This window comes from Balaenoptera borealis (genome assembly GCF_965194805.1).
Source record: "Balaenoptera borealis genome assembly, chromosome: 12".
Classification (NCBI taxonomy): Eukaryota; Metazoa; Chordata; class Mammalia; order Artiodactyla; family Balaenopteridae; genus Balaenoptera; species Balaenoptera borealis.
In genome coordinates, this window is record NC_138869.1 from 39,579,168 (window position 1) to 39,709,910 (window position 130,743).

At 44.9% G+C, this 130,743-nt stretch overlaps 2 protein-coding genes, 1 long non-coding RNA gene and 2 pseudogenes across 13 annotated transcripts; 3 read left to right on the forward strand and 2 right to left on the reverse strand.

The window, feature by feature from the left end:
- The first annotated feature begins 7,231 nt into the window (after positions 1-7,231).
- Positions 7,232-81,834, forward strand: DCP1A (decapping mRNA 1A). 8 transcript variants are annotated; one of them, XM_082347980.1, is made up of 11 exons: positions 7,234-7,426; positions 10,275-10,315; positions 12,579-12,706; positions 37,305-37,371; positions 42,129-42,267; positions 49,455-49,568; positions 60,513-61,262; positions 63,221-63,286; positions 65,309-65,527; positions 66,826-66,946; positions 81,636-81,834. In XM_082347980.1, the coding sequence occupies exons 1-11, from the start codon at positions 7,292-7,294 to the stop codon at positions 81,716-81,718; spliced, it is 1,863 nt and encodes a 620-aa protein (XP_082204106.1). In that variant the 5' UTR covers positions 7,234-7,291; the 3' UTR covers positions 81,719-81,834. The 8 variants fall into 8 exon arrangements, with proteins under 8 accessions (XP_082204107.1, XP_082204106.1, XP_082204110.1 ...); XM_082347979.1 differs by lacking the exon at positions 81,636-81,834 and having other exon boundaries at positions 7,236-7,426; positions 66,826-70,121; XM_082347982.1 differs by lacking the exons at positions 66,826-66,946; positions 81,636-81,834 and adding an exon at positions 66,136-66,480 and having other exon boundaries at positions 7,237-7,426.
- On the forward strand, positions 57,526-58,300 carry LOC309608303 (ferritin light chain pseudogene; annotated as a pseudogene). The gene has a single exon. The product of its transcript is annotated as a ferritin light chain pseudogene (transcript).
- On the reverse strand, positions 70,255-71,833 carry LOC309608306. Its single transcript, XR_014232796.1, has 3 exons — positions 71,443-71,833; positions 71,044-71,125; positions 70,255-70,380 (listed from the first exon to the last, which is right to left on the reverse strand). It is a non-coding gene; the product is annotated as an uncharacterized lncRNA (long non-coding RNA).
- Positions 81,835-82,029: 195 nt separating the features above from the next.
- TKT (transketolase) lies at positions 82,030-109,605 on the forward strand. 2 transcript variants are annotated; one of them, XM_082344886.1, is made up of 14 exons: positions 82,030-82,242; positions 91,794-91,911; positions 92,741-92,854; positions 93,656-93,753; positions 98,304-98,495; positions 100,381-100,499; positions 101,972-102,165; positions 102,896-103,060; positions 104,215-104,371; positions 106,173-106,303; positions 106,911-106,994; positions 107,102-107,195; positions 108,494-108,616; positions 109,316-109,605. In XM_082344886.1, the coding sequence occupies exons 1-14, from the start codon at positions 82,136-82,138 to the stop codon at positions 109,489-109,491; spliced, it is 1,872 nt and encodes a 623-aa protein (XP_082201012.1). In that variant the 5' UTR covers positions 82,030-82,135; the 3' UTR covers positions 109,492-109,605. The 2 variants fall into 2 exon arrangements, with proteins under 2 accessions (XP_082201012.1, XP_082201011.1); XM_082344885.1 differs by having other exon boundaries at positions 82,044-82,242; positions 90,504-91,911.
- LOC309606982 (dihydrofolate reductase pseudogene) lies at positions 104,385-106,166 on the reverse strand (annotated as a pseudogene). The gene has a single exon. The product of its transcript is annotated as a dihydrofolate reductase pseudogene (transcript).
- Positions 109,606-130,743: the final 21,138 nt, after the last annotated feature.

A 130,743-nucleotide genomic window follows, 5' to 3' on the forward strand; every position in this document is an offset into this window, starting at 1 on the left:
AGATGCCACCAGAAAACTACTAGAGCTCATCAATGAATTTGGTAAAGTTGCAGGATACAAAACTAATGGACAGAAATCTCTTGCATTCCTATACACTAACAACGAAAAATCAGAAAGAGAAATTAAGGAACCAATCCCATTCACCATTGCAAAAAAAAGAATGAAATACCTAGGAATAAACCTACCTAAGGAGGTAAAAGACCTGTACTCAGAAAACTATAAGACACTGATGAAAGAAATCAAAGATGACACAAACAGATGGAGAGATATACCATGTTCTTGGATTGGAAGAATCAATACTGGGAAAATGACTATACTACCCAAAGCAATCTACAGATTCAATGCAATCACTATCAAATTACCAATGACATTTTTTACAGAACTAGAACAAAAAATCTTAAAATTTGTATGGAGACACAAAAGACCCCAAATAGCCAAAGCAATTTTGAGGGGGAAAAAATGCAGCTGGAGGAATCAGACTCCCTGACTTCAGACTATACTACAAAGCTACAGTAATCAAGACAATATGGTACTGGCACAAAAACAGAAATATAGATCAATGGAACAGGATAGAAAGCCCTGAGATAAACCCACACACCTGTGGTCAATTAATCTATGACAAAGGAGGCAAAGATATACAATGGTGAAAAGACAGTCTCTTCAATAAGTGGTGCTGGGAAAACTGGACAGCTACATGTAAAAGAATGAAATTAGAACACTCCCTAACACCATACACAAAAATAAACTCAAAATGGATTAAAGACCTAAATGTAAGACCGGACACTATAAAACTCTTAGAGGAAAACATAGGAAGAACACTCTTTAACATAAATCACAGCAAGATCTTTTTTGACCCACCTCCTAGAGTGACGGAAATAAAAACAAAAATAAACAAATGGGACCTAATGAAATTTAAAAGCCTTTGCACAGCAAAGGAAACTATAAACAAGACGAAAAGACAACCCTCAGAATGGGAGAAAATATTTGCAAACGAATCAACGGACAAAGGATTAATCTCCAAAATATATAAACAGCTCATGCAGCTCAACATTAAAAAAACAACGACCCAATCAAAAAATAGGCAGAAGACCTAAATAGACATTTCTCCAAAGAAGACATACAGATGGCCAAGAGGCACATGAAAAGCTGCTCAACATCACTAATCATTAGAGAAATGCAAATCAAAACTACAATGAGGTATCACCTCACACCAGTTAGAATGGGCATCATCAGAAAATCTACAAACAAGTCTTCCCTGGTAGCGCAGTGGTTAAGAATCCGCCTGCCGGGCTTCCCTGGTGGCGCAGTGGTTGAGAATCTGCCTACCAATGCAGGGGACCCGGGTTAGAGCCCTGGTCTGGGAAGATCCCACATGCCATGGAGCAACTGGGCCCGTGAGCCACGATTACTGAGCCTGCGTGTCTGGAGCCTGTGCTCCGCAACAAGAGAGGCCACAATAGTGAGAGGCCCGCGCACCGCGATGAAGAGTGGCCCCCGCTTGCCACAACTAGAGAAAGCCCTCGCACAGAAACGAAGACCCAACACAGCCATAAATAAATAAATAAACAAATACTTTAAAAAAAAAAGAATCCGCCTGCCAATGCAGGAGACACGGGTTCAATCCCTGGTCCAGGAAGATCCCACATGCTGCAGAGCAACTAAGCCCGTGTGCCACAACTCCTGAGCCTGCACTCTGGAGCCCGCATGCCACACCTACTGAAGCCCGCGCGCCTAGGGCCCGTGCTCCACAACAAGAGAAGCCACGACAATGAGAAGCCCAAGCACCGCAACAAAGAGTAGCCCCCGCTCACCACAGCTAGAGAAAGCCCACACACTGCAACGAAGACCCAATGCAGCCGAAAATTTAAAAAATTAATTAATTAATTTAAAAAAAAAAGAAAATCTACAAACAACAAATACCTAGAGACCTAGAGACTGTCATACAGAGTGAAGTAAATCAGAAAGAGAAAAACAAATATTGTATATTAATGCATATATGCGGAATCTAGAATAATGGTACAGATGAACAGGTCTTCAAGGCAGAAATAGAGACACAGATGTAGAGAACAAATGTATGGACACCAAGGGGGGAAAGCAGGGGGGAGGTGGTGGTGGGATGAATTGGGAGATTGGGATTGACATGTATACACTAATATGTATAAAATTGGTAACTAATAAGAACCTGCTGTATAAAAAATAATAAATAAAATAAAGTACAAATCAAAAATAAATAAATAAATAAAATACAGAGGCCTGAGGCCTTTCTGGAGAAACTGAAGGAAAGAACTACCATCCTAATCATCTGGCAAGGACGAGGTAAGGAGTTTTATAGTAACTCCACAACCTTTTGGATATCAATCATGTAAAATAAATATCAACAGTGAAACAGCAGCATAAGGAAAACAAGTTTCACTCAAGTGTATCTAGTGTAATTTAAGAGTGTGCCTGGCAGAATAGTAGCAAGATACATGATCTACCTGGAAACCAAGGCTAGAAGATGCTAATTCCAACTCAGCAAATGAATCATTATATGACCTTGGGAAAATTAGTTAGCTTGCTTTCTCTGCCTACAAAGGTAAACAGTAATAAGCAGATACTTTCATTTATTTTTTAAATTATTTACTTATTTATTTATTTGGCTGCACCAGGTCTTAGTTGTGGCATGCGGGATCTAGTTCCCTGACCAGGAATCGAACCTGGGCCCCCTGCATTGGGAATGTGGAGTCTTAACCACTGGACCACCAGAGAAGTCCCTAAGCAGATACTTTTAGAATAAATCTTTAAAATCTGAGAAAGAGGACTTCCCTGGTGGCTCAGTGGTTAAGAATCCGCCTGCCAATGCAGGGGACAAGGGTTCGATTCCTGGTCTGGGAAGATCCCACATGCTGCGGAGCAACTAAGCCCGTGCGCCACAACTACTGAGCCTGTGTGTCACAACTACTGAAGCCCACATGCCTAGAAGCCCATGCTCTGCAACAAGAGAAGCCACCGCAATGAGAAGCCCACGCACTGCAACGAAGAGTAGCTCCCGCTTGCCTCAACTAGAGAAAGCCCATACACAGCAATGAAGACCCAACGCAACCAAAAAATAAATAAATAAATTTTAAAAATTAAAAATTAAAAAAAATCTGAGAAAGAAGGGGAGAGGGAGGAGAGAAAGAGAGAGGAGCCAGAGATGGAGAGAAAATGGACAGAGAGAAAGTTGCAAGAGCGAAAAGATGCTGAATTCTGGGCTATACTAAAAGCGATAAGCATAGAGCCTAAGAAACAAAATATATTAATAATACAAGTAAATCAATCATGATTATTTGTTTATACTTATGACAAACAAATGTTTTGTTGGCTGTAGAGCTGAAACAACCATCTATTCTCTCAGGTTTATGTGGTAAATAGAAATCATCTTAACATTCCATTTAATCCAACAAATACTTATTAAGCCTGGCCTCTGTGTCAAAATGTGATAGTAAACAAGACAGACATGGTTCCTGCTTCACTAAGCTGATGAGACAGACAAAACATAAGTGAATATAATAACTACAACTCACAGATAAGTGCTATGAAGAAAGTGAGGAAATGAGCTGTTATTATATCACAGGGATATCAGAGACAAGAATGTTCCAGAAAGAGAGAACAACAAGTGCAAAGGCCCTGAGACTAGATTCATTTAGCACTTGTCAGTCAGTGGGCTGGGATGGAAAATTTGAAAGAGCAATTCACAGAAAATGGAGATGGAAAGAAAGCAAGAGACCAGGCCCAGCAATGTCTCCTCCTAGGCCATGGCAAGGACTTGGGATTTGACATTGGAGAAATGGGAAGTCTGGGACTGACAAAGCTACACAGCTGGTAGATGTATTTTAGTGCCCTTTATCTTAGAGCCCATGATTTTATTTTATTTTTTTTTAATGAAAGGTTTATTCAGGGAGATACACACTCCATAGACAGAATGTGGGCCATCTCAGAAGGTGAGAGGCCCCAAAACATGGGGTGGTTACTTTTTATAGGCTGGGTAATTTCATATGCTAATGAGTGGGAGGATTATTCCAACAATTTTGGGAAAGGGGCAGAGATTTCTAGAAACTGGGCCACAGCCCACTTATTGGCCTTTTATGGTCAGCCTCGGAACTGCCATGGCTCCTGTGGGTGTGTCATTTAGCTTGCTGATGTATTACAGTGAGGGTATACTGAGGCCCAAGGTCTAGTGGAAATCAACTTGTCCATCATCGTGGGCCTAGAGCCCATGGTTTTAAATGGCAAGTTTTATTTTTTACCACAAAACCACTCAGAGTGGGAGAGACATGGGTTGGACTGATTGGGTTTTAGGTTTTCATATTTTAAATTATTTTTATTAAAAAACTGTCATTCATGGAACACAACGCAAATGTTACCAAAGGTTTTCCAGTGCAGAGTAAGACTCCTTCCCACCTCTGATCACATGATCCCAGCCACCCACCTCCCCACCCCTCCCACAAGTCTCTTCCATGGCCTTAAGGGAGTTGGGTCTTAAGACAACATTCATTCACCAGTATTTATTGAGAGTCTACTCTTTGCTGGGGTTGTGTTAGGTACTGGAGACCTAATAGACTGAGATGGAATCTCTGACCTCTCAAAGTCTATTGTCTAAAACAGTGGTCCCCAACCTTTTTGGCACCAGGGACCAGTTTCATGGAAGACAATTTTTCCACGGATGGGGTGGGGGGTGGGGAATGGTTCAGAGCAATGGAGAGCGATGGGGAGTGGCAGACAAAGCTTCGCTTGCTAGCCTGCCGCTCACCTCCTGCTGTGCGGCCTGGTTCCTATCAGGCCTCGGACCACTACAGGTCCGAGGCCTGGCGGTTGGGGACCCCTGGTGTAAAAGACACGGGAAAGGTCTTAAGGTTTGATTCACAAATATAAGGTAAAGTCAGGCCTCAAAGTAAATGAGAAAGATTTTCAGTTCCAAAATACTCACATTCTCTTTAATGTATCTTAAGAGCTGTATAGGGCATCAAAGTCAACATTAACATGTTTGGGGCCATGCAAACATGCATTTTGAAGCAATTTTCTATTCTGAATATGAAAACTCCCTAAAATAACTTGGTGTTCTTCACTAGTCTAGCCCTGTTCAATCAAAAATAAATATTTAATAAATAAAAAAATAAATGTCCTAGATTATTTCAGGAAATCTACATAAGAAAAAAACGAATGAATAAGGCACAAGAATGTAATGTACAGCATGGTAACTACAGGTAATGATACTGTATTGCGTATTTGAAAGTAGCTAAGAGAGTGGATCTTGAACATTGTCATCATGAGAAAAAAAAATGTGTAACTATGTGTGGTGATGGATGTTAACTGGACTATTGTGGTGATCATTTTACAATATATACAAATATCAAATCATTATGTTGCACACCTGAAACTAATATAATGTTATATGTCACTATACCTCAATTAAAAAATAAAAATTAAAAAAACCTAAATTCTGTTTCAGGTGTGCCTTTGAATTCTGTACCAAGGGAATGTATTACTTATTCAAAAAATACAATTAAAAAAATTAGGGTACAGATTGTTTAAATGTTCCCTTGAAAGTAGGTGGGGGGGGAGGGATAGTCAGGGAGTTTGGGATTGACATGTACACACTGCCATATTTAAAATGGATAACCAACAAGGACCTACTGTAGAGCACAGGGAACTCCGTTCAATATTCTGTAACAACCTAAATGGGAAAAGAATTTGAAAAAGAATAGATACATATGTATGTATACCTGAATCACTTTGTTGTTGTACACCTGAAACTAACACAAAATGGTTAATCAACTATACTCCAATATAAAATAAAAAGTTTAAAGAAAAAAAGTAGGTATAGGGGATGTAGGGCTCTGCCTCCACTATGAAGAAAGGCAGCCATAGTGTGGATAAAAGGACCCTGGGGTAGCAGGCAGTAGTCCCTGGATTCTAATACCAGATCCCCCGACTAGTGTGCAACAACTAGCCAGTGATTTCTCCACCCAGCTTCAATTAAATCAACCATCAAATGAGGATGAACACATTTCTACCATTAGACTGTGAGATGAAAGGAAGCCCTTGCCTTTCTTCTCTGATGAATTCCTACTCATCCCTGAAACATTAATTCAAACATCATCTCCTCCATGAAGCCTTCCTATACTTTCCTGATGAAGTTAGTGGCTCCATCCTCTGGGTTTCAAGTGAAAGGTTTCTAGCATTGCCCCTACTTCTTTCAGTTTCTCCCAGAGCTAGAAAGTTGTCTTTGAAGTTTCCAGGGGGCTACCCTTTCACAATTAGGAGTTCAATAAATACTTGCTTAATGAACGGTAAATGAATTATACATGTTTCCTTGTCTGCATTTGTATACGTAACGTGATTCTGCAAAGAATGTAAGACATGAAGTATCTTTCCATTAACAAATGGCCTTGGGATGTAAAATCATCAACAATACAACTACTATCCTTTTTTTTTTTTTTTCTGTCAAAAATTTTCAATTCCATTGGGGTATCTTTTCTGTAAGAAAATGTTTTTTAACAAGTCGGCGGTGAGGCAGAGCTCCCTATACCTTCCAAGCCTTGTTTTCCTCTTTAGCTAGTACCTGGCTCTTTAAAATGCTCAACAGATGTTTGCTAAAAGAATGAGTTATCGTTTTAAAGCTTTAAACGATCCAAGACAAACTCAAGCCTTCACGGGCTCTTTCCAAGACAGGATAGAAATATTTTCGTGGGATTCAGACGAGGAAAATAAGTAAACGTGGATAATCAGACACTCCTGTATAGTTACAGGCGGGTTAGTTTGGCTTTTTTCAAAATTTTCCTTCATAAAAACACCAAGAGATCCGAGATCTGGGGTAATTTTCGGGGATCCCTCCCTCCTTCCTCTCCGCTTTTCTGTGCTTTCTAAACTGCCCGTGGAGCACTGCCTTGCCACAGCGAGGTTTCCATTCTGCTGCCCCGGGAGCCTAGTCCGGCAGGAACGCTGAGAAAGCTCCCGAGCAGCCTTGATCCGGGCGCCGGGACCTTTCAGCCAGCGGAAAAGAAGCACCTGAGTCCCGGCCTACCAGCTCGGCCACGCGGCAGCACACGCCACCCCGGACGGTCGGTCCACTGGGACCTGACGACACTGGAACCCGACGCCCCGGGCGTGGGCGCAGCGGAGCATAATAGCTGACGTACCGCCTCGCCGCGAGGCCCGGCGGAGAGGAGGAAGTTGAGGGCGCTGACGCAGCTGGGGGAACTTTGGCTCGATGGTACCTTCCTGTCCGCGACTCCGCCCCCGCCAGAGGGGCTAGGCTCCGGAATTCAAGATGGAGTCGCTGAGTCGAGCTGGGCAAGAGATGAGCCTAGCGGCCTTGAAGCAACACGACCCCTACATCACCAGCATCGCAGACCTCACGGGCCAGGTCGCACTGTACACCTTCTGCCCCAAGGCCAACCAGTGGGTGAGTGCAGCCAGGCCGCTGAAGTCGCCCGCCCGGCCGCCGCCTCTTAAAGGGGCCGCGCGGACCGTCCTGGGTGGGGGCCGATGAGGGAGGCCAGGGCGGCAGGGGCGAGGCCAGGAACTGGAGAAGAGTCCGGCTGGCGCCTGAGGGGTGTCGGCGGAGCCGAGGATTGGGCGAGAGGAGCGAGAGAAGTAGGTCCAAACATCCGGGGGAAAAGCTGATAGAGGGGAGGGTTGGAAGAGGATCAGTCCCATGGGGTCCGGTTCGAGGATGTGGGCGACTTGCCTTTTTTGCAGGTGTGTTAGAGGATATGAGACCGGTGGAGTCATAAAGATGCCTGAAAGATTGTGTTTGAAGCTTTGAGGGTTATTAGATCAAGTATATATACATAATCTATAAAATAAACACTCCTTCTCTCCCCCCAATAGACACATAAATAAGAGCTCCCTTCTCAGAGGTCATTTGGATTTAGAGCTTGAAATCCAGTTAGTTTCAATTCTTGGAAGAGAGGGGTTGGGGATAAGTCCCGCATTTATCGAACTACACTGTATTTCCAGAGTTTGGAAAAGATTTCAAGGCACTTAGGAAAATGACTTCCATGTTAATTGGATTACCTTGAAACCTGTGGAAAAGAGACACTGTGTCTGTTTCAGCTATGCTGCTGGTGATGTCACCTCTGAATGCTCCCATCAGACTAAGTACTTTTTGTCTTTTTTGCACGGGAGAGGATCCGAAAAGTTGCATTCAGTTTGTTCACTGACTTGTTAGCCCGTTTGAAGCTTCGTCCGTTGTTTAAATAACATAATTAGGGAATTTCCTGGCGGTCCAGTGGTTAGGACTCTGCACTTCCACTGCAGGGTCCCCAGGTTCGATCCCTGGTCGGGGAACTAAGATCTCACAAGCCGCGCAAGCGGCCAAATAAATAAAGATAACAATTTCCCTTTAAAAAAAAATTGAACCTTCTTGATTAACTCATTCAGCTATATAGGCTTTACTTAGAAAGTAATCCGTAAATGTTTGTTGGATCGAATTAATGATTGACGTTCACGTTTCAGTAAGAATTGAAATCTTTATACTAACAAAACTGAAAGATTCTTATCGTAGTATGTCCTTTACAACATAGTGCAGATACATAGGTTATATTTAATTAGTAATTTTGTGAAAAATCATTTGGCATTTATAAACAGTTAATTCAGATAAAGAGAGTTTTCAAAGTCATCTTGCTTTACTTTATCTTCTTTCCTTCACCTCCTGGAAGAGAAGGAGGTATGGGAACCTAAAGAGAACAAAACTATAGATTTTTTTTTAAGTGTGGCTGTTTTAGACATTGCTTTAGTTTGAATCGTTCTGAATCATTTTTCATTTCTTGCTCTACGTATAAATTTTTGTAATGTGGATTGCAGACAAATGGTGAAGATCTGGGGCATGGACTTATTATTAACAGGCTTTTATTTCTAGTTTGTCACAGACTTCCAATATTTTGGAATTTTAATTGTGGTGTTCTCCTTTAAATATGAAATACAAGCTATAATAACCTGAACTGAAAAATAAGCTGCCATTATTCATTTGGGTCATGGCACATGGAGCATAACCAAAGTCTCTTCTCTCATTGTTATTTTACAGTGAGTTGTAACTTTGCACAGTGGTTTATTTGGGCAAGTTTTCTTTCATTGTGAAACAGTTGATTACCAATTTCTTGTACTAATAAAGTTTGAAAGGCAAGAAAAAGCCTCTGAATTTTTAGTAAGGAAAAGTTTCATTATGATGTTTAAGCTAGGGCAATACTCCTGGAAGAAATCAAGATGGTAAATACTTTTTAAAATTATTTTTTCATCCCAGCAAATTCAATTTTATATGACTAACATTTAAGTTTGCTAAGTTTGTTGATTATATTAAACCATTTAGGTCCTATCTGGGCTGTGAACTGTAGACTAATGTTTTTTTTTTTGCTTTTTTAAAAACATTGTAATGGTGTTTAAAACCTAAATATGCTCTTGTCACAGCAAATGAAAGATGATGAGTTGTACTTTCTTTTTTTTTTTTTTTTTTAATATTTATTTGTTTATTTGGTTGTGCCGGGTCTTAATTGCGGCATGCATGTGGGATCTAGTTCCCTGACCAGGGATCGAACCCAGGCCCCATGCACTGGGAGCGCAGAGTCTTATCCACTGCGCCATCAGGGAAGTCCCGAGTTGTACTTTCTTAATCAAAACATTTACTTTAAGCTAAAAAAAAGTTTTTAATTATTTGTAAGACCTATAAGAATTACACTAAGACAGAGTATAGTTTCAATATTCATGATTCTTCAACACAGTTTTAAAAATAACAAACTAATTGTGTTTGACAGTAACTCTTAACTAAATTTGCTACAAAATTTGCTACTCATAAAACTATACCCCCAGTGATGAAACAAAGTGTCCTATAAGAAAATTTCTTTTTTTTTTCCCCCTACTAACTTTGATAAACTTTAAAGGTGAAGAAATTGCTGTATACAGGACCTTGGCTTTAAAATTAAGAAATTTGGGTAAAACATTTTAGTTTTAAAAAGTGAAAGCTAATTCTAGAATTTTTCTCCTTTAAATTTTAAAAAAGGAAAGGGAAATTACTGCAGATACAGGTGTGTTGCTGGATAGAACATTGCATATCAGTTAATACGCATCAATAGAATAGAAAGAATACAAAAGAAACTGGTAACAGTAGTCTGTGGAGAAGACCTCCTTGACCTGTTCAAAGTGGTTAATTTTAAAATAAATAAGTTGATCTTAAACATGAAGTATTTCTTCTCCATTGGGACTACTTGGGGTTAGATTATGGGGAAAAAAACTAATTGTCTCATTGTCTGTTATAGGAGAAGACTGATATAGAAGGGACCTTATTTGTATATCGAAGGTAAGCTTTTTTAAAAAAATTTTTTTTAATTTTTTTTTTTTTTTTAATTTGATGGTGAACGGTGTCATACGGAGTGATTCAACCCTATTGTATATTTGTCTTTGGAACCTTCCTGCTTGACCCTTCAAGTATTCATCCATCCCTTGCTGTGAGATCCTTACCAAGTAATGTCCTTTCTTTGACACTTCCTGTGATTCAGAATCAAACAGAACTAGAATTTATTTAGGAACCTAGCAAAATGGAAAACATTTTCTAGTAATGAATGAGTCTAAAGCAGTTGCCTTTCTCCCTCCCCCCATATTAAGAAAAATAGAATTCATTGAGAAAAATAGTTGAGAAAAAGAGAATACATGGACTAGCTGTTGTGTGATTACTAAACAAAAAGTTATCTTCTAAGACTCTGGTTCTGTCCCCTTTCCAGCTACCCCCAAAAGTTTTGGATTGTGTCAGTGTCTGTAGTAATATGTATTTTTAGTTTGAGAGTCTTTTAGAAAGCCTAGATTATTCATAATTGCACATTTTTTATTTTTAACTTTTCTGAGAATTATCATCTTAAAACATGATTTAAAAAAAAACATGATTGGTTTGTAAATGCAACTTGTGTTTTGTTCGGCAACTTTCTTGGCCTAAAGGCAACTGACAGGGTATGTTAGTCATTGGAGTTCCTTGTTTTCCTGGATCCCTCTTAGGTCTTGCTCTGACTGGGGTAGGTTCCTTCCCTTGGTTTCTAAAGCTTAGGGAACTCAGCATGAGTTATTACTGATACCTGGTTCTTTTCCTGCGTGTGTGTATTGTGAGTTATCTTTTATGGATTGCCTTCCTCCATTTCTCCACTAATGGTTATTAACAAGAATTTGTCAAATATTCTTCTAAATTTTGCTGTACAACTTTGAGATCTTGTCTAAAAATACTGATCTTTTTCTTCCTTTAAATGTAAATGCTTTGATGTTACTTTTTATTTTTTGACATTTTGTTTGCTGTTATTCATCTTTCTCCTTTAAAAAAAAAAAAAGCCTTTACCCTTCACCTACTTCATTAGTCTTCATTACCAATATAAATATCTAGAAGCTCTTCAACTGTTGTTAGAATGTTCGTACTTGGAAAGTGGCTTGCTGGCCTTATTGTTACAGTAGAGTACAGATCCACCGGTTATAGAAGATGAAATTTAGTTTAGTGAGCGACTTGATTTAATGAAATTTATGGAGGCTTACCCAGTATTGATTCTAATAAAAGGAGACCAGAGAAACTCTATTTGGGAAATGTGAGAACATTTTATATACTTTGGATAAATATATACCAGGATGTCAGAATGTCAATTTGGAGAGACCTTAGTATAAAAGAAGCCTGGATTTGGAATCAGAAAAGCTAAAGGACTCAGCGAAACAAGTGTATACGGAGAAACAAGTGAGAAACCGTAAAGTGTTGTATACAAGTGAGAAATATCTAAAGGATCGTATGCTGAATCACCCTGATATGAGAACCAAGGGTGTTTCTTATTGTAGGATTCAAAGCATTTTCTATGTAACTCAGGTTTTTCCATAGTTCTCACATTTGATGTAAGAAAAATCATTGTAATGGTGGGCAATAATTATAACCAATCCTGCAACATATTTAAAATAAATTATATTTTTATTGAGCATATGTTTATTAAACATATACTATATGTCTGTCTTGGGACATATCTAAAAAAATGACAACCCTATTTGCATGGAACTTACAGTTTAGTGGAGAAGGACAATAAATACAAAAAATGATAAGTGGTGTGGAAAAAGAGAGAGGAGGAATAGAGGTACTGAGTTTGGGAGCATTAAAAAGGGTAGTTCTCTAGTAGGCCTCAGTGAGAACAGGACAATTTACCAAAGGCTTGTGGGAAATGGGGTAACTAGATTCTGGGCCAGTGGCCCAGGCAGAGGTCTTTAGGTGGAAACATACCTGTAGGAAGAATGGCAAGGAGCCCAGTGTGGCTGGAGCAGGAGGAACAAGGGAAGAGGCATAGGAGATGAAGTCAAGGGGGCGCACATCACCTAAGGCCTTGGTGGCCTTAGATAGGACCTTGGTCTTTTCTCTGAGGGACCGAGAAAGCTTCTGAGAGGAGGAGAGGTATGATCTGACTTAGATTTTTTTGTTTATAGTTTTAAGTGCTAATAATATTATATAAAGCAATATTGTATTCGTTCTTTAAAATGGAAATAAAGAGGTAGATAACATTTCTGCAAATTGAACAGTGACTACAGATTTTTTTTTTTCTTCTATTAAATCTAAGGTCAGCTTCACCTTACCATGGTTTTACCATTGTGAATCGACTGAATATGCACAATCTAGTTGAACCAGTGAATAAAGACTTGGAATTTCAGCTCCATGAACCATTTCTTCTATATAGAAATGCAAGCTGTGAGTATCTATCTGTTAATTACAGTGCATATGTTTGCAGTTAAAATTGAGTGACTTTAGTTTCTGTCAGCACATTATTCTTGGAAATTAAAGGTACAATAAAAAATATGGTCTATACTCTTGTGGTTATAAATGAATCTCTTAGTAAGATCAAAGCTTTTAAATTGGGCTTCTAAAATTGAAACACTCTTTTGTATACAGTAACTTATTACATTATTTTAGTTAACTATACTATTCCATATAATAGCATTACATTATATTCCTATTGTTTGTTCTATGAAAATAAGTTTCACCCTTTGTTTTTGTTGTAACATGTATTAATGGCTGCCCATGCCCCTGAGCACCAGAACTTAGTTTAAGAGACACAGGACAGATACTGATATTTCTGTCCACAAAGAAAGTACTATCTTTGCCCTGATTGTGGTATTTTTCAATCTGTTTATTTAGTTGAGTATCTGTTGGGTATAAGTGCTGGGCCAAGAGCTATTGTACTTTAATGTTAATAATATAATAACCTCTGGGGTAGGCAGGCAGTTAAATGAGCTGAGACTCTGAGGTGAGTGGCGGCTATTCAGGTGAAGAGTGAGGACTGTAACCCTTTTTTCTGCTTCCTAGTCCAGGGTCCTTTCAGGCATTTTATAGACTCTAAAAATGGTTGGGTGTGGTCAGCAAAGCTAGAGTGGCCCTTTCAAGAAGGAAAGCACTAAAAAGTATACCTGGTTCCTGTACTTCATCATGGCTATTGAAGGTATGAGTGTTTGAGGACAGAAGACAGGCAGTTTGTTTGGCATTGATGGTAGGGATATCAAAACGTTACGGTGGTAAGGTGATTGTGCTGTAACCATCATCTAAGGAGATTGCTGGAGATAACTGCTCCTTAAGTAAAAGTTTGCATTTCACTTGACTGGGAGGTAACTGGTATTGGGGGAATGTCTTCAGTATAAAATGTAAAAAACTACTAGAAATTATGCATCTTTTCATTCCCTGAATGAGAAATGGCAAGGTCTGTGTTGAAGCTAGAAACCCCAAATTCTTCTCTGTAGCTCACTTTTAAGCGAAATAAAATCTGTCTCTTGACTTTTCAGTAAACTATTTGTCCAGATAATTACCTCTCTTAGATGGTTTGAATGGATTTATTTAAACTAATGTTACAGTAGAATTACTTCAAATAGCTGTTTTCTTTATGCTGACCATTCTGTTAAAGGGAAAATTCTGCAAAGTAACACAGATCCAATTTTTTTTTAAGGAAAATTGGTTTAATTCTGTTTTTTATTACCTGAAAATTTAATCTAGCTATTGCCTCTAAGAAAAGTTTGATTAGTAGTCAGTAGGGGAAATTTGCAGAGGACCATGGACTTGATTACCATTTAGCATAAGCCTGACGTGAATCTCATTATATTTCTTTAACAAGTAAAGTTTCCTATGAAGTTGAAAGTGCAAGATGACACAAATATAAGTGAACCATGATTAACCAAAACCTTTTTTAAATTAATTTTTATTGGAGTATAGTTGATTTACAGTGTTGTGTTGATAAAACAAAATTTAATCGGAGCCTAAAATATCTGGAAATATTTCTATAGTCCATGTGTGGAAGAAATGAAAGCAAATTGTAAAAAAAACAAGCTAATGTTAGGTTTTATTTTGCGAAAATCTAGTAAATTTCTCATGTGTTACTTGGAATCAATAGTATAACTTTAACCGCACTATAGTGTCATAGATTGATTTGCTGTAATGATAAGACCTTAAATGGTCAGGAGTGTTTTTTATATTAATTAGAATATTCTTGAGGGAAAAAGTAAACTACTGCTTTTTATCTTAGAAAGGTTTTCAACAAGAGGTTGAAACAAAGGTTTCCTTAGTTAAACAGAAGACTCATTTAACCAGGTCATACCCTTCCTCGGTTAATTGAGGCACTGAATTATCTCAAGGGCCTTACAGTTTCTGATATTGCTAATTAGAAATTCAAGAGCACATCAGTTTGCTTTCAGACCAGAGAAAAGCCTGAAAAGGTCAAGCACAATACAGTGGATATATTAGAAACAGTCCAGAGGAGGAGCTTGGGGAAAGTATTTAAAGGAATAGCTGTATCGGGGAGAAGTGACAAGGCAGCATAAAGTGATTCTGGGAGTGTTAAGGCCTCTCTTGAGTATATGTTTTGTCTACCTAGTCTTAAAAATAAAAAGTAGTCTTGTCAGGTCAGCAAGCTATTGAGTTGTTTAGGGATGATTCTTTAAATAAAAAGTTAATTAGTGTCTGATTGTGTATACAGGTAATTGTACATGATTCTGTAGCTGCTCTTCTGTTGTTTTCTTTTGGAAAATACCCCCAAGACACCTGACCCATTTTACTCAAGTTACACCCTCAGATCTAGCCTCTTCCACTTAAATCAGTTTTTAGAGTTGAGACAATATTGAGCTGTAACTTTTTCCAGTTCTAAATTGTTTGTTTTGCTTTCTATTATTTTTTTTTAGTGGTTTTTTTTTGTTTGTTTGTTTTGGCCGTTTTGTGCGGCTTGTGGGATCTTAGTTCCCCGACCAGGGATTGAATCCCGGCCCACAGCAGTGAAAGCGCGGAGTCCTAACCACTGGACCACCAGGGAACTCACTAGTTTTTCTTTATACACTCCCCACCCACCCCAGCTTCACCACCCCAAGAGAAAAGTAAAGTCTTACAGAGGAAATGCTTATGCCCTCCAGAAGCTTAGCTTTGGTGATTCTCTTGAACCTTTTGGAAGCAGTATATTTTTGTATACTGTGCAAGGACTTTGGGCAGCCACAAGACCCAATGAGGATTGTGGAGACTGCAGATTCTGTAGTTATTAAGCAAAAATGATGTTCCCAGCACCTTATTTCTGATTCCCGACTTACAGATGCGGAAACAAGAGTCCCAGAGAAGTTAAGAAATTTGCTCAAGAGTCACAAAGGTTATAAGTGACAGGCAGAAGTCAAATCTAGGTCTGTTGAGCTTCAAAACCAATGTTCTTTCTACTCTGCTACAACAATAAAATTACTTCATCAATCCACATTCTAGAGCAGTGGTGTCCAACAGAACTCTATGATGATGGAAAGAGTCTATATGGGCACTGTCTCATATAGCAATCGCCAGCCAGCCACATGTGACTGTTGAGCACTTGAAATGTGGCTGGTGTGGCCAAGAAAAAAATTTTTTTTAAGTTTATTTAATTTAATCAATTTGCATTTAAATAGCCGTACGAGACTAGTGGCTACCATATTGGACAACAGAGGTCTAAAGCATGGATCCATGCAGAAACACACCCTTTTGTTGTGCCATACCTGAACTGAACAAGCACTTGGGAAGCTTTAGATTAGATTTTTATGCCTCTCATTTAGTAATTCCTTTTTAAAATTTACAAATGATTTCTAGATACAAAGGCTGCAGAAGATATCCCTGAGGGTGGCTTTGCCATGGTAACACTCTTCTGCGTGGAATTTAATTTGCAGACAAGAATTCTATTCTAGGCTTTGCCATTTTACCAACTGTAACCTTGGATAAATCACTTAAACCACTGATCTGACCTGCTTATCTTAAGAGAGCATCATATATGTAAAGGTTTTTTGTCAGGCACTTACAAATATAAAATATTATAGACTATGTCTCCATCTTGGACTTAAGCCAAATGATCTTATTAGTGGAAGAGTCATAAAGACTTTATTATCCAGGTTCTCTTATAACCTAGGCCCATAGTGTGCTTCTTTCCATCCCTTCTGATTAGCACCATGACAAGCTGGGAACTCTGTTTACCTTTACAAATATTACATTCAAATGTTGTAAGGGCAATTACTAGACAGCCTGAGGTATGATAAGTTGAAAATATATATATATGTTAAAGATGAGAAATCTTAGAGGCTACAAATTTTTTAAAACTCTGATCAGTGGGTCATGGTGTGCTGGAACACACAGCCCCCTCCTGGCTAAAATTTTATAGGATAATGTAATGCTGTTTTAATCTGTGGACACATCTCCCTTAAAAACATTTATGATAGTTTTCATTTTATCTGTGATTAGTTGAAAAATCATAATTCTTTTGCTCTGTAAAGATGCATTACTACCAATCTGCTGATCTTCTGTTTTCATTTGTGAACAGAATCCATTTTACTAACTGGATTATAAAACCATTCTTTGGGAACTCTGAATTTCGAGGACTTATGGCATAGGCACATCAAAGAAAAACTCCTGTCCAGCAATATGATGTCAGAAAATCTTCCCCCTACAAACACTTAGAAATGCTATATAAAGTATTAAATGCATAGTATAGCCTGAAAGGGAATGGGGGCATTTTAATGGGTGAGCATCAAAGTGAAAACTGAAAGCCAAAGTGGGAAGCTTGTGTGCTGACACCAACTGCCAGCTGGTTATAGGGTTCTTGGGGATAGGGAACGCTCCTTAACATAAGGACCCCATTATAATTACATGGGATCAGGAGACAAGACCTTGACCCCTCACGAGGTGGCTCATTGGAGCTGAGATGTACATACCAATGTTCACCTAGGTGCCCTAATGAGTTATATATTAATAAATTAGAAAGATATCAGGGATATTCCCACGAACCTAGGGAGATGACAGGCAAGCTAATCTACCTCAATCTAGGCTATGAGTTGGAGGGAAAATGTCTCCCCTGAAAATTGTAACCATGAGCTCTCTCATACAGATTTGAGATTCAAGTTATATCATTCATTTGGTATAATTTCTTACCCAGGCCAAAAAATTAACATAAAATTGATCGTCAACTGTTGAGTACTCTAGAACACCTGGCAAAAGCAAATACAAAACTTTTCTAGAGAGAAATATTCTTAATCCAGATTGCCCAGGCATCTTATTGACAAGCCTTGTGGTCCAAAATTACTATATATACAAAGAAATAATTCAGTCAGTAAAAGTTACAATAAAACAAACAGCCAACCCTTCGCAGAAACTTTGGGTAATGAAATGATCAGATAGAGACTTTAATGGATATGAGTATCCGATGTAGATTATAAAATAAAATGATAGGTAGATTTGAAAAATAACCAAGTAAAACTTCTAGAAATTAAAATTTTAGTTATCGAAATAAACTCTCTACCTGGACTCAACAGTTAATTTATAACAATTGAAAAGAGAATTGGGGAACTGGAAGAGACATCTGAGAAAATTATCCAGGATGCATTCCAGAAAGGGAAAAAATGGAAAATTTGACAGAGAGGATAGGATTGGAAAGTCTTAGAAAGTTTAACATATGACAGAGAAGAATTTCAGAATGATAAAATATAGAGAGAGGTAATATTTGAAGAGATTATGACTGAGAATTTTCCAGAATCCATGAAAGACAGAAGTCTCAGATTTAGGCAGTAAAATAAGGCCCCAAGCAAAATAAATAGAAATAAATACACACCTGGACAGATGGTAAAACATCAAAGGCAAAGACAGAAGCAACCAAGCTTGAGACTGATTATTTACAAAGAGCACCAGTTTGACAGCATATTTAATTGCAGCTACTGAATTTGAAAGACAGAGGAATAATATATGCAGAGTACTGAGGAAAAAACAAACAACAATTCAGTAATTCAAGAGAACAAAATAAAGACATTTTTCAGCAAAAACAGAACTGTTGTCTCTGTAGACCCTTGTTGTATACACTTCCAAAGCAGTACTGTCCAGTATGGTAGCCACTAGTCACATGTAGCTATTGAACACTTGAAATGTGCCTAGTACAACTGAGTTTTTAATTGTAAATTAATTCTTAATTTAGTTTAATTAATTTAATTTTACCAGTGCAGTTCTAAAGGCTATAGTTCAGAAATAAGGAAATTGAACACAGAAGTAATGAGATTTAAGCAACAACAATAATGAGCAAAAAAAAGAAGGTACATCAAAATAAGCATTGACTGTATAAAACAATAAAATGACTAGTTTGAGTAGAGGTATTAAAAAGGTGAATCAAAAATACTAGACAGCAATAATATAAGATAAAAACTTTCCAAACCTAAAGCATCCCAAGACTGAGGAGAGGGTAAATAAATTGATGAACAATAAACTTTTAAGTCAAGTGATTACCCAAAAGATTCAGGGTAATCACTGCAGAACAAAAAATAAGATGTCTTGATTTTAAGCCAGTATAAATCAAGATAGGAAAAACGTAAACAGAAACCATGGGAAATAGCCCAGTTATAGTAAAATGGCATAAATAAATAAAGCAGTATTTAGAACAAATATTAAGTGAACTGTACTTGCCAGTTAAAAGAGATTCTGAGATTGGATAAAGATACAGAATTTGCCAAAAATGCTGTTTTCAAAAAACTTAAAACTCAAAAACCAGGAAAGTTTGAAAGTAAAGGGATAGAATGATATATATTAGGTAACTATTAACCAAACAAGGCTGATGTAACTATGTAAATCACATATGATAGATTCCAAGGTAAGAAACATCATCAGGAATAAAGTTACCACATAATGACAAAAGGAGTAAATAACCTGCAAGATAAAACAATTCCAAACCGGTATTACCTTGTATTAATATTTGTCAGAATTACATATCAAATGTTTAAAATCCATAATTATAATGGGAGAGTTAAACAGGCCACCTCAGTAATTGACGGATAAGGCAGATAATTTAGTAAGGTTATGGGATATTTAAACAACACAGTTAGGCTTGATCTAATGGACATATAAAGAACCCTGCTTCTAGCAGTTCAAGAATTTGCATTTTTTCAAGTCTGTATAGAATTTTATAAAAAATACCATATGTAGGCTACCCAGGCACAGAAGTTATAGAGGAAAAAGGAAATCTTTAAGTTGAAGGAAAATATAGATGAGTAGAAATTAATTGCAGAAAGTAGGGGCTTCCCTGGTGGCGCAGTGGTTGAGAATCTGCCTGCCAATGCAGGGGACATGGGTTCGAGGCCTGGTCTGGGAGGATACCACATGCCGCGGAGCAACTAAGCCCGTGAGCCACAGCTACTGAGCCTGCACGTCTGGAGCCCGTGCTCCGCAACGGGAGAGGCCGCGACAGTGAGAGGCCTGTGCACCGCAATGAAGAGTGGCCCCCGCTCGCCGCAACTGGAGAAAGCCCTCGCACAGAAACGAAGACCCAACACAGCCAAAAATAAATTAATTAATTAATTAAAAAAAAAAAAAGAAAGTAGGAATTGCAATAGAACAGTAGAGCAAATCAACAAAACAAAAAACTCTCCCCTATAACTTGATTGATCCAACAACAACAACAACAAAAAAAGAGTAAGGAGAGGCATAATAGGCAATACTAGTAATAATATATACTATATATATATAGCAATTAAAGATAGAGAATAAAATAAGAAACCACTGCGAAGAACTTTTTAAAAATAAGAAACCACTATGAAGAACTTTCTGCCTGTAAGTTTAAAACTTGGATTATATGGACAATTTCCTGGAAAAAACACAGTGTAACAAAACTTAGGAATAAATGGACTCAATGAAATAATTGGGTCAGTAGTTTAAAATCTCTTCCATCACATCTTAAAAAATGCTGAGAAGAAAGTTCTGTCCGGTTCAGTAAATGGTACTAGAGTAGTTCTCCATATAGCAACCAGCCTCTGAAAAAGCAGCCATAGGATCTGTACATTTCTGATCTTATCTCAGGACACTTATCTCCAGTGAGGAAATTGTGCTTCTATTATCCACTATTCCTTCAAGCATTTGGTGAGCACCTGCTGCAAGCAACATACCTCACTAAGTATGTTTCTCTTAGAAGGTTCTTTTCCCCAAGATCAATGTCAGAGGTGCTTTGATTTCCACTTCTGTGGGTATCTCTCAGGGTGAACGTGGTAACCTGGAATCTGTTATTTATGTGTGTGTGTGTGTATGACTTAATTATGACATGCCCCAAGGCCATTTTGTAAGGTAGGTTCTGAGCAATTTTTTTAAATCCAAAATTTGGTATGTGAATCAACAAAAAAGTGAAAGCAAGCAAAACTGGTTTTTCTTTGTTACAGCTAGACAGTTTACAGGATAACCTGGTTAATTGAAAATATTAAGATAAAGGTTTGTGGTACCACTAAGCTCTGTAAAATCGATTCTAGCATTTAATGATTTTCTTTTGCAAAAACTATTTATTTTGTCCTTTACTTTGTTTTTAAACAAACAAGGTGATTATTTAATTCAGATGCACATCTTAATTCATTAATGTTTATTAAGTATCTTTTGCTAAGCATTTTACCACATGGTATATCATTTTGATTAACAGTATTGTGTACTTTTAAAGAATTTTATGTATGTTTCTAGTTCTGAGATTCTGTTTTATTTTCTTAGAAAATTATAAGCAGAAGTCTTTAAATTAAATTGTGTTAGAACTTTTAGCGTCAGAACTCTGCCTTTCTGGTAAAGGTCAAGATTCTCAAAGAAATATGCTACTATATTAATCCCAGTGCTGTGCATATTTATTCCTGAAACAACCCTGTTAATTAGTGGTAAAAATTAATGATTTAAGATCTGTGATTTGAGACATATCAGTTGCCAATTTGAATGATTAAGCTCGTTACAGTGAAAATGTGATCCACCAGAGAGATTGTGAGGGTATTTACGTGTTGTTTTTCCTGGTCATTTTTTACAGCAATACTGATTCATGAATTAGAAGGAGTATACAGTCTACATTTTCTCTTCTCACACCTAACTTTATTCTGTCCTTAGACAAGTTTGTGATGGCAGTTTTAGCCAAAAGAGAAGTGATTATCTTACTTTGTGTGCATGTTAGACTTGACATCTTTTTACTGAACGATAATCGTTTTAACAAGGACAACTCCATGTTTCCTCCACCCAACACCTTAAGGCATGGATGTCCCACTGAATGCCACTTTTCATTTTAAAATGTTTTCTATAATCCAGAAGTACTTTTGAAAAAAATCAACAAAGCTTCACTCTGTAACCAGCTTAACAACAGCAGATCACCATAACAAAACAATTGAATATAAAAATATTATTGCTATTTAATATTTTTAAGAACTTACCTCCAAAAACCTGTGCGAAGTACCCCTTCGTTTCCGCTTCACTTGTAACTTTTCCTTTATATCGGGCGTCAGTCTCTTGATATAGAGCATTTTTAATTAAAATTAGATCACTAGAAAAAGCAGGGAAATTCATTTCCATAGCGTTGAAAATGTAGCTGCCAAATGGAAAGTTTTAGTAGGAGAAATACTGTAGTGTGTGTGTGTGTTTCTTGGTCTCTGCTTGTCCTTTCTCAGTTCAAGGGCAAGACTCGGAACAGTAGAGATGCTAGGTGGCTGCTGGCATTTGGCGCAAATCTTCAGACTTAAAGCACAGTGCAGGAAATTTCCTTGCAAGAGAAGTTTACAATTTGTCAACTCAGAAAATGTGAGTTCTACCTCGAGACTGAAAGAGGAATTTATAAACAGTTTTTAAAGTTACACAGTTCATTCTTTGTGATCTTTGAATCCAGCACACTGCTTCTTACTTAGCCTGAAGAAAGGCAGGCAGTCTTCCCCCATCAGCAGCAGCTGCTGTGGTTGGTATGATTCTGCAATCAGTGAAAGAAGAAGGATCTGTGGCGCTGCATTAGTCTGGCCTTCTGAACCAAGATAAAGAGCCTTGCTGTTGCCACCTTTGTAGATTGAAGAGGTAAAAACACCATGAAAACAGTGACTTAGACTCCAAGGCTGATCTGGTGACACTGTTAGGTCAGACATATCAAAAATCTTTAATGCTTCCTGTCATAGGCCGCCACTTAGTATTCTAGTAGAGCTCCATCAGGTACCTTCTTGTTAACTTCATGAGTCTGTGAATGTGTCAGAATTTCCAAAGCAGATTCTTTTCATTATGACTAATTAATTACTGGCTTCCCCCCCTGCCCAAAGTAGTGTTGTCAGGGGAAAAGCAATTTTTATCATTTTTTTTATTATAGTGTTATTTTAATTGTAAAGATTTAAAAAGTTAACCATGTATGCTCCATTTATTTCTTTTAGATAATTAATGTTTTCTCTTTCAAGAACTCAAAAAGGAAAGCAACAATTACTTATAGCTAAGTGGCAGAAACTTCTTACTATGTGTTGTATAGGTTTTCATCTTGTGTTAATATAGGGAAGCACATTGTGGAGGTGAAAAATTGAAACAGAGTAACCACTTGTCCAGGAAGATTTGAAGCCACTCTGGAGTGGGCAGAATAAACCTCAAGACAGCCCTCTGACATTCAAAAAATTAGGACATTTGGGCTTCCCTGGTGGCGCAGTGGTTAAGAATACACCTGCCAATGCAGGGGACACGGGTTCGAGCCCTGGTCCGGGAAGATCCCACATGCTGCGGAGCAACTAAGCCCATGCGCCACAACTACTGAGCCTGCGCTCTAGAGCCCACAAACCACAACTGCTGAGCCCACGAGCCACAACTACTGAAACCCATGTGCCTAGAGCCCGGGCTCCGCAACAAGAGAAGCCACTGCAATGAGAAGCCTGCGCACCGCAACGAAGAGTAGCCCCTGCTCACTGCAACGAAGAGTAGCCCCTGCTGGCCGCAACTAGAGAAAGCCTGCGTTCAGCAACAGAGACTCAACACAGCCAAAAATAAATAAATAAAATAAATTAAAAAAAAAAAAAAATTGGGGTATTTTACACACACACATCTGGAGTTCTACCTTTTCTTCTTATGATGAAATGGCATGTATGGCCACACAGCACCTGCATTCCTGCAAGCACTAACAGTCAGCAGAGCGCTGGGTAGGGCCTGCTCACCGGAGCTTCGCTGATCCCATCACACCCTGAGGTCTCTTATACCCCTTCGGCATTTGCCTTACGACCCTGGTTTGGATAATCTCTTAGTAAATTGGTAGAAAAACATGTAGGAGAGAAGTTAGAGAAAAGAGAGAAAAGAAATTCCCCCTTTTCTTACACCACTGTCTGACCTGTTTCCCAAACCCCTAAGTGTAGATTTTTAGAAGCCCAGGAAACAGGAACTTGGCCGCATGGAAGCCAAGGGCCATGCTTCCCACCGTTTGTTGTCCCTTATGATACATAAAAATGATAATACGGATTTGTGTGCGGCACTGGGGTGAATAGACCACTAGTGGGGGTTGGATGAATCCAACATTTTGGCACATCCATAATCACTTGCAGCTCAGGGGAAGCTCTGCCTTAGGGAGTGGCAAGTACTGTGTGGCAATAGTGGCGATAAATCCTGACAGCAGAGGTGAAACCCTAGTGTGATTCACTATTTTATTCAGGGTTGCCCATCATTAAAGAATAAAAAGTTTATAAATAAGAATCATCAGTTGTGATATTTTAGGGTTTATTTTCCTAGTCCCCCAAAACATTCAGTGGGCATTTCATGTGTCTGAATCCTATACTGAAATTACAGTGTTAATAGGGACTGTGGAAGCAGTATTGCTGGTAAATATTTTTGGACTTGATTTAATTTACAGAGGGGAACCAAATTTAGAAACAAACCAAAGAGTTTGCAGAATAGCATTTTTAATTTCCTGGCCTAAGTCTTTTAATCAGTGTTTACTAAATAGACATTATAATTTAAATTTTAGAAAGTGGACTCTTTCTCTGCCATGTTAGTGTTCAGTGGTGTTTTAATATGTGTGTTCTTTTGTCCAAAAAAGGTAAGCTGCTGACGTAACCCAGTTACACTTACCAGCCTTACTTATAGATTCACAGCATTTCCTCACCTGCCTGTTTGCCACCTACCACAGTCTCCGGTCGTAATCCCAGGTCCGCAGTCTTTGGCTCCATACCCCTTTTCCTGTGTGTGTGTGTTGTAACCCCCACCCCACCTCAGAGACTTTCTCTTCTCTCTCTTTCCCAACCTTTTGATACTGATATGGAGCCACCAGGCTTATTCTTGTCTTAAAGGAAATGATCTGTCAAGGCATTTTCTTTTTCACTTGTCAGGGCAGGCTTATGTTTATATCATCTACTCCATTCTTAACAGTACTTTTATAATCAGAAGGGTCTTCCTCATTCTAGGGTAAATATTTTTGGTTATGTTCAAAGTACATTTTCTTGTTTTTGTTCCCCAGTCTAGGGGATCTTTGTGGGTGTCGTCTTCATAAATTTTATAATAATTTTATAACTCAATGCCAAAAAGCTTTATCAAACCCCTTTTTCTGCTTGGCACCATACTGAGAAAATCTTCAGCCTCCTCAAATCCTTTTAGAAAGTAGATCAGATCTAAATAATAAATGAATAAAAAGACAACATGCATGAGAGTGATTCCCAGCTCTGTTTTTGTGACAGTTCACAGGATCTCTAGAAGTCTCAAGGGATTTTATAAAGGCTCCAAATTAATTTGGGTTTCCTTGATCTTGTGTGTGCCATATGCCACTGCAGATGAGAAGCAAAATGAGGTATAACATCAAATCATAATTGGCTCCTGGATCTTCAAACAGGACTCTCTAGGGAAATGGACGTCTTGCCCTTCAGCTTTTTAAAATTTATCAATATTAAATAATCCAATAACTTTAATCTTTGTCGGTTGTATTTTTCATACTTTCAAAAGAAAAGGGCTGTCACTTGAAAAGCAATGGAGAGCTTCCCTGGTGGCTCATTGGTTAAGAATCCGCCTGCCGATGCAGGGGACACGGGTTCAAGCCCTGGTCTGGGAAGATCCCACACGCCGCAGAGCAACTAAGCCCATGCACCACAATTACTGAGCCTGCGCTCCAGAGCCCGCAAGCCACAACTACTGAGCCCGCATGCCTAGAGCCCGTGCTCTGCAACAAGAGAAGCCACCGCAATGAGAAGCCCGCGCACCGCAACGAAGATTAGCCCCTGCTCACCGCAGCTAGAGAAAGCCTGCGCACAGCAACAAAGACCCAATGCAGCCAAAAATAAATAATTGTTTTTTTAAGTTATGAAAAGAAAAGCAATGGAAACGTTTAATTTTTTTTTTAAGATTTATTTATTGATTGATTTTTTTGGGGGGTCTTCGTTTCTGTGCTAGGGCTTTCTCTAGTTGCGGCAAGCGGGGGCCACTCTTCATCGCGGTGCGCGGGCCTCTCACTATCTTGTTGCGGAGCACAGGCTCCAGATGCGCAGGCTCAGCAGTTGTGGCTCACGGGCCTAGTTGCTCCACGGCATGTGGGATCTTCCCAGACCAGGGCTCGAACCCGTGTGCCCTGCATTAGCAGGCAGACTCTCAACCACTGCGCCACCAGGGAAGCCCGAAACGTTTAATTTTGAATATACTTTTCTGCACTTTGCTATTTTTTATGGAAGTACAACATAAAGGTATTTAAATGTCCTGTCACACCCCGTAACTCTTCAGTAACTGCATGACTTACTTGGGACAATGGTTAACAGCCATGATATGTGGTGGGTGTCCAATAACTAAATAATTTGCTTTCATATTGAGAAAAGCCGCTTATAAAACAGGATGCCATTATTATTTACTATAGCAAAATTATACGGTATTGCCAAATCCCTAAATCCTCTGTGGTATAATTAATCAAGATGTTTCAGCAAGCAAATTGTTGGCAAAATATGTTGGGCCTTAGAGTGTAAGTTCTCTTGAGGGAAGAATACTTAGCTTTGGTTTAGAGACAAGGTCTTCCATGGTTTTAGCTATCTGGTGAACTTGTCTGTCTTTCCTCACCAGTGACAGTGACAGGCTCAGTGGCAGCTCCCTGGGCCTCCTTGCCAGTTGCATGCACTGAGCATTTGATATGTTGGCAGACAGAGCTGATTCTTTGATGCGTGTCTGAACCTCTACAGGTCTGCTTTTGGCAGAATCGAGTGTGACTCTTATCCTTTACCCATTAAGCTATCATTATGGCTTCCTTATCTTTATTTCTTCTGCAGCATGCCTTTGAAAGTGTTTGGCTCTTTTTTGGCCGTTTACTTGATAATGTACAAACGTGGAAAGTGTGCATCTTATTTCTAAATTACAGTGTATTTCTTCAAAGGAAAGGGGGTGGGGCTTAAGTAAAGATTTGTCAAAGTAAGTTGACAGCTCGGGTGGACTTACTTTGATTACTGATGTGGAATTCTTTCTTAAGAGTTTGGTTTACAAATCCCCTGTGAAAACATACTTAAAAGCCTCTGCTTAGCCCCAGAAATACTGTGTGTTCCTCTCTGAGCCTGATGTATTGCATATCATCCTTTTTTCTCATCACTCTAAGTTGTATGGGGTGTCTATTAGAGAAATATTGGTGTCTTTTGTATTTGGCCTCTTGTATTTTTTGTGTTCTTTAGCCAAGGTCAGATGAGGCATATTTAGAGAAAGGTAGTTGTGTGTAATTGCCATATATGAAGTCTTTTCAGAACCCCAATCCAATTTACTCTATGTTGGAGCAATTCTTAGCTGCTAGGAACATAACTAAGAGCCTGCGGTAGATAATGCTTAGCAATTATCTCCTCTGTAACGAGGTTGCTTCTGTGCTTCTTCCATTGGGATGTCAAAGGTAAGTTTAATCTGTCGACTTACATCATGTAAAATATTCCAGAATTATCTGTTATTCCAGGATGTTAACTCTGTTTGAAGCATTGGTAGTGTTTTGAAGTTCTGTGAACAGAAGAGGGGCGATGAAAATGGATTCCAAACACAGGGAACTATTCACAGCAGGCTGACGGCTCAGAAAACAAAAGCAAGCCTGGGCTGCCTCATGGTAGTACGCATGGCCAGATGTGGGGTCAGAGAAACCCCCTTGTGAACAGAGTAGGGAAAAAAATATCCATGTTCATGATCTTCATTGATTAAAATGAAACCATTCACTTACTCTGTATATCAATGTTTTATCTCACTCTACAATGGCAATAAAAAAGCCAATTAAACTTTTATTTCCACTGAAAAGAAACTGTTAAAGTTGTGATTGGTCATGAAGTCTTTTATCGAATATAATGACCTTAATTCAGGGTGAAACAAAAAATTCGCCATTAAAATAGCTTTCAGTGTACACTGAAAACTATGACATTAATCAAAGAAATTGAAGAAGACACATTGGACTTCCCTGGTGGCGCAGTGGTTTAGAATCTGCCTGCCAGTACAGGGGCACAGGTTCGAGCCCTGGTCTGGGAAGATCCCACGTGCCACGGAGCAGCTAAGCCCGTGCACCACAACTACTGAGCCTACACTCTAGAGCCCGTGAGCCACAGCTGCTGAGCCCATGTGCCACAACTACTGAAGCCTGCACGCCTAGAATCCATGCTCCGTAACAAGAGAAGCCACCGCAATTAGAAGCCCACACACTGCAACAAAGAGTAGCCCCCACTCACCGCAACTAGAGAAAGCCCACACGCAGCAACAAAGACCCAATGCAGCCAAATAAGTAAATAAATAAATTTATTTATTTATTAAAAAAAAAAAAAGAAATTGAAGAAGACACAAATAAATAAAAAGATATTCCTGGGACTTCCCTGGTGGCACAGTGGTTAAGAATCCGCCTGCCAACGCAGGGAACATGGGTTTGAGCCCTGGTCCGGGAAGATCCCACATGCTGTGGAGCAGCCAAGCCCGTGCCCCACAACTACTGAGCCTGTGCTCTAGAGCCTGCACGCCACAACTACTGAAGCCCGCACGCCACAGCTACTGAAGCCCGCATGCCTAGAGCCCATGCGCCACAAGAGAAGCCACTGTAATGAGAAGCCCGTGCACCGCAACGAAGAGTAGCCCCCCCGTCACAACTAGAGAAAGCCCGCGTACAGCAACGAAGACCCAATGCAGCCAAAAATAAATAAATAAATAAATTTATAAAAAGAAAAAAAAGATATCCCATGCTCATGGATTGGAAGAATTAATAGCGTTAAAATGTCCATCCAGGGCTTCCCTGGTGGCGCAGTGGTTGAGAATCTGCCTGCCAGTGCAGGGGACACGGGTTCGAGCCCTGGTCTGGGAAGATCCCACATGCCACGGAGCAACTAGGCCCATGAGCCACAACTACTGAGCCTGCGCGTCTGGAGCCCGTGCTCTGCAACAAGAGAGGCCGCGATAGTGAGAGGCCCGCACACCGCAATGAAGAGTGGCCCCCACTTGCCGCAACTAGAGAAAGCCCATGCACAGCAACGAAGACCCAACACAGCCAAAAATAAATAAATAAAATTAAAAAAAAAAAATGTCCATACTACCCAAAGCAGTATACAGATTCAGTGCAATCCCTATCAAAATTCCAATGACATTTTTCACCAAAGTAGAACAAACAATCCTAATATTTGTATGAAACCACAAAGACCCTGAAGAGCCAAAGCAATCTTTTTTTTTAAATATTTTATTTATTTATTTATTTATTTATTTATTTATTTGGCTACATCGCGTCTTTAGTTGAGGCATGTGAGATCTTTCCTTGCAGCACGCAGGCTCTTTGTTGCAGTGCGCAGGGCTCTAGTTATGATGCATGGACTCGAGACCACGCAGGCACAGTAGTTGCAGCACACAGGCTCTCTAGTTATGGTGCGCAGGCTCCAGAGCACGTGGGCTTAGTTGCCCCGCGGCATGTGGGATCTTAGTTCCCAGACCAGGGCTCGAACTCGCATCCCCTGCATTGGAAGGTGGATTCTTAACCACTGGACCACCAGGGAAGTCCTGAGCCAAAGCAATTTTGAGAAAGAACAACAAAGCTGGAGGCATTACCCTCCCTGATTTCAAACTATATTATAAAGCTGTAGTAATCAAAACAGTATGGTATTGGCATAAAAACACACATAGATCAATAGAACAGAATAGAGAGCCCACAAATAAACCCAGGCATATATGGCCGATTAACTTATGACAGAGAAGCCAAGAATACACAATGGGGAAAGAACAGTCTCTGATAAATGGTATTGGGAGAACTGAACACACAATGGAATATTATTCAGCCATAAAAAAGAATGAAATCCTTCCATTTGGATGGCCTTTGAGGGCATTATGCTAAGTGAAGTAAGTCAGACGGAAAAAATAATACCGCATGATTCCACTTATATGTGGAATCAAACAAAAACGGAGATCATAGATACAGAGAACAGGTTGGTGCTTGCCTGAGGTGGGTAGGTAAAATGGGCGAGGGAAGTCAAAAGGTACAAATTTCCAGTTATAAAATGAATAAGTCATGGGAATGTAATGTACAGCATGGTGACTATGGTTAATAGTACTGTATTGCGTATTTGAATGTAGCTAGGAGAGCGGATCTTAAAAGTTCTCATCACAAGAAAAATAATTTTTTTGTGACTGTGTATGGTGATGGATGTTAACTGGACTTGTGGTGATTATTTTGCAGTATACACAAATATCAAATAATTGCACTGTACACCTGAAACTAATATAATATGTCATTTATACCTTAATTTTTTTAAAAAATAAGCTTTTATTAACAGTGGCTTTCTAAATGAATGTGTATTGGTAATATCAATATATGTTAATGTGTATTGATGAAATTCAAGTTGTAGTTATAAAAAAGGATTTTTAATTTATTTAAAGTTTCTTATGCTAGCATTTATATTTTCTATATTTTGTCAGTCTTTTAGTGTATAATTTTTAACTTATTCAATTATTTATACTTTATTCTTTTATGTGTTGCTTTAGTCTTCAAGCATAATTGAAGCTCATTAACTTTTTTGTTTTTACAAAATATTTTACGTTATTTCAACTAATGAGGCATTGGGTGTATAGTGGCAGGATTATTGGCCTAGGAATGAGAAAACCTGAGTTCTAGTTATAAGGCTATTTTTCTCTGATTTATTAATGTCATGTAGTCTTTCCATGAGCTTCAGTTTTCCATCCATAAGCATACATAATGAGACTTCTGATCCAAACAAAATGGCATAGATTTGTCTTTCCTTGCTTCTACCCTGTTAAGTACAACTATAAAAACCAGAAGTAACGCAAAAGAAAATCAGGAACACTCTGAACAGTAGAAGGAGGAAGATGATCTGGTGCAGGACCCAGAACTCGAAGAACAGCACAGCAGCAGGTTGTCTTACAACCCTCCCACCCAACAGAAGAAGGGGACCCAGGCCTGGTGTTTCTTGACCTCCAGTGTAGCAAAGGAGGGTGCCCCAGTTAGGCTCATTCCTCTCCCAGATCAAATGGGAGTCCTGCCAACAATACCAGGTGAGCCCAGCAAAACTGGCAGGAAGGATTGGAAGCCCTACTGACAATAAGTGGCCACTGGGGTAGTATGTTTCCTCCTTTTCATGAAGGTGTGGTGGGAGCAGGGGAGGAGTCCCATCACAGCCAGCCTGGCCTGGGAAGCAGTCTTCATCTCTGAAGGTCAGAGGCTCCCCACTCAAGGCATACCAGATGGCCTAGCCATGGGAAACTTCTCTCACCCCTTCAAGCAACACTGCCTGGGAGTCTACTAAATTCCCACCTCAAGAAATTAGGAAAAGAAGAACAAAATAAAATAACTCAAAGCATACAGAAGTAAGGAAAGAACAAAGATGAGAACAGAAAAATCAGTGACATTGAAAAGATGAAAATAGAGAAAAACCAATGAAACAAAAAGTTGGTTCTTTGAAAAAGTCAATAAAATTGATAAACCTTTAGTAATGACTAACAAAAGCAAAAACACGACACAGATTAGCAATATCAGGAATGAAATAGTGGACGTTGTTACCCCAAAACTGGGTTTGCCTCTTGGTGGGTGTCGAGCCAAAAGACAAAGCCAAGCCAAAGATCAGTAGAAGGAAGGATTTATTATTACTTGCAGCAATTAAGAACTACTGGGCTTTCCCAAAGCAGGGTTTCCCCAAACAGCAAAATTGGGGGAGTTTTAAGCTAAGGATACATGCATATTCATGAAGGGGCTTGAGTGGTCCACAGAGTCCAAACTTTTAGTTGATTGAAGTCATGAGGGTTGGAAAAGGTCAGCATCATCATTCCTTAGGTTTCAGTTGATCTGGTGGTTGAGCTTTTCAGGCTAGTCTTACCATTGAAACAGAACAGGGAGTCTAAGACTGATATGTTATCTTTGTTATTGTTACTTCTCTTGCCTGATAATAGTTAGTTTCTGCATTCTTTTGTTCCCTTAAGATCATTAGTTACTGGGACCTGTTCAGGGGCAAGCATGGTGGCCAGGCTTAGATCACAAAATGTCTTAGGCCAAAAATGGCTTCTCTTCTGTCAAGAAAGCCGTGCCTGGTTCTGTTTCTCCTGGGACCTCCTACCGTATCTGCTTACAATGTCACTACACATCCTCTGTAATAAGAGAATGCTATTAACAACTTTATACTCATAAACTTGACAACTTAGAAGAAATGGACCAATTCCTTGAAAACAACAAACTGCAAAACTCAACCGAGATAAAATAGATAACATGAGTAGTCCTATAGCCATGAAAGAAATTGAATCCATAATTTTAAAGCTCTCGAAAAAGAAATCTCCAGGCCCAGATGGTTTTACTGGAGAATTCAAAGAAGAATTAACACTAATTTTACACAGTTTGTTCCAGAAAACAGAAAAGGAAGGAATTCTTCTCAACTGATTGTGTAAGACCAGTATTTACTCTAATACCCAAACAAGGCAAAGACAGTACAAAAAAAAAAGAAAACCACAAATCAGTATCTCTCATGAACTTGATGAAAAAAATCCTTAACCGGGCTTCCCTGGTGGTGCAGTGGTCGAGAATCTGCCTGCCAATGCAGGGGACACGGGTTCAAGCCCTGGTCTGGGAGGATCCCACATGCTGCAGAGCAACTAGGCCCGTGAGCCACAACTGCTGAGCCTGCGCGTCTGGAGCCTGTGCTCCGCAACAGGAGAGGCCGCGATAGTGAGAGGCCCGCACACCGCAATGAAGAGTGGCCCCCACTTGCCACAACTAGAGAAAGCCCTCGCACAGAAACGAGGACCCAACACAGCCATAAATTAAATAATTAATTAATTAATTAATTAATACAATTAAAAAAAAAATTGGGTTGGCCAAAGTGTGCCTTTGGTTTAAAAAAAAAAAAAATCCTTAACCAAATATTAGCAAAGCCAACAATATATAGAAAAGAAATATAAATTTTGCCCAAATGGGCCTTATTCCAAATCTGCAAAGCTGGTTCAGTATTAAAAATCAGTCACTCTAATCCACCATATCATAAGTGAAAGGCTGAATGTTTTCCCTCTAAGATTGAAAACAAGACAAAGGTATCCATTGTCATCACTGCTATTCAGCATAGCACTAGAAGATCTAGCCACTGCAATAAGGCAAAAAAGAAAAAGAAGAGGGCTACAGATTGGAAAAGAAGAAATAAAACTGTCTCCATTCACAGATGACATGATTGTCTATGTATAGACTCCTAGAACTAGTAAGTGAGTTTGGTAAGGTCTGAGGATACAAGATCAACACACAAAAATCAATCAGACTTCTACATACTAACAATGAACCTGTGGAAACCCAAGTTAAAAACAATACCATTCATAATCTCTACAAAGAAAAATACTTAGGGTAAACATAACAAAAAATATATAGGGTATGTGTGCTGAAAATTACAAAATGAAAGAAATCAAAACCTAAATAAATGGAGAGATGTGCTATATTTGTGCATTGAAGGACTTGACATACTAAAGATGTCAGCTCTTCCCAAGTCCTGTCAAAATCCCAGCAAGGATTTTTGTAGGCGTAGACAAACTTATTCTAAAATTTATATGGAAAGACACAGACCCTAGAAGCTAAAACAATCTTGGAAAAAGAAGCATAAAGTGGGAGGAATTATTCTTCCCAATATTAAAGCCTATATATAGCTGCAGTAATCAAGATGATGTGGTATTGGTAGAGGGATAAACAAATAAATAGGACAGAAGAAAGAATCCAGAAATAGACACACACAAATATGCCCAACTGATATTTGACAAAGGTACAAAAGATTTCTCAATAGAAGAGAGCATTTTCAACAAATAATACTGGAACAGTTGCACCAAAAAAGAAAAAAAGAACCTTAACCTTTTTTTTCCCCAAAAACTTCAAAATGGATCACCATTTTAAATGTAAAACTATAAACCCTTTAGGGAAAAAACACAGGATAAAAAAATTTTTTTAATTTATTTATTGTATTTATTTTACCTTTGGCTGCTTTGGGTCTTCATTGATGCTCGCGGGCTTTCTCTAGTTAGCAGGGCCTACTCTTCATTGCGGTGCATGGGCGTCTCACCACAGTGGCTTCTCTTGTTGCAGAGCACGGGCTCTAGGCATGCAGGCTTCAGTAGTTGTGGCTCACGGGCTCTAGACCGCAGGCTCAGTAGTTGGGGTGCACGGGCTTAGTTGCTCTGCAGCATGTGGGATCTTCCTGGACCAGGGCTCGAACCCGTGTCCCCTGCATTGGCAGGCAGATTCTTAACCACTACACCACCAGGGAAGCCCAGGATAAAATTTTGAATCTAGGGGTCAGCAAAGAGTTTTTTAGACTTGACATCAAAAGCATAATCCATAAAAGGAAAAACTCATAAATTGCACCTTGTCAGAATTAAAAACTTTTGCTCTGGAAGGACCTCATGAAGAGGATGAAAAAAAAACTACAGACAAAGGAGAAAATATTTTCAAACCACAAGTCTGACAAAGGACTGGTATATTGAATATATGAAGAACTCTCAACTCAACAGTTTAAAAAACAGTCCAGTGGGGTAAAAGACATAAACAGACATTTGACTAAAGAGGATATACAGATGACAAGCACATGAAAAGACGTTCAGTAACGTTAGCCATTAGGGAGATGTAAATTAAAACCACCATGAGATACCACTATGCACCTATCAGAATGCATAAAGTTAAAAATAGAACAACAAATGCTGGCAAGGATGCAGAGAGACTAGATGGCTCATCCATTGTAAAACTGGAAAACAGTTTAACAGTTTCTCTTTAAAAAACGTGCAACTACTGTGACTCAGTAACTGTACTTTTGGACATTTAACCCAGGGAAATGAAAACTTAGGTTCACAAAAACCTATACCCGAACATAGCTTTTTGCATAATGGCCAAAAACTGGAAACACTCCAGATGTCCTTTAGTGGATAAATGGTTAAATAAACTAGTACATCCATACCATGAAATACTATTCAGCAAAAAATGGGAACATACTATTGATGCAAGCAACAACTTAGATGAATATCCAGAGAATTATGTTGAGACAGAACAGTCAGTCACAAAAAGTTGCATCCTCTATGATTCCATTTATAATACATTCTTGAAATGGCAACATTATAGAAATGGACAACAGATTAGTGTGCTTGTCAGGGGTCAGAGATGGGGGAGGGGTACCAAGGGAGATGGATGTGGCAGTAAAAGGTCAACAGGGATCCCTGTGGCTACAGAAATGTTCTGTATCTTTTTTTTTTAATATTTATTTGGTTTTGCTGGGTCTTAGTTGCAGCAGGTGGGCTCCTTAGTTGTGGCTTCCAGGCTCCTTAGTTGTGGCATGCGAACTCTTAGTTGTGGCATGCATGTGGGATCTAGTTCCCTGACCAGGGATCAAACCTGGGCCCCCTGCATTGGAAGGGCAGAGTCTTAACCACTGGCCACCAGGGCAGTCCCAAAATGTTCTGTATCTTGATTGTATCAATGTCAGTAGTCTGGCTGTGATATTATGTTATAGTTTTACAGAATGTTACCACTGGAAGAAACAAATTAAAGGGCACACAGGATCTCTGTTTATTTTTTACAATTGCATGTTAAGCTACAATTATTTAAAAACTAAAAGTTTAATTTAAAAAAATAAAAGCATATCTGCCCTTCCTGTGCCAGAGAGTCACAGTAAGTATGAAAGGGGGTGCAACCTGGGATGTGCTGTGTCACAGTGGGTGCACATGGTAGCAATGAGCCATGCCTATCCCTATGTTTATTTTGACTTGTATATTCAGTATATCTACCTTATCCAGAAAGTATTTATATGTACGACACAGAGAATACAGCCAAAATTTTGTAATAACTGTAAATGGAAAGTAACCTTTAAAAATTGTATAAAAATTAAAAGTTAAAGTAAAAAAATAAATTCAAAAAGTATCTGAGGCTTCCCTGGTGGCGCAGTGGTTAAGAATCCGCCTGCCAGTGCAGGGCACACAGGTTCGAGCCCTGGTCTAGGACGATCCCACATGCCGCGGAGCAACTAAGCCCGTGCGCCACAACTACTGAGCCCGCATGCCAAAACCACTGAATCCTGTGCTCCACAGCAAGAGAAGCCACCGCAATGAGAAACCTGCGCACCGCAACGAAGAGTAGCCCCCGCTCACCACAACTAGAGAAAGCCCGTGTGCAGCAAGGAAGACCCAATGCAGCCAAAAATAAATAAATAGAAATTAATTAATTTTTTTAAAAAAGTATTTACAGTAGTTTTATATTTAGTCATCTTTATAATAAAGTTCATTTATCCATTCACCAGTGTTTTTCTTTATTTTTTTATTGAAGTATAATTGATTTACAATGTTGTTCATTTCTGCTGTACAGCAATGTGACTCAGCTATATACATATATACCTTCTTTTTTATTATCTTTTTCATTATGGTTTATCCCAGGATATTGAATATAGTTCCCTGTGCTATACAGCAGGAACTTGTTTATTATTCAGTGTTTTGTGGGGGCTTTTTTAGTGGTAATCACCATACTGGGAATAAAAGATTGGAAAAGAAGTGTGAGATGGAGCTCAGCCTGGGCACTTCCATTTCACATGTGAATAGAGTCGATCATAGGATGGGTCTGGAGTTGGTGTTTGTTTTTTAAAGCTTTGTTTTTACTGTAACATGGTATTAATTTTATATTTTTAAATTTCAAGAGACTCATAAAGGTTCTGGTTGTTTGGTTTTGGAACATGGTTTTCAACGATTAAGACACCTTTTTCCCCACATTTGACTATCAATTTGGAAAGCATTTTACAATTATCAAGTGAAGAAAAACAAAACCTAAAAGTTGCAGGTTAAATTTTATTGAGACCTTTCTGAGGACTGTTGCCCAGGAGATAGCTTCTCAGATAACTCTGAAGAATGCTCCAAAGAGGTAAGGGAGGAGCCAGGATAAGTAGGAGTTTTTGCTGAAAATGTGTAGTTGAACATCAAAATATTACTGCTAATCACAAAAAACAGATACCTCAAGTTAATGATTTTTTTTTTTTTTTTAAGTTAATGATTTTTGTGCTTTTGTGTGTACGGGAAGATGCAAGGTCTGGGCTCATTGAAATTATTCCTTAGATAGGCATCTTAGATATGCAACTATCTAGGGCCAGTATCCAGAGCACACAATGTTTGCTGTTCGGCTCCATCCTGAATTTGCCTTAGGGCTCACCATGGGGGGTTGTGGGGGTGCTGCAGTGGCTGATGGCTTGATGGCAGGCAAGGGCAACATACCATATTTACTGGAATGGTAGGAGTTCCCTTTCCACACAGTCAATGTTAATTCTTAGTTTAATTGGCAGCATTTTTTTTTTCTTGATAATACATAAAATAATAGTTTATCTTGTACTTTAGTGGCATCTTAAGCTCGATGAGATCTGGTAATGATGTCTAAAACCAACTGTTTTTGCAATTTTCCTCTGAATATTTTAGCTGTCCTAATTTTATTAATAATTTTATTATTAAACAGTTTGCGGGGAGGCTTTTTTTTTTATTTAGAGTAACTGTTAACAGTTTGAGGTCCTCATGGTAAATTCTGTGACATTTTATGGTGATAATATGTTACTTACATATTACCCAAGTATTGAAACCTCATTTCCCCTTATCTTTTTTTTCTTTGTTTTTCAAGTGTCAATATACAGTATCTGGTTTTATGACAAGAATGACTGTCACCGCATAGCCAAACTCATGGCCGAGTAAGTATTTCTGTTTACACCATAGATTTAATTAGTGATATATGGGAGATGAAAAAATGACTTTTCCCCTTTCTCTTTGTTACTGGAGTCCACTAACTCATGCTATTTTCCCCTGATTTCCTGTTACTGTTGAAGTTTTGAAAAAGGCAGCAAAGCTTAAAGAAATCTAAAATTATCTATAATCCTACTACTACTAGCATTACTGTTTTTGTCTGTTTCATTCCAGTCTTTTTCTTTACGTGTACCTTGGGTTGATGTGTGTGATTGTTTCTTATGTCCACTGAGAGAACAATGCACAACATAAAATTTGTGAGTTAATTTTTATTCAGTGACCTTACTGAGCGCTATAGCCTGGGAGATGGCCTCTCAGAGAGCTCTGAGGAACTGCTTCCAAGAGGTAAAGGAGGAGCCAGGATATATATGAACTTTTTTTTTATATATATACATCAGAAAAAAATCATCTACTCAAGATGTTACCACCAAGAGGAAAATACCATAGGAAAAAATATATTTACATAATTGAAACCAGCTAAAGACCACTTTGTTTTTAAACCAAAAAGGTAAGAAAAAAAAGAATTCATAATATGACCCTCAGCAATAGTAACAAGAATTTTAAAATACTTTAAAAAGAAAAAACCAGGGAGCTGGAGAATGGAGTGCCAGAAGAATGAGGATATATGAACTTTCTTGCTGAGAAAAACATGTAGTCAAGCATCAAAAGATTACTGCCAATAGCAAAGGACAGACATCTCAAGTTGATGATTTTCGTGCTTTTCTATGTATGGGAAGATGCAAGAATCTGGGGTCATTGAAATGATTCCTTAGATATGCATCTTAATCTAAGGACCAGTATATCCAAAGCACAGAACGTTTCCTGTTTTTCTCCATTCTGAATTCCTCTCAGGGTGCACTCTCTGTGGGCAACTGCAGTAGCTATAGGCTTGATGTTTCTTGAACTGGAATGGCAAGCAACACTTTTTTCTTTACACTTACAAAAGTAAGATCATACTGTACATCCTACTTTTCATGTCAACAGCATTTTTCCAGGGCATTCTAGTATTTATAACGACTGCATTGTATTCAGTCCTGCAGACAGATCATAATTTAACTGTTAAACATGTGGTTAGAGCCATTGAACTGCCTAGCTCCAGAGGGTATCCTCTATATCCAGTGCACAGCCTAACCACCACATGCAGTGGATCTGACTTAGGTTCTCTCCAGATTTCCACTGTAGCAGGTGGAACTGTGTTCAGTAACTGATAGAGAACTTCTGCACACATCCGTGGCTACTTCCTTTAAGAGAACTTATTTTTGACACAGATTCTAGGTTTAGTAGTCCCCAATCCTCTAATGTATTATGTTCCAGGAGAGTTCTTATAAACCAGAATCTTGGAATTTGGAAAGTAATTTTCATTGGATTGATGTTCTGAGCGATGGTTCATCGACCTTTCTCAGACTGGCGCACAGAAGCCACCCCTCATGTGGCTTACCTGTATTGCTGGTATGGCCATTCTGGTTTCTGGGAGCCCAAGACACTTAGGTGCTAGAAGGGCCTGAGGTGCTACAGAGCTCTGGACAAACTGTTGCAGTGGGCAGAGAGTTCTGGTGCACTTAGGTTTCCTTTGCAATTTTTGCCTGAATCTCCTCAGAAATGCAGACCTCTCTTTCCCCTCTATCAAATCAAAATTCCCTTTGCTCTCCTGCAAGGTTTTTACCTACATGCTTGGGGGGAAACAGTATTAATTTTCTTTTTAACAGTCTAATTTTAAACTAATTCTTGTAAAAGTGTAAATAATTAGGCCCAAAATCTCAGTTCCAGGTATATTTGCATTTTAAAAGAGGTGCACATGGCTAAGGCCATGTTTTAGTCCAGGACTGCTAACATGTCTCAAGTGGATGTTTATCTGCTTCCTGCTTTGTTTGCTGTAGCTATGAGCCACTGGCAGGCCATGTTTATTACTGTGTGCACCCCAAGGACATTGTTTCATATGAACTTGTGTCATTCATTTGAAAATGTGTTGTTGGCTCTCTAGAACCAGACTTTCTTTTTAGAACAACTTTTCTCTAAAAAAAAAAAAAAAAAGATAATAAACTTTTTTTACAAACCGATTTATTTGACTATTTTGTAGTTTTGAAAGTGACAGCAGAGGCAGCTTCTGATAACTTAGAAGACAAAGATTTGTTGATTCTTGATTGTCCTGAAATCCAGAATATTTTTCTTAAATATCTATGCTTTGGAATATATTAATATATAGACTTTCTCCTGCAGATTGAGAGCTTTTGGGCCCAAAGTGAGAGAACCTGGCTTTTGCAGCACTAACAGCTATTTGCAGGAAACCATTGTGACCTTTTTTCTCTCTCAGGGCAGGTGGTACACCTAAGGCAAGACTTCAGAATGTAGATAAAGCAGAAGACTGAAGGCCTATCTGAAACTATTGTATTGAGCCTAGAAATAGGATGAGGAAGTAGAAACAGAAAGCAGAAAGGAAAAAGAAGGACATTCAGGGTTCCTTCACTAGAAATGCCCAAAAGAGGGACATTTGCTTAAGCTTTAAGCTTGTTTTACTAGAAGCAGGGGTGGTATTGAAACTGATTAGTGAATGCCCTCGTGAAACTGTTGATAGTGAGTTTTCAAGTGTCTGGCCTATTTATGGCTGAAGAGAATACCTAATATGTTAACATTAACTTTGTGATAAATGGTGTTCTGGTCACCGAAGATAAAAAGGTTACTTTATCTTTCTTTGCTCTAACTTTGCCTGCATACAGCCTCTATTTGCTACATATTTCAGAATATCACCTCTATTAACCAGAAATACAGGTAAAATTCTTTTGGGCATATTGTGCATCTAAATAAATGTGCCCGTTATTGCCCATTCTGTTAAATCTAGTTCTTATCACTGTTTTGACAGCTGCAATATAATAAAAATTCTTCAAGTAAAAAATTGATTTATTCCAAAAGGTGTTAATAAGAACTGAGAAGCTATGTAGGAGAGCAAGAAGGTGGATTCAGGCTGATGTGGCCTATAACTGAGTATTAACTAATTAGTCAATTTTAATAGTACTCTTTTTTCTTATTATTAAAAGAGTGCCTTTAATTATGGAAAATGAAGAGAAGTACAAAAAAAGAAAGCGAAATTGCTTGTAACCTACCATCAAGAAATAACCAATGTATATCTCTCCAGTCTTTTTTTCCTTTGCAACAGGCCTCACAGTTGTCACAATACAGTATTTCTTTCCCAAGAGTTGATTACCAGTATGGATATAAATGAAACAATATTTATTCTAATTGGTCTGATCCTCATATCACATGCCTGTCTTCTTTCAGTCTGCCATCAAGTCCATGATTCTACATTTGTTTTATAAATAATAATCCTATTAAGAGCTGTAAGAATCTAAATAGAGAAACGACACCATTACCTTAAAGCAGCATTTTCCAAATAAGAATCCTGCTTCAAGAGAAGATTCTACGGTCAAATAAATTTGGGGAAATCTGTAAGCCCATCCTTGGAGAATCATAACACATTTTAGCATGTTAAAAACTCAGAATGTTTTTGCTGTTTAAAAAAAAAATCTGTTTAATATTGTTTAACCCAGTATTTTCAAATAAAAGAACCATCCCACACACACTATTGGGAGTTCCTGGACAGGCTGTTTTAAAGCAGTAAGCTGACACTGGGTGGCCTGTTGTTGACCTACTCCTCTTAGTCCATAAAAACAAACCTTTTGCTACTGAATTGTTTTATTGCCTGTCATCATCACTGTCTGAAAGTTCTCAATTAATATGATTATCAAGTTGTGACTGTACCCATAATATCCCATGGCAGGTAGGCCTATTCATTACAGTTGGGATTGAAACCTGAATGGATCTTTAAAAGAAAAAAAGACTAGTTGCCTTATTAAAATTTATTACTTTTATTTCAAGCTTGAAGAAAAATATAAGAAACAATAATATATCCATGTGCTCACCACCCAGCTTTCAGTTTCTCACATTTTGCTATAACTGCTTCAGACTTTAATATGTGGCAGGGGAGAGAGGATGTTCCTAAGAAATGAAACCCCTCAGATAGATTTGAAGACCCCAACCCTCGACTTAGACCTTGCCTTTTCATGCTTTATATATTTTCAAGGGCAGAATTAGCTTAAGCAGCACCAATCAAAATAAAGAGCATCGCCACAATCACCCTAACCTCAGTCACCCACTTAGTGATTTTTTAAGGAGAGAACAAGGGAAATCTTTTGTTTGCTTGTAGTGCCATCGTTAACTTTTGAAGATTCGCCGAGACCTCCGTTTTCAAGAAGCTAATCTTTCTCCTTGCTACCCCATTATCAATACACACTCTCCACAGGGGTTGTTCAACTATGCAGCCTTCCTTTGTCTTGGTGGCATTGTCCATTTTCAAATTTACTTCACCAGTTAGTTTGACTGATTTTGAGATACTTTTAAAAAAGAGAGAGAGATAATGAGATAATTCAGTAGAGTTTTCAGGGTACCTACTTCTACCCACTCTGGAAAGGAATTCTGTATTTTTGGCCTTCTGACAGTGAAATATATTGGTTGGTACTGTTGTGAGTGAGGTGGTGAAGTAGGTAGTCGTATACCCCTGGGATGGGGTAACCGAGGCTCTGTGTTTTGTATTGTGAGGACAGTGTTACCATGTGGCATTCTTCCTGTATCCTTGGAAGATGGACACCAAAAGAGTTCTTGGGTCAGATTGTATCAAAAGAGGTCTTTCTAAAACCTGGTTCTCCTCCTGTAGCGTTGTAGAAGAGGAGACACGGCGGTCCCAGCAAGCAGCTCGGGATAAGCAGAGTCCCAGCCAGGCCAACGGCTGCAGTGACCACAGGCCCATCGACATCCTGGAGATGCTAAGCAGAGCCAAGGATGAGTATGAGAGGGTGAGACTCTGCATGCTGAGTGGGAGAAGTAAAGGGAGGAGGAGACCTGCAGGGGGTCTCGTGGGCTGGGGAAGTCACCCCCAGGGCCAGCGGGAATAAGTCGTTCAAAAAGAAAACATGTCTTATAATTTTAAGCCTAAAAGATAAGGAAAGACATTTTCTTACCTCAGAAAATTTAGAATGCTCTTTTTCTATTCCTGTAAAATTACTGTGGGAGAAAATGATCTTGGACCGCAGGAGTTAGCCTGTAGCAGGTAGTTCTGGAAAGGTTTTATGCCTCTTCTTCCACCCTGCAGGCTCTGCTAGGTCTTAGGAATTTATGTAGTTTTTGAAAAGTACTCTGATAATTTGCACCCTGTAATACCGAAGCATATATTTATGATCTGTAATTGGTGCTAGGTGCACAGCCCTCATTAAGCACCTTTTGGAATATTACCCAAATGAGAGGCTTTTCTAGAATGCCTTTTTTTTTTCTGTTTTGTATTTTAGTTGTTTTGTATGTTTAGTTTGTTTATTTATTTATTTATTTAAGCCTCGCCTGACATGGTTTGTGGGATCTTAGTTCCCCGACAGGGACTGAACACAGGCCCTCAGCAGTGAAAGTGCAGAGTCCTAACCACTAGACCACCAGGGAATTCCCTGGGTTTTGTTTTATTTTTAATGTTTATTTGTTTATTTATTTATTTGGCTGTGCCGGGTCTTAGTTGCGGCATGTGGAATCTAGTTCGCTGACCAGGGATCGAACCTGGGCCCCGTGCATTGGGAGCACGGAGTCTTAGCCACTGGACCACCAGGGAAGTCCCTGCCTGTATTTTAGTTTAAAAGTTAATCGATAACATTTTCTCCCCAAAGCTGAATTAAATGGAATTTGTGGTGCATTCATTAATTTATTCAATACATACTTATGAACTGTCCACTATGTGCCAAGCAGTGGGCAGTTCCTCAGTGGTCTTCAAACCTGTGGCTTTGGAACTGTCCTGGCTTTTCACCTGACATCAGCACTTCAAAGCCCCAGGCTTCATTGGAGTGAGGTGGAAGGTTTCCACTGCTGCACTTTGTTTCAGCAGAATTGTAATTGTCATCTTACTCTTTACTAACATTGGGTTAAGTTAAGCTTTTTTTGTTTAATCTTCACCTCACCAAAAGTTCAAGGAACAAGGTGTGAAAAACACTAAGACGGTAGCTCCCCTAACAGTTCTCTGACACTAGCCTCTACATTGTCAACAGGTGGTCCTTGAAAAGAGGTTCTAATTGGTCAAATGAGTTAAGAAAACATTGTTAGAATGGCTTCTCCTCCCCCATCTTCTTGGGGCTTTACAGTGCTCAAGACTCTGAGAGGTCCCACAATAAACAAAACAGTAACCCCAAGTTCCAGATTGACTTGACTACAGGACCATTTTTCACATACTACCCTTTAACATCTCAAGAATCTAGAGTTCGGGGAACAAACTTTGGAAGCAGTGCTCTAGAAGGTAGTTGCCCGTAATTAAAAACAGTCATATTCACCATAAACTACAACAGATCTTCTATGTTCAAACACCAAAGGTCCCACCTCCTGGGTAGAGAAATGTACATTAGAGCCCATGAGAAGTTTCAGTTTATACCAAATTCCTCAGTGTCTCATAGAGAATTACGAAGAATTTGTGGATCTGTGAAAATTAATATAGGAAAAGCAGTCATCTCTATAATGAATTCCTTGATTCTTAGGAAACTAGATGAGATTAATTTCAAGAATCATTTCTGAACTTTTAGGTTACCATATATTACCATAAATTCCCTCTTGTATCCTTAATGAGATATGGGTTATCTACATAGATACCTTGTTCTGTTTTTATAGAGACCTTTTGGTGTTCTGACAACAAGTAACTAATAAGTTCCGAGCTCTGTCACCTGTTCCCAGTGATGAGTAGATCAAGGTGCCACACAGGGTAGGAAGTATAGGCGCTGTACACTAGAGCAGACACTCCAGGAGATGGCCCGCCTTCCCCCTCAGGCTGAGAAGCGAGTAATCTCCAAAGGAAAGAAAGAACTAAAGCCTTGTTTTTCTACACAGAGCTGTAAAGGAACTCTAGGTCACATGAGCAGAATAAAAATCTGACACGATTTCTAGTTAATAAACATTGCAAAACTAGAAAATATGGAAAGTGCAATAATTACTGTTGTAAAGAAAATTCTTCCATGGTGTGGAATAAATGAAATTTCTCTGGTTGTTTTAAGACTAAACCTTTGGGAATTTAGTTAAATCTTTGATATTTACTTCATAATATGTTCTTTCTGTTTTTGAAAACCATCCATAAATAGGTGGTGCTTCCTTAAACAAGAGTTTCGTTTCTTGTCTGCACTTGCCTGTCATCTAATCAAATGGGGTTAGTATTAGCAGTGGCCCCTGGATGGGCTCTTCTCTGGTGCCGATTGTTCCAGATGGACCCTTTATCTTTAGGTAGAGACTTGGGAGATTGATAATTTCAAGGGCAGGGGTACAAGCTAGGCCTCAGTGATGGAATTTAATCCCAATTCTAAATCTCCCCTGTCCAGTGTATATAATACAGTGAATGAAATTCCAGACTTTTTTTTTTTTGGCTGCATCGGGTCTTAGTTGCGGCACACAGGCTCTTCTGCTTTGTTGTGGTGCGCAGGCTTTTCTCTAGTTGTGAAGTGCAGGCTTAGTTGCCCCGTGGCATGTGGGATCTTAGTTCCCCAACCAGGGATCGAACTGGCATCCCCTGCATTGCAAGATGGATTCTTAACCACTGGACCATAAGGGAAGTCTGGAAATTCCAGACTTTTGAGTGAGCAATTTCTAATAGAGACTATTTGAAAATAAAAATACTTTATAATAATCATTTTCTCCCCAAGTCCTATAGTAGTTTGTTTTAACCAACTTCCTGGGTTTTTTTGTATTTATTTATTCATCTATTTATTTATTTATTTATTCACTTTGGCTGTGCCGGGTCCCAGCTGCAGCACACAGGATCTTCGTTGCAGCATGTGGGATCTTTTTAGTTGCAGCACGTGGACTTCTTAGTTGCGGCATGCGGACTTCTTCGTTGCAGCATGCGAACTCTTAGTTGCGACATGCATGTGGAATCCAATTCCCCAACCAGGGATCGAACCCAGGCTCCCTGCATTGGGAGTGCGGAGTCCTACCCACTGGACCACTAGGAAGTCCCCCAACTTTCCTGTTTTTAATGTAAAGAAAGATAGCTGAAACACAGGCCTTGACTAAGGTTGGCCCATTCTGAGTCACATCTAGCCACAGGATGTAATCCTAGATTTTGGTAGGGACTTTTTGTTTGTTGTAGTGTAATTGCCAAAAAAATTTTTTTAACCCAGAGGGATTTTTTTTGTTCTTAAAAAAATAGGAACACTATTATTTTTCTTATTATGTAAGCAGTGCATATTAATTATAGAAAATTTTATATTTTAAAATTATTATTATTTTTTTCCTTATAAATTTATTTATTTATTTTTTGGCTGCGTTGGGTCTTCGTTGCTGTGCGTGGGCTTTCTCTAGTTGCATTGAGCGAGGGCTACTCTTTGTTGTGGTGCAGTGGCTTCTCTTGTGGAGCACAGGCTCTAGATGTGCGGGCTTCAGTAGTTGTGGCACGTGGGCTCAGTAGTTGTGGCTCGCAGGCTCTAGAGCGCAGGCTCAGTAGTTGTGGCACACTCCACGGCATGTGGGATCTTCCCAGACCAGGGCTCGAACCCACGTCCCCTGCATTGGCAGGCGGATTCTTAACCACTGCGCCACCAGGGAAGTCCTATATTTTACAATTATAATAAACGGGAAAAAAAAATAATTCCACCACCTAGAAATAATTGCTACTAATGCCTTGTTATTTATCCTTCCACAAATTTGTCTAAATATGTCCCAATGTGTGTGATAATATTTAAGTACACAGTTTTATTAACTAGTTTTAAAACTACTTTTTCATTAACTTTTTTGTAACCTATTTTTTTCCCAAAGAACAGTATCTTTTTGTGACAGTATTCATCTCACAGGGAGTCCCTGGGAGAGTTCATTTGGTAGAATGAAAAGCTTTTGAAAAAGCAAACTGTGATGTTAATAGTTGTATATTTTTATTTCTGTGCCTTATATAAACAATATCCTAGATTTTTCTAATTCTGTTTGAGAACTCAGAAGTATACCTTTGTAGCTGTCTTGTTATTAATTAGCATTAATTTTCTCTTAAGATAAGTTACTTGAAATGGGATTGGTAAATCAAAGGATTTTGACATTTTTAAGGTTTTTACCAAATACTGTAAAATTATCTTCCCAAGTTTGTTTGTGGGACTTCCCTGGTGGCGCAGTGGTTAAGAATCCACCTGCCAATGCGGGGGACACGGGTTCGATCCCTAGTCCAGGAAGATCCCTCATGCCTCAGAGCAGCTAAGCCTGTGCACCACAACTACTGAGCCTGCGCTCTAGAGTCCGCAAGCCACAACTACTGAGCCCACATGCTGCAACTACTGAAGCCCACGTGCCTAGAGCCTGTGCTCCACAACAAGAGAAGCCACCACAATGAGAAGCACGCGCACCGCAACAAAGAGTAGCCCCTGCTCACGACAACTCGAGAAAGCCCATGCGCAGCAATGAAGACCCAACGCAGCCAAAAACAAAATTAAAAAAAAAAAAAAAGTTTGTTTTTGATTGTCCATTTCCCCCAATTCTTATGAATACTGGTTACTATCATTAACAAACAAATCCAAAATAAACCCTCAAAAATAAATAAATAAACAAACAAACAAAAGTTCCAAGAACAGCCCTGCATAAGTGTAAGAAAATATTTGAAGTTCTGGAAACCTTTTAAAGTACAACCCATCTTATAGCTCATGAAGTAAGTATTGCAGACTCACATGTCCCAAAACCAGGTGGGCCACAGTGGCGCCCACAGTGGGCCAGAGTGGAAGTAAAACCAACAGAGAGCCTGTCCCTGTGTCATCTGGTCAGTTGCAGCTCAGCTATAGCCAGTCGTTACCAAATGGGCTGGTGTGCCAAATTATTCAGCTTTTCTCTGAAAATGACAAGCCAGGATTTTTATGTGAAAACTGCCAATTTTAAAGATACTCCTGAACATTTACACCTTCCATCTTAAGAACTTGTTGTGAGCAGTGTTTTCATTTTATATTGGGTTGGCCCAAAAGTTCGTAACATTTTGTGGAGAAACCGGAACGAACTTTTGGGCCAACCCGTTATATTTTCTGTAATACAATTCAGTTCCAAGTATTCCCCATAAGGTGTTGATACTGGTTGATGGTGGTGTTGCACAAAGAGGTATGTTAGAAGATAAGACAGTTCATAAGCTTTCACAGACTATTTCACCTCTGCTTAAATGGGTAACATTGAGTAAATGGTGTTCTGAAATAATACAAGGACTAAGTCATTTGAATAGAAAAAAATGCGTATTATCCATTCATTTCACATTCAGTACCTACTCCTGCACTAGGCACGTATCTTTATAGTATGGTGTCAAGAAAGTTAATCTGTCTCTGAACTAAAGTTTGAAGCTTCTTTTTTTAAGAAGTCCGGTCCCTTGACTGTTCTAAACTGTTTTTGGTATCTATTTTGACACAGATAATGCTCACTAGATGCTTGATTATATAGCCTAAATATAGCTTAGTTTCTAAAGATTCCATGTCCATCTAGTGATCATTTTTTTAGGATTCTTTCTAAGAACAAAGATACAAGTTAACAGGAATTTTTAAACACTTTATTACAATGTTTTGTCATCTGTGATAGTGATGTTTAGAGACTTTTTTTTAAATTTATTTATTTATTTTGGCTGTGCTGGGTCTTAGTTGCAGCATGCACGCTTCTTAGTTGCGGCATACATGAGGGATCTAGTTCCCCGACCAGGGATCGAACCAGGCCCCCTGCATTGGGAGTGCAGAGTCTTACCCACTGGACCACCAGGGAAGTCCCTAGAGACCTTTTTAATTTAATTTTTAAAATATATGATGGTGTTAGAGTACTTGTACATTCATAGGTCCAAAAAAAATGAACCTCAACCTAAATGTAACACTTTATACAAAAATCAACTTAAAATGGGTCAATAGATCTAAATGTAAAAAATAAAATTACAAAAATTTAGAAGAAATATATATCTACCATATGACCCAGAAATACCACTCCTAGGAATTTACTCTAGAAAATGAAGCTTTTGTCCACACAAAAACCTGTACATGAATGTTTGTAGAAGCTGTATTCATAGTCACCAAAAACTGGAAGCAACACAAATGTCCTCCTATAGGTAAATGGTTAAAAAACTTTAAGATCGTTACGGAAAAAACCCAAACGAACTTTTTGGCCAGCCCAATACATAACAACAGCTTGGATGAATCTCAAAGGCATTAGGCTAAGTTAAAGAAGCCAGCATTCCATTTATATGACATTCTCGAAAAGACAGAACTAGTGCCAGAAAACAGATCACTGGTTGCCAGGAGTGGAGGGAGGGCATGACTGCATTGGGATAGCCCGAGGGAGTTTTGGGGGTGATCAATATGTTTTATATCCTGATTGTGGTGATAGATAGGTACACAGATAGAACTGTGCACTCCAAAAGTTAATTTCACCATATATTAACTTAAAAAATAAAATGGAGGGCTTCCCTGATGGCGCAGTGGTTGAGAGTCTGCCTGCCAATGCAGGGGACACGGGTTCGAGCCCTGGTCTGGGAAGATCCCACATGCCGCGGAGCAACTAGGCCCGTGAGCCACAATTACTGAGCCTGCGCGTCTAGAGCTTGTGCTACGCAACAAGACAGGCCGCGATAGTGAGAGGCCCACGCATTGCGATGAAGAGTGGCCCCCGCTTGCCGCAACTAGCGAAAGCCCTCGCACAGAAACGAAGACCCAACACAGCCATAAATAAATAAATAAATAAATAAATAAAATTAAAAAATAAATAAATAAAATGGAAAAGAGTACATGATAAAGTAATGCTACTTGCTTTTCCTTAAAGGGGTTATAAAAATAACAGTTGTTACTAACACTGTTGTCTAAAATCAGGTGCTCAGCTTTCTAGAAATTTTATTGTACAGGTTAATTTACATGCAGGTCCAGAGCAAACATTTGGGGGGATTTTATGCTTGACTTTTAAAATAATGTTTCTAGTAACCTTGAATGCTGTTTTGTGAGCCAAAGAATAGCAAGCTTTTCACATGATATACTTTTCCTTCTAATTTAAGAATCAGATGGGCAATTCAAATATCTCCAGCCCTGGGTTACAGCCAAGTACTCAGATCTCCAATCTGGGAAGCACCGAGACTCTAGAAGAGACGCCATCCGGGTCCCAAGATAAGGTTTGTACAGCTAAAGCCCTAACTTCATCCAAGGTAACCTAACAGAGTCAACATTTTGTAAGGATTTTAATGCAGTACAAGTTTGATTTGTTGTTCATCTGTCAGAGTACGTATGTACAGGCAGCAACGTAATGTCATCCTCTCACGTCATATCCCCTGGTCCATGTAACTATCTTTCATCTGGATTTTGCCGTAGCCTCCTGTCTGGTTTCCCAGCATTTGCCCTTGCCACTCCCTCCCCTATTCTTAACCCAGCAGCCAAAGTAATCCTGGTATAACATCAGTTAGATCATGGCCTTCCTCCAGTGGTATCTCATCTCACTCAAATAAAAGCCAGGGTCATGGCAGTGGCTCACAAGGCCCTACCTGATCTGGCCCCCCTAACCCTGGCCTCATCCTCTATCTTTCTGCCTTGCTCCCAGCCTCATTGGCTTTTCTGCCTTTCTGCAAATGTGCCACACATGCCCCTGCCTCAGCACAGGCCTTTGCAATTACAGTTCCCTTGGCCTGAAAGACTTCCGTCCTAGAAGTAGCTTGCTTCCTTTCTTCCTTCAGATCTCTAGTGTCTTCCATAAAAGTGAGAGCCTCTCTCACCACCCTATTTTATTTTATTTATTTATTTTTTTAATAAATTTATTCATTTATTTATTTATTTATTTTTGGCTGCATTGGGTCTTTGTTGCTGCATGTGGGCTTTCCCTAGTTGTGATGAGTGGGGGCTACTCTCCATTGTGGTGCACGGGCTTCTCATTGCGGTGGCTCCTCTTGTTGCAGAGCACGGGCTCTAGGCACATGGGCTTCAGTAGTTGTGGCTCGCAGGCTCAGTAGTTGTGGCACACGGGCTTAGTTGCTCCGCAGCATGTGGGATCTTCCCAGACCAGGGATCGAACCTGTGTCCCCTGCATTGGCAGGAGGATTCTTAACCACTGCGCCACCAGGGAAGTCCCTCACCACCCTTTTTTTTGGCTGCGTTGGGTCTTCGTTGCTGCACACGGGCTTTCTCTAGTTGCGGCGAGCAGGGCTGGTCTTTGTTGTGGTGCGCGGGCTTCTCATTGCGGTGGCTTCTCTTGTTGCAGAGCACGGGCTCTAGGTGCACAAGCTTCAGTAGTTGTGGCACATGGACTCTAGAGAGCAGGCTCAGTATTTGTGGCACACGGGCTTTGTTGCTCCGCGGCATGTGGGATCTTCCCTGACCAGGGATTGAACCTGGGCCCCCTGCATTGGGAGCACAGAGTCTTAGCCACTGGACCACCAGGGAAGTCCCAGAAAACCATAGTTTTTCATTAAACTTTTTATTTTGAGATAATTATAGATTAATATTCAGTTGTAAGAAATAATACAGAAAGATCCATGTCCCCTTTACCCATTTACTCCATTGATAACAGCTTGTAAAATACAGTACAATATCACAACCAGAATATTGATACAATATACCCATCTTGTTCACATTTCCTCAGTTTTATTCTTATTCATTTGTGTGTATGCGCATGTGTTTATTTAGTTCTATGTAGTTTTATCTCATGTAGAGCTTTGTATGTCTTCCACCACAGTCAAGATACAGAAGACTTCCATCACCACAAGAATCCTCTGTGTTGCCCTTTTGTTACCGCGCTAACTTACATGTCACACCCTCCCAGCCTTCTTCTGGCATCCCTAACCCCTGGCAGTGACTAATCTGTCTCCAGGTCTGTAATGTTGTCATTTCAAGAATTTTCTATAAATGGAATCATACAATATATAACCTTTTGGGATTATGTTTCTTCACTCAGCATAACTCCTGGAGATTCATTGAAATTGTTATGTATATCAATAGTTCCCTGTCATTGCTGAGTGGAATTAACTTTTTTTTTTTTTAATTAATTTATTTATTTATTTTTGCTGTATTGGGTCTTCGTTTCTGTGCGAGGGCTTTCTCTAGTTGTGGCAAGCGGGGGCCTCTCTTCATCGCAGTGCGCGGGCCTCTCACTATCGCCGCCTCTCTTGCTGCAGAGCACAGGCTCCAGACGCGCAGGCTCAGTAATTGTGGCTCATGGGCCCAGTTGCTCCGTGGCATGTGGGATCTTCCCAGACCAGGGCTCGAACCCGTGTCCCCTGCATTGGCAGGCAGATTCTCAACCGCTGCGCCACCAGGGAAGCCCGGAATTAACATTTTTAACCATTAACCTGTTAAAGGACATCTGAGTTGTTTTCAGTTTGGGACTATTATGAATAAAGTTTCCATGAACATTTGTATACAGGTTTTTGTACATAAATTCCCTTTACTCTGGGATAAATGCCCAAGAGTGCAAATTTGGGTAATTTGGTAATTGCATGTTTTAGTTTAATAAGAAACTGCCCTGCCATACTGTTTTCCAGAGAGGCTGTACCATTTTACATTCCCATCAGCAATGTATCTATAAAGTTTTTAGGTATGTAGATGGTAATTCAGTTAAACCACATTTTGTGTACCACATTCCTTTCCTCCATTTTTACTGTATTTGGACTTAGGATCCTGAAGGTCAAACATATATTAGAAGCAATGCTGTGTTTTAAAAAAATCAAAGAAAAAAGCAGTGCTATATAAAATTTAATTTTTAAAAAATGTATGTTAAGAGAGGCGGCAAGGGAAGGAGCAGATTCCTTCTGGTCTGGTTTATCAGCCAGTGGGCCAGTCACTTCCCCTTTCCTTCTGAATCATGGGATTAAGGATTCTTGCAGTGCCTAACTCACAGACTTACTGTGAGATCCAAATGAAGAAATGGACCCCCAAAAACTCCATTTTATAGCCAAAGTGACAGCATTTTGTAAAATATTGAGATCTGGATATTGTCACAGCCATGTCTAAAATTAGCTAAAATCCATCATCGGCCCTCCATGCAGATTGTATGTTGGTTTAGTAACACTGCCATCTAGTGCTGAGGAGCAAGTAATGCTGTCAAGCCTTAATAGTATTAAATTTTATTTCAGTTTCATAATTCACTTATTAAAATTCCTTTGGGACTATTTCCCTAGTTTGTTTAGTATTGTTTTTTTGGTTCCTGTGGTTAAGAATAATCGTATCTTCTAGTGTGCCCAGGGTACTATCAGGTAGGAAATCTGACATGGACACAATAAATCCAAACAGAAATATGAAGTTCTCTAAACAGCAAGAGCTATGGGGTGAGGAAGGAACAATGGAAAATCTGATACAGTTTTGTTGTTGTTGTTTTGTTTCTTGGGGTTTTTTTTTTTAATATTATTTATTTGGCTGTGCCGGGTCTTCATTGTGGCACGCAGGATCTTCACTGCAGCATGCAGGATCTTCGTTGCAGCACGTGTGATCTTTTAGTTGTGGCAAGCGGGATGTTCAGTTGTGGCATGCGGGATCTAGTTCCCTGACCAGGGATCGAACCCGGGGCCCCGGCATAGGGAGCTCGGAATCTTAGCCACTGGACCACCAGGGAAGTCCCCTGATACAGTTTATTAGAATTTTTTTGAGTACCGTACATGGTGTCACTCACTGAATTCCATTTCCCAGGGGCATGGTCAGACTAAATCTTGATTTAAGTGAGGCATTACAGAACTCAGAATCCAGTCTTTAAAGATGAGTAAAGAATAAAATTTCACCTTTTCTATGGATGATGGAAGATGAATCCATGAATAAATAAGCCCAGCTACTAGAGGAATGCAGCCAGTTTTTCTTATCAGAGGCAGAGAAGTGTAGAGAGGGTCCTGTCCAACTCAGAGACTATAAAGCTTTGGGGAGTTTGTGTGGAGACGCGTGCTGTGCCCACTCAGCCTCTTGCGACTGATTCAGCCAGTTACATATTTCCAAAAGTTCGTACCTTTTGACTTGTATCCACCTCTTAGTTATTCAAGTCTTAGCTGCACCTCTGTTCCCCAGAGGATCATATCACCATTCAGTTGAGTAGGTAACCTATCATCTGCTTGATGGACATCTCAGTATGGTGGCATAATGGTTAAGAATATGGACTGTCTTGTTAGAACTAGGTTGGAGTCTGGTTCTGTTGTTGTACTTGGTCATCATCTGTAAAATGGCAATAATAATAGTACTGCCCTCACCGATTAATAGAGTAATGCGTGTAAAGTGTGTAGCACAGGGCCTCATGTGTAATGAGCGTTCTGTCTATGATAACTCTTATTGCCCTCATAACCTCATTTATTCTGCCTCATGTGAGATACCTCTGAAACCCTAAAGCTTTACCACACACCCTATTCCAGAGAAAGTCTGAGAATCTGTCTCTGGCCTGGCAGAAGTTGCAGGGAGGCAGCATGGAGAAATTGGAAACTTTCTGCTGCTTTTGCCGTCAGAATTCAGCATTCTACCATATGGTTTCATTATTTATTTACTTACTTACTTATTTATTTATATTTATTTAGGCTGTGCCAGGTCTTAGTTGCGGCACGAAGGATCTTCACTGAGGCATGGGGGATCTTTTAGTTGCGGCATGCAGACTCCTTAGTTGCAGCATTCGAACTCTTAGTTGCAGCATGCATGCAGGATTTAGTTCCCCGACCAGGGATCAAACCCGGGTGCCCTGCATTGGGAGTGTAGAGTCTTACCCACTGGACCACCAGGGAAGTCCCATTTTTAATATGAAGTAGATTTCGTACCATTAGAAATACCAGTTTTGGGGACTTCCCTGGTGGTCCAGTGGTAAAGAATCCACTTTCCAATGCAGGGGACTCAGGTTCAATCCCTGGTCAGGGAACTAAGATCCCAACTAAGATCTGTGGGGCAGGGCTTCCCTGGTGGCGCAGTGGTTGAGAATCTGCCTGCCAATGCAGGGGACACGGGTTCGAGCCCTGGTCTGGGAAGATCCCACATGCCACGGAGCAACTAGGCCCGTGAGCCACAACTACTGAGCCTGCGCGTCTGGAGCCTGTGCTCTGCAACAAGAGAGGCCGCAATAGTGAGAGGCCCGCGCACCGCGATGAAGAGTGGCCCCCACTTGCCGCAACTAGAGAAAGCCCTCGCACAGAAACGAAGACCCAACACAGCTAAAAATAAATAAATAATAAAAATAAAGGAATTCCTTAAAAAAAAAAAAAAAAAAAAAAAGATCTGTGGGGCAACCAAGCCCGTGCGCCACAACTACCAAGCTCTTGTGCCTCAACGCTAGAGCCCGCCCTCGCGCCACAACTACAGAGCCCACACGCTCTGCAGCCTGCACACCACAACTAGAGGGAAGCCCACGTGCTGCAACGAAAGATCCCGCATGCCTCAACAAAGATCCTGTGTGCAGCAACTAATACCTAACGCAGCCAAAAAAAAAAAGAAAGAAAGAAAATAAATAAATATATATATTTTTTTTTTAATGGAGGATTTAGAGAGACTTTAAAAAAAATACCAGTTTTTTTCAGCAGTCTTAGATATATGTATTAATTCAGTAAATATTTATTAAATTTATACTTCAAAGTAAGCCGTGTTTTTCTATACTGAAATAAACATTATCATCAAGCACCATAAGACATTCACCATTCTAATCGTCTTGGAAGGTGATTTTTTTTTTTTTTTAATTTATTTATTTGGCTCTGTCGGGTCTTAGCTGTGGCATGTGGCATCTTTCCTTGCAGCGTGCAGACTCAGTTGCAGCGCGTGGGCTAAGTTGCCCCGCAGCATGTGGGATCTTAGTTCCCTGACCAGGGATCAAACCCATGTCCTCTGCATCGGAAGGCAGATTCTTAACCACTGGACCACCAGGAAAGTCCCTAGAGATACCAGTTTTTAAGTGTAAGTGTAGAAACATTTCACATGTAAATGTGGGTAATGTTAGTTGTTCAAAAGTTGATTTGTGTTCCACTAGATAGGTAAAAATTGCTACCTGGATCGTGTCATTTATGAAGCCTAAGGTGTATTTCATGGTGAGGCTTCTCCATGTCCTATTGTTTGATTGCTCCTTTTCTTATAACATAAAATAGTATTCTTCCCTGGAAAAGACTCTTAAGTTTCTGCAAGATAGTCCCAATGTGGTCTGTGTTTTTTAAAGTAGGTATGTCTAAATGTTGGTTTGTGCGTGTGTGTGTATATATATATATATATGTATATATATATATATATATATATACATATATATATATATATACACACACACATATATATAAAAGAATATGGTGCTTAAGATCTACGTAATTGGGAATTCCCTGGCGGTCCAGTGGTTAGGACTCCGCGCTTCCACTGCAGGGGGCACAGGTTCAATCCCTGGTTGGGATACTAAGATCCTGCATGCCGTGTGGCGTGGCAAAAATAAACTACATAATTTGCATTAATGAATAAGAATTAGTGTAGTTTTCCAGCACTTCTTTTGCCAAGCAGTCTTCACCATTTTGTTCTAAACATGATGTGTAAAAAAGGAATTAACACAACTCAAAAATGGGCAAAGGGGGAACTTCCCAGGCAGTCCAGTGGTTAAGACTCCGAGCTTCCACTGCAGTGGGCGTGGGTTCAGTCCCTGGTCGGGGAACTAAGATCCTGCATGCTGCATGGTGCAGCCAAAAAATAATAAATAAATAAATAAATTTTTAAAATGGGCAAAGGGCTGAATAGACATTTCTCCAAATAACATACACAAAAGGCCAACAAGTGTTATGGTAATGTAAAATGGTACAGCAGCCCTGGAGAACAGTTTGGCAGTTCCTCAAAAAGTTAAAATGTGGAATTACCATATGATCCAGCAATTCTTTTCCTGGATGTGTACCTGAGAGAACTGAAAACAAGGACTTAAACAGACACTTTTACACTAATGTTCTATGAAGCATTATTCATAACATCCAAGAGGTGGAAACAAATTGTCAATCATCAGATGAATGGATAAACAAAATGTGGTATATACGTACAATGGAGTGTTATTCAGCCTTTAAAAGGAATGAAATTCTGGGAATACCCTGGCAGTCCAGTGGTTAGGATTCTGCGCTTCCACTGCAGAGGGCACAGATTCGACCCCTGGTTAGGGAACTAAGATCCCGCAAGCCGCGAGGCGCAGCCAAAAAAATAAAAATAAAAATAAAAAATAAAAAGGAATGAAATTCTGATACCTGCTACAACATGGATGAACCTTGAAAACATGGTAGGTGAAATTAAGTCAGTCACAAAAGGACGAATATTGTATGATTACACTTATACAAGGTAGGTAGAGTAGGCAAATTTATAGATACAGAAAGTAGAATAGAGATTACTGGGGTCTGTGGGTGGGGCATTGGGGGTGACCAGGAGAGAAGGTAGGGAGTTGTTTAATAGGTACAGAGTTTCTGTTAGGGTTGATGAAAAACTTCTGTAAATAGACAGCATTGTGAATATTCTGAATGCCACTGAATTTTACAGTTCAGTATAAATATGGTTAAATATGGTTAAAATGGTAACTTTTGTTATGTATATTTTACCATAACTTTTAGAAATGGGAAGGGGGAAGGAATTGTCTCTCTGCTCATCAGCAGACATTTATAATGCCAGGGATCCAAAAGTGAGTAGATCACAGTGTTCAGCTTGGGGTCGGAACCTATGCGTTCTACTACAGTTATGTCGCCTGGACAGAGAGAAAGAGACTTCTGTCCCATATCGGAATTCATTGTCTATTTCAGATTACTTTGAATGGATTTGAAACGTTACCAGTGAATTTTGAACAAATAGCTGTGTCTTTAGTGACTCCTTGCCTCAGGGAACAATGGGGTGATTTATAATAGCACAGCCTCCATATCCCATCAAGTGGTTTTGTTGTTATTATTTTGCATGATAGGGGATGATATTCTAAAAGGATTTGATAGATTTTTAATATCCCCACATATTATTTGATGTTCTTTAAAACATATCCACACACAGATTTATCATAATTGCTATTAAGAGTATATGTGGGGCAATGTGCTCACCGGTCCCGCAGATCTGTCTCTTGCTTCAACAGTGTTTGGACGGAACAGACCCAGGGACGCTCCTTGCTCCAGCCTCCTACCACTCTCCAACCTTTTTTCCAGTCCCAACCTTCGGAGTCAGGCACTCAGCTATCCTCGGCCACCAGGACCAGCTAACACCATTTTTTGAGCTTAACTCTTTATTACCGATCAACCCTGAACTCCCAGATTCGTCAGAATTATTCCACCAAGGTGGAGGCCGCCATCAACTGCCTGGTCAGCATGCATCTGCGGGCCTCCTACACCTACCTCCTCTCGGGGCTTCTATTTCGACCGCGACATCGTGGCTCTGGAGGGCATGGGCCACTTTTTCTGCGAATTGGTGGAGAAGAAGTGCGAGGGTGCCCAGCGTCTCTTGAAAATGCAAAACCAGTGTGGCAGCCGTGTCCTCTTTGAGGACATGCCGAAGCCATCTCAAGATGAGTGGAGTGCAAACCCAGGACACTTTGGAAGCTGCCATTCTCTTGGAGAAGAACCTGAACCAGGCCCTTTTGGATCTGCATGCCCTGGGTTCTGCCCACCCAGACCCCCACCTCTGTGACTTCCTGGAGAGCCACTTCCTAGATAAGGAAGTGAAACTCATCAAGAAGATGAGTCACCGCCTGACCAACCTCCGCAGGCTGTTTGGTTCCCAGGCTGTGCTGGGCGAGTATCTCTTCGAAAGTCTCACCTTCAAGCACGACTAAGAGCCTCCAGAGCCCAGCGGCCTTTGAGGAGCCCCTCTGGTGTCAGGGCTTCTACCTGAAGCCCCTCTCTGCAGCCACTAGGCAGCTTTTTAACCACCCTGGAGCCCTCTCCCAAGCCTTGGACCAAATGGAAACAGTAAAACTTTTTGCAGCAAAAAAAAAAAAGACTGTATCTGGGTTCATATAATGATGATAATAGCCAACTCCCAATTATTGAATGCTTGTTGGGCACCAGACATTATATCGAGAAATTAATTTTTACAACAGCTCTGTGAGGCAATTAGCCACAGTTGCCCTCAGTTTTCAAATGAGAGAACTACATAGAAATGCTGTAATTTTACCAGTTAACAGCTGGTACTTGAACCTAGATACTTTTTATTTCAGACCCTAAGCTCTGCAGTTTTCCAGAAGTAAAAATGTAAGGATATGAAACCATATAAAGTCTTTTGCAGTTCTTCACATCCACAGTGTATAATGAGGTGTTAGTGCTGCCTAGTATTTGGAGTGAGACTGTGAATCTGGAAAATCCCCTGAAGTGCTAGAAAGTGTGACAAGACAGTCTTACTAGTCTCGCTACGGCATTGTTAGCGGGGGCCTGAATGTGCCATGTGGGAGTTCCTTCACCTAAACAAAGCCTCTTGTCACATTAACTTGCCAAGATAAATTATGTTAGCTTTAATATTAATAGAATTCTCTTCATTGACTATTTTCTGAGATATAATGGTTCGGTACGAAATTGTAATTTTTTACAACTGGAGGAGGCTTCTGCCTCTTCCTCCACAACGGCTATTCCGCACACCTACGCTCTCCCGGCCACCCTCTCTCACCCAGCAGGTGCTTCTGCCCTCACACCAGGGAGAAAATGTACGGCGGCGCCCCCGGAACTTTTTCTGTCCCTTATGTGTAAGCCCCCTGCACGCTCAGTCCTCCCTTCCCTGTTGTCCCTCCACAAAGGGGATCCCTAACCCCCTTCCCTTAAGAGCCTGCTGCCCAGAAGCTCCCTCTCTCTTCTTCTCCCCACCCTTCACAGCCCAATGCCCCTGGCACCTGGTTAACACCATTAATTATTTGTCAAATGGACGCAGCAAACATTGGGGGAAAACTGAGCTTGTTTTCCTGTAGAAATGGGATCATACCATAGTGTTATCATCATTGTATTTCAGATGCAGTGTACTTGAAGGCCTTTATAGACTTTCTGGGGCCCTGAAAATCATGTGTTTTCAGTGAATTTTTTTTGTCATGTAAACATATAAGTAAACAACTAAGAAGTCCATACACTTTAGGGATAAAACCATAAATTGAGGCTGCTTGTGTTCTCAGAGTACTTTGTCTCCCATGAGAATGTAAGCTCTGTCAGGGTAGGACTTTTTTTTGTTACTTCCTGGTATGTCCTTTGGGCCCAGGTCAGAGCAGGACCTGCCACCCTGTGCATACTCAGCAAATAAAGGTTAAATGAATTCAGCAATACTGCTTGAAGGGAAGGGGCCGGAAAGCTCACAAGTGGGAAGCATGAATATTTCTCCTTTGAGTCGTTGCAGTGGTATCAATAAGCCAGATCACTAAAATATATGTAAATTTAACATGTTCAGGCTTAAATGCTTTGCTTTTTCTTAAGGATTCTGTGATTCGGGAGTAGGAAGGAGGAATGGCTAGCTATTTAAAAAATGGTTAAATTGGGAGGGGCAAGATCGGGGTAGGGGATTAAGAGGTACAAACTACTATGTATAAAATAAATAAGATATAAGGATATATTGTACAGCACAGAGGACATAACCAATATTTTATAATAACTTTAAATGAAGTACGAGCTATAAAAATACTGAATCACTATGTTGTACACCTGTAGCTAATATAATGTTGTATCAGCTATACTTTAATTTTTTTTAATGGTTAATTTTATCTTCTGGTATTTGAGGCCTAGTCCTCAAGGTGCAATGCCTACCTTTTAGTCAAAAATCATGAAAATAAAGGTAGGATTGCTTGATCAGCATTTGGTCCCTCTGTCCTCTTGAGTGTAATTTCCCTACCATGTGTGACTGACATAGGACAATTAGGCACAATTAACTTTGAAGTAAAGTAATTGCCCCTTCACCTTATATCTGTTTGCCAACAAAAAAAAGATGAATTCTAAGCTATCACCTAGAGTCCAGAAAATTGGAATTTTACTACTAATGCAGATTTCTGTCCACCACCTTGGGGAGACCAGATAGATGTACCTAGGCCTTAATCCTGAGGACATCTTCAGTTTGTTCCACTTCCTATTTTCAGACTCCACCCAGCCTTGCTTCTGCAAACTGTTTTGGTTGATGGAAAAGAAGTTTAGTTGCGCTGGTTTGCAAGAGATTTCTTTCATTGGGTGGTTTGATTTGTTTTTCAGTCTGCTCCGTCTGGACACAAGCATCTGACAGTGGAAGAATTATTTGGAACCTCTTTGCCAAAGGAACAGCCAACACTTTTGGGTCTGGATTCAGAAGAAGTGGAGAAGCTGCCAGGAGATGCCTCCCAGAAAGAGCCCAGCTCGTTCCTACCATTTTCCTTTGAGCCAGGAGGGGCCCCTCAGTCGGAAAACCTGGGTGTCCATCCTGCTTCCCAGCACTCAGTCCAGCCTGAAGTCACCACCCCGGTGCTAATCACTCCTGCCTCCATCACACAGTCCAGCGAAAAGCAGGCCCCAAGCTATGCGATCCCGTTGCACCCTGTGCTTAGTCCTACTCTACCAGCAGAAGCTTCTACTGGACAGGCTCCCCAAAGCCTACCCCGAAACACCACCATGATGCAAGCAGTGAAGACCACACCTAGACAGAGGTCTCCACTTCTGAGTCAGCCAGTCCCTGAGCTGAGCCACACCAGTCTGACTGCCAGCCAGAGCCCATTCAGGGCCCCGCTGAGTGTGACAAACACAGCTGGTACATCCCTCCCAAGCGTTGATCTTCTCCAGAAACTCAGGTTGACCCCACAGCATGACCAAATACAGACACAGTCACTTGGGAAAGGTGCAGTGGCACCCAGCTTTTCTGCAGCAGCTGGCCAGCTGGCCACGCCTGAGAGCTTCATAGAGCCTCCCACGAAGACAGCAGCAGCGAGAGCCTCGGCCTCCCTGAGCAACATGGTGCTTGCTCCCCTTCAGGTACTGGCAGGAGGGTGGGGGGCTGTAACTGGGTGGGATGAAACTGCAAAGACCTGGATTTTAATTGACAGGAGACAGAGTTGTTTAAAGAGACACCTGTTGAGTGTGTCAGGAGCTAGAAGAAAGGAGAGATAAGCCCTGCAGTGATCAGCCAGACCATTGGTAACTGGTGGTGTAACTCAATTCACTTCCCAAAGTTATTTCAACTGATAAAAGCTAAGAAACTATTTTCTTTCCCGGGTGTACATTTTAGGGTTTTTTGTTTATTTTTGCCTAACAGTTCCAGAAGTCCTTATTTGACTCGGGACCACGGATCCAGATTATCCCAATCTTTGTTCCATCCCTGGCTCCCTCAGTACTCTCACTGAGTGCCTGCCTTGTGCCAGGAGCGTTAGGGCTGCCATCAGACCATCCCAGATTTGGAGGTCTGGGGTCAAATAAAGCTTCCTCAGGAAACTGATGTTCAGCTGAGATCTGAAGACTCAGTAGAAGTTAGCCAGACCTATTCTAGAAGTAGGAAGAGTGTGTGGAAGCAAGGAAAATAGCACATACAGAGGCCTGGACATGAGAGGGCTTTTGCTGAACTTGCACTGCGGCTGGATCTACGTGGAAAGAAACGTAGGGGAGCAGGTATTTGTTGATGAGCAAAACTTTGTAAATTGTGTCAAGGAGTTAGAGGTTTGTTCTAAGGGCCCTAGGGAGTCTTTTAAGTGCTTTGAGCCAAGGGTGGTGTGCCGGGAAACGAGAAGATGGAAGTAGAATGACCCATCAGGAAGGAGGCTGGGGCAGTCACCCAGGCTTGAGCTGGTGGGGGCCTGCACTGGGGAGTGTGGACACGTGGATTTGTTAAGAAGTAGGATCAGTGGGACTTAGTGGTGAAGTGGGTGTGGGGGTGAAGAAGAGGCTTGTCCCTCAATTTATAAGGTCGGTGAGTTTACAAATGAGGAAGTCAGGTCAGAGTTGGAAGTGACTTGTGCAAGATCACAGAACTGAAAGGGGGTAGAACCTTTCAGGGTTTTAGTCTCATGCCCTTTAATAATTATAATCCCCAACTCTTAACATTTTACCAAATAATATTATATAGAAGAGCCCATCATAATAATTGAATATTATTTCTTAGTTAATGGAGTATTTTTTCCATTCCATTGAAATTCTGTACAGAAAAAGGGGAAACCTAGTGTCCCGGTTACATCATTAAATTGTCATTTTTTGCCATTTCTGTCTGCAGTATAAGGAGGAGAGAAAATGTTCTGTTTGACAGGTAGGTATCACACCCCTGCAGTGTGTCTGCTGCCACTGTTCCTGTTCTTCTGGAAGTACAACCAGCAGTGGTGAATGCCACCCCCTCCAGATTTTGACCTCTGGGATAGCACCCTGCTCTCCAGCATGCCTCCTTGCAAGGGAAGCTTACAGACATGTACATTTTCACTTATGTGGCAGTATTGAATTTTAGGACCTTGGGCTTTATTGAGTTCTAATGTATTTGCTCTACACAGGAAGTTTTTTGTCTCCCAGTGAATGGGGATAAAATTTAGCATGTGGAAGTGTGACTCTGTGTGAAGACTATTTAGTGCCACCTGTCCAAAGTTTAAATCAGCTTATCAGGAGGTATCACACTGCCAGGATCTTGCATCTCTACAGCCTCAACAGCAAAAATAGGCTTGGGCTATCCCAGCTCTTATAAGAGACACAGGTTTCAGCTTTTTCCTTAGAGACACTTTCAAGACTTTGCACGCACCCCTGTTCTCGGGTGGAACTGAAGGGGGTCGGGTACTGTCCCAGAGCTCTCATCCTGCATTGTCACAAGTTCTGGTCAGCCTCTCCCCTCAGGAGTCTAGGAACTAGTTCATGTCTGAACTATTCCTTAACTGCTGCTAACCTAGATTCTTCCACAGTAACTAAGAAATCTTAATTGAAACTTGCTACATCTGTTCATCTTTTCTTTTTAAACGTTGCAGTCTATGCAGCAAAACCAGGATCCTGAAGTTTTTGCCCAGCCTAAGATGTTATCCAGTGCCATCCCGGTAAGGATTCCCTTTTTCTGAAGAGCACAGTATGTTTAAGTTCTTCTGCTGAGTGTGAAGTAAAACATTGTCACTTGAGTGAAAAGTTTTAGCTTTCAAGCCTAGGCCCATCTTAGATGCCCCCTCCTGCTCCCCTAGGCAGAGTTCATTGCTGTGGCCTCTGTAGGCCTCAAGGCATCTGTCTGCAGTGATGTCTTCCCTGACTGTGTGTATGGGAGGGCAGGGTGGGCCACAGCAAGGGCACTCACTCAGTGTTTGTGAATGGGTGACTGCTGAGAGCAAGTCAGCCTGGTCCCTATGAGTAGGAGATTGTCTTTGCCCTGGAAGAGCTGTGGTGTCTCAGTAAACAGAAGGCAGCATCACTATGCTGCTCTCATTGGCTTCCCGTTGCTCTGACGACAAAGCCTCCCAGGCCTGTGTGCTCTGTGTCTTGCTGTTTCTCCCCTGCCTCATTTTTTAAAAGTTGCCCTCATCCTCCATTACCTACCAGCCTTGACATGCACACTTATTTTTTTCAGTTCTTAAACTTTTACATTCCTTTTGCCTTTGAGCCTTTACACCACTCCTCAAGTCTCAGAATTTAAAGTATAGCCAGCTTCTGACTGGTCTTGTTAACGGGTCTTTTCTGTAGCTTGTCCTGCTGCATGGTGATCGGCGGGAGCTCTCAGCCTGGTGTTGCACCAAAACAACAAACCAAATGGCTCAGAACCCAGAAACCACATTCTCAAAACTATGGCAAGCTCTTGGCTATTTGTAAATGAGGAGAGTGACAGATAGGAGGAAAAAAATATATAGCTCTCTGTTGATTATATCAAAATGTGAGAATTATTTAAAATACTAATTATTACTCTTTTGTGTATTCTGATGGTTAGCTATTATTAGCCCAGAAGTACATCTAAATGAAAGGAGATAGATATTAGATTTATGTTTTTAAAATGTATCTTTGAGGGCTTCCCTGGTGGCGCAGTGGTTGAGACTCCGCCTGCCAATGCAGGGGACACGGGTTCGAGCCCTGGTCTGGGAAGATCCCACATGCCGCGGAGCAACTAGGCCCGTGCGCCACAACTACTGAGCCTGCGCGTTTGGAGTCTGTGCTGCACAACAAGAGAGGCCGCGATAGTGAGAGGCCCGCGCACCGCGATGAAGAGTGGCCCCCGCTTGCCGCAACTAGACAAAGCCCTTGCACAGAAACGAAGACCCAACGCAGCCATAAATAAATAAATAAATAATTTTTTTTTAAAATGTATCTTTGATACCTGTAATGGTATAATAAATACGTTGAACACCACCAAAGAAACTAAGGCTCAGGATTTCCCTGGTGGTCTAGTGGCTAAGACTCCGCGCTCCCAATGCAGGGGGGCCCAGGTTTGATCTCTGGTCAGGAAACTAGATCCCACATGCCACAACTAAAAGATCCCGCATGCCCCAACTAAGAGCCAGTACAGCCAAATAAATAAATATTTTTTAAATGAAAGAAACTAATGCTTCATATAACTGGGTTTTTTTAATTCTCTTTTTATTGAAATAAAACTGACATATAATAAAATGCAGATTTTTTAATTGAGTTTTAACATACGTATATCCCCTGGGTAACGACCCAGCCAAGGTATGTAACATTTCCATCACCTCAGGAAGTTCCTTCACACCCTCTTCCAGTCATTTCTGTGCCCCTCATGGAAAAACTTCGCATGTTTGATTTATCACAGGACTATTCTTACTGTGCATACCCTGCTGTTATTTATCAGATTCCCCTTCTGTGATTATCGGGCTTGGCTTCTCATAACAACTCTAGGGCATCCTTATCATATAGATGGACTCTTTATCCTTCAGCTAACAAGCTTCCTAACCAGACGTAAAATGCCCAGATGCTGCTCCTGAATGTTTATCTGAACCCCAGATAGTTAGCATTGGACTCTGGGCTCCAGTCTCCTGCTGCTTATGCTTGTTATCAGGCATCCACTGCTCTGGACGTGGCTGCTGGCTTCCACACTTCGGTGCAAAATGACCATTGTTCCCCTGCAGGTGGCAGGCCCCCCACTGGTTCCTGCAACAACTTCGGCAGTGTCCTCAGTCCTGCTGTCCCCAAGTGTTTTCCAGCAGACAGTTACAAGGTCCTCAGACCTTGAGAGGAAAGCAAGCTCCCCTTCTCCTCTCACTGTTGGAACATCAGAAAATCAGAGAAAGCCTTCCATTATCCTCAGCAAGTCTCAGCTCCAGGATACATTAATACATCTAATTAAGGTATGTAGGATATCAATTTAGTCTTTGAATTTCATTCTTTAAAAATAAAAAAATTGTATGACTTCTTAGAAAATCAGTTCATAAAGAAAATTCAAGACTAGCCAGAACCAGTGTTTCTCTCTTCTTGGGCATACGCTCCAGGTGGAAAAATATCTGAGTGGGGCTTCCCTGGTGGCGCAGTGGTTGAGAGTCTGCCTGCCAGTGCAGGGGACACGGGTTCGAGCCCTGGTCTGGGAAGATCCCACATGCCACGGAGCAGCTGGGCCCGTGAGCCGCAATTGCTGAGCCTGCGCATCTGGAGCCTGTGCTCCGCAACAAGAGAGACCGCGATAGTGAGAGGCCCGCGCACCGCGATGAAGAGTGGCCCCCGCTTGCCACAACTAGAGAGAGCCCTCGCACAGAAATGAAGACCTAACACAGCCATAAATAAATAAATAAATTTAAAAAAAAATATCTGAGTGAATTCCAAAATATTAATGATGGTTATCTCTGGGTGGTGGGATTCTTTGGGTAATTAGTTGTACAGATCATGTATACAGCTTCTTCCTAAGCTGTTATCAAGAAAGTAAGCTCTAATGAGGTAAATGTGACATTACCATCTCTTCCAGAATGATTCCAGCTTCCTCAGTACGCTTCATGAAGTCTACTTGCAGGTTCTGACCAAGAACAAAGACAACCACAACCTATGACTGGAGCAGAGTAAATACGAAGGCAGAATGTCGACCTCAGAAACAAATAGGCCTCATCATGGAAACTTCTAAACAGAACATTGAGTTTTGAGAATCCTGAAATTGAGCCTATGAGAAAGAGACTCATTCCTTAAGAATGTTTTCCAAGTGACGTTCCCAGTGATAATGGAGGTTTCACTGTGAAGCATCACCAGCAGACCTTTGTTTTGACAAAAAAAAAAAAAAAAAAAAAAAGACCATTGTGTTGAGTTGTGTGGGTGTTTTCATCAGATCTAAGCAAGTTTGTGAAATAAGGAATCTGATTTTCAACTCACTTTCATGTTCAAGGTCTTAGGGAAAAGGGGTCACCAGCCTTGCAGCAGTCAGAGTTCAGCCCAGCCTGCACCCCTCTCCCCTCCACTCCCCCCCCTAAAAACTTGAGCATTGGGCTGATAGTCAAGTTCAGAACAGAGCAGGAGTCAGCTCTGTGCAAAGTAGCTACGTGTTTTAAGGGTCAGAGTTTAAGCTGGCAAATTAGGACTGATTTGTTCAAGTGAAGTATATTTTATATGAACGCCTCACTTGGGCCTTAAAAGTTCTGAAATTTCTTAATTGTGTTTTGTTTTTAAGTGTCCCCAGTGGTGCCGTGTAGCAGGCTCCCAGTGCGGGGATACATTGGAATCGGGCCCTGCAGGCCCTGTCATGGTATGGGAGCAGGCGTGGCACACCTTTGAAATAAAGGCTGGGACTGGTAAGGCCCAAATTCTATCAGAAATCTTCACTTTAAGTTACTCTCCAGTGGTTTTGAAAATGTTAAATTTGTGTGTGAATCATAGCCTTATTTTCCTTTTCTGTCTAAACACAGTGAGAAGTCATTGTTAATTGTTTTCCTTAACACTTTGACAAAAGGACCAGTGGACCAATCTGACAAAGCCATTCTGGTTCCATTCCTCAAGTCTACTGAGAACAGTTTTAAAGCTATGCAGAAAAGGGAGCTGTTATTCACACTGCCCTTATTTTATTATAGAATATGGAGTTAAAAACAAAGTGTGAAATTCAGAACTTTACCAATGTATTCCTAGGCTGTGAGTACTTTTGCAGCCCAAAGTGTGAAAATATGTAAAGATGCTTTGTTATGCTGCTATTGATCCGCCATGATTTATATTTATTCTTTTATGGCATGTAATGGTGATTAGTAATATTTTAATGTAGATTTTGATTTATTTCAGCAATAGTAATTTTAAGATATTCTTTGAATGAAAGTGTCTTCGTTTCTATGATACAGGTCATTTTGTAGTATTTAACCAATTAAGATGCACTGCTTACTTTTCTGAGCACTATTTAATGATGGGGTAAAACCCAATTGGCTCAACCAGCTAGCATAAGGATTAGCTGTGAATAATGCTGACAGATGTAATGGTTCCTCGGGAACAATCATTTAAGCTTTAATGGTAACTCAATCATAAGTCCACAGATTTTTTTTTTTTCTAGCTGAGATTTTAGAAAATTACTTGTGAATTACATACTTGTTTTAGTTTGCTCTTAGTTTTTTAGCATAAAGAATACCTTGATTGGCTTTTGTTAATCTAAACATGCTTCCTGAGCAACTTTTCTGCTTCCCAATTTAGTGTCTTCTATTGCATTTACCTAGTTATTTGTGAATTGCGCAGAAGTCAGGGAAGCTTTTAAGTTCTCATACTCCATTAGGAATAGTTTGTTTTCAAAGGTAGTGTGTAAATTCAGCAACCAAAAATGAATTGCTTGCGTGTCACCTGGGAAAGAGAAAGTTACAGTAAGACATGAAGTGTTGCTGACACCAGGAGATGGTGTCCAGGGAGCCACGTGACTGTTCTCAGAAAACAGTTGCCCTGGTAGGTTTGCTCGCATCCCAGGTGTAGTCTCAGTGGGCTTTGGTAAGCGGAAGAATCAAGGGATTCTTGTTATGATAGACATTTGAATTGAAATGATGATTTGAGTATGGACAATATTATGAGAGAGTTGAGAGAATATCCTGAAGAGGGTCTTTAATCAAATCTGTTAATTTTCACCCTTTAATCCAAGTAACGAATATGACAGACAGTAAAGAGAATCTGTGATAAGGTTTCCTTCGTGTGAAAGTAAATTTTTAAGTGCCCAAGTCATGGAGATTTGAAAAGGGTAAACCTGTTTCAACTCCCAGATTTATGTATTCAAAGCATTTTGAAAATTCAGAAGCCAGAAGTTCACCGTCATGATGACTAGGAAGTTCAGGCCAGAATGAGTCCCTAGAGAAGTCAGGCCAAGCCTGAACGGTTGCAGTTGGATGACCCTGGCCCGAAAGTCGCAGTTCAGTTGCCTTATTCCTCGTTCAGGCTTCTGTCCAGAACCTCATGCTAGTTTAGGTTGCATGTTTACATTGCTGCAGTGACTTTACTGGAATCTTAGTTTTAAACCTTAGTTGAATCAAAATGGACACCAAAACAGAGATGCTTCTTGCTAGGTTTGCAGAACTGCAGGTGACCTGCATTTAGGTCACCGTGACTGTCTGTATGCCCCCCCTCACCTGGGTGGGTGGCACTACTCTTCTTTGGTTGTAGTTAATGTGGTGTCTTTGAATGGACTCCCACCTCCCAAACAGCCTTGCTCCTTTCCTTTAAGGAAGAAGCTCCTCCTCGTTGTGCATCTCTCCTGACGTTTGTAAGGTGTGACTTTGAATCCTAGGTTTTCAAGTGACTGTCAGTTTCAGAAGCATTCATGCTGTCTGCATGTGAATGTGAGTGTCCATGGCTTACTTTGGAAGGCTTTTGGGAGTGGGGTTTTGTTAAGAGCCCAAGTTGACCTGGGTCCTTCTCTGCCGGAGGATGCACAGGCTAAGTTTAGAATATGACCCGATTTTGCATGTCAAGAATTGTTCTTTTTCCACCCATGTATTCTTGTAAAAATTTTAAACCCCATCAAATCTTCTACTAGGTAAATATTTTTAAACCACGCAGCTTTATTACTCTCCTCCCCAAAGAATGTAGTTTGAAATTTTCTCATTTTGGTAGTAGAGGCCATAACTGCCATTGTATTACTAACAATGCAACATGAAATTGAAGGTGCCTAACTGCTTAAAAAACAAAATTAGCCATCATACTGTAACTCTGGGCAAAATGAAACACAGAGGAATGAGAGGCGGCACAGGCACGAGTGGGCTCAGTCCACGTGAGTGAAGACGAGGAATCACAGGAACATGTGTCCTGCATTCTTGCTGCGTGTTTGCTGCTGAGCACGTGTTTCTTTCTTACTTGTCTTTGGTTTTCTTCAGTTGTATTCAAAGGGCCTTCTGGAACCAATAGTGCCCTGTGTTTTCAGGTGTCTAAAACGTTAAGATCTGAAACAAGTAAAACAACTTACACTGAGCTTTTTAAAGCTGTGCTTGAGAACATTTCCCTGAGTGGGCCGGGGCCTCAAGGAGCCTGTTTATCAGCAAATTCAGCAGGAGAGATGTGTGCAATGTTTCACTCGGTTTTGTATTTGACATCTTCATTTGAAATGCTATGATGCAATATCGTTCACTTTGAATGGGGAAAATGCAAAATTGTGTTGCCCTTTTATCTGTGTGATTCCTTAAGAAACGTGTTTTTAACAGTATGTGTTCTAAATGGTTTTTTATTCTGTATTCCTGCTTTGGCCATGTGGCTCTCATGACCTTCAGTGTACCAGAGTCTCAGCGCCCTGAAATGTGAGCATGAGAAGCTCTGGGATTACAGCAAGATTTTTGTTCCATGAGCGCAATACAGCATCATTAACATTTTTAATGGTATGGATTTTATACCATCTGTGTATGTTTGCAAATATTAAGTTATTACCTGTTTTCAGATGAGCATTTTTCATCCTAAATTTTATATGTTTGCAAATATATTTTTTTAATAAAAGTTCAAAACCAAGTTTTAGCACCTACTAAATTTTAATTGTGTTTTTATTGAATTTACAGAAATAGGAACGTTTGAATGAGTTGCTACACTTTGCCAGAGCCTCCCACTGCTGAGAGGGAGTGAGGTGAGAGAACAAAACAGCTCCATTTATTCCTCTGAGTTTTCCCCAGATGGAGGGTACAGGTCTAATCATGACCAAAAACACTGTTTTACAGGGAACTTAACCTTCCAGGTCACTTCCCAAATTCACTCATTTGATGTGTATTGAGCTGTCATATGTGCCAGGCATCTAGGATGATAAGGAAGGAAAGAGGGAGGGAAGAGAGTAAAATGTGATCATTATGGGACGTAGGGAAAAGGAAAAAAGTGTTAATCATATATCTCCCTAGTAATTGTTCACATTAAGTGTGTTTCCAAATGAAATTCTCTCTAAAATGTTTGTTATACCTGCCTGCTTTTGTAGAGCAGAGCATATGCTTAACCCTTGCTTTATGACTTTTGTACACACGCCCCAGTCATCATTAATGCATGCTCATTCAGCACTTAAGCACTGCTGTCCATTATTTTCCTGATCTTCACAATAACCCATTTTAGGGAGAAGGGAGTTGAAGCCGAGAGTGACAGGGCCTGCTGCTTATTAAGCCAGTACTGAGTTAGGAACCCGAAGCCAAGCAGACCGGAGGGCTGGTCTAGAATTCCTTTCTTGACTCCATTGCCTCCACGATAAATTATTCTAGATTGCTTTCTACAATTCCTTAGGTCACACATTACCACTGTTTATTAAAAGCTAGTTTGACCTCACGTGCTGCTTGTCAGCTCTCATGACCTAGGAAACCAGGTAACCAGGTTCATTGGAATTTCGTGAAAAACTAAGGCCACTGGATCGTGAACAAGAGCCATAGGGTTTGGGATTTTAGGCTTCCTGGTTGTTTCTAATGATGTTTTCACTCACCGTTTATGGATCCTGGTTCATGCTGTTGCTAAAAGATACCTCGTCTTGGGCTTCCCTGGTGGCGCAGTAGTTAAGAATCTGCCTGCCAATGCAGGGGATACGGGTTCAAGCCCTGGTCTGGGAAGATCCCACATGCCGCGGAGCAACTAAGCCTGTGCGCCACAACTCCTGAGCCTGCGCTCTAGAGCCTGCGAGCCACAACTACTGATCCCCGCGCACCTAGAGCCCGTGCTCCGCAACAAGAGAAGCCACCACAATGAGAAGCCCACGTACCGCAAGGAAGAGTAGCCCCCGCTCTCCGCAACTGAAGAAAGCCCGCATGCAGCAACAAAGACCCAACGCAGCCAAAAATAAAATAAGTAAATATTAATTAATTGAGTGGTTAATTTTAAAAAATACCTGGTCTTTGAGCAAGTGTGTGAGTTAGAAATTGCTGAGGCTTCTGTGTTTGTCAGAGCTACAAGAACCAGCCTGTCTCTCCTGGATGAGCAGCTAGAAATCTGGCCACGGGGTTTCCTCTAAAGATGAAGCCGGGTTCTTGGAAAGCTGAAGGGAAGAGCAGCAAAACAGTCATTAAATCAAGCAAACCCTGGAGCCCAGCCTGCATTCCCTCCTTCAGACCGTGTCTTTTGGGGTCTCTGTTACCCCCAAATGTAATGGGAAGACGCCAACATGTTTCTAAAGGGCTTAGATCAATTCAAGATTCTTCACCCATCTAAGTTTGCTGCCACGCTCATGCAGACGGAACCCATGGCAGGGCGGGAGGATGGGGCTTACACATATCTCTTCAGGTTCACCAGGCAAATTAGCTAAAAGTAAAGCTGACTACTAAGAGATTTCTTATGCCCAGCGGTAGAATGGCTCAGAAGGAGGTGATACAAAGGCCGCATGACAGTCACATCATGTTTCACAAACACTTCTTTCACGTAAGTTTGAATAAATTTGAAGTACAGTCCCACAAGTAATCATAACCGATGTTTGTTGTGTGCTGTGTGCTCTGTGTGCATTCTTTAACCCTCCCCACATCCCTGGGAGGTGGAGGCCATTCAAAGTGCAGCCTCGGGAAAGGGCCACTCACGACACCAGCTTCCTGTCATCCTGGGAAGGGGCAGAGGCCCTGGCTGTGGTTAGACCGACGTCAGCCCATCAGTCTAAAAAGGGCCCCAGAATTTGGAGCTGAGAAGGCGGCCACAGTCCACAGGAACTGCTGCTTGCTTACCACGTCCCTGCCCCTCCAGAAAGATGGGTCTGGTACTGCCTGAGCCCTGGCAAAGCTCTAGAGGCACCCCCAGCAAACTGCCCGCCATGTTCTATGGAATTTCTCAGCGTTGGTAATGGTGCCCTGGCTTCTGAAGCATGTACAAAATCTGGACCCCTACACATTTTGCTAACCAAGCCCCGTTTTGTTGTTTCTATATCTGACACGTCCCTGCCCCCAGAGATTGCCCCTCCCAGCCTCTCCCAGGCAGGGGTCTTTCCCCTGGACAGAAGGGCTAACACCCTCTCCTGTCCTGCTGGCACCGAGAAACTTCCCTGACTTCCGTTTGACCCTTACCCCAACAGGCCCCCTGATGGGAAAGGGGACTCTAGCAATGTTGCCGGCAACACCCCCATTTACTGTGTGGTCTCCACCCCAGCAGGCACCTCACCCCCTTTTAAACAAATATTTTGTCATTTCACCTTTACCATTTTGACCTAGAATTCATAGAGAATGTAACCTATGCCTACATAATTTTTAAATAAGACCTTAATTGTGATATAGAGGAGAAGTTTTAAAGTAATTTATAATCAGATGTTCCATATTAAATATGGAAATGCTTGGGCATGACTACACAAATTCTCAGAATGCCCCCATAAATAGGAGCCCTGGTCTTCACTCTGACACGGCTCCCCTTCACCCAGAAGACGGCTGCTCTCCCACAGAGGGCCCGTCCAGGGCCGACACACGTGGGAGCCAGCTCCCACACCCCTCCATCGCCCGCCCTGACTCACTGGGCTGCTGCCCAAGAGGAGACAGAGGAGCTGTTTGCGCTCCAGCCCAAGATGGCGAGGCTATTAATTAACATTCCCCGAGGACTTGGGAGCCCTTAAATGATGGGCCGGTGCCTCAACCTCAGAGAAAGGTAGGGGGGAGGTTGGAGAGAGAGAGACACACACACCCTATTTGTTGGTCCCCATCCGACCCCTGGGGCTGGGGGTAGCAGCTATTCTGTCCCAGACTCAGTGGTGGACACTATGGGCACAGCCCCACACACGCCTGCCCTGTCCCCTTAGCCTGGGCTCCGTGGTAAACTGCGATTTCGGGAGCAGGGATGCACGTCACTCTGTGGAATAGAGTGACTTTCACCGTCCTGACCACCTGGGGGACACGTGTCATTGCCTCGTTTTCCAGATGAAGGAACTGACCACTGAGTGATTTACTGAAGGCCATCCGTCCAAGTTCACCCAGCTAGGGGGCAGCAGAGGCAAGAGTTGACCTGGACGTGTTCATTTCAAACCTCCCTCTGGGTTTGTGGAACGTGGAAAAAGCTTTTGGGTCCCTGGAGAATTTTGAAGCACGTTTGGAAATGACAGTGGCGTTGCTGCCAGTCACCTGTTGTTATCCCTTCCTCCCAGGTATGGCTCTTCAGAGGGCTTTCTCAGCCCTAGGCTGGGGGTGGGGGGTGGGGGGGTGCATGGGAGTGGCTCAGGGGCATCCTGCCAGGACACTGGCCGAGCTGGGAAGCCGAGGTCCAGATCTGAAATGGGTTTATAGTCTCAATCCCCATCACCCATGCCAGCATGACACAGGTACAGTTTGGTGTTATTTCAAAATTTGCTGTCGGTTGTCACCTCCTCCTTGGAGCCTTCCCTGATCTGCAGTCTCAGCAGGCAATTCTTTGTACAGATCACAGGACAGGGCCGCGTGGCCCCCGCCAACCTGTGACCTGTGATCTGAGAACAAAGACAGGATCATCTTCTTCCCCAAACAACTAGCACAGTGCCAGCACACAGGCCTTGGTAAATGCAACAAACGAGTGAATTCATGAGGGAATCAAAGGGTCAATTGAGGCCTCATCAAAGTCACCAGAAGGAAGGCTGACTAGATGTCATTGCTAATTCTGGGGGTGGGGTGGGGAGAAAAAGCCATTGTGTTTGGAGGGCAACCAACCTGGACTTGGGACTTCCTGTGGCTGCTGACTGTTCCTCCCAGCCAAGCACTGTTAGGGCTTCGTGTTTCCCAGGAGGAGCCGTGTGGCTCTGAACAGGGAAAGGATCCCTCTCCATGCCTTTTTCCAGACTGCTGCAGCCCTACCCTAAACAACCACCGCTTCAGCTATTCAACAACTGCCCAGGAGAAGATCCACTTAATCTCCCCACAACAAAACCAGAATGTTCATCTTTAATATCCACAGGAACAAAAGCCACCTCTACCACCCAGCTTGCTCAGGGAAACCAGGAGATATCAGAAGAGGGAACAGGGTGACAATCTCTCCCCACTCTGTGCCGCAGGCCATGCAGGCGGGCCCGGCTGCCCTAGAAGTGCCCTGACTGTCAACAGCACTGCCCAAGCCCAGCCTGGCATGGCACACCCGGACAGGAACTGATGGGGCTGTTGAGGCAGCTCCTTACTCCCCACCCAGGGAGGTGCCCAGGCTCTGCTACTCAAACCGCAAGCTGCAATGACGAGGCACTTTTCCTTTGTGTGCAAGGAAAGCAGGCCTGGCAGGGCTGCGCTGGGCTTCATGCTGGTGCTCACCTTTCAGGAGTGCCAGGTGCCTGCAGCCCCGGCCTTTGGGGGTGACTCAGAGGGTCGACCACCCAATCTGGTCCTGGGATTGGCCAAGGACACACAGTGATGACCAGAAAAGAAGCCCTCTCTCCCAGAAGCAAGTGCTAGCTATAGTGAAAGCACAAGTATTGTTTGATACAGTACAAACACAGAAGCAATGCAAACGTCCAACCAAGGGGGGACAGTGGATGACCTTCCTCTGTGCCAGTAATAATTCTGGGGGAGAAAAGCACGTGGACTCTGCGGGAAAGCATTTAAGATGCACAGTGATATAAACCAGAGGGATCGTGACCTTACTTAAAATATTTATGTTCATGGATAAAAAGGAAAAAAAAAGGCTGGAAGGAAATAACCAAAATGTTGTCCTTAGTGACCCCTGGATGGTGGATTATGGGGGATGAAGTTTTCCTCTTTGTGTATCAGTCAGGATACAAGCAGAGAAGCAGAACCTGTAGGTCTATATTAAAGATTTGTGGCAAAGAATTGGATTGTTCCAAGGTGGTGGGGCGAGGGGACTGATAGGTAAGTCACAAACTGCAGAGGAGGCTGGAGCTGCCACAGAAGAAGTCACTTCTCTTCTTCAGCCTTTCAACCAACTGAATCAGATCCACCCAGGTTATCTAGAATAATCTCTTTTACTTAAAATCAACTGATTATGGAATTTAATCACATCTACAAGATACCTTCACAGCAGCACCTAGGTTAGTGTTTGATTGAATAATTGGGGACACAGCCTAGCTGAATTGAAACAGGAGGGAAGGGGGGCAGGGCACAACCTTTGAAAGAATGACATAGCCCGAGGACATGACATAAATGGATTAGAACCAAATGGGTCCAAGATGGTGGACAAGTCGACTTCCACTAGACCTTGAGCCTCAGTATACGCTCATTGTAACACATCAGTAAGCTAAATGACAAACCCACAGGCGCCATGACAATTCCAAGGCCAACCATAAGGATAAAAAAGTGGGCAGTGGCCCAATTCCTGGAAATCCCTGCCCCTTCCCGGAATAGCTGGAATACTCCTCCCACTCATTAGCCTATGAAATTACCCACCCCTATAAAAACTGACAATCCCTTACCCTTACCTTCTGAGATGCCCACACTCTGTCTGTGGAGTGTGCTTCTCACTTCTTACCTATTACTTTGTCTCACTGAATCCTTTCTGCAATGAGACATCAAGAACCTGAGCTTCATTAAGTCCTGAAACCAGGTGTGCAATCTCAGTTGGAAGACTGGGGGTTTTGGCTGGGTTCGAGTCCTGGCCGTGTGGGTTCAAGTCCCAGTCTGGGTTTTGGCTGGGTTTGAGCCCCAGCACGTGAGTTCAAGTCCCAATTTGGGGTGCACGGTTTCAGAATGACATATAAAACAGACTATCACAGTATTTTGCTATATTCTCAAATTTTCTACAAAGAACATGTGTTGTTACTTGTATAATTTTTTTTTTAAAGCAGTAAATGACAAAACCACCATGAGGTACCAGTTTGCACCTACGAGGCTAGTTAAAATAAAATAGACAAGAGGATGGGCTTCCCTGGTGGCGCAGTGGTTAAGAATCTGCCTGCCAATGCAGTAGACAGGGGTTCAAGCCCTGGTCTGGGAAGATCCCACATGCCGCGGAGCAACTAAGCCCATGCGCCACAACTACCGAGCCTGCGTGCCACAACTACTGAAGCCCGCGCACCTAGAGCCCGTGCTCTGCAACAAGAGAGGCCACTGCTATGAGAAGCCCGTGCACCACAATAAAGAGTAGCCCCCGCTCACCACAACTAGAGAAAGCCTGCGTACAGCAACAAAGACCCAACGCAGCTAAAAATAAAAATAAATAAATTTATTTTAAAAAATTATTAAAAGATACATTTCTGCAAGAAGAAAAGTGAATCCAGAGAGAAGATTTGGGAGTAAAGAAGCAACCCTGACTGGTTCGAGTCCCAGCTGTGTAGGTTCAAGTCCTAATCTGGGTTTAAGCTGGGTTCGAGTCCCGGCATGTGGATTCAAGTCCCAATCTGAGGTGCACAGTTTCAGTACCACGCGGCTTACGGGATCTTAGTTCCCCGACCAGGGAATGAACCCAGTCCCCTGGCAGTGAAAGCGCCGAGTCCTAACCACTGGACCACCAGGGAATTCCCAAGTTGTGATTTTTTTTAAAAAGCAATAAAATGAGAAAGGAAGGAGAGAGAGCCATGTGCACCTGGGTTAGAGCTGACTTCTAGCAAAGTCGAGGAGCTGGTGAGTTATCCCCTGTGTCCAGGTTCCCTTTCCCCACCCCTGCCTCCCTGTCGTGGGGCTCTTGCCCAGTGCCCACGGTCCCAGAGTCTGCAGGTGTCCTGGAGAAAACCATCTATAAAACTCATCTCAGAATTCTCTCTTCTCATTGATTTTCCCTTTGCTCACTGGCCAAGGGGGTCTAATACCTCCTGCTGCCTACATACCACTGCCAGGAAGAGCTTACAGCTGTGAAAATGAGGGCAGCCTCCCCACCTTGAATTTGCTTTCCCCAGGCAGAGAAAGGGAAAACAAGAAGAAACCTCTGTTTGTTGTGAGAATGAGCCCATTTTACAAATGTGAGGAAACAGAGGCCCAGAAACATGCAGGGATCCACCCAAGGCCATGCAGGTCTTGGATTCCCTCCCTCTGCCCTCTCCCCCAAGCACATGGCTGGGACCTCTCTACTAAGAGGCAGAGGTGGCTGAGTCACAACCAGACTTCCTGGAGAGCTCATTGCCAAATATGTATCAAGGGCTTTAGAAGGGTTGCCACCCTCTGACCTAGCAGTTTCCCATTGAAAACTCTGGGAAAACTCCCGGCTAAGCTGCCAGGAGGACAAGGATTTAGGTACCACATGTTAACTGCAGGGTAATACATCTTGGTGAAAACCTGGAAGCACTCCAAACACTCATCACTGAGGGATGGTTAATAAATGAGGACATAGCTCCATGATGGGACAATACACAGCTAGTAAAAACGATGTCTTTGAAGAATTTGGGAATGCTAATGGGAAAACGTAAATGAAAAATGGAGAATTTTATGTGATCCTGACAATAAGAAAACAAAAGAAACTATAGTAGCAAACACCTATTGAAGGGACCCCCACTTCTACTCTCCAGCGCCTCTCCCTGACCCTTGACCCTGTTTTATTTTCTTCAAACAATTGTAATAAATCAGTATTTGTCAAATGAGGGAATTCCCTGGCGGTCCAGTGGTTAGGACTCCAAGCTTCCTCTGGAGGGGTCACAGGTTCGATCTCTGGCGGGGAGCTAAGATCCTGCATGCAGCGTGGTGCAGCCAAAAAAAAAAATTTGTCAAAGCAACAAATGACTTTAACAGTGGTCCTCTTTGGGTGGCATTACATACAATTTTAGTTTACTTCTAAATTTTCTATACCTTCCAGGTTTTTACAATGAGTGTACTTTACTTTTACCTTTGGAGCGGGGGGGCAGTGTTTTTAAAAAACAAGAACAAAAACAAAAGTTAAATCAGAAAAATCAGAGGTTCTGTGAGTTGAACTGTGTGTCATCTCACATGCCTGGGGGCAACATTATCAAAAGAAACTTTACCCCAAAAATGCCTCTGGAAGGAAATTTCTGGCATTGAGAGGAGAGATGGATTTATTAAAACTGAATTCTTCATCAACCTACAAGCCCGTTAGAGAGTGTCCAAAAGTGGGCCCTCTGCTACTCATTGGTAGACACGAGGCTGGACACATCCTTGCACAAGGACTCATCCCAGGCCCCCACAGGCTTTCAGCCCCGGATATGAGTCAAAGACAGTGTCCTGAAGACCCAGACTGGGACGTTGCCTCCACTGCAAGCCCAGTGCTGATGTAGGGCCCCCAGCACTAGCCCAGGCCTGCCCCAGGAGCCGCACGTGGGCCAGACCTGCCAAAGTGATGCCCAGTGCTGTCATTCAGGAACACAGCTGCTCAGGACCCGTTCACGCCTCATTGGTGTCCACTCAGGGGATGTGCAGAAGCACATCAGGATAGCTCTGCCCTGAATTTCATGTAGATAGCAGAGCAAGGGCAGGAGGGACCTCCCACTGGTGAGCACCCACCGCCTGGAGGTTTGCTCCCAACTCAAAAACATCCAAGGAAACAGCCTGGCTTATGAAACACAGAGGCAGCTTTACATAATCATGAGAAATTACAAGAAAAAGCGCATTCATAAAAATGCATCTCGAGGGCTTCCCTGGTGGCACAGTGGTTAAGAATCCACCTACCAATGCAGGGGACATGGGTTTGAGCCCTGGTCCAGGAAGATCCCACATGCCGCGGAGCAACTAAGCCCGAGCGCCACAACTATTGAACCTGCGCTCTAGAGCTTGCGAGCCACAACTACTGAAGCGGGTGCGCCTAGAGCCCGTGCTCCGCGTCAAGAGAAGCCACCGCAATGAGAAGCCCATGCACTGCAACGAAGAGTAGCCCCCGCTCGCCACAACTAGAGAAAGCCTGCGCGCAGCAATGAAGATCCAAAGCAGCCATTAATTTAATTAATTAATTAATTAATTAATTTAAAAAATGAAAATTAAAAAAAAAATACATCTCCCAATCTCAACAGTGCTTTTTCAAGATGGAATTTTGTTTTGCTTTTTTTTGGATTATAAAAGTCAACAGTGTTCACTAGCACTAAATTCCAGCCAAAGAGAAATTTGTAAAGTAGAAACCCAAAGTCTCCCTCAGTCCAACCCTCCAAAGTCCCCCACGGCTTGAAGTCTGTCCTTGCAGCCTCTGTTCTGCCCAGGCACACTTATGAACACGCACATGTATGGGTACACACGCATGCATGCACACACACATGCGTGTGCACACTTTATTTTTGACAGAAATAGGATCACACTCTACGTGCTGTTCTATACCTCGCTTTACTCTGTTTTCATGTCACGGACATCTCCCCACCACAGCTGGACTTTCAGTGCTTCACTTAGCCCCATGGCGTAACCAGCGAGGCGTTGAACTCAGGTCTGTCCAGGTCTCCCCCATGTTTTTCTCTGGAGAGTTCTCAGAACCCCAAAACAGAATTGCCTGAGGGTCTTTTAGAAATGCAGAGTCCTAGGTTCCACCCTAGGGATTCTGATTCAGAAGGTTAGATGTGGTGACCAGGGATTCGTGTGTAGAATAACTGTTTCAGGCAATTCTTATGACTTAGCCAGCTAGGGGACTGTCATGTCTGGTGATTGGGACCCTTAGGAGCTACAGTTCCCCACAGGCCCTTCCAATTTCTGTCCGCAAGTCAGAAATGGGGATACTTTAGAGTATCCCCATTTCTCAGGAGGCTTGGTCTTCACACCGATTGGGTGAAATGACCACGTAGGCCCCTACCAGCCCGTGCCTGCTGCCATTGCAGACATGCTTGCTGATGGAACTTCCCTCAGCATCATCTCCCAGGCACAGAGTTCCTAGTGGAAGGGCACAAGCACTGTGAAGGTCTTCATGTCCAAGGGTCTAGTTGGGTGCCCAGATCTGAGCAGCAGGAGGAGCTAGACCTTGGCTCTGCCCTGTGCCTTAGCTAAGGCACCCAGACCTTGTAGGCCAGGGGTGTCAGGGAGGGGGGCGGGAGGAGAAGGCTGTGGTGATGCCAAACTGGGTCTTATTCACCTGGAATCCTGGGATGACAGGAAGCTGCCCCAGGGGTCCCTAGAACCCCACAATGGGGCAGGTGGAGGGGCATTTTCTTCCATCACTGCTGGATCCCCAGAGCCATGGAGAGACGTGTGCCACCATTAGAGACCAGGGTGGGTGCAGAATGGCAAGGATTAGTCCCATTGGGCAGAGGGAGAAATTGAGGTTTGGAACAGGAAACCACTGCTCTAAAGGCCAGAGTTGGAAGGCACAGAGCTTCCGAAGGGTTTCAAAGGTATGTCCTTTCTTATCAGACTGAGGGCAGAGGCACACGTCAGGTCTCTGACATGGCATACCCTTGGGGCTATCTCACTCCAATCCAGCCTGCAGCCCTTGCCAGCTTTGGAGCCAAACTTGGGTGGGCAGGCCTCCGTGGGCTGGGCCAGCAGGACCCAAGTGCTATGAGATGCACTTGGCTTAGGGTTTGGCTGGGCATCGGGGAGCCAGGCCAGCAGAGGAACAGCCAAGGAGCACCCAGAGGTGGGGTGGGGGACTCAGTCACATTCAGTCCATTGTCCCTCGTGACCCAGAGCTCTAAGTGTTGGCAAAAGACACAGAGGGGACACAGGCAAGGAAGGCCTGGCCACTTGCCTCCCTCAGCTCGCTCAGGGGCTCAGCATCAGACAGATCTGATGCAGCCCCCTCCTCAGCCACTGATCTGAGGGGATACCTTTCTCTGTCCTCTGTGAAATGGAGCTTCTTCCTGTATAAGACATGGTAAAGGGTATCAACCTCCTGGGGCATGTGGGGTGGGTCAACTCCACCGACAGCGTCTGTGATGACAGTCCCCTCCCTACTCCCACTTGGGGGACCCTCGTCCCCCTGGGGGCCAGGGGACCTGGTAAGAGCAGAGGTGGGTTCTCCTGTCCCTACAGACCTGGAACCAAACCCAGTGATCTCCCTAAGAGTCAGCAGTGTTATTAGGCCCTAATAACTTGTGAAGGGTTTGTCTCCAGTAATTTCTCAGTTAACATTAGCTGATATTATCATTACTACTAATATGTGTTCTCATTTTCATAATCCTCATCCTCCTACAGGCTCCTCAAGCCCTGGGGTCCCTCTCTGGGGCTGGGGCTTGAGGATAGGGCGTGTTTGCTAGGGCAGAACCCCCTGCACGCACCAGCCCTGTGACCTTAATTGACCTTGCCAGTTTCAGTTTGCTCATTTTTACTAAAGGATAATCAATGAAGCCTCCCCTCTCAGTTTCACTCCAGGGCTTTGTGGAGGAAGGAGAGCGGTCTGCAGTGAAGATGCGAGTCAACCGGAGAACCCTGAGCCGGGCCTAGAACCTGGAATTATTATCACATTATTTGTGTCGGTGGTTAATCCCGGCATGGCGGTGCAGCCTGACTCACAGGAACCTGGCAGCCCGCAGCTGCCCCGCAGATTTCGGAGGAAGTAAAAAGAGACGGAGAGGTTCGGCGGGTGAACAGCATCGGGGCGGGTCCAGAGTCTCCCAGGCTCCCAACCGCCTTGGTTTCCTATCAGCGCCGGAGGGCTGGGGCGGGGCTGCCTCCGCGGGTCCGGGGGCGGGGCGGGGCGGGGCAACCTGGGGTGATGCCGGCGCCCCGCCCCCGCGGGCGGCTCCCGGGACTCTTAACGCGCCCCCGTGCGGCGTCCGGCCTCAGCAGTTGCCTGCGGCTACGCTGCACTCCGTCTCGGCGTCCTCGGCCTCCCCACCCGCCCGTTCGCCCGGCCGCGCCATGGAGGCCTACCATAAGCCAGACCAGCAGAAACTGCAGGCCCTGAAGGACACGGCCAACCGCCTGCGCATCAGTTCCATCCAGGCCACCACGGCGGCCGGCTCGGGGTGAGTGGGGGCGCAGGGCGAGGGCGCCGGGGCCGCGGGCACGCCGGCTCCATGTCGCGCTGCACGGTGCCACCACGAGGGAGGCGGCCGGGGGCGCGGTCAGATGGCGGAGCGCGCGCCTCGCAGGTCAGCGCCGGAGGAGCCTTCCGCCGCGCCCGCGCTCGGCCCGGCTTCCGCCGGCTGGGGACCGGCTCCCAGCAGGCCTCAGGCCGGCTCGGCCCCTCATTCCCCGCTGCTCTAAGGCGCAGGGGACGCGGCTCCGCACTGCGGAGGCCCCTCGCCGGCCGTGCCGGGAAGGCCACCATTAGTGCCCACTCGCCGAGAGACAAGCCCTGTACCGTGCCCTCGGCACGCGCGGCCCCTGGACGCTTTCCACCCTGGTAACTGGTAACGTTGCACCCACACGTGAGGAAACTGAAGCTCCGAATTTGTCAGTTGCCCGAGGTCACACGCGGCGAGAGCTGGAATTTGAACCCGTGCTGCCCAACTCGAGAGCGCCTGTTTTAACCCCTCATCTTGCAGAGGAGCCTGGGGCCCCGGCCTTGTCCCTACCTCAAACTACCCGTCCCCTCCTCCACCTCACATTCCTGTTCAGAGTCACATTCCTGCCACCCTTGGCTCTGGAGCAGGGGTGCTGAGACTCCAGGGGAGTAGGAGTAGGGAGTGAGGAGGAAGGTGGCCACGTGGATGCAGAACCCTGGCATCCCTTGTGAAGGGAAGGTCTAAGAGCTCCTCTGGGGTGGGGGCAGGAGGAGGGGATGGGGTGGAGGAGGGGAGACTTGGAAGGTTAAGAGAACCAAGAACCAAGCCCCAGGGCCCTGGGGTGAACATGCAGGGCCAGCCTCCAGGTGCACTCTTCTCAAGTCAGAGGCCCATCTCCCCACGTTCTTTCCCGCCAGCCCCAATGGCTCAGAAGATGGAGAAAGGCTGTTGCCCATCCCAGGGAGCCTTCTCTGAAGATGGCCAGTTGCAAGGGACAGTAATGATAACTGGCCACTGTGCAGCTGGAGGCATCAGGTGGGGTGGTTGAGAGGATCAGCTAGTGAGTCACTTCAGAGCCTGTTTCCCCCTCTGTAAAATGGGAACAATAGTAGCGCCTACACACTGAGTAGTTTTGAGGATTCCAGCCCTTTGGAGTGGGGCATGAGGCTGCCCAGACAGCATGTCATGGGTTCATGAAATGATTTTGAAGTCTGGGTGGGGGATGGTTTCCAGGAACCTTCCCAGCCAAGTCTTCTCTTTAGAACAAAGACAAGATTCTAGCTTCTGGCTGATTTCATACAAGATATGCTTTTAATGAGTCAACCTGTTGACCAGCAGGGCAGGTAGCCACTCACCCTGTGTGCCTTTAAGACACCCATTTCTCAGAAAGGATTAGACCTCTCCTGGGAGGCCATTGCCCTCCCATCCCACCTCTCCCACCCCACCCACCATGCACTCTTTGGACCCTTTATCTCCACTGGGTTTATATCAGTGGAGATACACTGATACCCGATCATGCGGGGTATCCCTTGGCCAGGCAGGGATCTGGCTTACTCTTGGTGCCCTCTCCCCCGCCTGGCACACAGTAGGTCTGCACACCTATATTGCTTGGTGAGTACTACTGGATCCCCTTCCCTTGACCACTTCAGGGGATCATTTGCCCTGCAGAACCTTGTTGAGCCCTGCTGTATGCTAGGAGCTCTCTAGCCAGATTCCTGGCGGTCTAGCTGGAGGGACACAAAATAGTGTTACACTTCTGAGCATCTTACAGGTCTAGATAAAACCTATAGACAATTACAGGGTTCCTGAGTGGTCAGTAAGTATCCCTGGTGTGACACAGAGCATCCTTTATTGCTAATATTATCTTATGGATTCTGAGAATAACCCTATGAGACAGATGCTGTCATATCACATTTTATAGATGAGGAAAGTGAGGCTAGTGTGTTAAGTGACTTGCCCAAGCTGGTCATTGGTCGCCGTCCCATGCTGTCCAGTGAGGGGCTCACGTTAACCAGGAAGAGTTCTTGGGCAGGCAGGCAGCACCAGGCCAGAAAATGGAGAGAAACTAGAAAGGGGAAGATAAGGCACAGTGATAGGGGATCTCAGTCAGTTTGAAGGCACTTGGAGAGAAATGAAATAACATTGACAACTGGGGGAGGGGGGCTCCCAAAGGAAGAGGGTGTCCAATGGGTCTCCTGGGTCTTTGTTAGATAGTTAAACTCTGATTTCTATGGGGAAAGGATACTGGATTTGGCAACTAAGTTACATCCAGGTTTACTGTTGTAATGCCTTAGGGAGGAACTCACTGAACTCAAAGTGTCCATTTACAAGAAGAAAAAGTGCAAGATACAGTGATTCCTCTTCGTTTTAAGCATGCGTAAAAAATGATGGAAAGAAATACTTAGAAAAAAACTTGCCGCAAGGCCAAAAAAGAAAAAAAGAAATACTTAGAAAAAACTTAACTTTGCAGAAGGAAGTAACATAACTATTACTACCTCTGTCACAAGAGATTTTGAAAGGCATGTGCCAAGAGCTCTGTGTGCACACACACACAAAAAACCAGTAAAGGAAGACTTCAACAGGTCTCCGGATGTATGTTTTGAGGCCGACTATGCCCTCACAGCAATGGGTGCGGTCCATCAAGTGAAGGCTCAGCTTTGAGGCCCTGGCTCTGTGCAGTCATGGCCAAAGTGACCATCCTGTCAGGTTGTCTCCTTTCTGGGGGAGCTTACACCCCCAGTGGTGAAACAGCACTTTGGCCAAAGTCTTTTCATGGTCACTGTGGAGGCTGGACTGACATTGGATCAGTGAGGACCAGGCCGTGGTGTTCAGGATTCGGTGAAGTCCTGATATCTTGGTAGCTTTCCCCGTCCTGTGCCATAACTGACCAAGTGACAGTGGACCTCACCAGGCCTGGGAAGTGAGGACACTGGCCTCTGTGTCCAGGGAGCTGAGGGACAGAGCCAGCACAGAGGGCTCCTTGTGGCAGTACCCACAGCTTCTCCAGGTCACCTGCCCCTCCCTCCGCGTGCTGGGGGAGCTGTGGCAGCCGTGGCAAGGGTCCAGCTCATCCAGGCTTTAAAAGATGAGACTTGATGGCCTTGTCAGAGGGGCCCTTACTGCTGAGGCTCATAGTGGAGATTTCTTAGTTCTCAGCAAGCGGGCTAGACTGGCGTTATCCAAACAATGCTGAGTGTCATCTGAGGACACCATCAGAGTCAGGCCCGGCTCTGGAGGCGCGGGCTGTGCTTAGAAGTCCCCGGGGCTCTGACCCACAGTGTTGGGGTGGATACTCAGGAACATAAGGTCTGGCCAGGCCTGGCTGGTGGGCACAGGGAGACGAATCTAACCCTGGCTGTGTTCCGACTGGCTGTGCCCTTGTCAGAAAGACCCTTCCCATCCCAGGGCCTCAGTTTCCCTATCTCTAAAAGAGAAGTTCACAGATAGGTTGTTTTTGAACTGGGTTTCTCTGGGGTGGGGCTGGGGGACCAGAAGGAGCAAGCTCTGGGGTCCTGCCACCTCCTGTTGTGGGTTTCATGTCCTGGGGGTCCACGTGACCTTGAAGTGGCTGGAAGTACATCCCTCCCTGCTACCCAGCTCTGGTGCTTAGAGAGGCTTTGAGTGCTCAGAGGGCCCCTGTTGGCCCAGCCTCTCTGGGCAGAAAACTGCTGCCTGGGCCTGCTTCTCCATTCGGGCTGTCTTCACCCCAGCTTCGCCCTGACTGAGGCAAGAGCAAGCCCGTTGAGATTACCCCAGCAGCAGCATTTCCCAACTCTGTGTGAGGACACCCGGCTGTCCTGCAATGACTCTGTTCTTTGCCTCTGAACTCAGCAGGGCTGATGGGCAGTGCTTCCTGAGACTGGGAACCTGGTGCAGCCACCTGGCTAGGGTCTGAGGTGTTCTCCTGTCTTCCCATGAGCTGATCACACTGTGGCCCCTGGACCACCAGCTCTGACTCCCCTTGACTTTGCCTCTTTAGGTAGAGGCCTGTTGTCACTAGAGCCCAGTCTCACAAAATCAGGAACTCCTTTATTGCCACAGACTACAGCTACCAGCCCTGGACGCTGGGTCCTTAGGCAGACTCTGTGCTCCTGCCCTGAACAGTGAGGTGAAGTCCACTCCATGGGGTGGGCTGGTGGGAGCTGGCGATTGCCCCAGCATGTGGGTCTAGCTGGCGGGGGCCTGCACTGTGTGGCCTTCTTGTTCAGAAGTCAGTCTCACCCATGGCCTGGCTGTAATCTCTGAGGGCTGCACAACTGGGTAAGGGAGTGTGGCTGCTCAAGTACTTCCTCTACTGGGCTCTGAGCACCTTCTTCCTTTTAAAAATCATCCTTTTATAGCTCTAGTGAGGTATAATTTTCATATGATAACATTCTTAGTGTATGGTCCAGTGGCTTTTAGTAAATTTAGTATATTGACAGTGATTTACAGTAAGTTTTAGTGAATTTACCACTTCCCATTTTAACTCTTCTGGATATTTCATATAAATGGAATCCTACAGAATGAGGTCTTTGGGGGTCTGGCTTTTTTCACTTAGCACAATATTTGGAAGGTCATTATGTTGTAGCATGAATTAGTACTTCATTTCCTTTTATTGCTGAATAGTCCATTGTTTGGATATACTACATTTTGTTTATCCATTCTTCACTTTCTCTTAGCGTTTTGCTTTTCTCCTAGCTCTTCTGATGGTAGGCTGTGTGACCTTGGGCAAGGTACTTCCCCCTTCTGTGGACCTTAGTGGTCCCATCCTCAAAATGAGAAGGAGGTTCGACTTCATATCTGGTATTTTTAGAGCTGATATTTACTGAGCAATTGCCGTTTTCCTATGCACTGTGTTAAGCTCTTTACACACAAATACTACCTCATTCAGTCAGATTCTGCTACTGTCTCCATTTTACAAAAAGGAAGCTGAGGCTCAGAGAGGTCACATCCCTAGAGCCTTGGAGCCAGGATACATCATTTGTTTGTGCACTCTTTGTTCCAGATGCTCTTCAGGCCCGAGGCTACAACAGTGAAAAGACTCAAACTCCCTGCCCTCCTGGAGCTGGAGTTGCACCTAGGATAGACAGGCAACAAATAGCCACATATAATGTCAGTTGGCGGCAAGTATGAGTGAGGGGAAAAAGGTTTTTTGTGGTTTTTTTTTTTAACGCGATATGCGGGATCTGAGTTCCCTGACCAAGGATTGAACGCAAGCCCACTGCAGTGGAAGCGCGGAGTCTTAACTGGTGGACCGCCAGGGAAGTCTTGAAGAAGGTATTTTAGATAGTGTGGTCAGGGAGGGCTTCTCGGAGGGAGTGGTGTGGGGCATAGCTCTGTTTCTTCACAGTCTGAGGTGTGGAGGCAGTCTTTCCAGGCAGGAGTCAGCCCAGGTGGTTCTAGGAACAGGAGGAACAACGATGGCTTCTGTCCTGGCATCCTGAGATTCTCTTGCCTGAGTATTTTCTTTTTTAATGTTTTTTTTTTAATATATAAGTTTATTTATTTTATTTATTTATTTTTGGCTCCGTTGGGTCTTCATTGCTGCACGTGGGCTTTCTCTAGTTGCGGTGAGCGGGGGCTACTCTTTGTTGTGGTGCGTGGGCTTCTCATTGTGGTGGCTTCTCTTGTTGCAGAGAACGGGCTAGGCGCGCGGGCTTCAGTAGCTGTGGCTCGAAGGCTCCAGAGCACAGGCTCAGTAGTTGTGGCGCACGGGCTTAGTCGCGCCGCGGTATGTGGGATCTTCCCAGACCAGGGATCGAACCCGTGCCCCCGGCATTGGCAGGCGGATTCTTAACCACTAGTTAAGAATGCCACCAGGGAAGTCCCCTGAGTATTTTTTTTTTTAATATATACCTAAAAAAGAATATAAATGATGTACATGTTATAAATAACGAACCTGGGTGTACCTACCTCCAGGCTTAAGAACTAGGACGTTAATAGTGCTTTAGAACCTGCTGGGTGTCTCTCCCTCCTCAGATAAGGAAGGTTTCCCCTAGAAAGAACTATACACTGAGTTTTGCATTTTATTGTTTTCCTTATAGTCTTATAACATTTGTATAAATTCATAAACAGTATGGTCTTCCCTGCTGTAGAGATCTGTCAGCAGTGTGCTTTGTTCACGTGGCGTATTTGTGAGATCTTGTTGAGGTTGCTGCGTAGTATTCCATTATAGGAATATATTGTCATTAAATATCCTCTTTATTTCTTTATGGCTGCATTGGGTCTTCGTTGCTGTGCGCGGGCTTTCTCTTGTTGTGGCGAGCGGGGGCTACTCTTCGTTGTGGTGCACGGGCTTCTCATTGCGGTGGCTTCTCTTGTTGCGGAGCATGGGCTCTGGGGCTCACGGGCTCAGTAGTTGTGGCTCACGGGCTCTTGAGCGCAGGCTCAGCAGTTGTGGTGCACAGGCTTAGCTGCTCTGTGGCATGTGGGATCTGCTCGAACCCGTGTCCCCTGCATTGGCAGGCAGATTCTTAACCACTGCGCCACCAGAGAAGTCCCTTTTTTTTCCTTTTTGAAGAGCTAACTCTTGACTTCGATTTTTAAAAATTGAACATTTGCTTCCTATTTTGTAAATTTCCATTTTTTATCTTTCTACTGTCTTTGAGCTCACTGTATTTTTTAACTTTTTAGGTTGGACCTTAACTGTTGGTTTTCAACTCATATTTCTTACTTTTTCCTTCGGGTACTTATTTCTTCTTCATAACAGATTATTTTTCTTTGTATTTTTAAGCATTGGAGAGGCTGTTGTAGTGCTCACCTCCCTGGTTCATTTTCTGAGGCCTTGAGGCATGTGTATGACATGTGTAGGGTGGGAGAAGGGCCATCTTCCAGCAGCTGGCAGCATTATCTGTTGATAATGGAGAGGAGCCCAGCCAGGGGGTGAGGGATCTTCTCTGCACTTTTTCTGCAGGGAAATCTGTGAGCAAGCAGAGTGAATGCTGAAGGGAAGGGTGGTGGTGGAGACATCTGGAAGAATGTCCTCCCAGAGGTGGGGGGCCTTTGGGAGACTTACCTAGGCCCAGCTCTAAGGCCTCAGCACCGCCTTCATAGATTGAACTAATTAGGAGTAAGTGGACAGGTTTTGGAACAAACTTATAATCCCCATGCATCACAAAGAGTTGCATAGTGGATAAAATTCCCTGCAGCCTCCCACCTTGCCCACACCCCTCCCTGCCTCTTGCCAGTTTACATTCATGGGTTTGTCCTGTACAGCACCTTGGGGTGGGCCCCCGCCCACAGTTGTCCCCCCAGGGCAGGCTGCGGTTACAGGAGAATCTCAGGCCCTCAGACCACAGACTCTGTACACTGAAGTTCCTCTAGTAATTTGCACCTAAAAGTAACTGTCTCCCTGTGTTCAGCAGTTTATGGTTTGCAGAGCCCCATCTCAATCCTCAGCTCATTTCTTCCCTCCTGCCTGCCCCGTGGTCCGCAGAGGGTCACGGTCCCAGCCTGGAGATGAGGAGTTGGAGGCACTGAGAAGTGTGGCATCTGGTCTTCCAGCAAATGGTGGTGGCTGATGGTAACCTGGGCACTTTGAGTTCATTGTCTTAGGGACCCCCCGCCATCCCCACACAGCACCCCATTTACAAGTGAGGAAGCTGAGCCTCGGCGAGGTGAAGCATGTGCTAAAGTCACAGCCTGCGTGGCCCATATCCCCACCCTGGGACACCTCTCTCAGAGGGAGTTCCCTGAAAGCTCTGGGGTGGGGTGGAGCAGACACCTGGCCCCCAAGGATCCCTTATTCTGTATGTTTTTATTTGGCAGGTATGAAGGTAGGGCCAGTAGTGTGTCCGGGATGCAGTCTTTGGAGGAAATATAGGCTCAACCTCCATGGGTCTCGCAAGGAAGGGTTAAAATCAGCTACTTTTCAACTTCTGGTGTCTCTTCATGGGTGACCTCCCTCCCACCACGTCAGCTTTGCCTGGGTCAGGCACACTTCCATCATGTGCAGAAAGTGCTTGTGTCACAGCCCTTTCTCCCTGAAGCCCCTTCCTGGGAACCGCCAGGGGGGCAGGGCAGGCCAGGCTCCTGTCCGTGTCTGCCTTCTTTCTCTTGGAGCAGTTTGGCCTGCTCTCAACCCCCATCCTTCCCCCACTGTTCTCCTAACAGGGTCATGACTTTTGAAAGAGGGTTCCTCAGGGATGAAGCTGCCCTAGGAGGGGAAGGGCAGGAGGTCAGCCTGGCTGGTGTCGACTGGGCTGTCCCCCAGCTGAATTTTGCGCTAGGGACACGGGAGTTGGGTTCCTGCCAGGCAGGGAAAGGTTTCTCGTTCACATTTCCTCACCTCCCTCTTTCAGGTCTAGTGTCTTTCCCCATGACCAGGAGTTCGTAGAAATGGTTAAGTATAAGACGATTGTGTGCTGGGGATGTGGGTACTAAACCAGCATGGACAGTTCCGGATTTCTCTACTAATGTGTCTGCTCTGGGAGTGACTCACCCCTAACCCGTGGCGGGAGCCGGCTGGCAGGGAGGAGGGAGGCCCATGTGAACTCCAGGTGGTGCATGTGCCCTTGAGTTTGGCAGTGGGCATGTTTTAGTGTGAAGGGCCTCAGAGCAGCGGCAGAAGGCTGCGGTGAGCTGCATGGAGGGAGCGGCTGGGAGGCACGTGCCCTGAGGCTGACATTGTAATCAAACTGCGGACCGCAGGGCTTCAGGAATCACAGCATGTCCTGCCGGGAACCCCAGTCTCCACTCCTGGGGGCTGAGGCTGAATCCATCAAGTGAGTCCTAAGAAACCTGAATAAGTCACATCTCTAAGACAAAATCCTTGTACTTTCTCTGGTTAAGTCCTTTGCCCAGTAGCCATTCAAATAACTGTGCAACAAATAGAACAAGAGCCTAAAAAAGGGAGACCGGTTGACCCCACTGCTCCAGACCTGGAAGGGCAGGCGCTTGCTGCTGTCAGCCCCAGCCCAGCCCTGTCTCAGGCAGAAGGAATTTTAATTTTTTCCAGGATTGTAGCCTTTGTAGAAGGTAAGAGATTGCTTTGCCTTTTAAATTCTGTGCAAAAACATGGTTTCTGGTGGCTCTACCAGCCCTCAGAATGCCCATTAAAGGCCTGCCGAGTAGCCCAGTGATACTCTTGGAGAGCCCGAAGGCCCAGCTTTCAGACTACCAACCCTGTGGGTGGAGGCTGCTGGGAGCCTTCGTCCGTTAGCCCCTGCCCAGGGCCGTAGGAGGCCCAGCACCCCTGGGGGCCTGGGAGGCCAAGTTGCCCTGACAAGTGGGCAGAGTCCTGGGCAGTCCCACTGGGACTTAGCTAACTGTTCATAGAGGGGCCACCGCAGTCTCCTGGACCCCTCCTCCTTTCTTACTGTAGTCCAGCCCCAGAATTCTTCAATTACCGTGACTCTGAGGGTCCAGACTGTTGGCCCCTGGGAGGGTGCAACCCCCATGCTGCCAGCAGTGCCTCCTTGAGACCCCATGTAACCCTCCCAGGAGGGAGGAGCATGTGTCTCTTGACAAGCCAAGCCCATGACTCCTTGGGACCTGCACCCCCAGGTCCCTGTCTGTGGGCGTGGGATAAGCCCTGTAGATCAGGGGTTCAGGGCTGTGATGCATGCATCCGTCTCTCTCCTGGGCCACAGCCACCCCACGTCATGCTGCAGCGCCGCCGAGATCATGGCTGTCCTCTTCTTCCACACCATGCGCTACAAGGCCATGGATCCCCGGAACCCTCACAACGACCGCTTTGTGCTCTCCAAGGTAGGAGGCCAGCCCTCTGTCCTTCACCTGGGGCGGTGTGGGCCCTGAAATGGTGAGAAGGGGGCCTACCTCCCTGGTGTGAACCCAGCCCCTCACCACTCTTCTCCACCTGCTCCGCCCGGCCCCTCCCTCGGTGTCTTGCTCTGTGCTGACCCAGCTGGTAAACTTAACCCCAAGCTAAGGAATAAACAGCCGAATTAGTAGGGGATAATGGAAATGATCTGGGTGTTCCACCCATGTGTGGTGTTGACAGGCAGGACTGGAGTCCAGGTCTGGGGTATAGCTTTGTGGCTTTCTGCACGCGTCTCTGCTGTGCCAGTACCCAGGCCACGCTCGCTCCCTCAAGAGTGGTGATGCCCTGCAGTAGGGTTTGGGATGGGGCGCACTGACCGGCACTGACCACCTCCCCCCGCCGCCCCGCTTGAGAACCATAGCCACAAACTATGCCGTGAACCCCCGAAGTCCACCTGTACCCAGGCCTGGCTCCATGGCCTCTGGTCTCTCGGGGTAGGCATGAGAGCTCAGAAGTCTGTCCAAGTCCGCTCACATGCCAGAACCCAGGGATTAGGGCGGCCGGCTGCCTGCTGGGGTTTTGGCCTCGGGCCTCACAGCTGCGCTCCCCCTGCACCTGTCCTAGGGCCTGCTCGGCCTTGGCTGTGGGAACCTTGGGCTGGAGAGGGATGACAGGAGGGGAGGTAGCCTTCACTTGCTTCCTTTCCTGAAAAGGATACCCGGGCCAGCAGGTTCGGTTCGGCCAGGCCCCGGGTTTCGGGGCATGGCGGGAACAGCGCCTCATCTGACCCATCCCCCCACCGTCCATCCCCTGCAGGGCCACGCAGCGCCCATCCTGTATGCCGTCTGGGCTGAAGCCGGCTTCCTGCCCGAGGCAGAGCTGCTGAACCTGAGGAAGATCAGCTCTGACTTGGACGGGCACCCTGTCCCGGTAAGTGCACCCCACTGGGAGCCTCTCCAGGCCTCTCCTTCCACTTCCTGTTTCTCAAGGCATGCGGGAAGGGGACAGGGCACCCACTGAGGAGCCGAGGGTGTTGGAGGGCAGAGGAGGGCATTAAAGTGAGGAAGAAGCAGGTATTTGGGGGCACGTTGTTTACCCCAAGCTTGTGCTGAAGCGTGAGACCTTTAAGGCCCCAGCCCAGGGCACTCTGGGTCAACTGCGGAAGGGCCTCTCCCCAGGCACCAAACACCGGCTTCCCTTCCCTGCTGGGCCTCCCTGGCCACTTAGACACAGCTTGGGAGAAGAGGTTCACCAGGGATTCTCTAAGGGGGTCGCAGCAGGATGCTGGTGACACCCACGGAAGGGGCCCGGTGTGCTCCTCGGGGCGCTGCAAACATTTGGAGTTCATGGGGTTACCATGGAAACTGTGACGCCCCATCTGGGCACCCACTAGGGCCAAATAATTCAGTTTTGTCATGAATTCTCCCAGCCACTGTGTGAGGTGAATAATGTGGGCTCTGTTTACAGATGAGGGAACCGAGGCCCAAAGAGATTCAGTCCGTGGCCTGAGGTCACCCAGCTCCCCATGGGCCGAGCTGGTATTTGAACCACACCCACAGTTACTGCTGTAGGGGAATAATGAGAAGTCACACTCTGCCTTCTGCAGACCTGCCTGCACCTTGGGTATGGGTGGGGTGTGGCTTCGAGGCTTGCAAGGTCACAGGGCTAGAATTCTGGGAGGCACTTCTGGGAAACATTGCCTGTGGTAACTGTAGCCCTCTGTCATGACAGAAGCAAGCTTTCACCGACGTGGCCACGGGCTCCCTGGGCCAAGGCCTTGGGGCCGCTTGCGGGATGGCCTACACCGGCAAGTACTTCGACAAAGCCAGGTGACACTCCCGCTCCCCACCCCCACCCACGATGGTTTTGGGAGGGGTCCTGGTGGCCCAGCTTTACTCGATGCCCCCAGGCACCTCCTTGCCTGCCCAGGGCGGAGTAGGAACTGAGTAACTAACCGTGCATGTGTGGCATGAGGCTGGTACCAGGACCGGCTCCCTTTTCAGATGAGGAAATAGGCTCAAAGGAGTGAAGGGACCTGCCCAGAGTCCCTGGATCGTGACCGGTAGGGCCAGGCTTGCGTCCAGGGCCACGTGCTCTTTGGCCAGAGCGCTTTGGCTCATGAGTTTGTGCTGCCCCCAAGCCTGGCACCTGGACCCTGGAAGTCTTAGGTGGGCCCACCTCTCAATGCCTGACTAGGTGCCGAGAACCCAGGCCCGAGCCACTCGCCTTTACCTCGGAAAAGGAGAAAATGGGGTGTTCCGGGGGTGTTTCTGGGCCTCCCTGACCCCCGCGTGTCAGCCAGGGAAGAGATGAACCCTGGAGAGAGTGGCCTGTGGAGGGTGAGCAGCCTGGTCAGAGAGGTTTGCTGCTCCAGCACCAGGCAGTTTGGGAGAGCGCCCCCTCGAGGCAGGTTTCAGCTACAAGGCCGTCCACCGTAGCCTGCAGACAGGTCTCTGTTGCCGAGGGGAGGAGTGTTGGCTGCAGGCTGTCAAAGTGGTTTCTTCATTCCTTTACCGTTTAGGGCCCTGTCCTCTGTGCTTTATAGGGTTTCACCTTGATAAGGGGATAAGGTGCGTACAGCTGCCCCTCTCACAGGTGGGGAAACTGAGGTAAGATGTTTGCCTTATGGTGGAGGCAGGATGTGAACCCAGGGTGTGCATCTGGGGTCCATATTCAGGGTCCCCAGGCTGCTCTGAGGGGCCTGAGGGAAGCACAGCAGGCTCGGGGAGCCCTGTGGGCGGGAAGCTTCCCAGAGGAGAGGCCGAGGGAGTCTGGCCTGCAGGCGGCAGGAGGCTGCAGGGAGCCTGACTGGATGCTCCGCCCCAGTGAGCACCTACTGTGTGCAGGGGAAGCTCCTGAGACAGCTCTCCAGGAGGTGGGCTGGGGCTGTGAGGCCTTCCAGACTCAGGCCAGTGTTACCTGATGGCATAGCCTCCCGGGCTGGGCTCTGGGGCCAGGCTCAGCTACACCCAGAAGTGATTCACCATGCAGTGAAGAAAGTCACAAAGAACGGGATGTGTGTTTAAGAGTATTTTATTTGGCACAGAACCAGAGCTGTGAGTTAATTATTCTCTACAGTTGCTTGAAATAATTCCTCGTGAAGGATCGTTTCCTGACCCTAACATAATGGGAAAAGCCAGTGTAGGGAGAAAACGTTTAGCTGGGTTCTCAGTGGCCAGGGTTGGCTAAGGCTGAGGGGTTAAGGGAATTATCAGGCTGCGCCAGCTGCCAGAGTTCCTGGATCCAGCCTCCAGTCAGGGCTGTCCAGCCATCAACCAGGGAGCACACATCCAATTGGCTCTCTTCCATTTGTCTTTTGTTTTTTTTTTTTGGTTGCACTACATGGCTTATGGGATCTTAGTTCCCCAACCAGGGATCGAACCTGGGGCCCCGGCAGTAAGAGCACTGAGTCCTAACCACTGGACCGCCAGGGAATTCCCCATTTCTCTTTTAAATAATTTTTTTTTTGGATTATAAAATACATACTAATCTAAAATACAGGAATGCATTAAAAAGAAACGAGGGATTTCCCTGGCGGTCCAGCAGTGGTTAAGACTGCGCTTCTACTGCAGGGGGCATGGGTTCAATCTCTGGTCAGGGAATGAATACTGTGAGGTGTGGCCAAAAAAAAAAAAAAAGAAACATCTTCCTTATTCTTAACCACCTCTCCCCCATATCAGTCTCACTTAACAATGTATCCTATTTCCTCCATGTTATTGTGAGAAGAAACTTAATGGATTTATAATCCTAGTATTTATACAACTTTACCTAATTCTTTTTAGAAAAATCTGAACACTTTCTCACACCCTAACTGTCAAGAGCTAGTGTTGTTTTTTTTAAATTAATTTATTTATTTTTGGCTGTGTTGGGTCTTCATTGCTGTGCGTGGGCTTTTCTCTAGTTGCGGCGAGTGGGAGCTACTCTTTGTTGCGGTGCGTGGGCTTCTCATTGCGGTGGCTTCTCTTGTTGCGGAGCATGCGCTCTAGGTGCGTGGGCTTCAGTAATTGTGGCACGTGGGCTCAGTAGTTGTGGCGCACAGGCTCAATAGTTGTGGCTCACGGGCTTAGTTGCTCCGTGGCATGTGGGATCTTCCTGGACCAGGGCTGGAACCCGTGTCCCCTGTATTGGCAGGCAGATTCTTAACCACTGTGCCACCAGGGAAGTCCAAGAGCTAGTTTTTTGTTTTTTTTTTTTAAAGAAATTCACGTTCTTTTATTTATTTATTTGTTTATTTATGACTGTGCTGAGTCTTCATCTCTGTGCGAGGGCTCTCTCCAGTTGCGGCAAGTGGGGACCACTCTTCATCGCGGTGCGCAGGCCTCTCACCATCGCGGCCTCTCTTGTTGCGGAGCACAGGCTCCAGACGCGCAGGCTCAGCAATTGTGGCTCACGGGCCCAGTTGCTCCGCGGCATGTGGGATCTTCCCAGACCAGGGCTCGAACCCGTGTCCCCTGCATTGGCAGGCAGACTCTCAACCACTGCGCCACCAGGGAAGCCCCCAAGAGCTAGTTTTAATGACTGGATACTGTTCTGTTTTATGGGGATGCTGTAACACATTTAGACCGTCATCTGTTATTGGATATTTGAGGTGGTTTCCCAACTCCTGCAGCAAATGCTGGCCCTCTCGTTAGGGTCTCTTCTCTTCATGGTAGTTCAGGACTGTGGGCATTTGTAGCTCTACCCTGAATCTAACAGCTTCAGGAAATTTGCAGCCTCAGGGTTAGCCCTGGCTTCTGCAGGGCCCCCTTTCCTGTTCACAAGCACCCCCAGTGTCTCCCCACGCCGCCCTCCTGACTTGAGTCTGAGGCTATGCTGGAACTCCACTCTTGGCCCCAGTTCAGCTTCCTTGGAAGCGGGTGTGGGGTTGGGAAGGCAGCCAGTCTGCTTCCCTAGAATCCCTTTTTGGGGAAGTTGAGTTCCCTACAGGCTTCTCTGACTTAGCCCCATCAGGCTGGTCATTTTCGGGAGCTGCTGTGCCAGACCCCACCCCTGCAGTGTCTTCGGGCCCCCCTTGCAGCCTGCAAGACCCAGCTTCAGATAAGCCTCTGTGAGTGGGACCTTCTGCTCCTTGTGGGGGAACCAGTGGCCTGGCCTGCTAGAGGCCGCAGAAGGGAAGGTACGGGCCTGGCATGGCAAGGGGAGGACGCAGGAGCCCTCCCTGACCTGGAGGCCTGCAGGGGTGCTGAGTCATGCTGACAGCACCACAGCCGTCCCCACCTCTCTTCAGCTTCCCCTGCCTTGGCCCTGCAGCAAGGAGGCCTGGAGGCCCGACCCACTCAGCAACAGGGCGGCTGTGTCCCTCCGAGCCATCCAGGCACCAGCCTCCCTCCCTGGGGTCACACATCTGGACGCTGGGCAGGGGAAAGGGGGTCCCCGCATCCTGCTGCTCCTCCCCCGCGTGCGATCCTAGTCAGCAAGGAGTGGACAGTCTGGGCTGGGCAGTCGGGCCTGTGTTTGAATCCTCGCTCAGCTGCTCCCCGACTGCATGATCTTCAGGCAAGTGCCTTGACCTTTGAGCCTGTTTCCTTGTCTGTGTGTTTTTTTTGGGAATAACGACTGCACTTACCTTCTTTGAGAGTGTTACTCAGTGCTAAGCAGAGTTGGGGGGTTGGGGGTTGGGGTCAAGGTCCCTGAACTGGTCTCCCTGCCTCCAGCCTCACCCCTTGGCTCCACCCTCCCCGGCCAGGGAAGGTTCTGTTTCTGGGTAATTTATCCCAACTTCATTGCTCTTTTTACCGTGTCACACTGCCTTTGGAACAGTCATGGCTGCCTGTGTTGAGGGCAGGAGATGGCCCCTGGGGTGGAGAAAGCCTAGGCCCAGCTCTAGTCTTGGGTAAGAACCAGCCCCAGAAGTTTGGGAGGAGCCCATCCTTTGAGGCACCTGCCTACACCGTGATCCCGGCCTTCAGGCCCCCTCGTGAGTGCTCATTTTCACCTGAAGCCTCCCTCTAGAGTGCATCACAGATGGCCTCCCTGGCCCAGCTCCTCTGAGCAGAAAGGTCCTCTGTCCCTCTGGCCCACTTAGCGAGTCCCAGGGCTCCCGCAGCAGTCCTGGTTCACGGTGGGGCAGAGGGAGGTGGGTGCACCCCGGCAGCGGGCGGCTCCAGGCCCTCCCGCCAGCGTGAGTAGTTAGCCCCTGTGAGCCTCACCATTTTCTTCACGCCCTAACAACTCCAGACTGCTGCCTGGAGCTCTGTTTCTTGGCAGCTGGTACTGCTTTCTGGAGCTCCTGACAGCTTCCTTCACAGCCCCTTCCTCACTGGGTGTGGACTTGGGGTGGGCACAGCTGTTGCACGTCCCAGAGGGAAAGGCCAGGGGCACGTGGGCCAGGCAAGGGGGCCAGTCTCTAACCCACCCCCCCACCCCCGCACCCCCGCAGCTACCGTGTCTACTGCATGCTGGGAGACGGGGAGCTGTCAGAGGGCTCCGTGTGGGAGGCCATGGCCTTTGCAGCCATCTACAAGCTGGACAACCTCGTTGCCATTCTTGACATCAACCGCCTGGGCCAGAGCGACCCCACCCCGCTGCAGCATCAGATGGACGTCTACCAGAAGCGCTGCGAGGCCTTCGGGTACGTACGAGGCTGTGGCCTGAGCACCCTCATAGCAAAGGAGGCCTCTGTGCCAGAAGCTTTGCAGATGCAGGGGCTGAAGCCAGAGGTTAAGCCCCATCAAAAGAAGGTCTCCCTTCAGGGTCTGACTCACAGGGCATTTGGACTTAAAGTGGCCGCCCTGGCCAGTGCCATGGATTTGTGGGCTGAGGCCCAGCTCTGAGCAAGTTCCTTTACTTGCACGTTGGGTGGTGTGATGGCTCTCAGAGCTTCCACATAATGTGATCTCACACATCCTCACCTTGTTCTTGGATGAGGAGGGAGGAGGTGCATGGTGTGGACCAGGCTCGCTCAGTACGTCAGGCCACTGGTTACCTCCTGTGACAGGAGGAGGAACAGGCCTCTCATAGGGAAACGGGAGATAGGGTTTCCAGATTTCCCCCATAGCCTTGGATGGTTGTGAGTTCAGAGTCACGTGTTACAAAGCAGGGAGGTCCATCTGGGTGGGTGTCAGCCAGAGAGGGCCTCACCTTGATGTCCCTCCCCTACCCCAAATACAAGTTCTGCAGTTGGGCTCTGAGGGTCCAGGGCCTCCAAGGCCACCCTTCATAGATGAGCCGATGACCAGGGAGAGTCGAGTTGGAGTTGCAGTACCTGATCACACAGCAGACATAGGGCTGTTATCTCTGAGAGACCTTATAGAGAGAAAATGAAGAGAAGAAAGATTCTCTGTTGGACAGGGGAAGAAACAGCCACAACATGCCTCAGGGACAGACCTCCTCAAGGCCACATCGGGCTGGGACTTGGAGTATAACCCCGGCAGCATCCTTGGGTCTGTGTCCATAACCTTGTGGCTACGAAGCCAGATTCCTTAAGTCCTGGCTTCATCACTTAACTTGCTTTGCGGCCTTGGGCAGATTACTCCACCTTCAGTATGTCAGTTTACATGTCTATAAAATGGGGACAACAACAGGTTTTTGTTTGTTTGTTTTTAATAATTTGCCTTTTATTCTTTTTTTTAAATTTACTTTATTTATTTATGTTTGGCTACGTTGGGTGTTTGTTGCTGCGCATGGGTTTTCTCTAGTTGCATCAAGCAGGGGCTACTCTCTGTTGCAGTGCGCGGGCTTCTCATTGAGGTGGCTTCTCTTGTTGGGAGCATGGGCTCTAGGCACGCGGGCTTCAGTAGTTGTGGCTCGCGGGCTCTAGAGTGCAGGCTCAGCAGTTGTGGCACATGGGCTTAGCTGCACCGCGGCACTTGGGATCTTCCTGGACCAGGGCGTGAACCCGTGTCCCCTGCATTGGCAGGCGGATTCTTAACCACTGCGCCACCAGGGAAGCCCAACAACAGGTTTAAATGGGTTAATATGTGCTCAGCCCCGTGCCTACATAGAGTGGGCACTCAGTAAGTGTGAGCTGCTACTTCTGTTACTGTTAATCTGCCAAAAAGTGTCCCAAAAGGGATTGCCTGAAAGAGAAAGGCTCCTTCCTCAACATGGCTCATTTTATACAAGTTTCCGGCACCACGTCCAGCATCTATGGAGTGATCGGATGTGTCCCTTAAATAAAAATTCATCAAAAATCTAGTAGTAGATTCCAAACCCAGTGCATTGTCCTAAAAGCAGCTTTCAGTAGGAAATGAATAGCTCAGGAATGAAAGACAATAAGTGAACTAGGCTTTGCATTACTTAGGAGAGAGGAGGAAAATCTGTTCAAAGGCAAACAGGAGGAAGTAAAACAATGTGAAAAGAGAAAATTAAACCCAAATCGGAAACCGGCAGGTTTGAGACGCCCCAGCTCCTCCAGCTCTTTTCCAGATCGCAGCTGTGCAGTGGAGCGAGGGCAGAGCCTTGCCCCAGGACCCTTCTCAGGGCCCTCGCCCCTCACGCCCTCTTTCTGTCCCCAGCTGGCACGCCATCATCGTAGATGGACACAGCGTGGAGGAGCTGTGCAAGGCCTTCGGGCAGGTCAAGAACCAGCCAACGGCCATCATTGCCAAGACCTTCAAGGGTCGAGGCATCACAGGTCTGTATGCTCGAGTCTCCTTCCACCCACCACCCCGGGACTGGGCCCTGCGGCTGACTGAAGAGGGGGGGTTTAGGAGGCGTGCCTCTGAGAGCCCGCGTCGGGGGTTGAGCCAGCCCCTTGCTTCCTCAGCGGAGTGCACCCAGTCCAGGGAAGGGGGAGCAGGAGACTAGCTGGGCCGTGTGGCTGAGCTGGGATTTAGACCCTGGTTTGGCTGGTCTCGACTGGGGGTCATGTGTAGGCAGGAGGAGAGGGAGGACTTGGAAAGGACTGTGGGTAAGGAGAGAGGACACTCCCTGCCTGGCATCTGCAGAGCGACCTTGACAGCTCCAGCTGTCTGCCCTGAGCCGAAGGGCTGATGCAGGGAGCCCCAGGAAAGCCTGGGGAGACCTAGATTCTTCCCTAGGAGGCAAGCGGGGTACCCCTCATGCAATGGAAAAGTGATTCCAGAGGCCTGTGTGGGTGGGCAGCCCAGGAGGGTCTGGAAGATGGTTCCTGTGCCTGGCCTGAGAGCCATGCAGACATAAGTCCCTCCCTAGCACCTAGGCCCAGGCTCCAGACCCTTGCTTGGGGCTGGGATGGCCCTTGCCCATTGTAAAGATGGGAAGATGGGGCTAGAAGTGGCCAGGGACTTGCCCAGGGATACAGGGAGTCTGGCACTGAAAGAGCCAACTGCCCGCTCTGGGCTGGCTTCACTGTGCCACGTGCCCGGCTCTCCCCCTGCCCACCAGGGGTCATGTCCCCCTCTGCCTGTGTGGACTTGAGGTAAATGAGGATATTCACTGGTATCTGGGAAGAAGTGTACAGCTCTGGAACCTTCTGGGAGAGGACTCTGGGATACATTCATGGCCTCAGTGCTGCTGATGCTGACCCCTCAGGTGTTACCACCACGTGGGCTCTGGAAACCTCATAGCTCCTGGGGGCTGCTCGGGAGGGTTAGTCCTTGGCTTTCTCCAGGCTGTGGTGACATCTGAGGTGACCTTAGAGGAGAGGGTTATTAAGCCTCACTGGTCCCCACACAGCCAGATGCCACGGTGGGGGATGCACCTGGGGGCTTACAGAGCCCCATCTGCTGCTCACTGATGCATAGGTGACCTTGGCGGTGCTCCCCCTGCCCTAGGCCTCAGCTTCCTCTCCCAGCCTAGTCAACAAATTGAGTGTGATTTCTACAGCAGACCCCATGCTGTGCAGGCTTGGGGTGGGGAGGTGATGCAAGGGGAATGGGATGGGGTGGCATGCCAGCAACATTCATCTACCACACATGCCCCCTCCCCACTGGGAGCTCCTGGGGGACTGGGCCGCTACTCAACGGGGGCCTGCAGTTGAGTGCTGGTCACCATGGTCCTCCTTCCCTGACCCCCATGGTGGCCTGCCCTTGACGTGTGGAGGGTTAGGCCCCCTCGAGCAGCTTCCTGGCCCTCTGGGAGCTTTCACCTTACCTGTCCCTCTGCCCTCCTATGTTGTACCCATAGGGATAGAAGATAAGGAGTCTTGGCATGGGAAGCCCCTCCCCAAAAACATGGCTGATCAGATCATCCAGGAAATCTACAGCCAGATCCACAGCAAAAAGAAGATCCTGGCGACACCCCCGCAGGAGGACACCCCTTCAGTGGACATCACCAACATCCGAATGCCCACCCCACCCAGCTACAAAGTTGGGGACAAGGTACCCAGTTGGGCCTCACTTTTCTGGACTGGTTGGGCTAGGGTGGCACCGGTTCTCTGGTTCCCCAGGGGTGGGGCCGGGAAAGAGAAGAGAGATTAGATTAGTTGGGGGTCAGGAGGAACCCTGAGATGTTGCTCCTGCCAGTTCTTTCATGGGGCCAGCCAGCTCTGGAATTATTTACATGCAGAGGCTCAGAGAGGGCAAGGGTTTGCCCATAGTCACACAGCAAGCTACTGGGATCAAAGCTGACAGCTTCTGAGTCCCCCCTAGCCCCGGTCCATCCTGGTATTGGCCTGCGCTCAGGACTCCCCCACTTCTGGCCAGGCAAAGGCAAAGGGCAGGCCTGCCCGGCTCTGGGCACTCCCCCTTGTGGACCCATCATTGTCACCTGAGTCAGGCTTTCTGACTCCCAGGCCCTCAGTGTATTCTCGTGCAGAGTGGGGCGAGTTCACAGGCCTCTGTCACAGGGCTGGGGAAATGGGGGTGTTAGGACATCTTTTCCAGCTCAGATGGTTCATAGCCGGGCTGGAGACAAGAGGCTGCACCCAAGACATTCATCGTTTTAAGTTCTTATTGGCAACCTTACAGAAGTTTCCACAGGGCCATATGCTGCTGGGCTTCCTGTTTTTACCCTTTTCCTCCCTGGTGGAAGCTACGGCCCAGAGGCTGAGCTGGGCTCCAGGCCACATACCCCCCGAGGTGCTCAGCCTTCCCACTCTCCTCCCTACAGATAGCCACCCGCAAGGCCTATGGGCAGGCCCTGGCCAAGCTGGGCCACGCCAGCGACCGCATCATCGCCCTGGACGGGGACACCAAGAATTCCACCTTCTCAGAACTCTTCAAAAAGGAGCACCCAGACCGCTTCATCGAGTGCTACATTGCTGAGCAGAACATGGTGGGTGCAGCTGGGGTCTGAGAGGTGCAGGGGCAGGGCTGAACCCCTCCTGTTCCCTTGAGTAGCCGTGTTTGGCACTGCCAGGTGCCTGCTAGGCCCTAGAAACAGCTAGGACCCAGCATTGACCCTTGACCTCAAGTAACTGGTGGCAGAGGGGTGTTGTGACACCCAAGGGCTGGGTGAGTGCACACGGGGGAGCTGAGCAGGGGATGCTGCGCGCAGGCCAGGCATTGTGGTGGATGGGCTTTCTCTGGGGGTAAAGGGCCCTCCAGGTGGAAGGGCAGGCACAGCCAGGAGGCTGGAACTAGCAGCCAAAGTCCGCTGGGCCCTTTTATGCACAAGGCTTTGGCCCTTGCCACCCTGTGGAATACAGAGATGAGAGAACTTTGTGGACCCCTGCCATGCACACAGTTGGGTTAACAGCTCCTTGTCAGGATCTATGGTTGTTAAATAAGGAACAGTGTTTTGTCCTGTTTTTCAAAATATCCTGGCCGAGGAGCCCAGTCTGGCCTGCAGGCTTCTAGGAACTGGGAGCTTCCTCCCCCTGGAGACCACCTGACTCTGTTGCATCCAGAGTTCTTCTTCAACCTGAAGTTGTCTCTGGCTTCCAGCCTTGGCAGCTGGAGGGTCCGGGGAGGGTGGTGGCTGGGGAAGGAGGGCTCCTGTCAGCTGGTGGGTTTCAGAGCTGTGGAGGTGATGCCAATTTAGAACCAGTGCCTGCACTCAGTGCTTCTGGGCCAGGATTTGGGGCCTGGGGCCTCTGGGCATACAGAGGGGTTGTGAGGGCTGGTCTCTGCAGAGGCCTTGGGGTGGCAGGGAGATGGTGGAGGAGACTTGCAGAGGCCTGGGAAGGATGGACCATCCATGCCCAAGCTTACAAGTCTGCTCTGTGAAAGGCTTTGCTTGTTGCTAGAAAAGTGTTCCCCAGGACAGTGATTTTAAGAGAACTTGTGAAATTACTATTTCAAGTTGAAGGAGTTTGGAAACAGACTGTGGAGTCAGTGGGTGCACAGGATCACTTGCATGGGAGGAGGAGAATTAATAGTTACTAGGATGATGGAACCCTCACCTCCCAAGAGGTGGGCCCTGGGGGTCCTGGGCCCCCTGGCCACCCTCTCCCTCCTCGGGGCTGACACCACCCACTCTGCCCCCAGGTGAGCATCGCCGTGGGCTGTGCCACACGTGACAGGACGGTGCCCTTCTGCAGCACCTTTGCAGCCTTCTTTACACGGGCCTTTGACCAGATTCGCATGGCAGCCATCTCCGAGAGCAACATCAACCTCTGTGGCTCGCACTGCGGTGTGTCCATCGGTAAGGAGCTGCGGCCGCGTGCTCACGCCTGTGACCTCCCCGGAGTTTTTTTTTTTTTTTGCTTTTTCCCACACATAAACATTTCTTAAACATTCTGAGTATTACACACAATTTGCTTCTTTTACTTAGCAATTTTTGGCATTTTTCTGTCAGTACTTCATTCTTTTTAACTGCTACAGATTTACATTTTATAGACATATTGGTTAGTTATTTATTAATCAACATTTGGGCTGCTTCCAAGTTTGAAAAAGAAAGTTGCAACAGATACTCTTGGGTCCATTTCTTTGCTCAGGATTAATTTTCAGAAGTGGAAGTTCTGGGTTCAAACCCAGAATACTTTGAATTTTAATTGATATTGCTAACTTACACTCTAAAAAGGTTGTACCAATTTATAAGGCAGAAAATGCTATTTTTTTTGGATACTTCATCTAAATCTTTGCTAACGTGATGGGTAAAACATGTTTTAATTTTCATTTTTTAATTCTGTGAAGTTTAGTTTCTAACTTACTAATTTTGGTTTCTAGCAATATTCATTCTTAATTTTTACCTCTTTGACTTTTTAATTTTAGCCATTATGCTTGATATTAGGTTATTCTTTTTTGTAGAGAGCAGCCAGTTCTTGTTCTATCGTTGTAACATCCCACGCAATCTGATTGAAGGTCAGAAACAAAGTTTTCTAAGGTCTCAGACCTTCTCCTTTAACCACTGAAAAGGTAGTCTCGTACCTGCCTCTTTACTATCTCTGTGGAATATCCTGGAGTTTTCAACTTACTGACTCCTAGTCTGTTTGAACAGAATTTTTTTCAAAAGTGTGATATAAAGTAATTCACAGTCCCTCTTTTGATCTAATTTTAATAACTGAATGCTAGCTCTTCTGTTTATAATCCATTTCTGACCTTTGGACCCATCTGCCTAGCTCCTAACTCTATAGGCTCTGGTTTCAACTCATGCTACCAGGGGACTCTGCCACTTTGGGCTGTCTTGGTAGATATTCTACCCTAGGCAGGTGCTGGTCACCTATGCTTGACTCTTGATGGGCATTCAGGCAGTTACAGCAGGAAATGTTTCACAAATGGTATCTGATACAGTGTAGTTAAGATTAATGGGGAATAAAAGTACTTTGCTTAGAAATAATTATCCATAGATCTAAAGTCAACAGAAGTCTCCACAACAAAAAATACATAATTTTTTTGGGGGGTGAGGAGGAGGCTTGAAATAGATCAGAAATCACTTTCGCATTAATTGTTCTTTTTATATACTTCAAATTTGTACTTAATGCCTTTCTCCTCCTGGACATCAGAAGGAACACCTGGATATCCTGTAAACGGAACTGCCTTCCACTATCCAAACCATGTCCACTTTATTTGTTAATTCTGGTTGCTCAATAAGCTTTAAGGCATCATCCAGACTTTTAGCAAGAAAATGAGCTCCCTGTGGAGGTTCCTTGAGTTCTCTACTGAGAACTATATTAATTCTGTCCTTTAAAGGTCGATTCTTCTCTGGAATGGAGATCCAGGTTTTCCCACCCATAATCACCAAATTCTGTTTACCTGAGCGGGGGCCAGGGCAGGTCCCCATTCTTGCCGATGCCCATGTTCTGGGACACAGCGACAATGCAGTTTAGCAGATGAACCATGACGGTGGCAGAAAACACTTCCGAGCTAGCATGTCACACTAACACGGGGATAGCCCGCCAGCTTGGCGCGAAATTCTGTCCCCGGACTTCTGAAACAGGGTTTGGGGCCAGGATTCCATTCCACGCATGAGGTCGTACTTCAGCATATCCTTTCCCACACCCCAGGGGAAGATGGGCCCTCCCAGATGGCCCTGGAAGATCTGGCTCTGTTTCGGTCTGTCCCCATGTCAACCGTCTTTTACCCAAGCGATGGGGTGTCTACGGAGAAGGCAGTGGAATTAGCAGCCAATAGAAAGGTGGGTCACTTGACTGTTCTTTCTTCATCTGGCAGCTAGCGCTTCCCTAAAGGAACAGGAAGGGAGGCCAGCATGCAGGCCCAGAGCTGGTCATTTGCTGCCCCAGAGTGGTGTCTCCTGACCTTGCACTGGTGTTGTGGCTTGGAGGAGTTAGACCAGGAAAAATGAAATACACACCACCCTTCCTGCTGCGTGGCAGACATTGCTAATTGAACACCATTGTCTTTCACCACTGAGCATCGTGACAGCCCCTGCCAATCCAGCAGTTGATGCCTGTCTGCCCTCCCTGAGTTGGATTCTCCAAGACAGAATGAACTGAGTCCTGAACAAGAGCCACGCTGCCATTGACTGGAATGTCTCACGTGGTTCTCGTTCCTCTGAGGGCAGGGGGCGAGCCACAGCACTCTGGGGCGGGGGGTGGAGGGGGTGCATGCAGTCCTTGGAGGCCAGTCTACCTGATGGAGAAGTTATCTTCCATCTGGGGCTTGGGGCTGGCTCTCACGCAGGAGGAATATTTGGAGAGGCACGTGCTGCAGAGGAAAGACTCCAGTCCTCAAGGTTGGAAGGCCTGCGTCCTGAAATCCTCAGTTATTCTGTTTCATTCCAGGGCATCTGCTTCATCCGAACCAGCCGCCCAGAAAACGCCATCATCTACAACAACAATGAGGATTTCCAAATCGGACAGGCCAAGGTCAGTGTGGTTTATGCCCCAGTGAGACCCCATAGAGTGAGCCTGAGGTCAGGACCCACCCCAGTCTACCAGTCCCTGAGCCTCACTGGCCCCCATGTTGCCCCCAGGTGGTCCTGAAGAGCAGGGACGACCAGGTGACTGTGATCGGGGCTGGGGTGACCCTGCATGAGGCCTTGGCTGCTGCTGACCTGCTAAAGAAAGGTAAGGAGGGCGGGACCCACAAAGTCTTAGATGGGGTGCTAACTGCAGACCCGGTCTTGGGTGAAGAAAAATCTCATCTAATTAAATGATGAGAGTATTACTAAAAGCCAGGCTTGGAGCACTTCCTGTGTGCCCAGCATGGTGGCCAGATCAGAGGCCCTGGAGCCTGAATCTACTTAGCTGGCTTCTAATTAAGTATGTTATTCAGCATCACTGTGCCTCGTTTCCCCATCCATGATGGAGGTACTATCACCTTCCCCATGGGGCTGTCCTGAGGATTTAATAAACGTGACCTGGCATTATTATCATTGCGAGCTCACGAGTGTTAGCTGTAGGGAAGACAGGCATTAGCCTCCCCTGCAGTAGAATCACAACAGATTTCAGCCGTGCTGAGCACCCAGGAGAGGGCGGACATGGGTGTCGTTAGGAAAATGACCTCAGGGCTTCCCTGGTGGCGCAGTGGTTAAGAATCCACCTGCAAGTGCAGGGGACATGGTTCAAGCCCTGGTGCAGGAAGATCCCACATGCCGCAGAGCAGCTAAGCCCGTGCTCCACAACTACTGAGCCTGTGCTCTAGAGCCTGGGAGTCACAACTACTGAGCCCACGTGCCACAACTACTGAAGCCCACGCGCCTAGAGCCCGTGCTCTGCAACAAGACAAGCCACCGCAACTAGAGAAAGCCCGTGCGCAGCAACGAAGACCCAATGCAGCCAAAAATAAATAAATTAAAAAAAAAAAAGAAAATGACCTCAGATGTGAGTAGGAACTGATAAGCAAAGAGGGTGTCGAAGAGGCCCAGGCATAAGGAACAGAGCTCTAAGGAACTAGGGGGAGGGCCAGAGCAGGAGCGAGACGGGCTGGAGATCCAGGGGGAGGGTTGACCCATCCTCCTGACCTGACACCGTCCTGCCTGCAGCCACAGCTCCCCTCCCCACCACCCCACATGCCCTCACTTTACCTCAGGGCGGACCCTTGGAGGCGGCCGTCCCCCTGGCTTTCCCTGACAGTCGGTCCAAAGGCCAAGATACTGCAGCCCAGGGCGTGAGGGGAGAGAGGAGGCGCTCCTCTTCTTGCCTGAGACCTGCTGCTCCTGTCAGGCCAGGGAGGCTCCAAGGTGGAGGTGTGGGTGCAGAGGACACGGGCATCACAGCTCAACAGAGGCGGTGGCCGAGCCATCGGGGGTGGGTAGCTGTGTGACAGGCCCCCTCGCAGGGTGCCCATCAGAGGCCCCCAGAGGGCAGACCCACGGCGCCCAGCTCCTTCCCCTCAGCCCGCCCCGCTTCTTCTCGCCTCACAGAGAAGATCAACATTCGCGTGTTGGACCCTTTCACCATCAAGCCCCTGGACAAGAAGCTCATTCTCGACAGTGCCCGGGCTACCAAGGGCAGGATCGTCACCGTGGAGGACCACTACTATGAAGGTGACAGAGCCGGGGACACACGGGTTGGGAGGGCTGGGGCACAGGGCTGGACATCCTCCTTTATCCCAGCCCCAGGAGGGTAGCTGCGGCCCAGGAAACCCAGAGCAGCTGGGACTTGGCCTCTTAACAGACCTCAGGCTTGGCCTGGGGACCCTTGAACTCGATGGCTGGAATGGCTCCTTGGATCCCTGCCTGACTCAGGAAGCCTGAGAGGGTTCCAGCCGTGCTAAGAGCACACAGTGGTCATGTCCCTGAAGTACCTGAAAGTTAAGGCTGTTGTGCAGAATCAAACTGGGAAAGCGACACAAATTTCTGGCTTTTATGAGTTTTTCATAAAGCCATCCTCTACAAATACACACTACTCTCTCCTCCAAGGGAGGCCCCAGGGGAATAGACGGGCTTAGACCCTGAGATCAAGTGCAGATGTTGGTTGATGACAGCTGCCCAGAGGATGGTGTTAAATATGATTCAGAGGCCATATTTGGGCTTATGAAAAAAGTAAGTACTGTGATTGGTGATGTCTGCTCTGGCTACTGGCGTGGCGCAGGGTGGTTGGTATATATGCCATCCCCCCATCCTTGGGAAAGGGAATAAACTCAGACTGATTCAGGGCCCGGGGGCGCAGCTAGGGGCTCTGGGGACCCACCCACTGCTCACCTGAGGCTGCATCACCTGACTCACCTCTTTTCCTTTGTCCAGGTGGCATAGGTGAGGCAGTGGCCTCTGCAGTAGTGGGCGAGCCTGGCGTCACTGTCACTCGCCTGGCTGTCAGCCAGGTGCCAAGAAGCGGGAAACCAGCAGAGCTGCTCAAGATGTTCGGCATTGACAAGGACGCCATCGCGCAAGCCGTGCGGGGCCTGGTCACCAAAGCCTAGTGGGGGGCATGGGGTACAGCGTGGGAGTGAGTTCTACACATTCCTGAGATCCTGGCAGAGGTGCTCAAAGACGTACCGAGAGGAGTCATAAATATACGTTTTGAGAACAATGAATTGGCTTCTGAAATGTTTTTTCTTTGATGTGAATGCAGCCAGTGCTGGTTCAGAGGAAGAAGGGTGGAGGGAGAAGTAGGGAGGTTGGCGCAGTTGGTTCTGAGCTGCTGCTGCTTCCCAAGCGCCACCAGGTTCGCCTGCAACCTGCCTTCCAGCCCAGAGGCGGAAACCCTCACCCTCAGCTGGCCCGGCCCCAGGGGCCTAGGGAGCCGCCTTACAGTCTGACCCCTGTGGTCCAAGGTCTCCTGGGGTAGGGAGGGCACTTGCTTCTTGTTCTAGTTCCTTCCCATGCCCTCTTAACCAGCAACCTCAGAGAAGCAGAGGGAAACAGGGTAGCCCCGTCCTGGGAAAGAATGTAGCTCTCAGGTTGGCATCAGAGCTGCAGGCAGCAAGAAAAACAAGAATCTCCCACCCAGCACCACAGACCCAGCAGTCCTCAATTCCAAGTGTGCAGAACTGCCTCCCCTCGACTTGTGAAAATGCAGTTTCCTGGGCCTTGCCTCTGGGGCCGGGACTCTATTTGACAGCTGGCCCAGGAGCTTCTCCTCACATTTAGAGAGCTGTGCAGGCCGGAGCTCCAGCCTCTACGCGGGGCTGGTTCCCTCACCTCCATGACCACAGCTTATTTCTCCCTTGCTCCCTGGGCTCAGCTACGGTAGGCCTTGCCTGTAGCCAAATGCATAGAACCTTATCCCGACCTAGGACAAATTAATGCCAGGGGAAGAGGGCTGGGTGCTCCCAGCCACTGGTGGGGCTCCCAGGAAATCCGGAGTCCTTGGGGAGATGAGACATTCACAGACATGCCTGTTTGTCCACCCAACAATCTGGACAGTATGAACCAATCACACCCACAGTCAGCAAGCTCACAAGGCTACTCAGCCAGGTTTGGCTGGACCAGGGGCTGTGTGCCTGTGTTTGACACCAATTCCAAAGGGTGCCAGGAAGAGCAGGGGTGGGGAGGAGTCCTGGGCCAGGGCTCATCAGCCTGCTGGCACCAACCCGAGGCAACTTAAGCACTAGAAGCCGACATCAGGGCAAACACCAGGGAGGCTGGCACCAGGCACTGCAGGAAGCCCACATGGGGAGGGGGAGGAGGGGAGGAGGCAAGCCCTCTCTTCCTGCCTGGGACCAGTGCGGTGGGGGGAAGAGGATAGTTCTCAGCCAGAGCTCTGGATCCTGACACAACTCTGATGCCCCTTCTTGTATAATCCAAAATAAACTACAGTAAACCAGAAAAAAAAGTAAGGAAATCCATGGAGGTCTGCAAAGCAGCAGCCTGGGGACAGGGAGCTGGGGTGGGCGCCACCTGGTGGTCATCCCTGGTACTGTGATGCCTGGAACGGATCCCCAAGGTGGGGCTGAGACGAGGAATGGGATGGCGGCTGTTGTCCCAGGACTGGGCTGCAGCCAGCCAGGAACAGTGAGGAGTGGGAGGTGAAGGTGACATTGCTGAACACCTCCTGCAAGCCAGCGCTTTATGTGTACACATCTATTTAGCCCTTCCAACTGGATCATCCCCATCTTTCAGATAAGGTAGAACTGAGGCTCAGATGAGACACCAGTTACTCCAGCACAGTAGTAAAAGGCAGAGCTGGGATTGGAACCTGGGTCTCTCTCACTCCAAGACCTCAGCCTCTGCACCCTACTGCCCCTCGGCCCCCTGGAGAAGGGGTTGTGCAGCGGGCACCTGGAGAAGGGCCTTGGGTCCTGCAGGACCATGGCTATGGGGAGCGTGGAGGGAGCACGCTGGAGCTCAGATTCTGTACAGCTGTCAGCAAAGCCGCCTGTGGTCCTTGGGGCCTAAGGCCCATGCACGTAAGTTTCTAGAAGCAAATGGTGGGAAAAGGGCACCTGAGCCATGGACACAGGCCCAGGCCTGAAGGGAGGCTGGGGTAGACCTGCTGGGCCCATCTATATGCATCAGCCATGACCCCAAGGACCTGGGCAGCCCTGGATAATCCAAGCAGAGGGACAGGAGAGGCAGCTGCCCCAACACCCCAGCCTGCTAAGCCTCTCGAAACCCACACAGCTTGTGAGGGAGAAGACAAAGGCCTGGGCGGGCAGGCCCTTGGGGCTTGGGCAGGATATGGAGGAAGTGACAATACTCCCAAGGCCCCAGACCTAGTCCTAAGACATCAGGGACACAGGAAACTGGGACATTTATGGACCCAGAGCCCATGATGAGCCTTTGAAACCCTGCTTCCTCTCTTTGGCTGAGAAGACATAGTATAAAACGTGCTTGGTAGAGACTTCCCTACAGGTCCAGCGGTTAAGACTGCGCTTCCACTGCAGGGACCGCAGGTTCGATCCCTGATCAGGGAACTAAGACCCCACATGCCATGCGGTGTGGCGAAGCACATGCAGGAAGCCCAGTCAGCTGGGCCCTCATGAAAGTCCAAGGAACCTGTTATTTCCTCCTCAGCCCCTGGCCAGGGAGGATGAGAAGCCAGGACACAGTGCCCAAGGCTCTCCTTGGCCTGACCTCCCAGCCAGAAAGGCCTGGCCAAGCCTCATGGCTTAGGCAGCTGAGTGGGAGGTCAGTTTCAGGGCCCCACAACAGCCTCAGGACCAACTCCTGGCACCAGTGAAGGGCCTCCCAGCCCAGCTGGCAGGGAAGGGAGGCCAGGGACCACTTTTCTTTGCACCACCCCACAGCCGTGCATGTGACATGGCTACAGGGGTGAGGGGTGCCCTGGGGACTTCTCGGTTCTCAGGCGAGGCTGAGCCAGGTGAGCCTGACAAAATTATACTGGTCTTTTCTGCCTTCTTTTACTTACCATAATGTTTTTAAGGTTCACCCGTGTATCAGAATTTCATTTCTTTTTATTGCCAAATAATATATTATTGTATGGTTATACCACATTTTATTTTTCCATTCATCAGTTATTTCTCCATTTTGTCTATTATAAGTAACGCTTCTATAAACATTTGTGGTCTGGAGGGACATATGTTCTCATTTCTCTTGGGTGTATACCTAGGATTGGAATTGCTGGTAACTATCTATGTTTAACTTTCTGAGGAACTGCAAGGCTGATGGCTGTGCCATTTTACATTCCCACCAGCAATGCATAACAGATCCAATTTCTCCTCACCCTTGCCAACACTTGTAATTATCTTTTTTATTACAGGTGAGGTCGTATCTCATGGGTTTGATCTGCATTCTCACGATGGATAATGGTATGCTTTTTATATGCTTATTGGCCATTTGCACACCTTCTTTGGAGAAATATCTATATGGATTCTTTGCCTATTTTTAAAATTGGGTTATTTCTCTTCTTATTATTGAATTGTATGGACTGAATGTTTGTATCCCCTCAAAGTCCATATGTGGAAATTCTCATCCCCAGTGTGATGAAATTTGGAGGTGGGGCCTTTGGAAGATAATTAGGGTTGGATAAGTCATGAGGGTGGGGCTCTTGCAATGGAATTAATGCCCTTTTAAAAGAGGAAGCAAATAAGATCTGTCTTTCCTGTATGCACACAGGAAATGTTATGTGAGGACATAACTAAAAAGCCATCTGCATACCAGGAAGAGGGCTTTCAGACACCAAACCTGAGGGCACATTGATCTTGGACTTTCCAGAACTATGAGAAATAAATAATTGTTGGCTAAACCACCCAGCCTATGGTAATTTATAACAGTAGCCCAAACTAAGACTAATTGTAAGAGTTCTTTATTTATGTAGTCCAGATACAAGTCCCTTATCAGACTTATGATTTGAAAATATTTTCTCCCATTCTGTGGGTCTGCCATTTTTTAAAATCTTTTTTGTTGAGATAATTGTGGATTCACAAGAAGTTGCAAAAAAAGAAGAGGTCTCATGACCTCAACCAGCTTTCCCCAGTGGTGGCATCTTACATAACTATTGTGCATCACCAACACCCGGACATGCACGTTTGTACAATGTCTCAGGTGACCACAAACCTTACTCAGATTTCACAAGTTCCTGTCTTTTTGATAGAACTTGAAGGCCTTCACTTCTTGTCCTTTCTGTGGTGAGGACAGGGGGGCAGAATGTGAGGTGTCTCACTGCAGCTGGGGACCAAGTGCTCCGTTCTCTCCCAGTGAGGATACCTGTGCTTCCAGGATCTCCGTGTGGAGATCCACACAGATGTCTCTTGCAGCAGAGCTGGGGTCACAACCGTTCCCTCATCTCACCAAAGATCCCCTCCCCGGATGTTGTGTGTAGGGGGATCCAGGTTCTGCCACAAAGAAAGCCGCCACCTCAAACATCCTGTCCTTCCCAGCCTCCGGGACAAGGGGTTTTGGGGGTGGGTATTACTTTAATAATTAAAGCATTTCAGAAGCAGGTTCCAGCCCTCCTCCCCAAGATGAGTCCCTGCCTGGGGTTCCCCAGTGCTCTTCTGTCCCCTTCGGGGTAGGGGGAGAGGTAACAGGAGAGCAAGGGGACACTGGCAAGTGCTCTGGGCAGGAGTCCAGAAATCACTAACCCTTGGGGATCTGGGTGTTACAGACATGGGGATTTGAAGTATGAATCTGGGAAAAAACATAAGGGCAAAGACAGGTTGCCCACTCTCACCACTATTATTCAACATTGTTTTGGAAGTTTTAGCCACAGCAATCAGAGAAGGAAAAGAAATAAAAGGAATCCAAATCAGAAAAGAAGAAGTAAAGCTGTCACTGTTTGCAGATGACATGATACTATACATAGAGAATCCTAAAGATGCTACCAGAAAACTACTAGAGCTAATCAATGAATTTGGTAAAGTAGCAGGATTAATGCACAGAAATCTCTTGCATTCCTATACACTAATGATGAAAAATCTGAAAGTGAAATTAAGGAAACACTATCATTTACCACTGCAACAAAAAGAATAAAATACCTAGGAATAAACCTATCTAAGGAGACAAAAGACCTGTATGCAGAAAACTATAAGACACTGATGAAAGAAATTAAAGATGATACAAACATGGAGAGATATACCATGTTCTTGGATTGGAAGAATCAACATTGTGAAAATGACTATACTACCCAAAGCAATCTACAGATTCAATGCAATCCCTATCAAACTACCACTGGCATTTTTCACAGAACTAGAACAAAAAATTTCACAAGTTGTATGGAAACACTAAAGACCCTGAATAGCCAAAGCAATCTGGAGAAAGAAAAACGGAGCTGGAGGAATCAGGCTCCCTGACTTCAGACTATACTACAAAGCTACAGTAATCAAGACAATATGGTACTGGCACAAAAACAGAAATATAGATCAATGGAACAGGATAGAAAGCCCAGAGATAAACCCACGCACATATGGTCACCTTATTTTTGATAAAGGAGGCAAGAACATACAATGAAAAGACAGCCTCTTCAATAAGTGGTGCTGGGAAAACTGGACAGCTACATGTAAAAGAATGAAATTAGAACACTCCCTAACACCACACACAAAAATAAACTCAAAATGGATTAAAGACCTAAATGTAAGGCCAGATACTATAAAACTCTTAGAGGAAAATATAGGCAGAGCACTCTATGACATAAATCACAGCAAGATCCTCTTTGACCCACCTCCTAGAGAAATGGAAATAAAAACAAAAATAAACAAATGGGACCTAATGAAATTTAAAACCTTTTGCACAGCAAAGGAAACCATAAACAAGACAAAAAGACAACCCTCAGAATGGGAGAAAATATTTGCAAATGAAGCAACTGACAAAGGATTAATCTCCAAAATTTACAAGCAGCTCATGCAGCTCAATATCAAAAAAACAAACAACCCAATCCAAAAATGGGCAGAAGACCTAAATAGACATTTCTCCAAAGAAGATATACAGATTGCCAACAAACGCATGAATGGATGCTGAATATCACTAATCATTAGAGAAATGCAAATCAAAACTACAGTGAGGTATCACCTCACACCAGTCAGAATGGCCATCATCAAAAAATCTACAAACAATAAATGCTGGAGAGGGTGTGGAGAAAAGGGAACCCTCTTGCACTGTTGGTGGGAATCTAAATTGATACAGCCACTATGGAGAACAGTATAGAAATTCCTTTAAAAACTAAAAGTAGAACTACCATACGACCCAGCAATCCCACTACTGGTCATATACCCTGAGAAAACCATAATTCAAAAAGAGTCATGTACCACGATGTTCATTGCAGCACTATTTACAATAGCCAGGACATGGAAGCAACCTAAGTGTCCATCAACAGATGAATGGATAAAGAAGATGTGGCACATATATACAATGGAATATTACTCAGCCATAAAAAGAAACAAAATTGAGTTATTTGTAGTGAGGTGGCTGGATCTAGAGTCTGTCATACAGAGTGACAGTAAGTCAGAAAGAGAAAAACAAATACCGTATGCTAACACATACATATGGAATCTAAAAAAAAAAAAAATGTCATGAAGAACCTAGGGGCAGGACAGGAATAAACACGCAGACTTACTAGAGAATGGACTTGAGGACACAGGGAGGGGGAAGGGTAAACTGGGACAAAGTGAGAGAGTGGCATGGACATATATACACTACCAAATGTAAAACCGATAGCTAGTGGGAAGCAGCCACATAGCACAGGGAGATCAGCTTGGTGCTTTGTGACTACCTAGAGGGGTGGGATAGGGAGGGTGGGAGGGAGGGAGATGCAAGAGGGAAGAGATATGGGGATATATGTACATGTATAGCTGATTCACTTTGTTATAAAGCAGAAACTAAAACACCACTGTAAGGCAATTATACTCCAATAAAGATGTTTAAAAAAAATACATAAGGGCAAAAAGTGGGAAAGGATGAGGCAATAAAAGGGTGTGAACTACAAGGCTCCTCCCCCAAGTAGTGGCTCAGTGGGGGCCACTGAGACCCCCCAAACCAGGTCTTGTGCCCCCACTATCCACTCTAGAGAAAGGGGGTCACGCAGATGTGGCCCTAAGGGCAAGAGGAGGAATGTGTCTCCTTTGAGTTGGGTCCTGGATGGAGGCACAGGGTCTGCATTGGTGCTGGGCTTGGTGCTGACTCACTCTAGGTCAGGTGCAGCCTTGGGAAGAGTGAGCCTTTGGTCAAGCTGGCAAGGCAGGACAGGGTCCTCGGGGTCAGGTGTCTTGCTACTGCTTCTACAGCATAAGCCTGAGCCAGGAGGTGTCCTGCTTCCAAGCATCTGGGAACGGGGAGGGACAACGTCAGCATTAAGGAGGATCCCAGGGCTTCCCTGGTGGCGCAGTGGTTAAGAATCCGCCTGCCAATGCAGGGGACACGGGTTTGAGCCCTGGTCTGGGAAGATCCCACATGCCGCGGAACAGCTAAGCCTTTGTGGCACAACTACTGAGCCTGCGCTCTAGAGCCCGCGAACCACAACTACTGAAGCCTGCGTGCCTACAGCCCGTGCTCCGCAGCAAGAGAAGCCACCGCAATGAGAAGCCCGTGCACCGCAACAAAGAGTAGCCCCCATTTGCCGCAACTAGCGAAAGCCTGTGCACAGCAACGAAGACCCAATGCAGCCAAAAATAAATAAATAAATAAATTTTTTTTAAAAAAAGGAGGACCCCAACGCTGCTGAAGCCCCATTCTTAGCTAGGGCTGCATAACAAAATTCCTTAGGCTGGGTGGCTTAAACAACAGAAACTTACTTCTCACTGTTCTGAAGGCTGGAAGTCCAAGATCAAGGTGCCAGCCAATTCGGTTTCTTGTGAGGGCCTACACTGTGGCTTATAGATGTCCTCACATGGCCTTTCCTCCCTGTGCCAGTGGAGACAGACAGAGCTCTTGGTGTCTCTAAGTAAGAGGACACTAACCCTATCTGGTCAGGGTTCCACCCACATGATCTCATTTAACCTTAAATACCTCCTTAGAGTCTCCGTCTCCAAATATGGTCACATTGGGGGTTAGGGCTTTAACCTATGAATTTGGGAGCAACACAGTTCAGTGCATAGCAGCCCCCAAATCTGCCCAGTTCATGGTTCACCCATCATCTCCCAGGGGAACACTCAACTGTACATTAGAACTTGAAGTTTAAGAGAAAAAGGAAAATATCTGGGATTTAAAGGGGAAGAGGAGGGAAGGTTCTTTAAAAAGGGAGCAGAAATTCATCCACAGGTCACTGACCACCTCCCTACACACACCCAAGCCAGGGTGGAGGAAGCCCAGAGCCCCCATCCTTCATCCCCATCTCACCACAAAAAAAGAGCAACAGAGTTTCCAACATCGACAAATGCTTTTCCCCAGAAAATGTCTCTTTCTACCTCAGTACCCCTCAAAGCACAAAGGGTGACTTTACTAGTACCCAAGTCATACATGGCCCATTTTTATGTTGCCTTCAGTGACTTCAGATTTGAACATGCAATAAATGTTTTTCTCATATTTTCATGGGGGTAGGAGGCAGCTGATCAGAGTTTTAACAAAAACTTCCTAACCATACTCCACACCTTAAATTCAAGAAGTTTCCACCTCTGCTCCTCCAAGCTCAAAAGATGAAGAAAACCATCACACAGTTCAGAACTGGATGAGCAGCTCTATCCTTACAAGAGGTATTTGGAGACAAGCCAGGGCCTCTGCATGTGCTTGAGCCCAGGTCCACCAGGCTGGAGGTGAGGGGTGCTGAAGTTTAGACCCACCAGGAATTTCATTTTAGCTGATCCCAGGAACACAGACCTCAGCAGAGAGCCTGTCTCTCCATCACCTCAGAGGCCCAAGTCACATCACTTTGTAGGAAAAAGTGGCCCATGTGGAGGAGTAGCCTATACCTCCACCTGTAAAGACTAGGGAGGAGCTGACTCATGGACCAGAGACCCTGGGCTGCAGCAATGGCTCCCAGTAGTCACACAGCACTGAGATTGCAAGATGCATGCTGGGACGAAGAGGAAGTTTTGGGCAATTACTCACCCCCACCCCACTCGTGGGACTGGACAGGGTTCTCTCCCAGTAACTCCAGGTCCCATTGATTTTGCTTCCTACATGATCCCAAATATGCCAGCTTCTGCCTTCATCCTGGTCCAGACCTCCATCACCTCTTCTTCTTCTTTTTTTTTAAGTAGACTTATTTATTTATTTTTGGCTGTGCTGGGTCTTCGTTGCTGCGCACTGGCTTTCTCTAGTTGTGACGAGCGGGGGCTACTCTTTGTTGCGGTGCGCCGGCTTCTCATTGCGGTGGCTTCTCTTGTTGCGGAGCACGGACTCTAGGCACGCAGGTTTCAGTAGTTGTGGTGTGCGCGCTCAGTAGTTGTGGCTCACAGGCTTACCTGCCCCGCCGCATGTGGGATCTTCCTGGCCCAGGGCTCGAACCCAAGTCCCCTGTGCTGGCAGGCAGATTCTTAACCACTGCGTCCCAGGGAAGTCCCCATCACCTCTTCTTATACAGAGCACAGTCAATGGCCTCCAAATGCCTTCTGACTTCTGCCCCTCGCCCCAGCTCATTCTCTACACAGCAGCCCAAGGGAATCCTCTAGAACCTGACTGAAGCACTTACTGTTCAAGCGCATCCCCTCCCTCATGACTCCCACTGGATGAAGCCCTGAATGGCCTCTTCCTGCCCGGCTGCAGCCTCACTTCAAACCATCTCCCCCTGTCTCTCCAGCGCCAGCCCCGGTGGCCCAGCTTCTGTCACTTCCTCCATGGTCTCTCCCACTTCCTCTTCTCCCTCCCACCCTCTCCCCAGGCTGCGCTGGTACCGATCACTTAGTGCTGAGAAAAACACAAGGCAGTTTGACAACAGGAAGAAAACGGGGGACTGAGGAGGAGGAAGAGAAAGCTTGGGTTGGGGGGCAAGGGCCTCTCAGGAGGAAGGCACAGCCTATCTGGGTGACAGCCCATGCCTACTGTGATTAGAGGGCACACATGGTGGGGGGCTGGGGGAGGAAGGATGCAGCCTTGAATGCTAACTTCAGTAATTTGGATCTCAACTATGCCTGAAAAGACTTTCACAGGAAGAGGAACTTCTTTTTTTTTCCTTCTCCAACCAATATTTTATTGAACGTTTTCCATGGCCCAGATCCTGTGAAAAGAGGAATCCAAAGCTGGACCAGCCCTAATTCATGTCCTCCAGGCCAGTGATTCCCCAAACCCTGCTAATGAACAGAATGGGAGATTTCCACACACACATCAAGTCCCAGGCCCAGAATATCACCTTTCTGTGGCTTTCCTTAGCAAAGACAAGACGGGCTGAAATTCTCAAGAAAGGGTCCACTAAACCACGAGAAAACAAAAAGGATATCAATGCATAGAGTGCTTGAAAAATTAATCCCACTTCTCCACAGATTCCAAACCTCCCAAACCAAAAGGTCGTCTTTCTGTTCACACCCCCTACACACCTAAGAAATCTGCAAGCAAGCCCAAATTACAGTCGTAATTTCCAAGGCCACTCACCCTGCTACCAGCGGCCTTTGGAGATAATCGAGATATTCTGGTGTTGAAAACTATCTTCCTCCACTTTGCTGCTTCACCATCCATTCTGTGTGTTCTCTCCCCCTCCTCCTCCCTCTCCACGCTCCTCCAGTTTCAAACATAGTAGAGTAACAGAAGGCAGGGGCATGAAGCAGGAGGAGAGATCTTATATTTTAACCAGAAATTTAATATTTTCATCAGAAATTGCCAACACGTGACAGATAAGATGCAGCCTTTCTTAACTAAATGTTTCTAAATTCTCATGCTTTGGAGGGTTACCTAGGAAATGGCCTTCCTTAGATCTCTGGTTGGGAGAAATCCCTCCCTGCCTCTTCTATATTTCTTCCTTTCATAAGGCAGTTGTATTTATTACTTGCTATTATGGCAATTTGTTCTAGACTGTGAAATCCTTAAAACCTGGGTAATTTTCTGGTTCGTCTTTTTCTCCACATAGCCAATTGCAGTGTTGTGCGTGGGGCAGATGGCACATGAATAGCTGTCCAACAAAGTGGGTAAATGAGAAATGAGTAGCAAAAGAGTACAATTAACCTGAGAAAAACTTCACTGTGGTGGTTGGGAAAGGTGTATGCAGATGCATTGCTAATTTCCTGCCCTTCATTATCTGCAGAAACAGTTTTCCTGCCTTGCGTCCACCCGTAGAGGAATAAGGACATTTTTATAAAGAAATGTTAAATCATGTTACCTCTGGAACTAATTGGCCTGCATGTGCAATTCCAGAACACAGTTCACCAAAGCTTCATTACTAGACCAAGTCATCCATACTGTTCCTATTTCTGGTATGCTTTGTTCCTTTGTGTAGATTCCTGTTTGCATCTGGAATAATTTTCCTTCTGCTTGATGGACCTCTTTTAACATTTTCTGTAAATGCTGGAGATGAATTATTTTAGCTTTGGATGTCTGAAAAACTCTTGACACCCTTGCTGGCCATAGAATTCTGAGTGTGTGTGTGTCTTTCAGTATTTTAAAGACTTGCCCCCTTGTCTCCTCACTTGCCTTGTTTCCAAAGAGAAATCTGTTGTCATCCTTATTTTTTTTTGTTCCTCTGCCTGTAACATGACTTTTTTCTTTGGATATATTTAAGATTTTCTCTTTATCACTGCTTTTTAGCAATTTAATTATGATGTGCTTTGGTGTATTTTCCTTGTGTCTGTTGTGCTTGCGATTCATTGAGCTTCTTGGAGCTATGGATTTATAATTTTCATCAAGTCTAGAAAATTTTCTGCCATTATTTCTTCCAATATTTTTTCTGTACCATCATCCCCTTATCCTTCAGAGATTCCACTTCGATATAGATTAGATTGCTTGAGGTTGTACCATGACTTACTGGTGCTGTTAATTTTTCCCCCACTCTGGGTTTCATTGTGGATACTTTCTGTTGCTATGTCTTTAAGTTTTTATCTGCAATGTCTAATCTGCTGTGAATCCCAGTCAGCATATTTTAAAATCTCAGACATCACTGTGTAATTGGGGTCTTTTTTTGTATCTTCCATATTTCTGTTTATTTTTTTTTAAATAGGCTTTATTTTTAAAAGCAGTTTTAGGTTCACAAGCAAAACTGAGTGGAAGGTAGAGTTCCCATATACTCCCTACCCCAACACATGCATAGCCTCCCCAACTATTGACATCCCCCACCAGAGTGGTACATCTGTTACAACTGATATGAACCTATATTGACACATCATTATCACCCAAAGCCCACGTTCACATTAGGGTTCACTCTTGGCGTTATACATTCTATGAGTTTGGACAAGTGTATAATGACATATATCAATATATTAACATATAGAATAGTTTTACTTACTGCCCTAAAAATTTGTTGTGCTTTGCCTATTCATCCTCTACTTAACTTTTTGAAATATGGAATAGTTATAATCATTATTTAGTTAATAACTAGTTTTAATGTCCTTGTCTGCAAATTCTAATACGTGTGTTGGTTCTGGGTCAGTTTCAATTGATATTTTTCCTGTTTCTTTTCATGCCTGGTAATTTTTTTTTTAATTTATTTATTTTTTATTTATTTATTTTTGGCTGCGTTGGGTCTTCGTTGCTGTGCGCAGGCTTTCTCTAGTTGCGGTGAGTGGGGGCTATTCTTTGTTGCGGTGCACGGGCTTCTCATTGCGGTGGCTTCTCTTGTTGCAGAGCACAGGCCCTAGGCACGTGGGCTTCAGTAGTTGTGGCACACGGGCTCAGTAGTTGTGGCATGAGGGGTCTAGAGCACAGGCTTAGTAGTTGTGGCACCAGGCTTAGTGGCTCCACGGCATGTGGGATCTTCCCAGACCAGGGCTCGAACCCGTGTCCCCTGCATTGACAGGCGGATTCTTAACCACTGCGCCACCAGGCAAGTCCCCATGCCTGGTAATTTTTGATTGGATACCAGACATTGTGGATTTTATGTGATTGGATGCTGGATACTTTTTATATTCCCATAAATATTCTTAGGCTTTGTTCTACGATGTGGTGACCTCTGGGTACTCTACACAGTGACCCTGAATCATGAGGTTTTCCAGTATGGCTTCTGAGAATAGCCACTGTTCCCAACACCCTGTGAGTTCTAAGGATTGCTCCCTCTTATCCACTCAGATAATCCTTTCTCACCTTGGAGCATTTCCTCACACACATGCCCTGATGAGTGCTTAGCCAAGTACTCCAGAAGGATTCTCTGCAGACCTCTGGGCCTTTCTCTCTCATCCCCAATAGGCTACATTCTGAATTCCATCCCCCTTGGCTTCCCTGAATTCCCAGCTTCATCTTCCCAACTTGGGGAGTCCACGGGGCACCACCTGGTTTCCCCTTCCTAAGCCTCAGCCTGAAGACTGTCTCCAGGCAGTAAGCTGGGCAAACATGGGGCTCACCTCCCATGTTTCCCATCTCTCAGGGAACACTGCCCTTTGTTACCTCATGTCCAGAATCTTGAGAACTGTTGTTTCATTGATTTTATCTTGTTTTTGTTTTTGTTTTTTGTTTTTTTTTCTTTTTTCCTCAGGCAGGACAGGAAGGTAAATATAGTCCCTTCTACTCCATTTGGCAGGATGAAAGCAGGATTCTACATCATTTATTTGGATAAAGTGTGGTCAATATATATGATGGGATATCATACAACCCTGAAAGGGAATGCCTTAACCAGTCACAAAAGATTACATATTGTATGATTCTATTTATATGACACATCCTGAATAGGCAAATCTATACATTCAGAAAGTAGATTAGTGGTTGCCAAGAGCTGGGGATATGGGGGAAGTAGGAGGCTGAAGGCTAAAGAGCATGGAGTTTCTTGAGAGGGCAGACAGCAGAAGCAAGAAGAACTACAATCCTGCAGCCTGTGGAACAAAAACCACATTCACAGAAAGATGGACAAGATTAAAAGGCAGAGGGCTATGAACCAGATGAAGGAACAAGATATAACCCCAGAAAAACAACTAAATGAAGTGGAGATAGGAAACCTTCCAGAAAAAGAATTCAGAATAATGATAGTGAAGATGATCCAGGACCTCAGAAAAAAATTGGAGGCAAAGATCGAGAAAATGCAAGAAGTGTTTAACAAAGACCTAGAAGAATTAAAGAACAAACAAACAGAGATGAACAACACAATATCTGAAATGAAAACTACACTAGAAGGAATCAATAGTAGAATAACTGAGGCAGAAGAACAGATAAGTGACCTGGAATACAGAATGGTGGAATTCACTGCTACAGAACAGACTAAAGAAAAAAGAATGAAAAGAAATGAAGACAGCCTGAGAGACCTCTGGGATAACATTAAACACAACAACATTTGCATTATAGGGGTCCCAGAAGGAGAAGAGAGAGAGAAAGGACCAGAGAAAATATTTGAGGAGATTATAGTCGAAAACTTCCTTAACATGGGAAAGGAAATAGCACCCAAGTCCAGGAAGCGCAGGGAGTCCCGTACAGGATAAACCCAAAGAGAAACACGCCAAGACACATAATAATCAAACTGGCAAAAATTAAAGACAAAGAAAAATTATTGAAAGCAGCAAGGGAAAAACGACAAATAACATACAAGGGAACTCCCATAAGGTTAATAGCTGATTTCTCAGCAGAAACTCTACAAGCCAGAAGGGAGTGGCATGATATACTTAAAGTGATGAAAGGGAAGAACCTACAACCAAGATTACTCTACCCGGCAAGGATCTCATTTAGATTTGATGGAGAAATCAAAAGCTTTACAGACAAGCAAAAGCTAAGAGAATTCAGCACCACCAAACCAGCTCTACAACAAATGCTAAAGGAACTTCTCTAAGTGGGAAACACAAGAGAAGAAAAGGACCTACAAAAACAAACCCAAAACAATTAAGAAAATGATAATAGGAACATACATATCAATAATTACCTTAAACATGAATGGATTAAATGCTCCAACCAAAAGACAGAAGCTTGCTGAATGGATACAAAAACAAGACCCATATATATGCTGTCTACAAGAGACCCACTTCAGACCTAGGGACACATACAGACTGAAAGTGAGGGGATGGAAAAAGATATTCCATGCAAATGGAAATCAAAAGAAAGCTGGAGTAGCAATACTCATATCAGATAAAATAGACTTTAAAATAAAGAATGTTACAAGAGACAAGGAAGGACACTACGTAATGATCAAGGGATCAATCCAAGAAGAAGATATAACAATTGTAAATATATATGCACCCAACATAGGAGCACCTCAGTACATAAGGCAACTGCTAACAATTCTAAAAGAGGAAATGGACAGTAACACAACAATAGTGGGGGACCTTAACACCTCACTTACACCAATGGACAGATCATCCAAAATGAAAATAAGTAAGGAGACAGAAGCTTTAAATGACACAATAGACCAGATAGATTTAATTGATATTTATAGGACATTCCATCCAAAAACAGCAGATTACACTTACTTCTCAAGTACACATGGAACATTCTCCAAGGTAGATCACATCTTAGGTAACAAACCAAGCCTCAGTAAATTTAAGAAAATGGAAATCATATCAAGCATCTTTTCTGACCACAACGCTATGAGATTAGAAATGAATTACAAGGAAAAAAACATAAAAAACACAAACACATGGAGGCTAAACAATACATTACTAAATAACCAAGAGATCACTGGAGAAATCAAAGAGGAAATCAAAAGATACCTAGAGACAAATGACAATGAAAACACGACGATCCAAAACCTATGGGATGCCGCAAAAGCAATTCTAAGAGGGAAGTTTATAGCTATACAAGCTTACCTCAAGAAGCAAGAAAAATCTAAAATAAACAATCTAACCTTACACCTTAAGGAATTAGAGAAAGAAGAACAAACAAAGCCCAAAGTTAGCAGAAGGAAAGAAATCATAAAGATCAGAGCAAAAATAAATGAAACAGAAACAAAGAAAACAATAACAAAGATCAAAAAAACTAAAAGCTGGTTCTTTGAGAAGATAAACAAAATTGATAAACCATTAGCCAGACTCATCAAGAAAAAGAGGGAGAGGACTTAAATCAATAAAATTAGAAATGAAAAAGGAGAAGTTACAAAAGACACCGCAGGAATACCAAGCATCCTAAGAGAAGACTACAATCAACTCTATGCCAATAAAATGGACAACCTGGAAGAAATGGACAAATTCTTAGAAAGGTATAACCTTTCAAGACTGAACCAGGAAGAAATAGAAAATATGAACAGACCAATCACAAGTAATGAAATTGAAACTGTGATTAAAAACCTTCCAACAAACAAAAGTCCAGGACTAGATGGCTTCACAGGTGAATTCTATCAAACATTTAGAGAACAGCTAACACCCATCCTTCTCAAACTCTTCCAAAAAATTGCAGAGGAAGGGACACTCCCCAACTCATTCTATGAGGCCACCATCACCCTGATACCAAAACCAGACAAAGATACTACAAAAAAAGAAAATTACAGACCAATATCACTGATGAATATAGATGCAAAAATCCTCAGCAAAATACTAGCAAACAGAATCCAACAACACATTAAAAGGATCATTAAAAAAAAAAAAAAAAGGGTATGGAGTTTCTTCTCTGCGTGATGAAACTGTTCTAAAATTGATTGCGGTAATGATTGTACGACTCTATGCACATACTGAAAACCATTGAATTGTACACCTTGAATGGGTGAATTGTATGGTATATGAATTATATCTCAAAGCTCTCACAAAAGGAAGGAAATACACTTGAGCTACAGGGCTTAGTAAAGGTCAATTTCAAAAGCATGCGTGGGTTGGCGGGGTGGGCAATCAGGCGGCAGAAGGATCCTCCTGTGCACAGACACTGTTTATAATGAAGTTTAAAAACATGCAAAACAATTCTCTAGGGACTTCCCTGGTGGCGTAGTGCTTAAGAAGCTGCCTGCCAATTCAGGGGACATGGGTTCGAGCGCTGGTCCATGAAGATCCCACATGCCGCGGAGCAACTAAGCCCGTGCGCCACAACCACTGAGCCTGCGCTCTAGAGACCGTGAGCCACAACTACTGAAGCCTGCACACCTAGAGCCCGTGCTCCACAACAAGAGAAGCCACCGCAATGAGAAGCCCGCGCACTGCAACGAAGAGTAGCCCCCGCTCGCCACAGCTACAGAAAGCCCACACGCAGCAACAAAGACCCAACACAGCCAAAAATAAATAAATAAATAAATTAAAGCAAAATTTAAAAAAATTCTCTAGACTATGCTCAGGGTTGCCTATGGTACAGAGAAATGGTCCACACTCTAAAACCAGGTGCTGGTTCCTGCTGGAAGAATGCAGAGGCAATGAGGGTGGGAAGTACAAAGGGTGGCAATTTTATCTCTACACTTTTCTTTAAGAGCTTTGTTTTTTTTTTTTTTTTTTTTTTTGGTTGGGCCACAGGGCATGTGGGATCTTAGCTCCCCAAGCAGGGAGCCAACCGGGCTCCCTGCAGTGGAAGCACGGAGTCTCACCACACTGGACCGCCAGGGACGTCCCTTTACGAGCTTTCTTAATAAGATTCCTTGTCCGATAAATCACCCACATTTCCCCTGATGTCAGTGCCCCTCCATCCCTGCGCAGGCCCAGCACCTCACAGCGAACGCCGGCCCCACGGAGCCTGACTTCCCATCTCTGATGCAGAAAGAACACCGGAGAGTTTAAAAAAACAACCCCTGAAGCTTGTTTTTTGCTTCCCTTGGGAAAGCGCAACTATCCCACCACACTTGCCCGTGCTGCGTCGCCCCCAACCTTCCCAAAGCCCCAGAAAATCTTACCGAGCTGGTTCAGGCTGCCGTCAGCGGAACCTCGTGGGCCCATCGGGGTAGCTGCTCCTCCGCGCCCACGCCCAGGGCCCGCAGCACTCTCTCCGCAGCCCCGCCGGGCCGCCACGCCCCGGCCACGAGCTCCCGCACTAGCTCAGCTGCAGCCCGCCCACAGCCTCCAACAAGTAATGCCAAGCTCATGATAACCCCCACCTGCGGGCTGCACGCCCACCTCTTAACACACCAGGAGGGGGTTAAGCCGCTCATCAAGCCTGTCCTCTCACTCCAGCTGGCTCCCCTGCCTGAGCGCTCACTTTCTGCCAGCCTGGCCCCCCAGTGCAGAGAGCCCGACCACCCACGGGTGGGGGCTGGGAGCAGGGCTGTGCTCAGGGGACCACACATCCTTGGGGCAGGACTCCAGGGCCCTGCCCAGTTCCCAGGCCTTGGCTCTGCCAGTTCCTCTGCCTGGGACCGCTTCCCCGACCCCAACCTGTTGCCTACTCATTCTTTTTAACTTCTAAAATACTGTGAAATGTCACCTCCATAAAGAAAAGCACATAGCACAAATGTACAGTGTAACAAATCATTAGAAAGGGACACCTGGGTAACCAGCAGTCAGGTCAAGAGACAGAACGCCTACCTGTTCTTGAAAAAAATACTTTTAAAAATTATGAAACGTTTTGAGCATAAAGCACAGAGGATAAAATAAGCATCTGCAGACCTTCCACCAAGCGCTATGAACCTCTGATGGTTTTCCGTACATGCTTCAAAATTTTTTTGAAAGAGGTAAAGCATTAGAGACAGAAGCCAAGCCCTTAGGTAGTCTCTGGAGCCCAGGTCTCCCCCCACCCCTACCCTTCAGAGGAGCCAGCGTCCTGCGTCCTGGTTGCACCCTCTGACTCCTGGAGTTCTGGGCGCTTCACACAGAAGCTTGCATCCCTGAGCTCGTGAAGCTCTGCGCTGCCCTATTTCATCACCCCACACATATCCTTCCACATTTCCTCTTAACATGGGTTTGAGAGTCAGTCGGTGTTGAAGCTGGCAGCCCTGTCCACTGTGAAGGCGGAGGCTCAATACCCACTGCACGAACTCACCTCCAGTTCTCCATTTAGTCTCCTGTGTGGACATTCGGTTGTTTCCACTTTTGCACTTTACAGTGTGGCAATGAAAAATCTTACCTGTGTGGCTCTCAGTGTCGCGACGAAGACTTTCTCCAGCAAGAAGGCTGGGTCTTCAGCAGTCCCAAAGGGTGCCAAGTTGCCTTCTGGGGGAATGAGGCCAATTACGTTCCCACGCTTGCTAACAGGGACTCGCAGCTTTGCATCTCAGCAAAACTTGGCATTAGCAGACTTTAAAAATGTTGCAGGTCCGACAGTGGGACCTACTCATTCTTTGAATCTCAGGATTAAATGTCTCCTCTTCCAGGAGGCCTTTCCAGTCCCTGTTGCCCTCCCAGGAAGAGCCGGTACTTCCTCTGTCCACCCACAGCCCCAGCGGACACCCTGACCCCCACCCTCCCCTGTAATGTAATTTGCTTACAGACCTGCCTCCCCCAGGAGACCACAAGCCTGTTCCTCATTTGCGCAGTTTCCCACCATCCTGCAGAGCCCTGACATGCAGTCAGCACTTACTAAATGCTCACAGAGTGAATTGACGAGTCCAGCCTTCATTTCAGAGACATGACCACAAATACACTAGAAAAGCCTCCAGTGCAGGATCTGACCTTAGTAGCTGCTCAAGAAACATCAGCCCAACCTGTGTATCTGCATCCTGGATGCATTTGGGGGCTGCCAGGAGGCTCTCCAGCTCTGCCTCTGCAACATGCTGGGCAAGGTCCTGAGGGGTGAGGGAGAGTTTTTAGTGTGGCCCTAAGACCAAACAAGAGGGGTTGGAGAAGGGGAGACCTCCAGGCATCTGTCTCTCCTTCTGCTGCTGTGGCAACTTTCAATGGAATTCTGTGACAGTGCGAATTACTACCTTTCATGTCATTTGATTTTAGTTTTTGCCAAGAACTGGGGCTTTTCTTTTTTTTAATTTTCTTTTATTTATTTTTTTATACAGTAGGTTCTTATTAGTCATCCATTTTATACACATCAGTGTATACATGTCAATCCCAATCTCCCAATTCATCACACCACCACCCTCACCCCCCCACCGCTTTCCCCCCTTGGTGTCCATATGTTTTTTCTCTACTTCTGTGTCTCTATTTCTGCCCTCCAAACCGGTTCATCTGTACCATTTTTCTAGGTTCCACATAAATGCAGTAATATGCATTATTTGTTTTTCTTTTTCTGACTTACTTCACTCTGTATGACAGTCTCTAGATTCATCCACGTCTCTACAAATGACCCAGTTTTGTTCCTTTTTATGGCTGAGTAATATTCCATTGTATATATGTACCACAACTTCTTTAACCATTCGTCTGTCGATGGGCATTTAGGTTGCTTCCATGACCTGGCTATTGTAAATAGTGCTGCAATGAACATTGGGGTGCACGTGTCCTTTTGAATTATGGCTTTCTCTGGGTATATGCCCAGTAGTGGGATTGTTCGGTCATATGGTAATTCTATTTTTAGTTTTTTAAGGAACTTCCGTACTGTTCTCCATAGTGGCTGTATCAATTTACATTCCTACCAACAGTGCAAGAGGGTTCCCTTTTCTCCACACCCTCTCCAGCATTTGTTGTTTGTAGATTTTCTGATGATGCCCATTCTAACTGGTGTGAGGTGATACCTCATTGTAGTTTTGATTTGCATTTCTCTAATAATTAGTGACGTTGAGCAGCTTTTCATGTGCTTCTTGGCCATCTGTATGTCCTCTTTGGAGAAATGTCTATTTAGGTCTTCTGCCCATTTTTTGATTGGGTTGTTTGTTTCTTTAATATTGAGCTGCATGAGCTGTTTATATATTTTGGAGATTAATCCTTTGTCCGTTGATTCGTTTGCAAATATTTTTTCCCATTCTGAGGGTTGTCTTTTCATCTTGTTTGTAGTTTCCTTTGCTTTGCAAAAGCTTTTAAGTTTCATTAGGTCCCATGGGTTTATTTTTGTTTTTATTTCCATTACTCTAGGAGGTGGGTCAAAAAAGATCTTGCTGTGATTTATGTCAAAGAGTGTTCTTCCTATGTTTTCCTCTAAGAGTTTTATAGTGTCCGGTCTTACATTTAGGTCTTTAATCCATTTTGAGTTTATTTTTGTGTGTGGTGTTAGGGAGTGTTCTAATTTCATTCTTTTACATGTAGCTGTCCAGTTTTCCCAGCACCACTTATTGAAGAGACTGTCTTTTCTCCATTGTATATCCTTGCGTCCTTTGTCATAGATTAGTTGACCATAGGTGCGTGGGTTTATCTCAGGGCTTTCTATCCTGTTCCATTGATCTATATTTCTGTTTTTGTGCCAGTAGCATATTGTCTTGATTACTGTAGCTTTGTAGTATAGTCTGAAGTCAGGGAGTCTGATTCCTCCTGCTCTGTTTTTTTCCCTCAAGACTGCTTTGGCTATTCAGGGTCTTTTGTGTCTCCATACAAATTTTAAGAATTTTTGGTCTAGTTCTGTAAAAAATG

Coding starts and splice junctions, on each gene's coding strand:
- DCP1A (XM_082347979.1), top strand. CDS start 7,292: ATGGAGTCGCTGAGTCGAGCTGGGCAAGAGATGAGCCTAGCGGCCTTG. Junction 7,427..10,274: donor GCCCCAAGGCCAACCAGTGG/GTGAGTGCAGCC, acceptor TGTCTGTTATAG/GAGAAGACTGATATAGAAGG. Junction 12,707..37,304: donor TCTATATAGAAATGCAAGCT/GTGAGTATCTAT, acceptor TTGTTTTTCAAG/TGTCAATATACAGTATCTGG.
- TKT (XM_082344885.1), top strand. CDS start 91,681: ATGACTCCTTGGGACCTGCACCCCCAGGTCCCTGTCTGTGGGCGTGGG. Junction 91,912..92,740: donor ACCGCTTTGTGCTCTCCAAG/GTAGGAGGCCAG, acceptor CATCCCCTGCAG/GGCCACGCAGCGCCCATCCT. Junction 102,166..102,895: donor GCTACAAAGTTGGGGACAAG/GTACCCAGTTGG, acceptor TCCTCCCTACAG/ATAGCCACCCGCAAGGCCTA.